This window comes from Salvelinus sp. IW2-2015, linkage group LG5, assembly GCF_002910315.2.
Source record: "Salvelinus sp. IW2-2015 linkage group LG5, ASM291031v2, whole genome shotgun sequence".
Classification (NCBI taxonomy): domain Eukaryota; kingdom Metazoa; phylum Chordata; class Actinopteri; order Salmoniformes; family Salmonidae; genus Salvelinus; species Salvelinus sp. IW2-2015.
In genome coordinates this window covers 16,251,802-16,370,626 of record NC_036844.1, presented here as the reverse complement: position 1 = coordinate 16,370,626, position 118,825 = coordinate 16,251,802, and the positions used below count along the sequence as shown (strand labels likewise).

The following is a 118,825-nucleotide window of genomic DNA, read 5'->3' as shown; positions in this document are numbered from 1 at the left end:
TAAATGATTTATGTAAAGAGGACTTGCATATAATGTGATGTCCGGACGTTCAAACGCCTCAAATCTGGACAAACAAGATTAATTTAGCTTACATAGGACTAAACGTATCCAAAAATATATATGAAATTCCTAAACTTTGCGTACTAATGTAACTAACGTAATTACATAAAATCAACGAATAAGGCACCACCAATTTATTGCAAGGCGAAGATGATGCCCATTTGAAGACACCGTTGTGGGCCTGCATGGCAGACACTTTTCAGCCAGTGGCATGCATACAGTACCCGCGGTATCTACTGACCGCTGTTCACGTTCTTCAGCAGAACAACAAGCAGAAATGGGACACGTTTCAAACAAAATCATTAGCCCCCATGACAAGACATTTCGGTGATTCTCTATAGTAGATCTGAAAGAACTGGATGCAAATTGAAACCCCGACCTGACCTACCAGAGGGCTTGGTGGAGATATGCATGATTTCACTGAACTCTGTCCCATCCTCTCAGATCATTTACTGTATGATTGCCACATTCCTTTGCCTAGCAAGCACGTCTCAAATACTATAGAAATTCCATAAAATGCACAGTGTCTGTGCTACATTTAATTTTAACCCAGTCTTGATCTAAAATATCAGGCCCTCACTCGATGTAGTAGTACACTAAACATCATGGTGTGTAAGATATGAATTAAAATGCCATGCAGCTTCCGATGATGATGATGTCACCCTGCTGGGGCAGTGGACAGATGATGAGATGGACACTTTAAGGGCCGAGTGGAGGTGAGGATATGTCTCATCAACGCTGTGTCATCCCCTCTGGATCCATACCAAGGCTGTGGCTGCCTGGCTGGCTGGCTGAGAGAACATTAACTTACAGTAAACCTACAGGGTTTAATCAGCCAATAATACTGTCAGACATGTCATGTACTCCTCTCATCTCTTTTGACTCCCTTTCTGTTTGGGCTGAGTGACAGAGGGTGTCCCAGACTCCCAGTGTCCTGTGGGTTGATAGCCGCGTGTTGTTTGTCTGTGCAAGGACACGTGTCAACACTCCTTTATGCTTAAAATAAATCAGTTAGCCAGGGAACATGGCTGCCAACCCGACGCGACCCTCCACCCTCTGCTTCAGCAGAGCGTCCTGCTTTTTAATGGGGGTGCCACTGCCAAGGTAGCAGCTTTATGCAGGGACAGACGAATAAAAATAAATAAACATCCCATCCCTGACAGCGCCAGCAGCTTAGCATAAATATGTGTCTTAGAGAAATTAAAGTGCCTCTAAACAGCTATAAAGAAGGGGAACCAATGGAGCACAACTGTTTCAGGCAAAAGAACCAGAGGAAGTCTGCTGCAATCCATCCTGGACCCCCTAGTGTGTGATATGTTTAACATTGTCAAAAGACCCTCTACCACAAGCCAAACAGGGCCTGGTAGTTTTAAATCAGCATTAATGTGGCAGTTTGGCATTTCTTGGGATGACTCATGTGCTGGGGTAGCTGCGCAGAGTGGTCACTAGCTGGCACAGCCACAAAGAAATACATTCTGTTTTTAAACCTAACACTAACCTTAACCCTAACCACACTGCTAAAAACTCTAATGCCTAAACCTTAAATTAGGACCAAAAAGCTCATTATGTTTTTCATGAATTTTTATAATATTGCCAATTTTGAGTTTGCAGCTGGCCCATCTAGCGGAAATCACTCAGTTCTGTCTCCAAGCCAAGATTCATGACAAACGTCGACCTGCATTCATTTGTGAATGAGATTTGTATCTCTCTCCTCTTATTAAAGCTTCTGCAATGCGAGTGTTTGTGATGGCAACCGTTGGGTCTGGGAACTGTTCCAGATCTTAGCTTTGCAGCTCTAGACATGCAAAAAAAATTGTGGATGGAACTGAGGTGGTCTGATCACTGCTGTTGGCCTTATAAACTAGCCAGGTGGCCAAAAGGTTGAATGGTAATCTAGAGTGGGTCAACCCTGTTCAACCCTGATTACTGTCAGGAAGCTGGATGGATGTCCAGCTGTTCAGACAGATGAGCAGAGAAGAATGATTCCCTCATGGTAATTGGTAGGAGGAGCTTAGTGGGGATGAAAGAGAGGCTGAACGAATTTGTGTAAGAAAAAACAGCAAATTATGTGTTTGGGGCTGTAGCTAATGATGTATGGTATATCATCTCTGGATTACTGATGCTATGTATTGGCCAATAAAAGGCTTTAATTTTTTATTTGTATGTTTAGGTCACAATAATTCTTAAGTATGCACTGAGGTGACTGTAATAGAATAAACATGGCAAAAACAAATGTAAAAATGTAATTAAATGCGTTTTCATAGCTTCCAAAATATTTGGTGAGAGTGCTAAAATGGAGGCGTGGTGGCTTCAAAACAAGCGCCCCTGTTAGTCGTCTAGTGTATATTTAAATCATTGGCTGTGACTCACCCTGTGAGATTTCCTTATTCATTCCCCTCTGTTCTGGTTCTGAAATTAGAATACATCATTTTCTAGTCGGACCAAAAAAAAGTATACTTTTACATCAATGGTTCAGGAAAACAGTCCAAAGACAAATCCTAAGGTATAGTACAATATGTGTAATATTATATTGTATATAGCAGTATACTTACCATTAACCCTACGATTGCCCCTCACTCATAAAACTTTAGTATCCTTTTCCTGATTTGCAGCCCTGCCCCTGCCAATCCCAATCGAGATGAAACATGAGAAGAATGTCCATGAATTATCTGTAAGGACCCAGGTCACTGGATGATTGGTGGCTCTGTTAACCTTTGCTGACATTAATCCTGTACAGAGATTGACATTGAGCTGCTGTGCCTTAATCTGTCATCAACCTCTCCATTACTCTCCATTAGCTGAATGATGATGAGATGGACTTCATTGTGTCCTTCAAACCTGAGCGGAGAGATTACTGTAAATCAAATATGCCCGCTCAGTATTGGTACAGTGCTGTAGGCTATTGGGAATCTCATGATTGGTCATTAGCTCATCAAGTTGAGGTATTTTTTTATATCACTTAAGACAATATGATTTGTGAAATAATTTATGAAGACCTATGCGTTGTTGTTATCATGGCCTCCACACAACCTCTAGACAACCTCTAGACAACCTCTAGACAAATCTGCACCATGTTGTGTTGTCATAAAGGGGTTCAGTTCATCAGTTAAGTCAGTCCATATACAGTAGGTAGCTCTGGGAGCTCTCAAGACTCGGGTGAGGGGAGGCGATGCCTCGTGGCTAGCCCACTGTGAACGGCCCAGACGAAGATGAATGGCTGGGACTAGGCTGAGCCGCCTGCTTCTGGTGTCAATGGCATTACAGTGTGGGATGAAGAATGAATGTGGCTCTCAGAGTGTGGCCACCATACACATCACTCCTCTGCCCCGCGGGAGACCAGGATGAGTTACAGGCCAAGCGGATGGTCCTCCCACCGGCACCTGCTCTCACACACCAATGACATGCAGGTCAGAGTCTTGCCTTTAGCTACATCATGGGAAGGAAACCTAATGGGTTGAAGTGGCAGAGGGGTATTCAATGTGATCAAACTTTTTTATTTGACTATTTATTACTTGTGCTGACTTAGGGATATGTCTTTTTTTATATGGCATCATTAGTTATGGCATTAACTCATGCACAAACACACACATGCACGCACACACAAACAAATGCATGCACGCATGCACACACAGACACACAATAGATGTTGGAAAAGCTATTTTAAACATTAGCACATTCTCAAGCCAAAAGTTAGCAGTTAAAAGAACTATGAGGGATTTAAACATACACCTGGCACCAGAAGGTCACCTGACACAATACACTACCTAATCTTTATCATCTTTCTCCTTGTAGAGATCTAAGCTGTCTGTTGTGGTTTCCGGGAGGGTAATGGGGATGTGATGGTGGGGTTTTACACAGCACTATTATGCCCTGTAAAATATTCATCAGAAAAGGCCACCAGAAGATGGATGACTGGTCCCGCCCCTCTGGTGGAGTGCTAGGTAGAATGGGTGGCAGAGATGGAGAGGTCACAGCCGGTGAGCATTTTAAACATCCGATGGCCTCAGAGCCCCTGGGAGCTAACAGCTCACTCAGGATCCGGAGGGAGGCACAGGAGCCAGGATGCAGTGATATATGAGTGTAATCTCCACTGTCTTTTTCTCTTTCTTGCTTTTTTTAGAACGTACGCAGAGCCCCTGTGCCAAGTGTTTGAAGCTTCGCTGCTTTCCACTCTATCAATAACTCTTTACTAGCTTCTGTACTGTATTGAAAAATACTTGTATGAATGAAGGCTTTGATATTTTTGGGGGCATTTGCAGCCAGTATTTAGAAATAATAATGTTGATGCTTAGAAGGTTTATCTGTGCTGTTAGACAGTTGGCATCAGTGCATGGTGTATGCACAGTTAGTGTAATGAGTCTTCACTCAGCTTCGAAGAAAGCGGTCATGGCCAGCACTGTGAGGGAGCACTTGCTGCAAAGGCCTTTGCACTTTACTCATTCTGGAAATATTGCTATTATGGGTGAAGATCACTGCTGCCATCCTGAGGATGTAAAGTCTAACACAGTAGTATGCAGGCAGATCCCTCTAATGAGTTACTACAGTACTATGCTGTAAAATTCCCTTTGATTTAGGTTGACTAGTGATTTAATTAATGCACTATGGCTCACAAAAAAACAACACCGAAATATATAAATCAAAATGTTTTCATACAATCAGATAATCCATCTGTAATATAAACTTTCTTAACTCTCTTAACACATTTCACATTTATTTTACTCTATATAATATCTAGGATCACATTTTACCAATGTGTACAAATGATTCACAAAGCAATGCATACAAATATATAAATACATGGAAGAAAAGTAAAACTTGCATTGGCAAACCCTCCGTCTTGAACTACTTCAAGCCAACTCAAAACAAAACTCAACTAAGTCATCAATTTACAAAGCACTTTACTGAAACCTCTGTCATAAGGCCTACATAGCTAATAATGTCCTAACAGTTGTCATGACTGTTTAGGACATCTTGTCATCATTATGTAATCATTATGACAGAGGTGTATAGTACAGTGCCTCCTCTACATGCAGCATCAGTAGGCTCTCCCAAAGTGCTAGTTGACTTTGGCCATGGCGATGAAGACTACCAGTTTGATGAGGAAGTACTGTCTCTGCTTTTCCAGCCACACCTACAATACTAAAGAATAAATACATTACTGTTATTATAGAGAAAAAAGTTACATCCACTTCCTGGTTGCTGCTCCCCATATGTGCTAAATTACTTAAGTTATGGGTGATATATACAGTACATATATGTTTTCACTGATATGGTGTCTAGTAAACCAACCCAACCTTGCCACGCAAAAATAAACAAAGAGGCCTCTTCATCTATCCTCTGATGCATGGGTCATATGAGGTTGGTTTACCTTGCCCTCTGGGTCATGTGGGGTTGGTTTACCTTGCCCTCTGGGTCATCTGATGTTGGTTTACCTTGACCTCTGGGTCATATGGGGTTGGTTTACCTTGCCCTCTGGGTCATGTGGGGTTGGTTTACCTTGCCCTCTGGGTCATGTGGGGTTGGTTTACCTTGCCCTCTGGGTCATGTGGGGTTGGTTTACCTTGCCCTCTGGGTCATATACTGGTATTTGATCAGGAAGTGCTGGCCCTCGTAGTCGTCAGAGAAGGGCTCCTTGTTGTTTAGCATCATTGAAACGAGCGTGCTGACACACCAGAAGGGATTCTGGTACTCATCCATCAGGGTCAGGCTCATCATGCAGCAGTTCTACAGAGAGGAGGGAGAGAGAAAGAGACATATATAGAGAGAGACATATATAGAGAGAGACATATATATAGAGAGAGAGGCATATATATAGAAAGACAGAGAGAGAAAGAGAGAGAGAGAGACACATATAGAGAGAAAGACATAGAGAGAAAGAAATAGAGAGTGAAAGACATATAGAGAGAGCACAAGAGACTATCTATGTCTGCTGTTCTGTTATTACAATATCCCCATCATCGAGGCCTAGTGGTACGCACGCATGACTAAGCCGCTTAGGATAAATCATCTGCTAAATTGCATATATTATCATATATTATAAAGTGTAACCTCAACCAGTGGGAGTCAGTGTACCTCCACGGTGCCCTCCAGAGCCTCACACTTCCAGGGCATACTGATTCTGCCAGAGAGAGGCGTGTGCTGCGACAGGCTTCCCCTACTGATGACGTTCAGCTGGATGACACTACCATGGACCTGAGCTGGACAACCCCAACCAAAGTCAACTACAGACTGCATTCTGGTACCCAAAGTATATACAGTAGTTCTAGAATAGAAACTCTCTTGGTAGTGGTTTGTTTACTTTTGCGGCAGTAGAGTTGAGAGAAGTGGATGGCCATTATCTGGGTTAGAGTGTGGTGCAGTATAATGCGGAGCGTGTAATCATGGAGGCCGAAGTTAGGGTCCACGTCATCAAAAGTAGGCTTGTCCTCTTGCATGGAGTAGGGGGAGGGAATGAGGGAATTAATGACTGAATGATTTAATTATTTAATCTATCATGCATTCCATCATCCTTTTCTGCTGAAATGAAACCTGAAATAGAAAGGACATAATCCAGCCAAGCTCTGCTCAAAAGTCCCCTCCAACCCCCTCTTGTCAGACACTGATCTCCCAGGTCACACGCTGGCTCCTGAGGCAGGGGAGAGGAGAGCAAAAAACTTTAAATTGAATTGAATTGAATCTGGTCCAATGAGTTTCAATGAGTAGGTTCTGACAATACTACAGTAGCATATGTTTTATATATTGTATGTTCTATACTTAACAACAGAGGCAGTACAACTTGAGCACTGACTGCAGTTAGTCTAACCTGAGGACACTCAGTTTGACTGGGCAGGCCTGTGAAGGGGTTGATGTCTCTCAACTGCTTCCTCCACTTGGCGTCGTTAAAGTCAGCCATGGTCCTGAAATATAGCCTTCTCCAATAGCCCTCTCCTGCACCACCACCACACTCAGCTTGTCCAGCACCTGGTGGGGGAAAACACCAATGATATTACAAAAAGTACTGTGCTTACAAGCATATAGTGCTCATAGCAAGCATCCCTGGTGGGATAAGCAAAAAGGAGTGTTATAAAATTGAATTTCAATGACCCTTGTCCATACGCTTGAGCGTCCACCTCTTACTCTGTACATACTCCGCGGAGAACATATTGTGCCACGTTCCACTGCAAGAAAATACTGTGGGTCAAAAATGATCATGCGAGACTGTAGGGAGGAAGAATAGCCTACATGTGACCAGTACTTCACTCCTCACTCCTTACTTATTGTGAACCATCTCATGGAAGCGCTTGTTGACGTAGCCTATGGAGAAGAGAGGCATCCATGTATGACAGGATCTTCAGAAGGATCTCCGGTGGCATCCTAATAAAACACCAATTAGACATGATTACAAAATGAATGAGAAAGCTCAATCTTTCCCATCTAGAGCAAACCCAATTGAGCAATTCGATTGCAGGGCAGGGCATGGAGCCAGTAACATTATGCACCCCTTTTATCCGTGTCAAGAGGGTACCATAACGACCCACTTTTACCACTCTGCGATTGTGAGTAACTACACAGCTGGCTTGAAAGTATGTCCCGTAGACCCTGGCGGCACGCTGCAGGTACAGTGGCCTTCACTGCCTTGTTTTTCCACTTATTATTTTGTGACAGTGCTTGACTTGGGCAGCATCTCACAGGAGCTGAGTACTGGCATCTCAAATGTTTCACTGCTTGAGCTCTGTTCATCCTAAAATATTAACTTGTGGAGCTCCTGCACCTAAATATAAACTGTTGTGCCGAAAATCTCCCCCCGGACAGAATCCCCCCCGGAACACGCAACACACTCAATTCTTCATTGCTGCGACTTGCTTGCTAGTTAAGATTTCTGCTCTTCACTCCGTTGTCAGTTRAGCCTCCATTTCACTGATCTTAGTAGCAGAAAGTATTTTTTATTTGTGTCCTTCAAGGCGTCTGTCAATGATCACGTTAGATGTCCAATGTCTTATTCGACTAGTAGTTGTTCTGAAACATTTCACTCCCCCCTCTATGTTTACTAACACACATACATGAATTATTCATTGTGGTTGCCTATCCTGACGTGAAGTTTGTTCTATAGAAAGTATTTGACTCTGATGTGTGCCACAGAAAGTATTTGACTCCAGTGACAAAATGAAGGAAATTAGAAGGGGGGGTTTCGGCAAGGTCATTTTCTTGCCTGCCATAATTCTCCTCCTCCTTCTATCTTGGGACTGCAAGGCCTGGCACACTTCATAATAATTTTGGTAGCTCATGTTGACCAGTAGTGTGTGCCACAGAAAGTATTTGACTCTAGCCACAAAATTAAGGAAATTAGAAGGGGGGGGGGGGTTGTCAAGGCCATTTTCTTGCCTGTGCCTGACTGGAGTACAATTCCCTTATACTTTGCTTGGAAAATTAAAATGTACTAAATAAATACCCTACCATCTAACACTACACTCACTAATTTCACAATTATACAAAATAAAATTAACACCACCCTACTCCACTAACTAAATGTATTTATTCCTACCTCATGCCATCATCCTGAAAGGATGGGACATCACCACTTAACACATCCTGTAACTCTTCTGATGTCAAGTCTCGCACACCCAAAAACCTCTCTGCAGCTGCCGCCACAACCCCAATTTTCTGCAACTTCTGTTCCATCCCTGCAGTACAGTTGATAACCATTGTTATAAATGCTAAAAATCCAATCTTACTGAAACTGATATCACTTTTTGGTCTATCCATCTGTACTGGTATATCTCTACTACTCTCATCACTCCTCCACCTAGACCCATCTTCCTCTACTTTCTTCACTGCCTCAGCATGACAACTTCTGCTCTACTCTAACCCTGGAAACCTCAACCTGCCTCTCTCGCACGGGACATTTCTGATTCCCAGCTCCATGGGCACCCCTACAATTAACACATTCCACTACTTTCCCCAATACTACCCATTCCTTTGTATCATGCATTTCTGCACATTTCTCACACCTTGGGCCCTCCCTCCTACACACTGCTGCCACATGCCCATAAGCTTGACACCTATAAAATGTATTCGGCACATACGCTTGTACAGGATAACTTATATATCCTAACTGCACTTTGTCGGGCAAAGACTCAACTTCAAAACTCAAATGAACAGACAATGACTATTCTGTTTCCCCACTCTCGCAACCCTGTCTGCGTCACATCAAACACATGAGCATCACATACACCGGGAATCTTTCCCCTCAGCTGGTCAAGTTTTATATTTACTGCTACCCCAGTTATCACTCCTTTCATTGGTGCCCTTTTCTTGAGAGTGAAACAATTCACTTTTCTTGCTCCCATTCGTTTTACTCTGAGCGCCTTCTCCCTCTGACCAACAGAAACACAAACAATTATCACTAGACCACTTCTGGTTACCCTCACCGATTCCACATTACCCAACTATTTTTCACCCAACATGAAACTACAAATGGATCATCCACAAGGCAAGAGTCCACTTTTCGATGCATACCTCGGTCTCCGATAACTTCACCACACCTACCACCTCCGATACTTCACCCTCACTCACTTCCATTTCTCCTCCTGTCTTCAGCTCCCTCTGCTTACACTTTCTACCATTCTTCTTTAACAAACCATCTCCCTTTTTCACACAATTTTTATCAGACTGAAGCTCACCCTCCATCTCTTATACCTCTTCTCCCTCTCTTTTCCCCTCCATTCCTCCTCCGTTTTCCAAGTATATGTCTCCTTATGATAATACTGCACTACTCCTGACAACCAACTTGTTCTTGCTTTCTCTAGGGACTCCATTTCCTCCGAGGCCCGTTCCCTCCATCAAGTGCCACCGAAGCTCCCTCCCACTCCTCCATGTGAGTTTGTTATTGTTCTTATCACATTTAAATGGCCATCGGGTCCAGATCACTGCTGCCATCCATAGGATGTAAAGTGTAATAGCAGGCAGTAGAGCTGATCCCTTCAGTAGGTTTCCCCTTTCATCTCTGGTAGGCTATGCTTCAAAATCCACTTTTAATGATGTTATTAGTTTTAATTCATCTGACATGCGTGAGTAATTACTTGTCATTCATGAATAGGACACTGAGATAAAAAAGAAAATCACACACATACATGAAAGTAATCCAAACACAGATGTTCTACAAAATATCAAATTTATTTTTGATTTAAAAAAAAAAATAGTTTTTGCACATGCACACAATATTTGATCACCATAAATATTGTCCAATGACTTCTATCTTTTTCTCTTTGATTCACAGAGCAAGCACATAACCACAGACTTAAACATCTTATCTTGAGGACACCATGGAGAATGCTTGCACTGTTTACAGTAAGAATACATCTTAAAGCACTAAAAAGGCAGTCTGAAAATCAAGTATAAACATTTAGAAATTATCTACAAATGGAAAAAGTACAAAAATGCAACAACATAAACATACACGCATTCACAAATGAATGATTTGGTATTATGACTTTAACACCTTTTAACAAATGGATGCACAACATAATGCATAACTTTGGATGCATAATAAAATATAAACTATTTTGCCTGCTCAACACTTCATACATTCCTTTTTGGCAATCCATCTTTAGATTTAACATTTTTTAATAAACAGACGATCCCTGTAATCATTATACAGCGGGATATTACACTTGCCTTAAATATCTTAGCTGATGGGCATTTAAAGAACGTGTCTGATAGGTCTCTCTCCGACTGGTTTTCACTATCAATCACATTTAAACATATTTTATTGTGAATCATGGATTGACATATAGTCCATTATGATTATGCACATCAAATGGTGGCTGTACAGCAACTGTAGTGATGCTAAACTATTACAGAATGGGATCATGGGTTATGAAAATGGGTTAATATAGGGCTTTAAAAGCTGTCAAAAATACAGGACAATGTTTGTCTAGTGGCTATAACAGCCTCCCCAGTAAATGACAATCAGCTGGATGCATCCTCTATTTAGCCCTCATTTAGCCCATAAGCCACATGACTACTGGTTTAGAGGTTGTAGGTACAGTATGTAGGTCATCACTCCCTTTCTCTTGCCAATAGGTCTATAAGAGTGTAAACAAGTAAACGGTGCAGAATCTTGAGGGCACACCTAGACATCTTTACTGAAATGGCTGAGTGGGTAACACAACCCTCAGAACTGAACATTACTGAACATTACACCGGCAATGTAGTTAGCGGCACACCACTAAGATCACATGACTCCTAACCACATGTCCTCTTTTTGGAAAAAAGAATGCACAGACATGAATGCACACTGAGCACACACACAGCCTGCACCTACACCCACACACACAATGCTTTTCCATTCATCAGACAAAACATACCCCTTTGTGCAATTGAAAGGCAAACACAGAAGGTTCTTTTTAACTGTCTTTTTTGATCAAACAAAGCTGCAGAGATGCAGCAGGGGTTCTTGGCAGACTAGTGGTAGTTTAAAAACAACCTTGTTCAACCATAGAAAACGAGGAATGTCATGCTCATATTGTTTTCATAAAGGCCACTGAGATGGTTCAAACGTCTTACCCAATGTAGCTTGCTCTCCTGTCTGTAATGCTCTGTGCACCCTGCAGACTTCTAGGTTCTGTGAGTGATTCAACCCTTTGTCACCCTCATGGTTGTGATGTATTGCACTGAATAAAGCCTCTGTATTAGCAGCCAGCATTACTGACAGAATGCCATCAATAACAGTGTAGTTGAGTTGTTGCTCTAGTGTTCCAGGAGTATGGTCTGTCTCCTAGTATTGACATCTGACTATCACAACAACTTGTTTTTGCCACGCCATGTATTTTAGAGACCTTATATTGGCACAATTGCCATGGAAACCAGCTCAGGTTGTAACACAAAAAAATAGGCTACTCTGTTGTTACCCTACTTGTAACAAATGCACACAAATGCATTATCAGCATTGTCCTGATTTCCAAAGTCCCTTAATAACCATTTGATTAAAGAAAACCGTGGTAAAATGTAATGAAAGTCCTAGTTTATACTCCTATTTTTTCCTCCACCTCAAATATATCACAGTTATACAGTATGTGAGCAAAGTTCTCATTGAATTTGGCACTGAGTACATGTACGTAAATATGTGTATTCATCACTAGAACATGAATGTTGTTTCGCTGACTATATTAGATTAGGCTCACATATATTGTCCTGTAATACATACGAACACGTAGCCACGGTAGTTGTGTGCTGTAGATTCGGCTGATTTGATTGTGTGTACTGTATGCAATTTACAATACTGGGCCCAGCATCTTTTCTGGGGTCAGCTGGGGACAGTTTATTTTACCGGAGAGATTCTCTTGAGCAGTTTCTTCCCCTTGGAAAGCAGTCCCTTTTTCTTTTTGTTGTCCCGGGGGTCCCTGGGGCCCCTGGCGGGGCTGATGGGCCGCATGGTGCCTGGAGGACACAGGGGACGCACTGTGGGGGACGCTGCTCGGACAGGCGGGGCCGTACTCTCTGTGGTATCCATGGCTACCTGAAGAGAGATGCCATGGTGGGTGTAGGGGCAGGGCATTACAAAGCAAGTAGTTGTCCTTTGTGGCTTACCCTTTCTCTGTCTGAGGTAGGACTAGTACACACAGTCTACAGTCAGCACTGTGTCCTTCAATAACACTATCACCCCACTGTCACACTATAAATCCAATGGGACATTAAAAGACTTTGGGTTCAGTGCTCAAGTAGATCCATTACTGAAAGTTTCCCAGCCATAGAAATAGAATGAAGGGTTGATATGCCAAAATATCATTTTCTAGAGAGTCGAATTACAATTCCAACGATACTTGAATTTGATATGCCTATGTGTGTTGACCTTGAGACTTCTCAACAATAGCTATCAACATACACACGCACGCATACATAACTCTGTATAAAGTCATAGGAAAACATATAACAATGCCTTTACAGATCATTATACTTACTGTCGGTTTCCCACTAAAATGTGTGTCAAATACATACGTAACATTAATGTTTGGGCAATTCCACGATAACGTAATTATGCTAAGACTCCAATTTTTCACTTTGAAATGTATGCCAAACGAAAACCATTGATTTCAAAGTTTAACAAACCATGCAACTCTATGCACAATGATTACTTTGAACAATGATTACTTTGAATCCCTCAGTTTTATTCTGTTACCAAACTTTGTATCTGCACAGTTCTTTCTGTAAATGTGTTTTTGTAACATTTTATGTGGAAGTTGTTAAAATTAGTCCTTGTGCATATAATTATATTGTTTATTAAACTTTGAAATCAATGGTTTTTGTTTGGTATACATTTTAAAGTGAAAAAATCTGAACCTCAGCGTAATTCCATTATCGTGGAATTGCTCGTTTCAAATATATATGGGCTGATTTCCCAGACACAGATTTAGCCTAGTCCTGGTCTGAAAGGCATGCTCAATTACAATTCTCCATTCAAATAGGTTTTTAGTTCAGGACTAGGCTGAATATGTCCAGGAAACCAGCCCAATAACGTTTTTCACCTATGGAGTGAAATTATTCAGCATGTCAAAACTGTGTGATTGTACTGTACTGTACTTACACCTCTGGTTTAAAAACAAGAGAGAAGAAACAAAGACGTTTAGAAAAGAGGTTATGAATCAGGTATTGCTTTTGGACTGTTATTTAAACTATTCCTTTTAGACTCCTGTCCCTCTGTTGATGGGGGACTGAAGACGTTGGTGGGGCTGGTGAGATTTTATACATACAAACATTGAGTAGGAAGCCATCAAACAGATCATTACTAGTTACCACATCCACAAAGCCATAAACCCCACTTACTTCTTCTATGTATCTTCTTGAAATCTCAATTTAAACCTAACCTTAACCACACTTCTAACCTTATGTCTAACTCTAAGACCAAAAAACAAATTTTTGTTTTCCAGAATTTTTACGTTATAGCCCATTTTGACTTTGTGGCTGTGGTAACTAGTGAAAACAGAGCACAACATCACAATACCACAGCTTCTGATAGGTCACCGATCATGAGGGACACACAGAGTAATTTACAACACTCAGGGACACAACTGTAGATACCATCCCTCTTGTCTAATGCACTGGGCTGGCAACCAAACATGCTACCATACAGTTCACCTAGGACCTTTAAAATGGTATCTCAAAGTTAAAGAGGAATCATAACTTTGAAACAAATGGGGATTTGCAGTTCCCATCAGTAAATGGTTTATCAATGACTACAGATATAGGGAACTTTTGAGCTTGCAAAAAGTGTTACAAAAAAGTGTTACAAAAAACGTTGCAACAATGTCTAATTTATGCTGCAAATAAACATTCTGGTTACACTGAAAAGAGGAAACACTTTCCTCATTACACCAACTGGTATGTAATACTTTAATGTGCAAGCATGATGAATGACCATGTTGCTATACACCTGTGAATGTGTAAGCAGAATGTTTACTGGCTACAAATAAACCATTTAACACAGGTGTAATAATCACAATGCCCAGCATTAGATCTGTCAGGCTGGTATCTCTAGTTGCTCACTTACTGTACGAGGCAGATTTTATGACGTGAAATGAACAATCTTCTTCTGTTTGTATTTGCCAAGCAGGTGAGGAAAAAAGGAAATCAGATGTGGTGACATCATCATTTCAGTACAACCCACACCACAACTATGAGAACAAAAAAAATAAAACAAATACTACAATACACACAAACACAGGTCGCAAATGAAAATTATTCATATCCAATTTCTGCTTTTATTTTCCCATTGTACCATTACAGTATGGATGTCTCACTGTGGCTGTTATTTCTTCTGGTTTAGATCAAACATGGCATATCTATCCAATTTCACCAGGCCTGAAAAATATATATATATTTTAAGTGTGTGCAGTATACAAAAAGAAACAAAGCCTCTCCCAGGAAATACAGCAGTTGGGCCAATAAAGTCTACTATTATATAAAAGGTATCAAGTTTATTTTTGAAAAAGGCATGCTTTGCTATATTATCAACCCCTACAGTTTACTCAAATCCTTTACTTCCATTGGAGAACAACTGATAGAAATCAGGAACTCTTCAGAGGTGTTCATAAAGCACTATTAATAGACACAATATCCAGCGTTTGGTTTTGTGTTTCAGTGCAAAGAGGGTACCCAATTAATGACTTAAACCTTTTTCAAATATCCACTGTCCTTTGTCACTGCTATGTGAATATCACCTGCCCCGTACTGACATAGGTCAAGTGTTCTATTTCTCTGTCCACTTTGGCCTTGGCTTCTTCCTTTCTAACAATCAGAAGGTATGACTGTGTTTGTCCCTTTCACCAGGCGGGGGATAAGGTTTGTATGTTCACCACTGTCACTGTCAAACACGGACAACACACACACACAGAACACAGACGGCAAGTGGAGAAAGCGAGACGTAAATCAAGAGAGACGGAGGATGGATGGACAGAGGGCCTAGCGCTGAGAGCGGCGATGTACCCTTTTGGCCTCGGCCCGGTTGGCGGGCTCGTCCTGGGCATAGCGAGAAGGCGTGTCCGTCAGGTACACCTCCACGTCGTCAGGCACTTCTTCTAGAAAATTAGAGGGGACGAGGCCGCGGTGGCCATTGATTTCACCCTGCAGAGAGAGGAGAGGAGGGGGCAGTGGGGATGAGAACCATGGCTAGACCCACTGAACTCTGGCGGTCAGGGAAAGAGCCCTCTCCTGGACATAATATGTGTATGAACCAGGTTCATTCAATGGCATTTCTTTGAAAAATGAATAACTGAAACATCCCAGACTTTAACAACCTGTGAATGGCCCTGTGTAATAAAACAAGTTAGTCACATCATGGAACCAAGAAAAGAGGCATACTCACATAGTAGAACCCGTCTTCATCAATCTCTCCAAATACAGAGATGATGTCACCAGCACAGAAGGTCAGCTCAGCCTATCAAGAAACAGAAACGTCATTAACACCCTTACGATGTCTGTCTATCTGGTTACATGTGCAGTGTCAGTATGTTTGTCTGTGTGTTTTGTGTGTTTGTGTGGCAATACCTCCACGTCCACATTGGGGGAGCTCTCTCTGGGGTCATAGTCGTAGAGGGCCACCATCCTCCTGGTGGCCTGGTGCTGGCGGAAGCCTCGTCTGTCCTGCCCTGTGAGAGGAAACAAGAGGACACTCCAGGAGGTGATATAGTGACAGATGTGTGTAGAGTCACAGAGTGACTCACCTCATAGGGTGAGTTCGTAAATTCCTATCTACTCCGAGAGTGAAATGCTCGGAATTTACAAACAACCCAGAGCACACTCTGACACACTGGAGGCAATTTACGAACACACCCCTAGAAAAATAATAAATGGGTACAGTCAAAATGGCTGCCAGTCCATCTATTATGGAATCATTGACTTGAATGAGGATGTCTGTTCTACTCATTCTAGTTCTGTGGTTACCTATTCCTACTTTATCCACTGGTGTGTTGAGCGGGAGGAAGCCCTGCTTGATGAGCTGGTCCATGGTCTCCTCGTCCTCAGCCCTGATCTCTGACACCATGTTGCAGGGCAAGAGCCCCATCCTGCCTCCCCTGATCTCCCCTCGGTAGAAACCATCTGTGTCCTTATCACCATATACCTGGAACAGACAGACAGAGAGAGAGAGAAGAAAAGAGTGAGAAAGCGCAACAAAAGAGACGAGAGAGGGAAAGAAAATAATCTTTTCAATGCTGTTTTATGTTTTACCTCAATGTTTTCAAACACAAGCACAATATCTCAAAACGTATGGCCTAGCCCTGTGTGTGACACCCACCCTAATGATCTGGCCCTCTTTGAAGGGCAGTTCCTCATCTGCTGCGTCCGGGTTGGGAGACATGGACAGGGGGTCGTAGTCAAACAGAGCCACAAAGATCCGGAAGGATTCCTCTGGTTCCGACTCATCGTAGTTAGGAGGGGAGCGGCGTTCCCGGTCCCTGTATCCCTCTTAAACACGGGAGAGAGAGAGAGAAGAACACATCCACCTGCATCTCATGGGGTCACAGTCTATGGCTTTATGTTACTCTGACATTAAATTACATTAATCATAGATTCATATAGCATGAGAAACACAAATCTATATTTTGACTGAGTTTGGCAACTCAGTAACACCAGTGAGTAGTAGTGAGGCAAGTTACGCATGCTATTGTGCATGGAGTGAATAAGGGGAATAGGCATATACAGACAGGTGTGTTGTTTACAAGTGTTTGACAAGTGACAGAGCCAAACCATTTAGGTGACCATGCAGTACTACATAATGGATTGAGCTTGCTTCGTAAAACCAACACTTCATTTTGTAGCATGCTAGCAGAATTCTGTGGTCAATCCATCAACTGGTCCCATTATCAGCACAAAAGTATATCATGTTATGTACATCCATCTGACACCACATATGAGCTTATGACGTTATCAGGCATTACATACTTTACAGTTACACATGGATGGAGATTGGATAGCAAGCCGGTTGTGATGGGTTACAAGAACATGGTAGACACCATAGACAAAAACACAATGACACACAGCAACACACACACAGAAAACAGCACATCGACCACAAGACTCTGAGTTAAGCATGCATACTATTGAACCCTGAGGTAGTGATCTGACTATTGTATTAGGCTCCTCTAAAGTACGCTGGGCCTAAAGTTTGTCCAAAGATAACTCGCTGTCTGTCCTTCAGTTGACCCCTTGCTTAGAAACAATAAAATAAGACCAGGCCATCAGCAAAGTAAACATATGAAATCCCAAACAAACAAATGAGTTTGTCTCTATGTAAGATGTAAAAATGTATTTTCACTATAACTTTCTGCAACAGTCATTGAGTTTGCTCAGCAAGGACAGCATTGCTATATAATTGTGTCTTCAGCAACCTTGACTCCTCCCACCCAGTCATGCATAGTAACCCCAGTAAAGGTGTGGTGGGGGTGGTTAGATTGAGAGGGAGAGGGGTTTAGCAGGCATCTGATGGAGTTCAGTGCAAGGGAGGGAGGGGAGAAGCATTCTCTGAGCAGCAGTCATTCCAATCCGCAACATTGGGTGGCCAACATGGGCCCAGTGTGGCTCAGTGAGCCGCCATTTTGGTGCAGTGCAGTGGATCATGCTAGGCGTTCTGAGGCATGTTAAGCCACTCGTTGATGTCACTACTGTTCTCTCCACTAGCACTGGTGGATTTTGGCAGTGCTTTGGCGGAGGAGCGAGGGAGAAACCACTGCACGTACCATTATAGGAAGGCTTGGAGCCCGTGGAGTGTCGGCGGGACGACCATGTCCTGTGCCGTGCTACACTGCCATAGTAAACATCCTCCGTGACGGATGAGAGGTTCCCATCACTGTTACTCTCTGTGGTTATCTCTACAGGAAACACCAATCAGATGGTGGTGGTTAAAGCGCGGAGGTCACTCATTGGTTGGTTCATTCTAAGGTCTCTTCCCGTCATAACCTTGATAATCCTAACATATCGCTGGCCATAAACAGAGACATCAAAAGCAGTTTTTTATAATTGGAATATTAATTGAAATGTGATAAATGTGTCTGTGTCCACTGTCACCCTAGCAGCCATGGAACTTTCTAGTAGCTGATAATACTGTGTTGATTGATCTCTATAAGTAAGCTGTCAGTACTGGGAAGGCATGAACATGGTTCAAAGACACAGAGGTGATCTGTAGAAACCGAGGAGCACGGAGAACATCAAAGCACAAAAAGACTACAATACCCAGAGTCCTCTCTGTGTTTATGTAACCCTACTGACCAATGGAGGGCACCATGAGAGGGCGTCTCTGGGGCTGTGGACCGTCTCGGGGCATTCTTCTCCCCGTCTCCCGATCCAGCCGACCCCCGGAGAGGGTGTTCCCAATCTTAAAAAGATCCCACAAAAACAGTGTTAATATTCTAACTAGCAAAGATGACTTTCGTGCATGTCATTGCTCCAAATAAAGGAGAATGTGAAGGTCAATCAATCAAACAAGATAGAGTAAAGTGTCCTACTGTAGACACATGGCTCGACACGTGCCATATCATCCAACAGTAATAAAGGGGTTTGCATGCTTGCTTGTTTCCATTGTACGAGTGGTAATCAGAACCAAACTCAATAAAAAAATGTAACATTTCAATGTTGAGCGTTGAGGAGCTTTGTTATTCCTACCTTGAGTGCATTGTGGGAGTTGCGTCGTCGTCCCTCCTCCAGCTGCATCTCAGAGTAGAGCTCCTCCTCATCCTCCTCCATGATGTCAGAAAGGTCAGAGCCCCGGCTGCTGTCACTGTGGTACTCCTCACTGTGGCTGTAGTGGGCCTGACACACACACACATACGCAAACACACACGCAAACACATATACACACACACACACACACGCACGCACACACACACACACACACACGCACACACAAAAGATGTGAAATCAAATCAAAGTTTATTTGTCACGTGCGAGGAATAGAACAGGTGTAGACCTTACAGTGAAATGCTTACTTACAGGCTCTAACCAATGGTGCGGGAAAAAAAGGTATGTGTGTGTGTGTGTAGGTAAGTAAAGAAATAAAACAACAGTAAAAAGACATTTGAAAAAAGAGTAGCAAGGCTATATACAGACACCTGTTAGTCAGGCTTATTGAGGTAGTATGTACATGTAGGTATCGTTAAAGTGACTATGCATATATGATGAACAGAGAGTAGCAGAAGCGTAAAAAGAGGAGTTGGCGGGTGGTGGGACACAATGCAGATAGCCCGGTTAGCCAATGTGCGGGAGCACTGGTTGGTCGGGCCAATTTAGGTAGTATGTACATGAATGTATAGTTAAAGTGACTATGCATATAAGAAATCATACCAAGATATACAGCATCTGCACAAAACTACGGAGATGCGAGTATGTTCGATCCTTTTTATTCTGTGTCTTACCGGCCTGCCCAGCTCGGACCCTCTGAGAAACTCATCCACTGAGGCCCCCTGTCTCCTGCGGCTTCGACCTTTCCCTTCCTCATCCTCCTCCTCCTCCTCGTCTGAGTTCTGTTGGTGGAAGGCCTGACACTGCTCATTGTAGATGACTCTCCTCTCCATCTAACCCAACCAATAGGCAGATATGTGTAATTTAATTCAACAGAAAAATGATCAGACTAGAGCTCTAACCAGGGTATCATTGATTGATTTTATGTATGAATGACTCACTCTGCCACTCTCTGCAGCCACCCTCTGTGCTGCCTTGCGGGCGATGGCTTTGGCCATTTGGTCTGGGATGGGGGTGCCCCTGGGCTGGGGCAGGATCCTCTGGGGGGAGGGCGAGCGGTGGTTGGCAGAAAGGGGCGCCTCCAGGGTGTGCCCGTACATGGGGGCAGGAGGAGGCTGGGCGGAGGGGGAGCGGGTAGGGTCCCAGGGCTGGCTTGGGACGCCCCCATGCTGGACCACCAGCTCTTTGGCTTCCAGGTCTCTGGCACTTACTGGTCTCTGGTGGAGCTGGGGGGGGGGATGAGGCAGCAGGGGTAGGCGGTGCTGGGGCATTGGGTGAGGTGGGTGAGGCTGGAGGTGCAGTGGCTGTGGAGGACCACCAGGGTGAGGGGGGTGAGGCTGTTGGTGAGTCTGGGGCTGGGAGACAGGATGAGGTTGCAGGGGTTGGAGGTGTGGCTGGGGTTGAGGGTGAGGAGGGTGGTTAGGGAGGGGTTGTGTGTGAGGCAGGGGTGAGAGAGGCTGGGGGTGAGGCATGGGTAGTTGGGGGTGGGGGAGGTGAGGTGACTGGAGGTGGGGTGGGGGGGCATGGGGGTGAGGTGGAGGGGGCCCTGCGTGTAGGTGCGGAGGGGGCAGGGGGGCATTGTGAGGAAGAGGCACCAGTAGGTTGTTTGGAATGGGGGCGACTTGGGAGTCCTGGGACTCTCCCTGTGCTGACAACGTCCTGACGATGACCTCCCTGGCCTCCAGACACTGGATCCTGTTCAGCTCCACTGTTACATAGTCAGCCAGGGGGTATAACACCTCCGCTATCTGACAGGAAGCACAACACACATAACTCGGGTTGGAGACCGTTGACATTGAATTAATTGTTGCATTCCTTTCAACTGCTTTACCCTCTATTGCTCTTAAATTCAGAGCAAAATCCACTACTATAGACACAGTTTAACTAACACAGACCCTGTGCATGTCTACAAAGGGAGGATGTCAATATTTATGTTCACCAGCAGAGGGAGGGAGAGTGCTTTCTAGGGTTTTCACAGGCCCTTGTATCCTGAACAAAAATATAAACACAACATGCAACTATTTCAAAGATTTTACTGAGTTAAAGTTCATATGAGGAAATCAGTCAATTTAAATAAATTCATTAGGCCCTAATTTATGGATTTCACATGACTGGGAAGGGGTGCAGCATGGGTGGGCCTTGGAGGGCTTTAGGCCCACCCAATTGGAAGCCAGGCCCAGCCAATCAGAATGAGGTTTTCCCCAGAAAAGTTTTTTTTTTACAAACAGAAATACTCCTCAGAACCACCACCCCACCCACCCCTCAAACGATCCTGCAGGTGAAGAAGCCGGATATGGAGGTCCTGGGCTGGCGTGGTTACACGTTTGGTTGTACTGCCAAATTCTCAAAAACGACGTTGGAGGCAGCATATGGTAGAGAAATTAACATTCAATTCTCTGGCAACACACACTCCTTCAAAACTTGAGACATCTGTGGCATTGCGTTGTGTGACAAAACTGCTCATGTCCTTTTCAGTGTACCCAGCACAAGGGGCACCTGTGTAATGATCATACTATTTAATCAGCTTCTTGATATGCCACACCTGTCAGGTGGATGGATTATCTTGGCAAAGGAGAAATGCTCACGAACAGGGATGTAAACAAATTTGTGCAGAACATTTTTGAAAAATATGCATTTTGTGCGTATGGAAAATGTCAGCTCATGAAACATGGAACCAAAACTTTACATGTTACGTTTATATGTTCCTTCAGAAAGTATTCACACATCTTGACTTTTTCCACATTCCACAATTTTACCATCTACTCCAATGTCAAAATGGAAGAAAATTCAAACTTTTTTTTAAAGACTAAAGGAAAATAATATAATACAGTATATCTTCATTAGATAAGTATTCAACCCCCTGAGTCAATACATGTTAGAATTATCTTTTGCAGCGATTACAGCTGTGAGTCTTTTGGGGTAAGTCTATAAGAGCTTTGCACACCTGGATGGTACAATTTTTGCCCATTATTCTTTTTTAAACTCTTCAAGCTCTGTCAAGTTGGTTGTTGATTACTAGACAGCCATTTTCAAGTAACCAACAATGCAGTTTTAATAAAAATAACTGTTAAGTAAAAAAATTGATTAGTAAAAATAGAAAATAAAAGTAACAATAGCGAGGCTATATTCAGGGGGTGCCGGTACAGAGTCAATGTGCGGGGCACCGGTTAGTCGAGCTAATTGAGGTAATATGCACATGTAGGTAGAGTTAAAGTGACTATGCATAGATAATAAACAAAGACTAGCAGCAGCGTAAAAGAGGGGTCTGGGTAACCCTTTGATTAGCTGTTCAGGAGTCTTATGGTTTGGGGGTAAAAGCTTTTTAAGAAGCCTTTTGGACCTAGACTTGGTGCTCCGGTACCACTTGCTGTGCGGTAGCAGAGAGAACAGTCTATGACTAGGGTGGCTGGAGTCTTTGACAATTTTTAGGGCCTTCCTCTGAAACCGCCTGGTATAGAAGTCCTGGATGGCAGGAAGCTTGGCCCCAGTGATGTACTGGGCCGTACGCACTACCCTCTGTAGAGCCTTGCGGTTGGAGGCGGAGCAATTGCCATACCAGGCAGTGATGCAACCGGTCAGGATGCTCTCGATTGTGCAGCTGTAGAACCTTTTGAGGATCTGAGGACTCATGCCAAATCTTTTCAGTCTCCTGAGGGGGAATAGGCTTTGTTGTGCCCTCTTCACAACCGTCTTAGTGTGTTTGGACCATTCTAGGTTGTTGGTGATGTGGACACCAAGTAACTTGAAGCTCTCAACCTGCTCCACTATAGTCTAGATCTATTACTGAATAATGTGGCAATTAATTGAGGAGACTAAACTGCTGGGTGAAACCCTTGATAGCAAGCTGTCATTGTCAAAACATAAAGACTCAATGGGAAGAAGTCAATCCATGATAAGACGTTGCTCTGCTTTCTTGACATCTAAATCAACCAGGCAGGTTGTCTCCCCTGGACTACTGCCCAGTTGTGTGGTCATGTGCAGCAAATAAGAACATTGGAGAATTGCTGTTGGTCGAGAACAGAGCAGAATGTCATGCACATAGATGTGTACATGGAGGGTGAATGTCAGTGGTATGCATATTAATCTCTCCTGGCTCAAAGTTGAGGAGATTGACTGCATCACTATTGGTCTTTGTGCGAAGTGTTGGTGCGAGGTGTTAAAGGTACTGAACTGTCTGTTGAAGCAGTTGGACCACAGTTTGGATACTCAAGAGTACCACACAAGACATGCAACCAGAGGTCCCTCACAGTCCCCCGGTCCAGAACAGAGCCTGGGAAACGGACAGTATTAAATAGAGCCTTGACTACATGGAACTGTCACCCCAGGCAACTCAAGCTGGCAATAAAAACAGATAAAATAACACCCACATTTTTGTATATACTGAACAAAAATATAAATGCAACAATTTCAAAGATGTTACTGAGTTACAGTTACAATAAGGAAATCAGTCAATTTAAATCAATTTGTTAGGCCCTACACTATGAACTTCACGACTGCTGGGCAGGGGCGCTGCCATGGGTCGCCATAGGCCCATCCACTTGGGAGCCAGGCCCAGCCAATCAGAATACGTTTTTTTATTACAGAAATAACTAGTCCTCTGTTTCATCAGCTGTCCGGGTGGCTGGTCTTAGATGATCCTGCAGGTGAAGAAGCTGGATGTGGAGGTCCCAGGCTGGCGTGGTTACAGTTGGTCTGCGGTTGTGCGGCCGGTTGGACGTACTGCCAAATTCTGTGCTTAGCACTATTACGTTTATTTTTACCCTAATAAAACTCACTTGTCCTTGCCGATGACGAGCATATCCATAACATGATACAGCCACCACCATGCTTGAAAATATGAAGAGTGATACTCAGTGATGTGTTGTGTTGGATTTGCCCCAAACACAATACTTTGTATTTAGGACAAAAAGTGTATTTCTTTGCCGCATATTTTATTACTTTAGTGCCTAATTACAAACAGGATGCATGTTTTGGAATATCTTTATTCTGTACAGGTTTCTTTCTTTTCATTCTGTCATTTACATTAGTATTGTGGAGTAACTACAATGTTGTTAATCCATACTCAGGTTTTTCCTGTCACAGCCATTAAACTTTGTAACTGCTTTAAAGACATCATTCGCCTCATGGTGAAATCATTGAGCGGTTTCCTTCCTCTCCGGCAACTGAGTTAGGATGGATGCCTGTATATTTGTAGTGACTGGGTGTATTGCTATACCATTCAAAGAGTAATTATTAACTTCACCATGCTCAAAGAGCTATTCAGTGTCTGCTTTTTTTTATTTACCCATCTACCAATAGGTGCCCTTCTTTGTGTGGCATTGGAAATCTTCCCTGGTCTTTGTGGTTGATTTTGTGCTTGAAATTCACTACTCAACTGAGGGACTTTACAGATAATTGTATGTGTGGGGTACAGAGATGAGGTAGTCATTCAGAAATCATGTTAAACACTATTAATGCACATAGAGTCCATTCAACTTATTATGTGACTTGTTAAGCACATTTTTACTCATTACCTTATTTAGTTTTGCCATAACAAAACGGTTTGAATGCTTATTGACTCAAGACATTTCAGCTTTTCATTTTTAATTACATTTGTAAACATTTCTTAAAACATAATTCCACTTTGACATTGTGGGGTTTTGTGTGTAGATCAGTGGCACAACAACAATGACACGATTACACACATACGTCACGTACTCTGCCACTGTTGTTCACTCACTCTCACATCTCCCTCACTTCTTTGTCACTTAGGGTATTCCCTTACTCACCTGTCATTTGGCGCACAGTTACTGACTCACTCTCTGTCCCTTAGTGCACATACTCACCCACTCCCTCACTCACCCTCTGACCTTCAGTGCACACTCTCTCAACCACCCACTCTCTCACTCACCCTCTGTCCTTTAGTGCAGACTGCATATCCGATGACGCTGGCTCCATTGGAGGTTCCGGTGGGTGAGAGGACAGGGGGCTTCCAGCGCACCTGCAGGACCCCTGGGGCCTGGCCACACTGCACCTGCACCTCCTGAGGGGGTAATGGGGGGCCTGGAGGGGGGATGAAATATTAGATACTGTCTCGACAGGTTTTACACACACAAACAGGGAGGGAGTGGGGGTGAGTGTAGCATCCATAAGACACCAAGTGCTCTTAACTTGTTTAATCCCATCTCTTTCTGTTGTGAACTACATGATTGTGACATGTCTATGATACACAAAGCAGTTCCCTTTCCCAATGTTGGTTGTATACACCAATTAAATCATAATTTAAATGTCATGCAATATCTGGTCAAATTTGAGTGGATTGTTTTGAGAGTGAATCCCAAATTCATGAAACGTCTTATCTGGTTAACATCAAACTCCTTGTAATGACACTCAAACAAATAAAAGTGCATTTCTCGATAAAGTATTTATAAGCTAAGCTTTTTGGAATATAAGTGTATTTATTGATATAGCATTTATAAGCTAAGCTATTTGGAATGTTTTATGTGCAGCATTGCCCTGTTGCTTGCCATGTATTGCATGATGCAAATATTGAAAGTAGAAGGCACAAAGGGAGGCCCAAGGCCACCTGAAAGCATGAGTGTGTGTGTTAGTGTGTATGCATGTGTGCATGTTTGTGTGTGTGGGCGTGTGTGTGTGCATGGGTCTGTGTGGCCGACCGTCTATATAGTCTGTCTGTGTGTCTGTCAATGTTTGTGTCTGTGTGTGTCTTATGTGTGAGAGGCGTCAGTGTGAGTTGAATGAGTACAGCCTGTTCTCTCCTGGTTCACTGGGTACACCATGCAGGACGTCACAGTGATGTCACAGCTCAGGCAGAGGGAAATGCACACGGATACTGATGTAGTCATCTCAGTTAAAGATCGAGTGGGAGGGAGTTACTTCGGCAGCTTTAGGGTTGTGTCCCAAATGGCACCATATTCCCTGTATAGTCTACTACTTTTGACCAGGGCTCTGGTTAAAACTAGTGTACTATATAGGGAATAGTTGGCTATTTGGGACGTCCCCTTAATTTAAAATGTATATTAGCATCAAGCCAATGGCAGGGAAAAGCTGAGAAAGTTACTCATAATAATTTCTTAGGTTTTAAAGTGCTGTTAGCTTCTTTTCATTCAATGTGTCAGTTACCCATGCCAATCAAAAACTACTTCCTACTTTTCCCATAAAAAAACTGGTCTTCCTTCTGACCTGATCTGGAATATGGTCCAGGACCTGGACAAAACATAACAGACATACATGGCACGGGTAAAGACATGAGTTATCTATCTATCTTAATGGTCTATATCTAAAGTCCAATGGACTTTCATCCAACCTTTCCATAACACATTATAGATGACAGAAAAACAATGTATTGGACAAAATAACATATAACATATGTTGGACAAAAGAACCAGTTAGACTTAAGAAGAACCCAGCCTCACCAGCAGCTTGTGTGCAGAACTCCACAGCAGTCTCCTTCTTCTCCCTCTGCTCCATGAGCAGTTGCCATGGCACCTGGTGTGGCCGGGCCACCACCCTCACCTTGTACACCGTCATGGCCTTGAGGTTGACGAAGCGCAGCCTGTACCTCCCCGGCCGCACCACCGCATGCTCCGCCCCATCCAGGAACACCGTGTGCCCATAGTTACTGTTGCTGGGCAACCAGGAGAGCTCGGCCGAGTCGCGCAGGATGTCGTCCACACGCAGGCCGTACGGCGCCACCACCACGTTGGCTCCCACCATCAGGGTGCAGCGTAGCTCGTCCGACAGTCCCCTGTCTGTCACACTCTGCACGGACACGCGGTGCGTATACGTGTCCAGATCCAGCTTCTCCAACAAAGACTTGGTCCTGCCCCCGTAGGGCACGCTGGCACGCACCTCGCCATCCACCAGCACGTTGTAGCAGCTGATGTTTCCCCAGCCCATGGTCACCATGGGGGGCTCCCAGGCCACAATGACGCTACGGGCCAACTGCTTGATTAGGGTGATCCTCCGGGGGTAAGGCACAATGTCATCAGACAGATCCTCAGGGTCCAGGGGGCCTGTGCCGTTGCTGCAGGGGCCCAGTGGGTTGGTGGAGCCCAGTAGCCCATCCTGAGGGGGCCCTCCATCGGCCCCCATTAGGCCAAGGGAGGTATTGTCCAGAGAGCCCAGGTCCTCCCCTGTGTCCCCTGGCTGGATGGATGGTTTCTCCTTGTCTTGTACAAACTCCACAAAGTTGGAGGGGACCAGTCCTCGCTGGCCATCCAGCAGCTCCCCTGGAGCACACAAAGACAGAGACAGCAAGAGATGCTTACTTTATTATCAACAAAATACAAACTCACAACCCTATGTCTTCAAATTCCTCTATTAATCTCATCCCAAAACATACAGTATATTCCAAATAATTAAATGAAAAAGTACCTTTAGAATGTATAGAGGAATGTCTAATATATTTATATGGCAATGAGGTATGTAAAGACAAGATCAAAAGAGTTAAGCAGAATATGGATATTTCAATTGTCAGCAACATGTAATATCACTCAGGATTAGCTGGCTGTGAAGATTTTATTGAGTGATTATTCAGACAGACACAGTAACACCTTCCAGGAACCCTGTTCTGTTCTGTTCTGATACACAGCAGCCTGAAGGTAAAGACACCAGTCTTGCACGGCTGTCTCAGGGGGAAACTATGGAACGCTCAAGCCTTTAATGATGCCTGCTGCAAATGTTACCATCAGCTAAAAATAGACCATCTCATTAGTGAAAAAAGAGAAGGAAAAATAATGACTAGAGCCCTTGTGATTCAATGCAAGTGTTATCTGTGAGTGTGAGTACTACTGGTGTGGAAAGAGAGACTCTGTGGTGCCCGTCCCCAAGGTTGGGACAGTTCTCTTGAATCAAACAGAGAAGGTAGGGATATGATGTCATCAATTTCTCCAGGAAGTACAGGGGGTGAAAAAAACAATTCCTGCACAATGGAGAGGGTGCGTATGAAACCGCACCCAGTTCACTATAGTGACCACCAAACTCTTTCTCTCATCAGTACTGTACTTGCTTTTCGAAGACAGCCTAACTGTCCTCTCCCTCTTTATCTCGTAATTCCAGTCAGTACATTCGTGAGGCTAGGAGGCCCTAGATGGCTCTCCATCTGCAGGGGAATATGTCTGTGATTAATCAGAGCCCTGTTGCCGGATTAGCCTTCTAGCTACGGGGATCAGGCTGCATCTTGACAACAGCTTGGTCTGAGCCCCAGTATCCCTGTGGTAAATACAAACATCATCCATTTCCAAGCAGCCAGCCAGGCAGGAGCTAGGCTAACACTAGGCAATCTCACCCACCACCAACAATGGCAGCTAGTGATGACTCACCAGAGCTGCTGAAGCAGGCTGAAATCTGGGCCAGGGATGCTAGGAGGATTAGCGTAGCCATGGATGGAAAAGCCTTCATAATGCTAATGAGATTGCATATGTTGCTACTGATGCTAGTGGTGAAGTGTGTAGTAACCCTGGATTCCCTCTCACCTTCGTAGAAGCCGTCGTCATCCATCGTGCCGTACACATACAGGTACTTCCCAGCCACCAGGGGGAGCTCTGCCTCTGGGTGCTCATTAGGTCCATCATAAGGGTTGTAACTACACAACAAGAGAGAGGAGGGTTCAACATACAGTACCAGTCAAAAGTTTGGGCAAACCTACTCATTCTAGAGTTTTTCTTCATTTTACTATTTTCTACATTGTACAATAATAGTGAAGACATCAAAACTATGAAATAACACATATGGAATAATGTGTTAACCAAAAAAGTGTCAAGCAAATTAAAACATATGTTATATTTGAGATTCTTCACAGTAGCCACCCTTTGCCTTGATGACAGCTTTGCACACTTGGCATTCTCTCAACCAGCGTCATGATGTAGTCACCTAGAATTCATTTAAATGAACAGGTGTGCCTCGTTAAAAGTTAATTTGTGGAATTTATTTCCTTTTTAATTCGTTTGAGCCAATCAGTTGTGTTGTGACAAGGTAGGTGTGGTATACAGAAGATAGCCCTATTTGGTAAAAGACCAAGTCCATATTATGGCAAGAACAGCTCAAATAAGCAAAGAGAAACAACAGTCCATCATTACTTGAAGATATGAAGGTCAGTCAATGCGGAAAATTTCAGAACTTTGAAAGTTTCTTCAAGTGCAGTCACAAAAACCATCAAGCGCTATAATGAAACTGGCTCTCATGAGGACCGCCACAGGAAAGGAAGACCCAGAGTTATCTCTGCTGCAGAGGATACGCTAACTGCACCTCAGATTGTAGCCCAAATAAATGCTTTACAGAGTTCAAGTAACAAACACATTTCAACATCAACTGTTCAGAGGAAACTGCTTGAATCAAGCCTTTATGGTGGAATTGCTGTAAAAAAACACTACTAAAGTACACCAATTATAAGAAGAGACTTGCTTGGGCCAAGAAACATGAGCAATGGACATTAGACCAGTGAAAAGCTGTCCCAGATGAGTCCAAATTTGAGATATTTAGTTCCAACCGCCTTGTCTTTGTGAGACGCAGAGTAGGTGAACGGATGAACTCTGCATGTGTGGTTCCCACCGTGAAGCATGGAAGAGGAGGTGTGATGGTGTGGGGGTGCTTTGCTGGTGACATTGGCAGTGATTTATTTAGAATTCAAGGAACACTTAACCATCATGGCTACCACAGTATTCTGCAGTGATACTCCATTTCATCTGTTGTTTGCTTAGTGGGAGTATCATTTGTTTTTCAATAGGACAATGACCCAACACACCTTCAGGCTGTGTAAGGGCTATTTGACCAAGAAGGAGCGTGATGGAGTGCTGCATCAGATGATCTGGCCTTCACAATCACCCGACCTCAACCCAATTGAGATGGATTGGGATGAGTTGGACCGCAGAGTGAAGGAAAAGCAGCCAACAGGTGCTCAACACATGTGGGAACTCCTTCAAGACTGTTGGAAAAGCATTCCAGGTGAAGCTGGTTAAAGGAATTCCAAGAGTGTGCAAAGCTGTCATCAAGGCAAAAGGTGGCTACTTTGAAGAATCTAAAATCTAAAACATATTTTGATTTGTTTAACACTTTTTTGGATACTACATGATTTCATATGTGTTATTTCATAGTTTTTATGTCTTCACTATTATTCTACAATGTATAAAATAGTACATATAAAGAAAAACCCTTCAATGAGTAGGTGTGTCCAAACTTTTGACTGGTACTGTAGATGTGCTCCTGACTACAATATATACTACAAGATGTTTATGGAGAAAATAGTGCTTCTGATGTGCATGTGGAGGTACTAAGTGATCTAGCACTGGTCCAGAGTGTTATGTGTGGATTTCTGGCGCTGCTCGGTGTCAGCAAGCTATACGTGATTCAGCTTTCCCAGGTGTTGTGAGACAGACACACTGGTCTCACCTGTAGCGGGCGGTGCATAGACGGACTGCGCCAGTGTAGCGAGGCTTGGACCTGGGTGCACGACGGATCTCATCCTCCATCTTGGGAAACACACGGGCAGGGAAGCAATCACAGAGTTGCATCTAAATACCATAACTCTGATCCATTGAGGCAAAACCAATTCAAACACAATGGCTTTGCTTATGATCATAGCCACTCATAATCATGTCTGCAGTGGAATGACTGATCTGACACAGAAAAACTTCCCAGCACTCTTATACTGTCTAGTTCTACTGTCTGACAATTGCCACAGGAGACTCATGTTGCTGTCTGGTGGTAAACCAATTGGTTTTACAGCTATTGCTCAGCTGATGGCTATCAAGTGCAAGTATACAGCTCGTCCATGAATAGCCCATCTCTTGAGCAATAGCACCCTCATGCTTTAGCAATGGGACTTTGTCTCTGTATGAGAAGAGCAGAGAGCAGGACCCACCTCTGAGGGAGTCGCCCGTCGCGGGCTGCTGGGGCAGCTCGTTGTCACGGCGGAGGGATTGACAAACAGCAGCTCCGGCCTGTCTCTGTCTCCGATCTGCAGTGGGCGGAGGAACTTGGATATCAGCCGAGTGTTTGCCGAGCCCTCATCGCCTGGGAAACATCGATTTCCACACCAAATAAAGAGCATCTGTCATTCCTTCTGCTCTCATTCATGGCACAGCTATTGATTTCCTGTTCAGGGGAGTACACAGCAAACACTCTTTATGGCCAGGACCTGGCTCTGCTCTCTGCCTGACACATCTGCAAGGCATTTCTCTGATGCTTAACACTCTCTACTCTCTGAAGACATAACTGACACGGAACGGGACTCTACCATCACAGAGTTCTAGCAGCCACACCCCTACACAAAGCCATGCCTAGGTAATTTCCCATCTTAGACAAAAATATTAAATTTGAATTCTTGGTGGTTGGATTTGGTTCATCATGCTACCAGATTACAACCGTACAGTAGCATTCTCACTGCAGTAAAGCGAGAGAAGAGGATATCTAGAGCAGTATCTCAGAGGCTTCTAATCTACAGTATCTGCATCGATGATTCTGCTCTGTGTTCAACTGGCAGGTTACAGTATGTGGGGTTAGAAAACTAACGTGTTGGTTCTCATTACCAGAAGTAACATACAGTATCAGCCCGCTGATCAATGAGCTGTGTCATTGATCATGAATAAAGCAGCATTTCTTCCGTTTCCAGTGATCCAGACTGGCCTTGAAGCCTGTTCTGCTGAGATGGACTGAAGAGAAAAGCGGGGCCTTACTGTGACTCACACCAGCCCGTTTAGTTGCCAACTTTCCCTCTCTTTCTCCCACTCTCCCTACCTCACCCCACAGGGTTCTGGCAAAGGTCATTGTTGTGACAACTAGATTAAACGACTGTCTCGTTCAATTTTTTATTAATTAATTACCCAGGCATAATGACTGACTGAGAGCCTCCTTGTCTGGAGCACAAACATGGGTGTTTCAGAACTGTCTTTTGGTCTTGATTGATGAGATACACTGTTTGAATCAAATGCCAGACATGATGTATATACTTTAATTCTCTAGTGATAAGCACTTTTCTGCTTCATATCTATGTCATCTGACACCACAATGTTCTCACAGTGGGCAGGGTTGGGAGTTGGGAGTGCTCACCTTTCCCTGCCTGGGCTGCCAGTCCGTTGAGGATTTGGGAGAGTTTATTTTCCGGGTGAAAGGGAACGTCGTGTTTGGAGAAAGGCTCAGTGCTGAGGATGTCTACAGTATCCGCCTCCAAACGGAAATCCTCCAGGTCCTTGGACAGCTGGCCAAACTGTTCAGTCTGTGACCTGCATTTCAGCTCCAGGTCGCGAACCTTGACCTTCCATAGACAGGGATGTGTGAGAGATAGACACAAACGGTCAATGGGAGGAGGGTTTCTGTGTTCCTATGTAGCAAATCTTTAGAACAGGATACACTAAATTGCAAGGCAATGCATGTTTTATGTTAATAACATGTTAGTAATATACCACTACATGGATATGAGTTAAACTAATCATTGGCTTAAATCCTTTACTGGTGCTGCAGATCGCAAGCTGAACCAATTATGGCACGGGATCCCAAAAGAGCCATTTCTAGCTTAGAACAGCTCATTCATATCAAAAACACTGCCTGCCGAGTAATCAAAGGATCTGGAAGTAGAGGCTGTGCAACGCTGATACACTTTGATAACAAAGCCAAGCAGTGTGACGAGTTAAGAGGCTTATAAAAGTATGTACTTTAAAGACATTATCTAAGCAGCTCCGAGATTACATTTAGAGCCTTGAGTTAACAACCGTTGGGTTTTCTCTGAAAGCTACAAGACTGAAACACCATGGCCTGCACAGTAAGAGATAAGGCAAGCCAGGGTCCTAGTCACGAGGAAAGTTGGTTTCACCCAGCGATAAAACTAGAGAGTCAGAACACTTCAGAGTCAGAACACTCAGCTGCAAGATGGGCTGAGATACAGAAACTGAGGATGAATAAACAGCCATCGGGGAGCCACTACTTTGGTCTGATTGGTTTAAAAAGGAAACAAGGACATCAAATGTGCTTGGATCTTACAGGACATCTGGTATTCGTCCCAAATGCCACCACATTCCCTATACAGTGCCTTGCAAAAGTATTCACCCCCCTTGTCATTTTTCCTATTTTGTTGCATTACAACCTGTCATTTAAATTGATTTTTATTTGGAGTTCATGTAATGGACATACACAAAATAGTGAAATGAAAAAAATTACCTATTTCAAAAAATTCTAAAAAACAAACAACTGAAAAGTGGTGCCTGCATATGTATTCACCCCCTTTGCTATGAAGTCCCTAAATAAGATCTGGTGCAACCAATTACCTTCATAAGTCACATAATTAGTTAAATAAAGTCCACCGGTGTGCAATCTAAGTGTCACATGATCTGTCACATGATCTCAGTGTATATACACCTGTTTTAAAAGGCCCCAGAGTCTGCAACACCACTAAGCAAGGGGCACCACCAAGCAAGCAGCACCATGAAGAACGAGGAGCTCTCCAAACAGGTCAGGGACAAAGTTGTGGAGAAGTAAAGATCAGCGTTGGGTTAAAAAAAAATATCCGAAACTTTGAACATCCCATGGAGCACCACTAAATCCATTGTTAAAAAGTGGAAAGAATATGGCACCACAACAAACCTGCCAAGAGAGGGCCGCCCACCAAAACTCATGGACCAGGCAAGGAGGGCATTAATCAGAGAGGCAACAAAGATAACACCGAAGGAGCTGCAAAGCTCCACAGCTGAGATTGGAGTATCTGTCTATAGGAACACTTTAAGCCGTACACTCCATTGCTTACTTCTTATGGCTGCAATCCCGGTAACGGGATGATATGACAACAGCCAGTGAAAGTGCAGGGCGCCAAATTCAAAACAACAGAAATCTCATAATTAAAATTCCTCAGACATACATGTTTCTTATACAATTTTAAAGGTAATCTTGTTGTTAATCCCACCAAAGTGTCCGATTTCAAATATGCTTTTCAGCGAAAGTACAACAAACGATTATGTTAGGTCACACCAAACCACAATAAGCACAGACATTTTTCCAGCGAAAGATAGCAGTCACAAAAAGCAGAAATAGAGATAAAATTAATCACTAACCTTTGATGATCTTCATCCGATGACACTAATAGGACTTCCTGTTACACAATACATGCATGTTTTGTTTGATAAAGTTCATATTTATATAAAAATAAATCTGAATTTACATTGGCGCGTTACATTCACTAGTTCCAAAAACATCAAGTGATAGTGCATAGCCACATCGTTTCAACAGAAATACTCATCATAAATGTAGATGTTAATATAAGTTATACACATGGAATTATAGATATACCTCTCCTTAATGCAACCGKTGTGTCAGATTTCAAAAAAACTTTACAGAAAAAGCAAACCATGCAATAATCTGAGACGGAGCTCAGAACAAGAGTCAAATTAGCCGCCATGTTGGAGTCAACAGAAACCAGAAATTACATGATAAATATTCCCTTACCTTTGATGATCTTCATCAGAATGCACTCCCAGGAATCCCAGGTCCACAATAAATGCTTGATTTGTTCGATAATGTCCGTTATTTATGTCCAATTAGCTACTTTGGTTAGCGCGTTTGGTAAACAATTCCAAAGTCACAAAGCGCGTTCACTAAAACGTGACGGAATGTCCAAAAGTTCCGTAAACAGTCAGTAGAAACATATCAAACGATGTATTGAATCAATCTTTAGAATGTTGTTCAAATAAATCTTGAATAACGTTCCAACCGGAGAATTACATTGACTTCAGATGAGCGATGGAACGGAGGACCTCCTCATGTGAACGCGCATGGTGAAAAAATGGTCACCTTACATTTACATTTAAGTCATTTAGCAGACGCTCTTATCCAGAGCGACTTACAAATTGGTGCATTTACCTTATGATATCCAGTGGAACAACCACTTTACAATAGTGCATCTAACTCTTTTAAGGGGAAGGGGGGGGTTAGAAGGATTACTTTATCCTATCCTAGGTATTCCTGTTAGCTCATGGCAGTAGTGACTCATTCCGGTCTCCTTCGGCCCCCTTTCACAGTAGAGTCATCAGACAAAGTTCTATTGACTGTTGACATCTAGTGGAAGCCGTAGGAAGTGAAAACTCATTCATATCTTGCTGTAATTTCAATGGGAGCTTGGTTGAAAATCTACCAGCCTCAGAAAAAATCCAAACAGGAAGTGGAACTTCTCAGGTTTTTGCCTGCCATATGAGTTCTGTTATACTCACAGACATAATTCAAACAGTTTTAGAAACTTCAGAGTGTTTTCTATCCAATGCTACTAATAATATGCATATATTAGCAACTATGACTGAGGAGCAGGCCGTTTACTCTGGGCACCTCTGTGCACCTTTCATCCAAGCTACTCAATACTGCCCCTGCAGCCATAAGAAGTTAAAGAAAAAAACAAGCAAACACGTTTGGTGTTCGCCAAAAGGCATGTGGGAGACTCCCCAAACATATGGAAGAAGGTACTCTGGTTAGATGAGACTAAAATGTAGCTTTTTGGCCATCAAGGAAAACGCTATGTCTGGCGCGAACCCAACACCTCTCATCACCCCGAGAACATCATCCCCATAGTGAAGCATGGTGGTGGCAGCATCATGCTGTTGGGATGTTTTTCATCGGCAGGGACTAGGAAACTGGTCAGAATTGAAGGAATGATGGATGGCGCTAAATACAGGGAAATTCTTGAGGGAAACCTGTTTCAGTCTTCCAGAGATTTGTGACTGGGACAGAGGTTCACCTTCCAGCAATGACCCTAAGCATACTGCTAAAGCAACACTCGAATGGTTTAAGGGGAAACATTTAAATGTCTTGGCCTAGTCAAAGCCCAGACCTCAATCCAATTGAGAATCTGTGGTATGACTTAAATATTGCTGTACATCAGCGGCACCCATCCAACTTGAAGGAGCTGGAGCAGTTTGCCTTAAAGAATGGGCAAAAATCCCAGTGGCTAGATAGAGATATAGCCCAAGCGAATTGCAGCTGTAATTGCTACAAAAGGTGGCTCTACAAAGTATTGACTTTGGGGGGGTGAATAGTTATGCACGCTCAGATTTTCAATTTTTTTTGTCTTATTTCTTGTTTGTTTCACCCCCAAAAATATCTTGCATCTTCAAAGTGGTAGGCATGTTGTGTAAATCAAATGATACAACACCCCCAAAAAATCAATTTTAATTCCAGGTTGTAAGGCAACAAAATACTGTAGGAATAATGCCAAGGGGGGTGAATACTTTTGCAAGCCACTGTATAGTGGACTAATATACAGTGCACWAATTTTGACATGATGCAGCCACCACTATGCTTGAAAATAGAGTGGTACTCAATAATGTGCTGTATTGGATTTGCTCCGAGCATAACACTTTGTATTTAGAACAAAACCTTAATTGCTTTGCCACATTTTTCCAGTATTACTTTAGTGCCTTGATGCAATCAGGATGCATGTTTTGGAATATTTTTATTATGTACAGGCTTCCTTCTTTTCACTCTGTCAATTAGGTTAGTATTATGGTCATAAGTAGTGCACTATATAGGGCAGGGGTAATTAACTCTTATCCTACGAGGTCCGGAGCCTGCTGGTTTTCTGTTCTACCTGATCATTAATTGCCACCACCTGGTGTCCCAGGTCTAAATCAGTCCCTGATTAGAGTGGAACAATAAAAAAATGCAGTGGAACTGGCTTGGAGGTCCAGAGTTGAGTTTGAGGGATATAGGGAATATGGTGTGATTGGGACACAACCTTGGACTGGAGTACAGAGGATCTAAGGCAAAAGAGGATCTATAGTGTGATGCAGTACCAGCACTGGGCTCTGTTCATCTGAAATACTTCAATTGAATACAATATTAGTACGTTTGATTGCCTAATTACCGTACCTTTTATAACATATGCACTAATGTGAATTAGAGCCTAAGTGATTCACTGAGACTATTTAAAGGTTATAGGACGAATGTGACCATGGAGATGATGAACATTTGGGATTCTAGATGTTTCAGGGTAGGAAACATAAATACCTGCATTCTGTCCAAATGGTTCTGTTCAGACACAAAAGAAACACATAGAAACACACAATGACATTGAACAAAGATGAAAGAAAACAAACACCCAAATCAAACTGTTACACCGTATGAGATCAATGCATACGTAATACAGTAATCCATGCAAAATCATGTAAATAAATGAGAAAAGAGAACCATTACAAAACAAGTAAGAACGAGTCCCCCATGGGGAATATCAAGTAACTTACAATAAATATAAAAAATTAAATAAAAAACACCCAAAATCATACCCAAGACAGTGTTGAGAACCAGAAATTATGGAAAGGAATAATACTCATGTCCCTAGATAATCTTAGTGTCATCTCCTCTCTAGGTTAACTCGTCTTAACGCAGTAACTGAGCATGCTATTGGAGTTCTTTGTGAACAGTGCCAGTCCTCTAAATGCATCTCCTCTACACTGTAGATATTTCATCATCTGGATAGTTGGGCTCTGAATATATTCTGTAAAAGAGGTTTCTCCAGGAGCCATTAGTGCCATGGCTGGTATGAGAGCTTCTGAGCTGAGCCTGAGCAACGGTGATGTTGAGCGGTCTCACTGAGTCGTAAAGGAGAGAGTTATGAGCAGGTTTTGCTGACCCAACTCTCTGTAAAAGTGTTCTATTCTCATTACAGCTAAAATCACCACTCAACGAAAGCCTCAAAAAGGTATATATACTGAACAAAAATATGAACGCAACATGCAACAATTTCAAAGATTTTACTGATTTACAGTTCATAAAGGAAATCAGTCAATTGAAATAAATTCATTAGGCCCTAATCTATGGCTTTCACATGACTGGGCAGGGGTGGAGCCATGGGTGGGCCTGGGACAGCATAGGCCCACCAGCTTGGAAGCCAGGCCCACCCACTGGGGAGCCAGGTCCAGTCAATCAGAATGAGTCCCCCATCCAGAAGATCCCACAGGTGAAGAAGCTGGATGTGGAAGTCCTGGGCTGGCGTGGTTACACGTGGTCTGTGGCTGTGAGGCCGGTTGGACGCACTACCAAATTCTCTAACACAATGTTGGAAGCAGCTTATGGTAGAGAAATGAACGTTCAATGGCAACAGCTCTGGTGGACATTCATGCAGTCAGAATGCCAATTGCAAGCTCCCTCAAAACGTAAGACATCTGTGGCATTGTGTTGTGCAACAACATTTTAAATGTTAAAGCGGCCTCTTATTGTCCCCAGCACAAGGTGCACCTGTGTAATGATCATGCCGTTTAATCAGCTTCTTGATATACCGCACCTGTCAGGTGGATGGATTATCTTTGGCAATGGAAACATGCTCACTAAGAGCGATATCAACAAATTTGTGCACAACATTTTTGAGAAATTAGCTTTTTGTGCATGTGGAAAATGTCTGGTACAATTCACATGTTGCGTTTACATTTTTGTTGTTCAGTGTAAATACAGTATGGAGTATGACCTGGGATGAACCAGGCTTACCTCAAAACTAGCTTTTCATGAAAGGCAATATGGATTTGGTGGAATTCAAACAACACAATGGAGGTATTTTTCATATGCATCAATGTATCTTGCATACACAAACAAAACCACATATCAGTCAATTGACAGACATTTTGAAAACAGCCACCGAAGCCATCCTCATTTTGCCCATCGGACCTCCATGTCCACTTACCTCTAACAGGTGGACCGCTCCCTCATGCTCTTTCTCAGCTTTAACCTGAGCCTGAAGAATACACAGAAACACAGTCATATACTACTGTAGGACCTGCAGGTGACACAGTGAGCACTGCACAGTATCTCTCTGTCAGTGTTACATCAAACATACAAGTGGCATAGCTCTTGGTACACTGCAGACATACAGGTAACTGCCAAAGTAATGGAGACAGTATATTGAAAGTAGGTGTTTCCACACAGGTGTGGTTCCTGAGTTAATAAAGCAATTAACATCCTATCATGCTTAGGGTCATGTATAAAAATGCTGGGCAGGCCATTGCATTATTTTGGCCATTATTTTGGCTACTATGGCCATGCCCCCATAGGATGAGAACTCCCCCATTCCCCGGGGCACCAGCGGTCACTGAGTGGTTTAATGAGCATGAATACGATGTAAACCATATGCCATGGCCGTCTCAGTCACCAGATTGCAACCCAATTGAGAGGGTTGATTCTGTAGTGAATCGGAGACAGTGTTTTCCAGCACCATCAACAAAACACCAAATGATGTAATTTCTCGTGGAAGAATGGTGTCACATTCCTCCAATAGAGTTCCAGACACGTGTAGAATCTATGCCAAGATGCATTGAAGCTGTTCTGACTTGTGGTGGCGAAAGGCCCTATTAAGACACTTTATGTTGGTGTTTCAATTATTTTGGTAGTTACCTGTAGAATAGACAGTCTGGGTTGAACAACAACTGATGTCAGCTCTGCACAGCATGAGGAGGAGAAGGCAGTTAATGCCTCACAGCTGAGGGCTATCTGAGGACCGGGGGAGACTGGGTGAGAACAGATGGGGCGCGATGAGTTCCAACAGAAAAACCTGAAACTGAGGTGCATCAGAATAGCCTCATGAAATCAATCTGTTTCATCCAGATTGGCTTTGATATCGATAAGGACAAATTGCTGTTCTACTCCAATGAGATAATATCTGTGCAATTGCTAATTGAATGAAATCACAGCACAATAAATAGGAGTAAACAGAAAAAGGAAGGACAAGGACTCAAACGAGCACGCTGAGGCAGATGCATACAAACACATGGATTGAAGCACAGATAGTCACGGATAGACGTGCAGACACAGAAGCTGACACACATTCTCTCTGCGTCTCTCTAAAGTGAAGTGCTCAGTTTAGGCTCAGGGGAGTCTGATCTGTGCTGTGTTTGCCGTTTGCGCTAATTGCCTGTCATGGCTCCTCTCTGAACAGAACACATACACACAGGAATACACACAGCTCTCTAGAGGCTCAGATTATTGCTGCCCATAGAGACAGACAATCACAGGAGACCACTGATTATATGACCCCTTTTACTTTCTCATCAGTCTCACCAGGACTAATGGTAGAATTTTTAAAGTTTTTTTCATGGTGTGTTTGGGGGGATCATTTCATGATAGTTGCACAATACTTGTCTCTCATAATCAAATCAAATCAAAGTTTATTTGACACGTGCGCTGAATACAACAGGTGTAGACCTTACAGTGAACTGCTTACTTACAGGCTCTAACCAATAGTGCAAAAAAGGAATTAGGTGAACAATAGGTAAGTAAAGAAATAAAACAACAGTAAAAAGACAGTTGAAAATAACAGTAGCGAGGCTATATACAGGCACCAGTTAGTCAGGCTAATTGAGGTAGTATGTACATGTAGGTATGGTTAAAGTGACTATGCATATATGACGAACAGAGAGTAGCAGTAGTGTAAAAGAGGGGTTGGCGGGTGGTGGGTGGCGGGACACAATGCAGATAGCCTGGTTAGCCAATGTGCAGAAGCACTGGTTGGTCGGGCCAATTGAGGTAGTATGTACATGAATGTATCGTTAAAGCTACTATGCATATATGATAAACATACATTTTTTTACATTTTTAGTTATTTAGCAGACGCTCTTATCCAGAGCGACTTACAGTAGAGTGCATACATTTTATTACATTTTTACATACTGAGACAAGGATATCCCTACCGGCCAAACCCTCCCTAACCCGGACGACGCTATGCCAATTGTGCGTCGCCCCACGGACCTCCCGGTTGCGGCCGGCTGCGACAGAGCCTGGGTGTGAACCCAGAGACTCTGGTGGCGCAGCTAGCACTGCGATGCAGTGCCCTAGACCACTGCGCCACCCGGGAGGTCAAGTAGAAGAGTAGAAGCAGCGAAAATAGGGGTTTGGGGGGCACACAATGCAAATAGTCCGGGTAGCCATTTGATTACCTGTTCAGGAGTCTTATGGCTTGGGGGTAAAAACTGTTGAGAAGCCTATTTGTCCTAGACTTGGCACTCCGGTACCGCTTGCCAAGCGGTAGTAGAGAGAACAGTCTATGACTGGGGTGGCTGGGGTCTTTGACAATTTTTAGGGCCTTCCTCTGACACCGCCTGGTGTAGAGGTCCTGGATGGCAGGCATCTGAGCCCCAGTGATGTACTGGGCCGTACGCACTTCCCTCTGTAGTGCCTTGCGGTCGGAGGCCGAGCAATTGCCGTACCAGGCAGTGATGCAACCGGTAAGGATGCTCTCGATGTTGCAGCTGTAGAACCTTTTGAGGATCTCAGGACCCATGCCAAATCTTTTTAGTTTCCTGAGGGGGAATAGGCTTTGTCATGCCCTCTTCACGACTGTCTTGGTGTGTTTGGACCATTCTAGTTTGTTGTTGATGTGGACACCAAGGAACTTGAAGCTCTCAACCTGCTCCACTACAGCCCCGTCGATGAAAATGGGGTCGTGCTCGGTCCTCCTTTTCCTGTAGTCCACAATCATCTCCTTAGTCTTGGTTACGTTGAGGGATAGGTTGTTATTCTGGCACCACCCGGCCAGGTTTCTGACCTCCTCCCTATAGGCTGTCACACTGTTACCATGATAAGAGTGTGAGGTAACTACGCTATTTTATATTTAAAAATTGCACTGCTGGTTAGGGCCTGTAAGTAAGCATTTCACTGTAAGGTATACACTAGTTGAATGCGGCGCACGTGACAAATAAATGTTGATTTGTCTTGTGACCACTGTGGTCATACTGTGGTCATGGTGGTTAGAGTCTAGGGCGGAGGCGAGGTGGGGTATTATGGGCTTACCCTCTGCAGAAGGTGAATCTCCTGCTGCTTGGTGGTGAGGACAGCCAGGGCCTGCTCATGCTCCTCTTCCAACTGCTGCCTCCTCTCTGCAGCCTCTCGCATATGCTGTGGAGAACAGGTCACAACACAGTCAATACATGGGCATATGCTCGGGAGACCACAAACATATCACAACATGTTCAATACGTGGTTACATACTGGGGAGACCAGGTCACAACACAGTAAGTTCATGGTCATAGTGAGGTAACTATGCCTTTAAAATCTCCAAATGGATCATAGAATGGTCACACAACAGTCCAAACACTTTTACAGCACCCGAAGCAGCTACACAATACATAAAAATGACACAATACATAAAAAGCTTTAATTTTTTATTCAGAGGGTATAACATTTGTCTACCTGTATTGACTACATCTAGTCCGACTCACTGATTCCTGTGATCCATCACACAGAGACACCTACACAAAACCCAAATCTAGTCACTCCCAAATTAGCTGAGTCATTATGACTGTATCTGCCGCTGCCGCCGGTAGGAATTGGAGTTAGGGACATAAGATGTTTCTTGGAGTTTAAAAACATAAAGCAGCTATGGATTCTAATTACTGCACTGTGTGTGTGTGAGAGAGAGAGCAAGAGAGAGAGAGAGAGAGAGGGTGTTTGGGTACTGTGGTATTCTTTAATCAGCTTGGCTCATTAGACAGGTCAGAGTCTATGTTTGTAATTGTTGAGTGGTTTTTGGCAATACACTGTAGATGCATGTGTTCCAGAGTAGAGACTAAAGAGTGTTCCAGAGACCCACAGTAGCAACTCTAATTGAGTACTGGCAGTGGCTGCTGTGGAAACGTTACCTGAAAAAATATCGAATCTCTCAATGTTCTAATCTCTCAAAGTTCATCTCAAATTGTACCAAATTCATGCTTCTGAAATTACACTTTTTTTTGATACCCCTACTAGCTTTGGGCTAAGTAGGCACTGCTTTGCATAATCATAGTCTTAAGCTCTGCTGGGGACTCCAGTGACTGAGGGACTGTCACCAGGCTCCTTTGTGAGAGGCAAGTGCTCAATGTGAAACCTCCCTCCCCAAATTCATAATTTACTACTGTTCCTATAGTCGAATTAACTATTTATTTTCACCATATACGTAAATACTGTGCAAAAGCACACTCCGTCATCACACACTGTAACCAAGCTAGCACCACTAGGCTACTGTTCACAGAGACATCAGCTGATTGCTAATGTACGCTGAATGACCAAAAGTATGTGGACACGTGCTCGTCGAACTTCTCATTCCAAAATCATTGGCATTAATATGGACTTGGTCCCCCTTTGCTGCTATAACAGACTCCACTCTTCTGGGAAGGTAGCGATCTTATGGCAACCTCCAAAGAGGTTGCCATAAGATACACTGCCGATTTTGCAGGTTTTCCTACGTACAAAGCATGTAGAGGTCTGTAATTTTTATCATAGGTACACTTCAATTGTGAGAGACGGAATCTAAAACAAAAATCCAGAAATCACATTGTAGGATTTTTAAGTAATTAATTTGCATTTTATTGCATGACATAAGTATTTGATCACCTACCAACCAGTAAGAATTCCGGCTCTCACAGACCTGTTTATTTAAGAAGCCCTCCTGTTCTTCACTCATTACCTGTATTAACTGCACCTGTTTGAACTCGTTACCTGTATAAAAGACACCTGTCCACACACTCAATCAAACAGAATCCAACCTCTCCACAATGGCCAAGACCAGAGAGCTGTGTAAGGACATCAGGGATACAATTGTAGACCTGCACAAGGCTGGGATGGGCTACAGGACAATAGGCAAGCAGCTTGGTGAGAAGGCAACAACTGTTGGCGCAATTCATTAGAAAATGGAAGAAGTTCAAGATGACGGTCAATCACCCTCCGTCTGGGCTCCATGCAAGATCTTCACTCGTGAGGCATCAATGATCATCAGGAAGAGGGATCAGCCAGAACTACACGGCAGGACCTGGTCAATGACCTGAAGAGAGCTGGACCGCAGTCTCAAAGAAAACCATTAGTAACAACACTACGTCGTCATGGATTAAAATCTGCAGCGCACGCAAGGTCCTGCTCAAGCCAGCGCATGTCCAGGCCCGTCTGAAGTTTGCCAATGACCATCTGGATGATCCAGAGAGGAATGGGAGATGGTCATGTGGTCTGATGAGACAAAATAGAGCTTTTTGCTCTAAACTCACTCGCCGTGTTTGGAGGAAGAAGAAGGATGAGTACAACCCCAAGAACACCATCCCAACCGTGAAGCATGGAGGGAAACATCATTCTTTGGGGATGCTTTTCTGCAAAGGGGACAGGACGACTGCACCGTATTGAGGGGAGGATGGATGGGGCCATGTATCGCAAAATCTTGGCCAACAACCTCCTTCCCTCAGTAAGAGCATTGAAGATGGGTCATGGCTGGGTCTTCCAGCATGACAACGACCCGATACACACAGCCAGGGCAACTAAGGAGTGGCTCCGTAAGAAGCATCTCAAGGTGCTGGAGTGGCCTAGCCAGTCTCCAGACCTGAACCCAATAGAAAATCGTTGGAGGGAGCTGAAAGTCCGTATTGCCCAGCGACAGCCCCGAAACCTGAAGGATCTGGAGAAGGTCTGTATGGAGGAGTGGCCAAAATCCCTGCTGCAGTGTGTGCAAACCTGGTCAAGAACTACAGGAAACGTATGATCTCTGTAATTGCAAACAAAGGTTTCTGTACCAAATATTAAGTTCTGCTTTTCTGATGTATCAAATACTTATGTCATGCAATAAAATGCTAATGAATTACTTAAAAATCATACAATGTGATTTTCAGGATGTTTTGTTTTAGATTCCGTCTCTCACAGTTGAAGTGTACCTATGATAAAAATTACAGACCTCTGCATGCTTTGTAAGTAGGAAAACATGCAAAATCGGCAGTGTGTCAAATACTTGTTCTCCCCACTGTATAATGTAGATAAATCAGTTATTTAACTAGTCTTTACTAGATTTTCTGCTGCTGACATCTGCCTCAACAAACAGTCGAATTGCCCCCTTCCCAGTCGCTGACAGTGAGAGATGCAACTTCAAAGTAGCCTACTGCTCAACTCGCCACCAGGCACCCATATGCTCTGCATACAGGACAGCTCGCTGCCGCACTCACGCTAGCAGATCAAATCATTACATTAAAATAGTCACCAATCAAAATGGCATTTTTCTCATAGGAGGGCATGTACCTCTGTCGGCGCCATGACAAGTTGGGGCAGCCGTGCTTCTAGCTCCTAAGTAACTATGCAATATTTTGTTTTTATATGTGTTATTTCTTACATTATTAGCCCAGAATTTTTTTGTGTTATTACATACACCCGGAAATAATATCAGAGCGGTGGTAACTCACCAGCATTACCAGCATTACGACCATATGACTTTCCCGAATTGGATCCCTTGTTTGTACCCCCCAGGGCAATTGAACTGATTCCAGAGGCTGATCCAAAACACCGCCGGCTGAGAAGAGAGTGGACTTCTAGTCCGACTAAGGAGGCGCGCACAACACCCACTGCTTCCGAGTATATTACTCGCTAATGTTCAGTCTCTGGATAATAAAGTTGATGAGCTCAGGGCGAGGATCTCCTTCCAGAAAGACATCAGGGCTTGTAACATACTCTGCTTCAAGGAAACATGGTTCTCGTTATATATAGTCTGAGTCCATTCATCGCACAGACAGGAATAAAGATCTCTCCGGGAAGGAGAAGGGCGGGGGCGTATGTTTCATGATTAATTACTCATGGTGTGATTGTGATAACATACAGAAACTCAAGTCCTTTTGTTCCCCTGACATAGAATACCTCACAATCAAATGCTGACCGTATTACATCCCAGGAGAATTCTCTTCGGTTATAGTCACAGGCGTGTATTTTCCCCCTCAAGCCGATACCACAATGGCCCTCAAATAACTACACTGGACTCTATGCAAATTGGAAAACAAATATCCTGAGGCAACATTTAGAGTACCCGAAGATTTTAACAAAGCTAATCTGAGGAAAACGCTACCAAAGTAATACCAACACATTGACTGTAGCACTCGCTCTGAGAAAACATTGGACCACTGCTACTCAGCTTTTCGAAATGCCTACAAGGCCCTCCCCCGCCCTCCCTTCGGCAAATCTGATCATGACTCCATGTTGCTCCTCCCTTCCTATAGGCAGAAACTCAAACAGGAAGTACCCGTGCTACGGACTATTCAACGCTGGTCTGAACAATCAGAACCCATGCTTCAAGATTGTTTTGATCACGCGGACTGGGATATGTTCCAGGTAGCTTCTGAGAATAACATTGTCGAATACACGGTACGGTGACTGAGTTTATCAGGAAATGTATAGGAGATGTTGTACCACTGTGACTATTAAAACCTACCCAAACCAGAAACCGTGGATAGATGGTAGCATTCACGCAAAACTGAAAGTGCGAACCACCGCATTTAACCATGGCAAGGTGACTGGGAATATGGCCGGATACAAACAGTGTAGTTATTCCCGCCGTAAAATAATCAAACATGCAAAATGTCAGTACAGAGACAAAGTGGAGTCGCAATTCAATGGCTCAGACACAAGATGTATGTGACAGGGTCTACAGACAATCACGGACTACAAAGGGAAAACCAGCCACGTTGTCGACGTCTTGCTTCCGGATAAGCTAAACACCTTCTTCGCCCGCTTTGAGGATAACACAGTGCCACCGACACTGCAAGCTATGAAAGACTGGGCTCTCCTTCTCTGTGGCCGACTTGAGTAAGACACTTAAGAGTGTTAACACTCGCAAGGCTGCCGGGCCAGACGGCATCCCTAGCGCGTCCTCAGAGCATGCGCAGACCAGCTGGCTGGAGTGTTTATGGACATATTCAATCTCTCCTTAATCCAGTCCGCTGTCCCCACATACTTCAAGATGTCCACCATTGTTCCTATTCCTAAGAAAGCAAAGGTAACTGAACTAAATGACTATCGCCTCACTTCTGTCTTATGAAGTGCTGTTAGAGACTAGTCAAGGATCATATCACCTCTACCTTACCTGACACCCTAGACCCACTTCAATTTGCTTACCGCCCCAATAGATCCACAGACGACGCAATTGCCATCGCACTGCACACTGCCCTATCCCACCTGGACAAGAGGAATACCTATGTAAGAAAGCTGTTCATTGACTATAGCTCAGCATTTAACATCATAGTACCCTCCAAGCTCATCATTAAGCTTGGGGCCCTGGGTCTGAACCCCGCCCTGTGCAACTCGGTCCTGGTCTTCTTGACATGCCACCCCCAGGTGGTGAAGGTAGGCAACAAGACCTCCACTTCACTGATCCTCAGCACCGGGGCCCCACAAGGGTGCGTGCTCAGCCTCCTCCTGGAATCCCTGTTCACCCATGACTGCGTGGCCATGCATGCTTCCAACTGAATCATCAAGTTTGCAGACGACACAACAGTAGTAGGCCTGATTACCAACAATGACAAGACAGCCTACAGAGAGGAGGTTAGGGCCCTGGGAGCGTGGTGCCAGGGAAATAACCTCTCACTCAACGTAAACAAAACAAAGGAGCTGATCGTTGACTTAAGGAAACAGGGAGCACCCCCCCTATCCACATCAACGAGAGTGGAGAAGGTGGAAAGCTTTAAGTTCCTCGGCATACACATCACTGACAAACTGAAATGGTCCACCCACACAGACAGTGTGGTGAAGAAGGCACAACAGTGCCTCTTCAACCTCAGGAGGCTGAAGAAATGTGTCTTGGCACCTAAAACCCTCACAAACCTTTAGAGATGCACAATTCGAGCATCCTGTCGGGCTGTATCACCACCTGGTATGGCAACTGCACTGCCCGCAACCGCAGGGCTCTCCAGACGGTGGTGCAGTCTGCCCAACGCATCACCGGGGGCAAACTACCTTCCCTCCAGGACAGCTACAGCACCGGATGTCACAGGAAGGCCAAAAAGATCATCAAGGACAACAACCACCCGAGCCACTGCCTGTTCACCCCGCTATCATCCAGAAGGCGAGGTCAGTACAGGTGCATCAAAGCTGGGACCGAGAGACAGCTTCTCTCTCAAGGCCATCAGATGGTTAAATAGCCATCACTAGCTCCGTAGTGGCTGCTGCCCTATATACATAGACTTGAAATCACTGGCCGCTTTAATAATGGAACATTAGTCACTTTAACAATGTTTACATATTTTGCATTACTCATCTCATATGTATATACTGTATTCTATTCTATTCTACTGTATTTTAGTCTATGCCGCTCCGACATTGCTCATCCAAATATTTATATATTCTTAATTCCATTCCTTTACTTTAGAAATGGTGTCTATTGTGTGTATTGTTGTGAAATTGTTAGACTTGTAAGATATTACTGCACTTTCGGAGCTAGAAACACATGCATTACGCTACACCCGCAATATCATCTGCTAAACATGTGTATGTGAACAAAACATTTGATTTGATCTGCTAGGCTCACACTCTATCAGATGTGGTGGTGGTCATTCAAAAGCTCCAGAATGAACTGTCCTCTTGCTCTCCTACACACCGATCAGACAATAGCCTACAGATTTTCATAATCGCAGTCATTGGTATAGTCATCGTCATTATCCCTGAAACATTGAGCAGACTGGAAACGAAGGAGAATGCTCCACTTTGGGAAATCTTCTTTCTCCATTTTCAGTCTTTCTCTGCATTCGCCATCTCTCTCCATAATGTTTTCCAACATGCAATCTACCCATCTGTACAAATCAATAGGCAATGAGAAAGCAACACACACTTCTTTCATTTTTCAGGAGCAGGAGTCAATTTCCTCTTGATGGGTACATTTTTCCCTCAAACATATCCACTCCTTACAAACATACAATCAATATGGAATGGAGGGAAGCAGTGATTTGTAATGAGAGCATTTTCACACTGCTATGAGACTACTGCTGATTGATATTGGCAAATAAGAGTCTAATGAAAAAGTGTGTCCTGCAAAACAGATGACAAAGCTTATGACTTACACCAATTTCTTCCAAGCTTTTATTGTAAAAACAATATGTATTCTATAACTCGAAGGACAGACTTTGTAGATAGATGCATTTGTCCAATCAGACTTTCACAAAAGGTTCAAGTGATCTGGCCTTACGTTAACCTAAACCAATCAGATTGCAAAGGCCTTATAGAACCGTGCCGCTGATGTTTAGTCCATATCTCATGATTGGCTGAGTTGGAGGAACAGTAGCAGTGAATTTAGGAGAGCTAGGATGGATTGATAGATGTTTGAATGGATGGACAGGCAGATGGATTCTCACCTTGAGGACCTGCTCGAGGTTCTCCAGTTTGCCTTGGAGCTGTTTCCTCTCCTCTTGAGCCAAGTCTCTCTCCTGACTCACAGTGCTATAGGTGTGTCTAAGTTGCTCATATTCTGATCTTACCTAGAGAAAAATAAAATAAGGAAAGAGAGAAATCAAGTCAGGGGAAGAGTGAGTCAGAGAGATTAAATATACAGTATATGCATTTGGAGTGAGGGAAGACAAAATAGGAGAAAACCAATTCTTCTTCTATTCTAACAATTTATCCTTCTTTTTCATTCATATCCATTAATTTCAGAAGTAACAGAGGCATGCAAAATTGATGAAGATTGGTCTTACACCATTACATGAATCAGAGTTTCATGGGGGTGGGGGGGGGGGGGGGGGGGGGGGGAGAGTTCACAAACTGAAGTAAAGTTAATCAGCCTATTTCCATAGTGACTATGAAAGGTAGCTGCTGACTCAAAATCGGTAGCTTCATTTCATCATCAATCTGAATGCCTTGAAGGTGAGTTCAGTTGGGTTCTCTGGAGTTAGGCTGCATCTGAACAGAATCATTCCTCACCGCTTTCCAACCCCTTAAGTCACTAATTAATTACCACAACAGATTAGCTCATTCAAGGTAATTTGCAGACCCCATGAAATTGCACCACACAAGTTATTCATAATGTTGTACTTGTACGCTGAAACAAATGATTTCAGCCAGACCCTCAAACAAATTAATCTATAATCATTCTTGGTTGTGGGTAAAGTTTGTGACAAGATATTCTGTTCTGATATAAAATCAAATCTACTGTATATCTCCCCATAATTCCAGTATTCTGACAACTCCACTTAGATGTGATACAATCCTTTCTCGACACAGGGGTCAGTTAAAGTTCATCTGGGGATCATGAGGGGGTTGACCATAAAGAGAAAATGATAATGACAAAGACCAAACTGACTGGCTTAAATCACCCACAGCAACTAGTCCCTCGCCTTCCCTCCCATCGATCAGACAGTCCTGACAAGTTCCTCTCAGCACTCTCCCCCTTCGTTCACTCTCCCCCTTTCCTGTCGTCCACCTGGGGCTCTCTGTCCCCCCCGCTGCATCCGCTCCCTCTGATACAGGAAGACCGCTCCACTCACACCTCCCATCGATCTCACATCGTCCGCTTTGAGAAATCGCCCCTTTGATGCGGGGGTTAGACAGAGGCGCGTTATTTACTGAGTCTCCACAATCTCATTAATACCCAGAGAGAGAGAGCACCTTGGCTAGCGCCCAGCAGTAACGCTAACTGCTCCTGTGATTACTGCCTCTGATGCTAACGCTAAGCATGCCTCCTCAGGAAGTAGCATCAGACCTAGGCTTGGGCTCTGGTACCTCCCGTCTTTCATCTCAAAGACCCGTCTTGGCCGGCGGAGAAAGACAGCTCCTTTATGTTGGGGGTGGCGTGCGCGAGGAGCTGGTTGGGGCAATAGGACGGAGCCAAGAGCCAAGTTGTTCCCTTGACACGTGTTAAAACTGGTCCTCTGTAAGTGAGACTATTAGCGCTAGCCGCCTCCCTCCACAGACGGTCATTCACTCACAGTCAGTCAGTCATTCATTCACTCACAGTCAGTCAGTCAGTCATTCACTCACTCACAGTCACTCAGTCATTCACTCACAGTCAGTCAGTCATTCACTCACAGTCAGTCAGTCATTTCACTCACAGTCAGTCAAGTCATTCACTCAACAGTCAGTCAGTCATTCACTCACAGTCAGTCAGTCATTTACTCACTCACAGTCAGTCAGTCATTTACTCACTCACAGTCAGTCAGTCATTTACTCACTCACAGTCAGTCAGTCATTTACTCACTCACCCACTCACTTACAGTCAGTCTGTGAGTGAATGACTGTCAGTCTTGTGTTGGTGTGTGTGTGTGTGTGTGTGTGTGTGTGTGTGTGTGTGTGTGTGTGTTTGTGTGTGTGTGTGTGTGTGTGTGTGTGCGTGTCTGCGTGTCTGCGTGTCTGCGTGTCTGCGTGTCTGCGTGTCTGCGTGTCTGCCAGACGGGAATGAGATAGATATAGACACACTGAGAGGCTGGGGAGTGGTGCTCTCGATGTTTGTGTCATCGAGTACATTTACATGCACACTAATAATTCAATATTAAATTGATTATAGCAGTAAGGCCATACATCGCAATAGTCATGTAAACACTTTACTCTGCTTATCTTAATTGGCGTAAGATCAAAATCGAAGTAAGCATACAGCAATTAAAACCTGGCTTTCTGAGCAATCTTTTGAATTATTAGGACATGTAAACAGCTTAATCGGCGTTCTAGCTGTGTATTTGATCTGCACATGTGCCAGCATCGGGTAGCGCAAGCCTCCCTCTTACACGAGAGTGAAGAGATTTCAGAAAAACTGAAAGTACTGTATGCATGTTAGAAATAGTGTTCACATACAAACATTATATATCCGAACTCAGAATGAAATAGGCATCGCAAAAATAACATGGTCGCTGTGGTAGAACATTTATTTTGATTGCCGATTTTCTGCATTTATTTATACTTAACAAAAATATAAAACGCAACATGCAACAATTTTAAAGATTTTACTGAGTTAAAGTTCATATAATGAAATCAGTCAACTGAAATGAAATAATTAGGCCCTAATCTATGGATTTCACATGACTGGGAATACAGATATGCATCTGTTGGTCACAGATACCTTTAAAAAAAAGGTAGGGGTGTGGATTAGAAAACCAACATTTGCCTCATGCAGCACAACAAATCTCATTCAAATCTCCTTCATCAGGCTGTTGATTGTGGCCTGTGGAAAGTTCTCCCACCTGGATATTGGCGGGAACAGGAACACGCTGTCGTACACGTCGTACCAGAGCATCCCAAACTGCTCAATGGGCGACATGTCTGGTGAGTATGCAGGCCATGGATGAACTGAGCCATTTTCAGCTTCCAGGAATTGTGTACAAATCCTTGTGACACAGGGCCGTGCATTATCACGCTGAAACATGATATGGGCCTCAGGATCTCGTCACGGTATCTCTGTGTATTCAAATTGCCATTGATAAAATGCAATTGTGTTGATTGTCTGTAGCTTAATGCCTACCCATATCATATGGTACACTCTGTTCACAACGTTGACATGAACAAACCACCCACCCACACAACGCCATACACGCTGTCTGCCATCTGCCCGGTACTGTTAAACCGGGATTCATCCGTGAAGAGCACACTTCTCCAGGGTGCCAGTGGGCATCGAAGGTGAGCATTTGCCCACTGAAGTCGGTTACGATGCCGAACTGCAGTCAGGTCAAGACCCTGGTGGCGACGACGAGCGTGCAGATGAGCTTCCCTGAGAAGGTTTCTGACAGTTTGTTCAGAAATTCTTTGGTTGTACAAACCCCCAGTTTGATCAGCTGTCCGGGTGGCTGGTCTCAGATGATCCTGCAGGTGTAGAAGATGGATCTGGAGGTCCTGGGCTGGCGTGGTTTCAGTTGCTCTGTGGTTGTGAGGCTGGTTGAATGTACTGCAAAATTCTGAACATTGAATTATTTGGCAGCAACTCTGGTGGACATTCCTTCAGTCATCATGACAATTGCACGCTTCCTAAAACTTGAGACATCTGTGGCATTGTGTTGTGTGAGAAAATTGCACATTTTATTGTGGCCGTTTATTGTCCCCAGCACAAGGTGCATATGTGTAATGATCACGCTGTTTAATCAGCTTCTTGATAAGCCACACCTGTCAGGTGGATGGATTATCTTGGCAAAGGAGAAATGCTCACAAACAGGGATGTAAAAAAATCTGTGGACAAAATTTGAGAGAAATAACCCTTTGTGTGTATGGAACATTTCTGGGATCTTTTATTTTAGCTCATGAAACATGGGACCAACACTTTACTTTATGTTTCATTTATATTTTTGTTCAGTGTAAGTCCCATCAGGTAGCCTGATTTCAAATGTGTCCATGCAAAAGGATTATTATGGAAATCCTTATTTTTGCAAAACGCCAATATTTTAAACTATTATATTAATCTGACTATCCACAATAATCATATTATTGTGTTCATGTATAGTAACCATACACATTGTGGTGTCCTGGTTTTTGTGTCCCAGATCACAGTGTTTAGAGATAGTAGTAGAGCCAAGTGTGGGCATTGATCATCATGACTGGGCTATGTGCTATGAGCATGGTCTCTCCACCTCCATCGGCAATGCACTTCAACTACAAAACTCTACAACATCCATACGGTAGCCTATCTGTTCCATGCTGCTGTGAATATCATCTATCACTGGCTAACACATTATGTTACGGCTAACAGATATCCCAGCTTCCATGGTACACAATCCATGGTACACTCCTCACCTAATGTGTACGATTCCATTGAACCACGACAAGCATCATCTCTCCATGGAGACAGGCAGTGAAATTGTGCAAGGTGCTTTCAGTGGCTATCAATCTATTAGAGATGGATCCCAGATTCTATTAGTTAGTGAAATGCAGAGCCCCATCTGTGAGGGTTACCCCTGGGGCCCTGTGGCCCTGATAGGTCAATATGATATACAGTTGAAGTCAGAAGTTTACATACACTTGGGTTGGAGTCATTAAAACTCATTTTTCAACCACTCCACAAATGTCTTGTTAACAAACTATAGTTTTGGCAAGTCGGTTAGGACATCTACTTTGTGCATGACAATGGTAATTTTTCCAACAATTGTTTACAGACAGATTATTTCACTTACAACTCAGTGTATCACAATTCCAGTGGGTCAGAAGTTTAGATACACTAAGTTGACTGTGCCTTTAAACAGCTTGGGAAATTCCAGAAAATTATGTCATGGCTTTAGAAGCTTCTGCTAGGCTAATTGACATAATTTGAGTCAATTGGAGTTGTACCTGTGGATGTATTTCAAGGCATACCTTCAAACTCAGTGCCTCTTTGCTTGACATCATGGCAAAATCAAAAGAAATTAGCCAAGACCTCAGAAAAAAATTGTAGACCTCCACAAGTCTGGTTTGGCAATTTCCAAACGCCTGAAGGTGCCACGTTCATCTGTACAAACAATAGTACGCAAGTATAAACAACACACAGCCGTCATACCGATCAGGAAGGAGACGCGTTCTGTCTCCTAGAGATGAACGTACTTTGGTGCAAGTCACTCCCAGAACAACAGCAAAGGACCTTGTGAAGATGCTGGAGGAAACAGGTATGAAAGTATATATATCCACAGTAAAACAAGTCCTATATCGACATAACCTGAAAAGCCGCTCAGCAAGGAAGAAGTCACTTCTCCAAAACAAACATAAAAAAGCCAGACTACGGTTTGCAACTGCACATGGAGACAAAGATCGTACTTTTTGTAGAAATGTCCTCTGGTCTGATGAAACAAAAATATAACTTTTTGGCCATAATGACCATCATTATGTTTGGAGGAAAAAGGGGGAGGCTTGCAAGCCCGAAGAACATCATCCCAACCGTGAAGCACGGGGGTGGCAGCATCATGTTGTGGGGGTGCTTTGCTGCAGGAGGGACTGGTGCACTTCACAAAATAGATGGCATCATGAGGTAGGAAAATTATGTGGATGTATTGAAGCAACATCTCAAGACATCAGTCAGGAAGTTAAAGCTTGGTCGCAAATGGGTCTTCCAAATGGACAATGACCCCAAGCATAGTTCCAAAGCTGTGGCAAAATGGCTTAAGGACAACAAAGTCAAGGAATTGGCCATCACAAAGCCATGACCTCAATCCCATAGAAAATGTGTGGGCTGAACTGAAAAAGCGTTTGCGAGCAAGGAGGCCTACAAACCTGACTCATTTACACCAGCTCTGTCAGGAGGTGTGGGACAAAATTCACCCAACTTATTGTGGGAAGCTTGTGGAAGGCTACCCAAAATGTTTGACCCAAGTTAAACAATTGAAAGGCAATGCTACCAAATACTAATTGAGTGTATGTAAACTTCTGACCCACTGGGAATGTGATGAAAGAAATAAAAGCTGAAATTAATCATTCTCTCTACTATTATTCTGACATTTCATTTCAATTTTAAAATAAAGTGGTGATCCTAGCTGACCTAAGACAGGGGATTTTTACTAGGATTAAATGTCAGGAATTGTGAAAAACTGAGTATAAATGTATTTGGCTAAGGTGTATGTAAACTTCCGACTTCAACTGTATGCCCATTGATCAAGAGATTTTTGCGCTGTGCTGTTGAGCCCTATGGGCCCTGGTCAAAAGTAGTGCACTATGTAGGGAATAGAGTGCCATTTGGGATGCATGCTGAGAGTCTTACCTACCTGGTCATACTTGGATACCTTCAGGCTGTGGCTGGACAACTCAAGGTTCAGGCGATTTTTCTCCTGCAATGCATCCTGGAGCTTAGTTTTCTGCAGAGGGATAGAGAGAGGGAAGAATATAGGCAGGAGAGAGAGAAAGAGGGTGGGGAGAAAGAGAGAATCAGTCTAAATGCGACAGTACATTCAATGGTAATATCGGTGTATTAAATCATAAAGTAATAGTGTGTACAGCACAGCAATAGGCTACAATGCATTTTGTACGTTTACTCCATCTGCAAACGTGTACTGTTATACAACACATAGACATTCATCTCAGGTTGTCGTATCCAGGTCACAACATCCCGTTGTTATCTAGACAACAGAATACACCGCTGCACACGTCACCTTCCATTTGGTGTGTGACCAACACCATTAACAGTGCCACCCTGGGATCTCCAATGACCCAGCAGATAATCAGCACCCTATGGGCCCTGGTCAAAGTAGTGCACTACATAGGGAATAGGGTACCATTTTGGACAAAGATGTTGAGAGGCGGAGGTCTTCCCTCTGACAGATCTGGGGACGTTTATGCCAAATCTCACACAGTGAAAGAGGTGTGAAGTGACTCTTGCTTTAATACAATTATGTAACAGGCTTAAGTCCTGAACACACAGAGAGAGAGAGCTGTGAGGCTAGATGCCAACTCTAGACCCAGGGTGGATGGAGGATTTGTGGGGAGGATAAAGCCTCAGCAGGCTCCCTATAGACAAATTGTCTGCACATATGGAGGGACTCAATAAACAGCAGACTGCCACTGTGAGTAAGTGTGTGTGTGTGTGCACGCATTTGTGTGTGTGTAGGTGGTAAGGTGTCGATGACAACATGGAGAAACAGAGGTGCAACACATTCTCCCCACCCTCTTCCTGCGGTGTACTGTACTGTACACTGTACGGTAGCTCTGGAGACTCCTCTCCCTACAGGGATAATCCTGATGTCAGTGTACTTCAGGTGACAGCTCCACTTTGTACCTTAGCCCTAAGAGGTCTAGACAAGGCCTTAGAGTCAACACCCCTGTCTGTCACACACAGCGAGAATAGAGGGGGGCGAGAAGAGAAGACAGGGAAGGAGGGAGATAGACTGAGAGAGAGAATGTTCCTGGTCTGACCCCCCTCTTATGGGCATGACTGGGTACAGTTGCAGGCAGTGAAGTATCCTCCAACAACTCCTCCTATGAGTCAGAGATTCACAGCTTCACCCTCGTCACACGACCTGTAGCACAGCCCTCTATTCCTAGCCTCTGGAAGGGATGGAAATTGCTCCTTCATCCCATTGATGTGTACAGACTGCATGCTGTTGTTGAACATTCTATGGACACTTCAAACCTGCTGTAAAAAAAATCTAAATCAAACACTGACAATAAAATACTTTAAAACCCACTCCACAAAGGATTAACAAATGAAGACAAATGGAGCAACATGGTTAAAAAACAGTAGAAGACCAGGGTGCAAATGAAGCTGAAAAGCATTCATTTCCAGCAAGGAGCCGTGCTGTAGAAACACACAAACAGACAGACAGTGTCTGTGTGTCTAAAATCCATATTTGCGTGCCAGCCGTTTGGGTGGAGGGTGGACAGAGCAGAATAGAGAGAGCCCTCAACACTCCCAGTGACTAATTCACACTGACATCTCTGGCTGTTTTCCTCCATCCTCATCATCATCCCAATCCTTTAATTTAGCCTGTGGCACTGCATCTGCTCCGGACGCTCTGTCCAGTTCCCAGAACACAGGCCCAGAGAAAAATAGATCATAGTGTGTGGGGACTCTGTCTATAACCCACCGCACACTGTTCATATTGTATCAAATGCATTGCATTGTTGTTTTGTATCCACACACTTACAATTATGAGCTACTGTCACTGTGCATCTGATTCAAAATAGGGTTAATCTCTGTCAGTAGGAGCTGATTAGAGAGCAAACACATTATGGCTCAAGGCTACAAGACTACTCTTCTCTCCTCTGTCTCCAGCAGTATCTTCATGTCGAGGTAGTCTCTCATTTTAAAGTACTAAGTCAATGTTTACAACACACAGAGAGAAACACCTGTATACACACGTTCTCTCTCTCTCTCTCTCTCACCACAAATGATCGCTCTCGCTCTCTCTCAGAACATCAAGGTAATCTGTCTCAATTACTATCACCCCATAGCACTCACATCTGTAGCCATGAAATGCTTTGAAAGGCTGGTCATGGTTCACATCAACACAATCATCCCAAACACCCTGGACCCACTTCAATTCGCATACCGCCCCAACAGATCCACAGATAACACATTTACATTTTACATTTAAGTCATTTAGCAGACGCTCTTATCCAGAGCGACTTACAAATTGGTGCATTCACCTTATGACATCCAGTGGAACGGCCACTTTACAATAGTGCATCTAAATCTTTTAAGGGGGGGGGGTGAGAAGGATTACTTTATCCTATCCTAGGTATTCCTTAAAGAGGTGGGGTTTCAGGTGTCTCCGGAAGGTGGTGATTGACTCCGCTGTCCTGGCGTCGTGAGGGTGTTTGTTCCACCATTGGGGGGCCAGAGCAGCGAACAGTTTTGACTGGGCTGAGCGGGAACTGTACTTCCTCAGTGGTAGGGAGGCGAGCAGGCCAGAGGTGGATGAACGCAGTGCCCTTGTTTGGGTGTAGGGCCTGATCAGAGCCTGAAGGTACGGAGGTGCCGTTCCCCTCACAGCTCCGTAGGCAAGCACCATGGTCTTGTAGCGGATGCGAGCTTCAACTGGAAGCCAGTGGAGAGAGCGGAGGACGCGTGACGTGAGAGAACTTGGAAGGTTGAACACCAGACGGGCTGCGGCGTTCTGGATGAGTTGTAGGGGTTTAATGGCACAGGCAGGGAGCCCAGCCAACAGCGAGTTGCAGTAATCCAGACGGGAGATGATAAGTGCCTGGATTAGGACCTGCGCCGCTTCCTGTGTGAGGCAGGGTCGTACTCTGCGGATGTTGTAGAGCATGAACCACAGGAACGGGCCACCGCCTTGATGTTAGTTGAGAACGACAGGGTGTTGTCCAGGATCACGCCAAGGTTCTTAGCGCTCTGGGAGGAGGACACAATGGAGTTGTCAACCGTGATGGCGAAGTCATGGAACGGGCAGTCCTTCCCGGGAGGAAGAGCAGCTCCGTCTTGCCGAGGTTCAGCTTGAGGTGGTGATCCGTCATCACACTGATATGTCTGCCAGACATGCAGAGATGCGATTCGCCACCTGGTCATCAGAAGGGGGAAAGGAGAAGATTAGTTGTGTGTCGTCTGCATAGCAATGAAGGAGAGACCATTGAGGTTATGACAGAGCCAAGTGACTTGGTGTATAGCGAGAATAGAGAAGGGCCTAGAACAGAGCCCTGGGGGACACCAGTGGTGAGAGCACGTGGTGAGGAGACAGCTTCTCGCCACGCCACCTGGTAGGAACGACCTGTCAGGGTAGGACGCAATCCAAGCTGGGCCGCGCCGGAGATGCCAACTCGGAGAGGGTGGAGAGGAGGATCTGATGGTTCACAGTATCGAAGGCAGCCGATAGGTCTAGAAGGATGAGAGCAGAGGAGAGAGAGTTTGCTTTAGCAGTGCGGAGCGCCTCCGTGATACAGAGAAGAGCAGTCTCAGTTGAATGACTAGTCTTGAAACCTGACTGATTTGGATCAAGAAGGTCATTCTGAGAGAGATAGCGGGAGAGCTGGCCAAGGACGGCACGTTCAAGAGTTTTGGAGAGAAAAGAAAGAAGGGATACTGGTCTGTAGTTGTTGACATCGGAGGGATCGAGTGTAGGTTTTTTCAGAAGGGGTGCAACTCTCGCTCTCTTGAAGACGGAAGGGACGTAGCAGCGGTCAGGGATGAGTTGATGAGCGAGGTGAGGTAAGGGAGAGGTCTCCGGAAATGGTCTGGAGAAGAGAGGAGGGGATAGGGTCAAGCGGGCAGGTTGTTGGGCCGCCGGCCGTCACAAGACGCGAGATTTCATCTGGAGAGAGAGGGGAGAAAGAGGTCAGAGCAAGAGGTAGGCAGTGTGAGCAGAACCAGCGGTGTCGTTTGACTTAGCAAACGAGGATCGGATGTCGTCGACCTTCTTTTCAAAATGGTTGACGAAGTCATCTGCAGAGAGGGAGGAGGGGGGGGGAGGGAGGAGGATTCAGGAGGGGAGGAGAAGGTGGCAAAGAGCTTCCTGGGGTTAGAGGCAGATGCTTGGAATTTAGAGTGGTAGAAAGTGGCTTTAGCAGCAGAGACAGAAGAGGGAAATGTAGAGAGGAGGAGTGAAAGGATGCCAGGTCCGCAGGGAGGCGAGTTTTCCTCCATTTCCGCTCGGCTGCCCGGAGCCCTGTTCTGTGAGCTCGCAATGAGTCGTCGAGCCACGGAGCGGAGGGAGGACCGAGCCGGCCTGGAGGATAGGGGACATAGAGAGTCAAAGGATGCAGAAAGGGAGGAGAGGAGGGTTGAGGAGGCAGAATCAGGAGATAGGTTGGAGAAGGTTTGGCAGAGGGAAGAGATGATAGGATGGAAGAGGAGAGGGTAGCGGGGGAGAGAGAGCGAAGGTTGGGACGGCGCGATACCATCCGAGTAGGGGCAGTGTGGGAAGTGTTGGATGAGAGCGAGAGGGAAAAGGATACAAGGTAGTGGTCGGAGACTTGGAGGGGAGTTGCAATGAGGTTAGTGGAAGAACAGCATCTAGTAAAGATGAGGTCGAGCGTATTGCCTGCCTTGTGAGTAGGGGGGAAGTGAGAGGGTGAGGTCAAAAGAGGAGAGGAGTGGAAAGAAGGAGGCAGAGAGGAATGAGTCAAAGGTAGACGTGGGAGGTTAAAGTCGCCCAGAACTGTGAGAGGTGAGCCGTCCTCAGGAAAGGAGCTAATCAAGGCATCGAGCTCATTGATGAACTCTCCGAGGAACCTGGAGGGCGATAAATGATAAGGATGTTAAGCTTGAAAGGGCTGGTAACTGTGACAGCATGGAATTCAAAGGAGGCGATAGACAGATGGGTAAGGGGAGAAAGAGAGAATGACCACTTGGGAGAGATGAGATCCCGGTGCCACCACCCCGCTGACCAGAAGCTCTCGGGTGTGCGAGAACACGTGGGCGGACGAAGAGAGAGCAGTAGGAGTAGCAGTGTTATCTGTGGTGATCCATGTTTCCGTCAGTGCCAGGAGATCGGGACTGGAGGGAGGCATAGGCTGAGATGAACTCTGCCTTGTTGCCGCAGATCGGCAGTTCCAGAGGCTACCGAGACCTGGAACTCCACGTGGGTCCTGTGCGCGCTGGACCACCAGATTAGGGTGGCCGATGCCACCGCGGTGTGGAGCGTTGTATGGTCTGTTGCAGAGAGGAGAGACAGGGATAGACAGACACATAGTTGACAGGCTACAGAAGAGACTACGCTAATGCAAAGGAGATTGGAGTGGCAAGTGGACTACGCGTCTCGAATGTTCAGAAAGTTAAGCTTACGTAGCAAGAATCTTATTGACTAAAATGATTAAGATGATACAGTACTGCTGAAGTAGGCTAGCTGGCAGTGGCTGCGTTTGTTGACTTTGTAGGCTAGCTGGCAGTTGTTGACTTTGTAGGCTAGCTGGCAGTGGCTGCGTGTTGACACTACACTAATCAAGTCGTTCCGTTGAGTGTAATAGTATCTACAGTGCTGCTATTCGGGGGCTAGCTGGCTAGCTAGCAGTGTTGATTACGTTACGTTGCGTTAAAAGAACGACAATAGCTGGCTAGCTAACCTAGAAAATCGCTCTAGACTACACAATTATCTTTGATACAAAGACGGCTATTTAGCTAGCTATGTAGCTAGCTACGATCAAACAAATCAAACCGTTGTACTGTAATGAAATGAAATGAAATGTGATACTACCTGTGGAGCGAAGCGGAATGCGACCGGGTTGTTGAGTGCGGAAGTTCTATTCGTAGACGTTGGCTAGCTGTTGGCTAGCTAGCAGTGTCTCCTACGTTAAGGACGACAGATAGCTGGCTAGCTAACCTCGGTAAATTAAGATAATCACTCTAAAACTACACACTCTAAATACACAATTACCTTGGATACGAAGACAGCAAAGACAACTATGTAGCTAGCTAACACTACACTAATCAAGTCGTTCAGTTGGGTGTAATAGTTGCTACAGTGCTGCTATTCGGTAGACGGTGGACGTTTGCTAGCTGGCTAGCTGCTGGGCAGAAGCAGATAGCAGTGTAGACTGCGTTAGGACGACGAAATCGATAATTACGCAATTATCTTTGATACAAAGACGGCTATGTAGCTAGCTAAGAAGAAATTGCTAAGATTAGACAAATCAACCGTTGTACTATAATGAAATGTAATGAAATGTAATGAAAAGTTATACTACCTGCGGACCAAAGTGCGAAGTGCGACCGCTCGCTCCAACCCGGAAGTTGGAGCGAGCGAGAACACAATCTATATTACACTCCCCACTGCCCTTTTCTACCAGTATAAGAGGAACACCTATGTTATAATGCTGTTCATTGACTACAGCTCAGCGTTTAACACCATATTGCCCTCATAGCTCATCACTAAGCTCGGGACTCTGGGACTGAACGACTCCCTCTGCAACTAGATTCTGGACTTCCTGACGGTCTGCCAGTAGGTGGTGAGGGTAGGCAACTACACATCCGCCACCTGATTGGATGATCACTGACGACGATGAGACAGCCTATAGGGAGGAGGTCTGTGACCTGGCAGTGTGGTGCCAAGACAACAATCTTTCCCTCAACATCAGCAAGATAAAGGAGCTGACTGTGGACTACAGGAAACGGAGCGCTGTAGTGGAGTAGGTGTCCACATCACTAAGGAATTAACATGGTCCACACACACCAACATAGCCGTGAAGAAGGCATGACAATGCCTCTTCCCCCCCAGGAGGCTGAAAAGACTTGGCATAGGCCCTCAGATGTTACCCCTTCAGCAGGTCAGGGTAACATCACTGCTTTGGCAGCTGCAGTGATGATGTCATCATCCTATGCTGGGGTGTGATGCTGTGCACCTGTCAGAAAAATGTATGGATCAGTTCAGTCTTCTGACATGGCATCATTCCCTTGCCATGCTATTTTACCAGATATTAAAGCAATGACTAGGCATCCAATCACTCCAAACAATGACAGAAACAAGGCATACTGAATGTCTCCTAGGCCTATACAATCCAGTCTACCAATCCCATCTTATTTAATCACTAGCATTGTCTTGGTGAGAGTGTAGTGTTAATGTATATAACGTGGTTGGTTTATCTATACCTAGACAGCTATTTACCTAAATGTCTTAGACAGACAGTACGCAGCGTACAGTATGTGTTTCTGTGTTTCTTCAGACTAAATTCATTCCTGTGGACCCCGTGGTTTCCCGCTGGTCGCTTTAAACTCCCGGGAGGATTTCCTAGGTTAATGAGACGACATTCAGCTTTGTTCCCGGGAACAGTAGGGAGACCTTCAGTGCCTCTACTAGGTGGCCTCCATACTGTCTCTTTGATGGGATTAGTGGCAGGCAGGTCACACTGGGATACACGGCAGTGTTGGAGCTATACCATAGCACTATCATCAGGGGCATCAGAGTTCATGTAGAACAAAAGCAGAAGATATCCTTATAGAGAGCACTGCAGTATTCACTGAACCATGTTTTAACGTGTCAAGTCTAACATACGACTTAGGATAAAGCAATATATTGGGCATGCATTCTAAGTGGTACGCTAGTTTGCATGTTGGAACGTAGCCCATCTTTCGTAACTCTGGCCCTCATTTCCTCCAGTCACACCCCCACTCTGTGTTAGTCCAGTGTGATGTAGATGATGTAGGACAGCAAAAGGGCAAAGGGAACGTGACATGGCCCATAACCTTAATAGAAGGATCAGTTGTCTGTTCAGCACCATCAGGTCTGGAAGATTCAGAACCTCCCAGCCAGCTCTCAGCAGCAGTGAGGGAGGCCATGTGCCTACAGTCATACTATGATAGGACTTTCAGCTGATTCTACTTAACAATGTTCCTCTCACCTCTCCCTGTTGGCTCTCTACAGGTAGCTCATTCATAAAACACAAGTGAGTGGGTCTAATCCAGTGTTTTGGTGTGTGTGTGTATGTGCTCTGTGTGTGCGCACGCCATGAGTGTGTATGTGCTCTGTGTGTGCGCACGCCATGAGTGTGTATGTGTCAGTAGTAGCAGGCCTACGGGGCATCTCTAAAACAGTGCCGGGTTGAAATGAGGACTGTGCTGCCAAGACACAGCTGGCTCAGTATACAGCAGAAAGAAGATCTGCACTGTGAGCAGTGCACACTGGATATGTTTGGGAGGAGCTGCCTCTAAGCTCTGGTCCAGGGTCAGTTTCAACAAACCTCAGTCTTAACTTATAAGGATTTGAACAAGACCCAGTCTTGTGGTAAAGGGCAACTTCTATTTCAGCCAACATCTGCCCTGAAATCTCTATGGCTGCATCCCAAATGGCATCCTATTCCTTATAGTTCACTACTTTTGGCCATGGGCCCTGGTCAAAAGTAACACATTATAAAGGGAATAGGCCAGTGTCAGTTAGGACGCAGATTTTTGCTAGTGCACTCTCGCTCTTCTGACATGCCTAGGGTGTGTACTATCTTTCTCCTGTGCTGTCTGAAGCATGTATATTTTTGGATCCTTTGATATACATTCCATAATACATGCCACCTATCATTGTCATCAGGACTACCTGGCCTGATGACTCCTTGCTGTCCTCAGTCCACCTGGTCGTACTGCTGCTCCAGTTTCAACTGTTCTGCCTGCGGCTATGGAACCTTGACCTGTTCACCGGACATGCTACCTGTCCCAGACCTGCTGTTTTCAACTCTCTAGAGACAGTAAGAGTGGTAAAGATACTCTGAATGATCGGCTATGAAAAGCCAACTAACATTTACTCCTGAGGTGCTGATCTGTTGCACCCTCTACAACCACTGTGATTATTATTATTTGACCCTGCTGGTCATCTATGAACATATTAACATCTTGGCCATGTTCTGTTATAATCTCCACCCGGCACAGCCATAAGAGGACTGGCCACCCCTCATAGCCTGGTTCCTCCCTAGGTTTCTTCCTAGGTTCTGGCCTTTCTAGGAGTTTTTCCTAGCCACCGTGCTTCTACACCTGCATTGCTTGTTGTTTGGGGTTTTAGGCTGGGTGTCTGTACAGCACTTGGTGACATCAGCTGATGTAAGAAGGGCTTTATAAATACATTTGATGGATTGATTGTCATCTTCGCTATTTGACCAAATGACAGCCAGCCTTAGCCTTGGACTCACCAACATAACAACAAGCCAGGCCAGACTTGAGTTTGTCCTTGTCCTTTTTCACTGGCTTAAATGAAGAGGCTGGATTGATGGGGTAAAGTGATATGCCCAGCTCCTGAATTGTTAATGTATTTTAGTTGAGCTGTATGAGCAAAGATACAAGATATAAGAAGGGGTTGGCCAGAAAAAATGCTTTTAGGGGACAAATTCTAAGAGAGGTTTGTGAAGGGTGAGTTTTACGCCCGATTACAAATCAGCAACACCTAGACTATATGTACTTGCGGAGATGAGAGAATCGTACAGGTATAAGCAACATAATTTGGGATTGGTATGAGTAGTGGGTGCGGTATGCCTTTATATTCCTGCAGATCGCTAGCGTCTCAACAACCACACAGTCTAAGGAATAAACTATGCGTGTAAAGGTTGTTCTTCCCGAGCTGGCTGCTTGTGAAAGGCACAGAGAAAGACCCCCACCGCCTGCCTCCACTAAGCAGGACGAGTCTCAGCCAGGCTTTCACGAAGGAGACAGAGGAGAGTACTGCCAAGAGAAAGGCCAGCACTACAGTCATGAAGGATTAACTTCTTCACTGTATAATACACCTCCTCCACATCCTCCTCTCCCTCTACCGTGCATAACCTCCCTGCCTAGGTTGTGTGTGTGTGTGTATGTGTGTTAAGTTCATGCTGTGCATGCGATCGAGTGAGTCCGTATGCATGTATGTGAGTATGATTGTATGCATTGCATGTGTGTATGCCAGTATGTGTGTGTATAAGTGAAGGGATCCAGCAGTGTGCGTGTCTCTGTGTGTGTGTGTATGTAGGGCCTGGAGCCAGGGTGACATGCATTGGCCCCTTTTGAGAACAAACGGGCCCCGGGGCTGTGAGGGACATGGGCTGTTCCACTCTGGCAAGGAAGCCTCAGGGGAGAGCAGAGCACGCATCAGATGACGTGACTAAACAAGTTTTCAGTCAAACAGCTACCCAGGAAAGAGCAGAAAATAGCCCATATTAATATATGTAGCCTTAGAAATAAGGTTCATGAAATCAATAACTTGCTAACATCAGATAACATTAACATATTACCCATTTCTGAGACTCACTTAGATAATTCATTTGATGATACAGCAGTACAATGAAATAACATCTATAGAAGAGACAGAAATGCTTATGGGGGAGGTGTTTCTGTATATATTCAGAGCCATATCTCTGCAATTCTTAGAGAAGATCTTATGTCAAGAGTTATTAAAGTGTCGTGGTTGCAGATTCACTTGGCACATCTAAAGCCTTTTCTTTTGGGGTGTTGCTATAGGCCACCAAGTGCTAACAGTCAGTATCTAAATAATATGTGTGAAATGCTTGATAGTGTATGTGATGTAAACAGAGAGGTCTACTTTCTTGGGGACCTGAATATTGACTTTTTTTTTATCAAGCTGTGCACTCAGGAGGAAGCTTCTCACTGTAACTAGTGCCTGTAATCTAGTTTTGGTTCTTAATCAACCTACCAGGGTGTTTACAAACACTACAGGAACAAGATCATCCACATGTGTTGATCACATGTTTAATAATACTGTAAAGCTGTATCCATACCCATTGGATGCAGTGATCACAATATAGTGGCTATATACAGGAAAGCCAAAGTTCCAAAAGCTGGGCCTAAATTAAATTAGTGTATAAGAGATCATACAAAAGATTTTGCTGTGACTCTTAGGTGGATGATGTTAAAAATATTTGTTGGCCTGATGTGATTAATAAGGAGCATCCAGACGCTGCACTTCCAATTATTTATAAACATGGACCTTTTAACAAACTTACTGTTAGATCTGTTAAGGCTCAATGGATTGATGAGGAATTGAAAAACTGTATGGCTGAAAGAGATGGGGCAAAATGAGTAGCTAATAAGTCTGGCTGCACATCTGACTGGATGACATACCGCAAATTGAGAAATTATTTGCGTAAACTCAACAAAAAGAAGAAGAAACTGTATTTTGAAGCCAAGATAGATCAATGAAATAAAGATTGATGGAAAAAAACTTGAGTACTTTAAATTAAATTACTTCAACTCCATCTTTCAATGAATCAGATGGCTTATTCATCACAAAACCATTTGATGTTGCTATTTAGTTTAATGATTTCTTCACTGGCAAAGTAGGCAAACTTAGGCAGGAAATGCCAACAACGAACACAGTATTCATGCATAAAAAAACAAATAATGAAAGAAAAGCATTGTAAGTTTGAATTTTGAAAAGTTAGCGTGGGAGAGGTGGAAAGATTATTGTTATCAATCAATAATGACAAACATCCTGGCATTGATAACTTGAATGGAAAGCTACTGAGGATGGGACGAGGACTCTGAGGAAGCTACTGAGGGCTCTATAGCCAGTCATATCTGTCATATCTTTAATCTGAGCCTAGATTAAATTTTTTTCCTCAGGCCTGGAGGGAAGCCAAAGTAATTCCTTTACCCAAGAGTGGTAAAGCGGCCTTCACTGGTTCTAACAGCAGACCAATCAGCCTGCTGCCAAATCTTAGCAAACTGTTGGAAAAAATGGTGTTTGACCAAATAGAATGCTATTTCTCTGTAAACAAATGAACAACAGCATGACTATCAGCATGCTTATAGAGAAGGGCAGTCAACATGTACTGCACTGACACAAATGACTGATGAATGGTTGAAAGAAAATGATAATAAGAAGATTGTGGGAGCTGTACTGTTAGATTTCAGAGCAGCCTTTGATATTATTGACCATAACCTGTTGATGAGAAAACCTATGTGTTATGGCTTTTCAACCTCTGCCATGTTGTGGATTCAGAGCGACATGTATCTATCTAATAGAACTCAGAGGGTTTTCTTTCATGGAAGCTTCTCTAATGTCAAACATGTAAAGTGTGGAGTACCGCAGGGCAGCTTTCTAAGCTCTCTACTCTTTTCTATTTTTACCAATGACCTGACACTGGCATTAAACAAAGCATGTGTATCCATGTATGCTGATGTTTCAACCATATATGCATCAGTAACAACAGCTAAAGAAGTCACTGAAACCCTTAACAAAGAGTCACAGTCTGTTTTGGAATGGGTGACCAGTAATAAACTGGTCCTGAACATATCTAAAATTAATAGCATTTTATTTTGTACAAATGATTCCCTAAATTCTAGACCTCAGCTGAATCTGGTAATGAATGGTGTGGCTGTTGAACACGTTGAGGAGACTAAATTACTTGGTGTTACCAGAGGGGTTGGGTTAAATGCGGAAGACACATTTCAGTTAAATATATTTAGTTGGACAACTGACTAGGTATCCCCCTTTCCCTTTTTTTTTTACCTTAGATTGTAAACCGTCATAGTGAAAACATATACAGTGGGGAGAACAAGTATTTGATACACTGCCGATTTTGCAGGTTTTCCTACTTACAAAGCATGTAGAGGTCTGTCATTTTTATCATAGGTACACTTCAACTGTGAGAGACGGAATCTAAAACAAAAATCCAGAAAATCACATTGTATGATTTTTAAGTAATTAATTTGCATTTTATTGCATGACATAAGTATTTGATCACCTACCAACCAGTAAGAATTCCGGCTCTCACAGACCTGTTAGTTTTTCTTTAAGAAGCCCTCCTGTTCTCCACTCATTACCTGTATTAACTGCACCTGTTTGAACTCGTTACCTGTATAAAAGACACCTGTCCACACACTCAATCAAACAGACTCCAACCTCTCCACAATGGCCAAGACCAGAGAGCTGTGTAAGGACATCAGGGATAAATTGTAGACCTGTACAAGGCTGGGATGGGCTACAGGCAATAGCCAAGCAGCTTGGTGAGAAGGCAACAACTGTTGGCACAATTATTAGAAAATGGAAGAAGTTCAAGATGACGGTCAATCACCCTCGGTCTGGGGCTCCATGCAAGATCTCACCTCGTGGGGCATCAATGATCATGAGGAATGTGAGGGATCAGCCCAGAACTACACGGCAGGACCTGGTCAATGACCTGAAGAGAGCTGGGACCACAGTCTCAAAGAAAACCATTAGTAACACACTACGCCGTCATGGATTAAAATCCTGCAGCGCACGCAAGGTCCCCCTGCTCAAGCCAGCGCATGTCCAGGCCCGTCTGAAGTTTGCCAATGACCATCTGGATGATCCAGAGGGAGAATGGGAGAAGGTCATGTGGTCTGATGAGACAAAAATAGAGCTTTTTGCTCTAAACTCCACTCGCCGTGTTGGAGGAATAGAAGGATGAGTACAACCCCAAGAACACCATCCCAACCGTGAAGCATGGAGGTGGAAACATCATTCTTTGGGGATGCTTTTCTGCAAAGGGGACAGGACGACTGCACCGTATTGAGGGGAGGATGGATGGGGCCATGTATCGCGAGATCTTGACCAACAACCTCCTTCCCTCAGTAAGAGCATTGAAGATGGGTCGTGGCTGGGTCTTCCAGCATGACAACGACCCGAAAACACACAGCCAGGGCAACTAAGGAGTGGCTCCGTAAGAAGCATCTCAAGGTCCTGGAGTGGCCTAGCCAGTCTCCAGACCTGAACCCAATAGAAAATCTTTGGAGGGAGCCGAAAGTCCGTATTGCCCAGCGACAGCCCCGAAACCTGAAGGATCTGGAGAAGGTCTGTATGGAGGAGTGGGCCAAAATCCCTGCTGCAGTGTGTGCAAACCTGGTCAAGAACTACAGGAAACGTATGATCTCTGTAATTGCAAACTAAGGTTTCTGTACCACATATTCAGTTTGCTTTTTCTGATGTATCAAATACTTATGTCATGCAATAAAATGCAAATTAATTACTTAAAATCATACAAATGTGATTTTCTGGATTTTTGTTTTAGATTCCTTCTCTCACAGTTGAAGTGTACCTATGATAAAAATTACAGACCTCTACATGCTTTGTAAGTAGGAAAACCTGCAAAATTGTCAGTGTATCAAATACTTGTTCTCCCCACTGTAGGTTCAAGGGTTATAAATATCGGGAGAGGTCTGTCTGTAATAAAAAGATGCTCTGCTTTTTGACACCACAATCAAAAAAGCAAGTCCTGCAGGCTCTAGTTTTATCTTATCTTGATTATTGTCCAGTCATATGGTTAAGTGCTGCAAAGAAAGACATAGTTAAGCTGTAGCTGGCCCAGAACAAAGCGGCACGTCTTGCTCTTCATTGTAATCAGAGGTCTAATATTAATACTATGCATGCCAGTCTCTCTTGGCTGAGAATTGAGAAAAGACTGACTGCATCACTTCTTGTTTTTATAAGAAACAATGTGTTGGAGATTCCTAATTGATTGTACAGTCAACTTACACACAGCACTGACACACACACTTCCCCCACCAGATATGCCACCAGGGGATTTTACCAGTCCCCAGGTCCAGATTATATTCAAGTAAACGTACAGTATTAGACAGAGCCATGAGTGCATGGAACTCCCTTCCATTTTATATAGCGGAAGTGAACAACAAACCTGGTTTTAAAAAACAAATTAAGCAACACCTCAAGGCACAATGCCTCTCCCCCATGTGACCTACTTGTTGTGTGCATGTACTGTTATGTATGTATAACTGATAGATTCTCACACACACACACACTGCATATTCATGTTTTTAAATGTAGAGTACCTGTAAAAAGTTTGGACACACCTACTCATTCCAGGGTTTAAATTTGTTATTTTTACTATTTTCTACATTGTAGAATAATAGTGAAGACATCAGAACTATGAAATAACACATAGGGAATCATTTAGTAACCACAAAAGTGTTAAATAAATCCAAATATATTTTATATTTGAGATTCTTCAAAGTGGATGACAGCTTTGCACACTCTTGGCATTCTCTCAACCAGATTCATGAGGTAGTAATGCATTCCAATTATGAAGTGTGCCTTGTTAAAAGTTAATTTGTGCAATTTCTTTCCTTCTTAATACGTTTGAGCCAATCAGTTGTATTGTGACATGGTAGGTGAACCAAAAATCGTAATTTTGTAAATAAATTGTATTACAATGTACATTCAGAGAATAGCTGGTTTCTGTATTACAGTTCTACCAAGTATTCATACCACTGACAGACTTTTATAAAAGGTGTTTTGACTGCAACTAAATCAACTGTAATTTGGATTTTGTATACGCTCATACCTAGTAATAACCAGTTATAACCAATAACCAGTTACAACCCCCAAAAAATTGTATTACAGAAGATAGCCCTATTTGGTAAAAGACCAAGTCCATATTATGGCAAGAACAGCTCAAATAAGCAAAGAGAAACGACAGTCCATCATTACTTCAAGACATGAAGGTCAGTCAATCCGGAACATTTCAAGAACATCGAAAGTTTCTTCTAGTGCAGTCACAAAAACCATCAAGCTCTATGATGAAAATGGCTCTCACGGAGACCGCCATAGGAAAGGAAAACCCAGCGATACCTCTTCTGCAGACAATAAGTCCATGTATATGTAAAACAAAACTTCAGAATAACAATCCAGAAAATAGACCATTCTAAACATTACCACGAGAGCATGCTCATATTTCCATCTTATTTTGGGAGCTTATTTTTTAAGAGTTAACTGCAACTCAGATTGCAGCCCAAATAAATGCTTTACAGAGTTCAAGTAACAGACACATCTCAACATCAACTGTTCAGTTGAGACTGCGTGAATCAGGCCTTCATGGTCAAATTGCTGCAAAGAAACCACTGCTAAAGGACACCAATAAGAAGAAGAGACTTGCTTGGGCCAAGAAATACGAGCAATGGACATTAGGCCGGTGGAAATCTGTCCTTTGGTGAGTCCAAATTTGAGATTTTTGGTTCCAACTGCTGTGTCTTTGTGAGATGCAGAGTAGGTGAACGGATGATCTCCACATGTATGGTTCCCACCGTGAAGCATGGAGGAGGAGCTGTGATGGTGTGGGGGTGCTTTGCTGGTGACACTGTCTGTGATTTATTTAGAATTCAAGGAACGCTTAACCAGCATGGCTACCACAGCATTCTGCAGCTTTACGCCATATTATCTGGTTTGCGCTTCGTGGAACTATCAGTTGGTTTTCAACAGGACAATGACCCAACACACCTCCAGGCTGTGTAAGGGCTATCCAAGAAGGAGAGGGACGGAGTGCTACATTAGATGACCTGGCCTCCATAATCACCCAACCTCAACCCAATTGAGATGGTTTGGGATGAGTTAGACAACAGAGTGAAGGAACAGCAGCCAACAAATGCTCAGCATATGTGGGAGTTCCTTCAAGACTGTTGGAAAAGCATTCCAGGAGAAGCTGGTTGAGAGAATGCCAAGAGTGTGCAAAGCTGACATCAAGGCAAAGGATGGAAACTTTGAAGAATCTCAAATATATAATATATTTGGATTTGTTTAACACTTCTTTGGTAACTACATGATTCCATATGTGTCATTTCATAGTGTTGATGTCTTCACTATTAATCGACAATGTAGAAAATAGTACAAATAAAGAAAAACCCTTGAATGAGTAGTTGTGTACAAACTTTTGACTGGTAATGTATGTAAAATGTAGTCTTTTTTGACAGTAATGGCTTTTTCGTTATGTGTCCGACCCCAGCAAGACTAGTTGTCGCCATTGACGTCAGCTAATTGGGATCCTAATACATTAAAAATCAAATCAAATCAAGATGACATAATACATTTGACATCACCGGGACCTATTGCTCCCATTCGTCACACTGGAGCATATATTTACTGGAGTAAATAAATATATTTTCCCCCCGAAAGTCACTTAGGTGTATCAGTGAACTTTGAGGTGATTAAGAATCCCGATGGCAAGGACTTACCCAAGTCTGACTAGGACTCCATCCCGCAACACACAAGACCCAAATCTCTAGCAAAACATACGACTGAAGAACGGCTAAATAATTCAAGGTTGACCCCATTGCACAGTTAAAACGTATGCTATAAATACACTGAACCCTGTCATGTTGCTTAGCCCACTGTTTCCATGACGATGGTACTGTATAGCACATAAAAGGGGATCCCAATAGGTCCTGTAAGCCTATATTGTTGACTCTACACTCTACAGTACATGCGGTTTGGCTTGTGGACTCTCATCCTTCTCTAGTGAGCCCAGCTCGGTGACACTATGTGACTGAGGGGCAGTCCCAGGTAGAGGTGGCTATCATGTTGGCTGTGTTTGAACAGAACCATATACAGTCTCCCTAATGTCCCCATGGCCTGGTCCCCTCAGCTTGTGTTTAGTCCTGCTGTGGCTCAGTCCTCCACTAATGAATGATTCAACTGCCAAGCACAACACCACTGTACTGGGGACAAGGAGATAGGGGGAGCGAGAGAGAGGAACATGGAGAGAGGAAAGATGAGTGGAAGATGGATAGATACTGGAAAGAGAATAGGTATAACAATTAAGGCAGAGAGAGAGAAAAAAAAAAGAGAGAGAGCTACAGAGAGAGAGAGACAGAGACAGAGCGAGAGAGACAGACAGACAGAGCGAGAGAGTGATAAAGAGAGAGCGTGCGTGCGTGCAGTGAGGGGCTTGTAGATAGCTGGGAGTGCCAGCTAGCCCACTGTTGTGGAAGTAACTAGTGTTTTCCATTAGTGCCGGCTGTCGGCTAATCAGCTGGTTACAGACTCATTTTCAGCCAGCTACATTTTCCACTTCATATTAACTAGGCTACTTTTCATTTAAATTTAAATTTACTAGCCCTCTCCCGCTAGAATGAATGATATGCACCTTGTAGCAATCTATTGATAAGATAAGCACCTGTCAGTCACAAAGCCAACAATCACTGGAAAACGCAGCAGAGAGGAAGAGGCAAAGAGAGAGGTTTCACTCTCGCCAAAATCTGTCCAAAAGAAGTGTTTCTATAGGCTTATTTTGGACCTAAGCTTGTCGTCTGCCTTCCCGCCTTTGGGACAACGACTCCCATTGCGTGTGTGTATAAGGCATATGTTATCATGTGTCTGTGCCTGTGTGTGTCCCTCTTCACAGTACCCTCTGTTCCATAAGGTGTATTTTTAGGTTTTTAAAATCTGATTCTACTGCATCAGTTACCTGATGTGGAATAGAGTTCCATGTAGTCATGGCTCTATGTAGTACTGTGCGCGTCCCATAGTCTGTTCTGGACTTGGGGACTGTGAAGAGACCTCTGGTGGCATGTCTTGTGGGGTATGCATGGGTGTCTGAGCAGCATGCTAGTAGTTTAAACAGACAGGTCGGTGCATTCAACATGTCAATACTCACAAATACAAGTAGTGACAAAGTCAATCTCTCCTCTACTTTGAGCCAGGAGAGATTGACATTCATATTATGAATGTTAGCTCTCCATGTACATTTAACAGCCAGCTGTGCTGCACTGTTCTGAGCCAATTGTAATTTTCCTCACCTCACAACTGGACAGTAGTGCGACAAAACTAACGACAAGTTGAAATCCACAACTTAGCCTAATTATTGTTTTCTATTGTGTGTTTAACATAGCCAGCCACACAGAGTCGTGTCGCATAGAACGCTATTTACTGTGTGTTCATTGGCAACTGAACAGCAAGTGTTGACTACAGTGGCGGCCGCTGATTGGCTGAATACCCGGGGCGCGAAGTGGTTGGAGTTGTCAACTAAGCAGCATGACACAAATACGATGGCAAGTTTTCTTTGAGAATATACACTGCTCAAAAAAATAAAGGGAACACTTAAACAACACAATGTAACTCCAAGTCAATCACACTTCTGTGAAATCAAACTGTCCACTTAGGAAGCAACACTGATTGACAATACATTTCACATGCTGTTGTGCAAATGGAATAGACAAGACACACCCAATAAAGGAGTGGTTCTACAGGTGGTGACCACAGACCACTTCTCAGTTCCTATGCTTCCTGGCTGATGTTTTGGTCACTTTTGAATGCTGGCGGTGCTTTCACTCTAGTGGTAGCATGAGACGGAGTCTACAACCCATACAAGTGGCTCAGGTAGTGCAGCTCATCCAGGATGGCACATCAATGCGAGCTGTGGCAAGAAGGTTTGCTGTGTCTGTCAGCGTAGTGTCCAGAGCATGGAGGCGCTACCAGGAGACAGGCCAGTACATCAGGAGATGTGGAGGAGGCCGTAGGAGGGCAACAACCCAGCAGCAGGACCGCTACCTCCGCCTTTGTGCAAGGAGGAGCACTGCCAGAGCCCTGCAAAATGACCTCCAGCAGGCCACAAATGTGCATGTGTCTGCTCAAACGGTCAGAAACAGACTCCATGAGGGTGGTATGAGGGCCCGACGTCCACAGGTGGGGGTTGTGCTTACAGCCCAACACCGTGCAGGACGTTTGGCATTTGCCAGAGAACACCAAGATTGGCACCACAGACGTTGCACCACAGACTGTCCAGGAGTTGGCGGATGCTTTAGTCCAGGTCTGGGAGGAGATCCCTCAGGAGACCATCCGCCACCTCATCAGGAGCATGCCCAGGCGTTGTAGGGAGGTCATACAGGCACGTGGAGGCCACACACACTACTGAGCCTCATTTTGACTTGTTTTAAGGACATTACATCAAAGTTGGATCAGCCTGTAGTGTGGTTTTCCACTTTAATTTTGAGTGTGACTCCAAATCCAGACCTCCATGGGTTGATAAATTTGATTTCCATTGATAATTTTTGTGTGATTTTGTTGTCAGCACATTCAACTATGTAAAGAAAAAAGTATTTAATAAGAATATTCATTCATTCAGATCTAGGATGTGTTATTTTAGTGTTCCCTTTATTTTTTTGAGCAGTGTATATAAAGTGATCTGTGCATAAATACACTTATTTCACTTTTAGGAAAATGGACACATTTACCGTACTTTTAAGAGCATTTAAAACATAATCCATGAATGATATAATGTATACTGTACATAAATATATATATTTTTTAATTGGGGGCCATCGCCCCTAATGACAAACTAATGTCAAACTGACTGAATAAAGTCTATCTCCTATATTTCTTTGCCATTCATCATGCAGTATGGTTATATTATATGCCCATGGTATCGCATCAGGACAAGTAAAGTAATGGATTTCCTAGGTTTCCTTTCCTAGGATGTCAGGGCTTGCCAGACAGTGACGCTAAAGTGAGTGATTCTCTTCAGTCAGTGTAGCCTACTGAATCGCATCGGTGAGAGAGTTCATACATGAATTCATAAATGTTCAGTCATTTCAATTGTAAAGTCATGATTTTCTACACAGTAACACAACATATTTTTCCAATCTGGTAGGTAAACTCTGTATAGTACGCAATAATTTAGCTGTGTATTTCAGATGGAATCAAGGCATAAAACCATTTTGTCAACCGACATTTCTTTAGTCGAACAGTAGTCTGATCTACGCCTGTCCATTGTGGAAGCCGTGGGGATGGCACAGTCCATCGCTAAGACGTGCTACTGCAATTGTATTTGGTTATATTATGTAAGAACAATGGTGTAACACTAATAAAACTAATAATATTTTGTAACAAATGCGCTTTCTTCTGCGTTGGATAGCGGTCGCTGTCCGCGGTTCTGAAACATCAGTGCGCTAATTGGCGCCCTTTCCTAGACCATGTTGCTATGTGTATAACAGCAAAGTTAACCAGCATATTGGTGTAGAGAACAACGCGACGGAGGAAGCAGCGGAGTTAGGTGACGAGAAAACAGCACTTTCCTGTTTAAGAAAAGTGAGGAGAGGAAACGCCAGCTTAATTAGGTCTATAATCAATAGCCTAACTTAAATGTGCCTGGCTTTATAAATCATCCATATATATCTATTGAAATAAGACAGATCCTGCTTCTGTTTGAGTGTTTTATAGCCTACTGATTCCGTGAGGTTTGGCAACCAGCACGTCAGATCAAAAAAGTCATAGAAATTCAACTGTTTTTAGTCTTCGGATGCTGTAATAAAGGCTTTGCACTTTTCTTTCGTTAGAACAGCCTCTCTGGTACTACTTCATTTATTTAGTGTTGTTTACACTCTTCCAAATTGTCAGAAACAATTTATTTACAATAATAATAACCCTCCTTTTTCTTGATCTCCTTCTTATTGTTGTTATTATTATTATGATCATCATTATAATAATAAGTAATGTCATTATCATTAGTCGGGCTTAGCATAAAAGCCTTGTATAACCACCATCAAGCTGTAGGCCAAAGAGCGCATCCTGTTTAGTCTTAATACCGTAACTTACTTTGGCCTATATTTCAATACTTATATAGGCTACTGTATCAATCAATCATGAACTTGTTAATGTCATCACACAGCATATGAGTCATTCATGATTTTAAATGCAGTCAAGCATTTTCATTTTAAAATAAAATAAAGCAACTTTGAATAATTAGCGTAAACAATAAATAAACTGTTCCATTTCGTCAATTGCATTCACTAATGAATGTGACTGTTTTTAGTCTTTGCTGTAATAAAGGCTTTACAAAAATAACATTACAACAGCACGATAAACACTGTTGAAGTTCTGTAGTGGTTGTTGTAGCATGGAGGAAAGAGAGACAACGGGTGCTAGTCACACTGTCACTTGCTGTCATTATTTTTAACAGCGCAGCAAATATGAGCAAGTCAAATCATTTGCGGTCGGACTCCCTCTAGTAATTTATGTGTCTTCATTATTTAATCAAACAGAGCCCTTAAAGCATCAGACAATCTCAGTGCATATAGTTAATTTGATTAAAACACAAACTCAGCAAAAAAAGAAACATCATCTCACTGTCAACTGCGTTGCTTTTCTGCAAACTTAACATGTGTAAATATTTGCATGAACATAACAAGAATCAACAACTGAGACATAAACTGAACAAGTTACACAGACATGTGACTAACAGAAACAACAGGACAAAGGGGGGGGGGGGGGGGTAACAGTCAGTATCAGTCAGTATCTGGTGTGGCCACCAGCTGCATTAAGTACTGCAGTGAATCTCCTCCTCATGGACTGCACCAGATTTGCAAGTTCTTGCTGTGAGGTGTTAACCCGCTCTTCCACCAAGGCACCTTTATTTATCCAGTTAGGCCAGTTGAGAAGAAGTTCTCATTTACAACTGTGACCTGGCCAAGATGAAGCAAAGCAGTGCGACAAAAACAACAACACAGAGTTACACATGGGATAAACAAACGTACAGTCAATAACACATTAGAAAAATATGTATACAGTGGGTGCAAATGAAGTAAGGTGGTCAGGCAATAAACAGGCCATAGTGGCGAAGTAATTACAATTTAGCAATTAACACTGGAGTGATAAATGTGCAGATGAGGATGTTCAAGTAGAAATACTGGTGTGCAAAAGAGCAGAAAAAAACAAAAACAAATATGGGATGAGGTAGGGAGTTGGTTGGATGGGCTATTTACAGATGGACTGTGTACAGCTGCAGCGATCGGTAAGCTGCTCTGACAGCTGATGCTTAAAGTTAGTGAAGGAAATATAAGTCTCCAACTTCAGTGATTTTTGCAATTCGTTCCAGTCATTGGCAGCAGAAAACTGTAAATAAAGGCGGCCAAAGAGGTGTTGGCTTTGGGGATGACCAGTGAAATATACCTGCTGGAGCGCGTGCTACGGGTGGGTGTTGCTATGGTGACCAGTGAGCTGAGATAAGGCGGAGCTTTACCTAGCAAAGACTTATAGATGACCTGGAGCCAGTGGGTTTGGCAACGAATATGTAGCGAGGACCAGCCAACAAGACCATACAGGTTGCAGTGGTGGGTAGTATATGGGGCTTTGGTGACAAAACGGATGGCACTGTGATAGACTGCATCCAATTTGCTGAATAGACTGTTGGAGGCTATTTTGTAAGTGACATCGCCGAAGTCAAGGATCGGTAGGATAGTCAGTTCTACAAGGGTATGTTTGGCAGCAAGAGTGAAGGAGGCTTTGTTGCAAAATAGGAATCCGATTCTAGATTTAATTTTGGATTGGAGGTGCTTAATATGATTCTGGGAGGAGAGTTTACAGTCTAGCCAGACACCTAGGTATTTATAGTTGTCCACATATTCTAAGTCAGAACCGTCCAGAGTAGTGATGCTAGTCAGGCGGGCAGGTGCGGTTGAAGAGCATGCATTTAGTTTTACTAGCATTTAAGAACAGGTAGAGGCCACGGAAGGAGTGTTGTATGGCATTGAATCTCTTTTGGAGGTTTGTTAACACAGTGTCCAAAGAAGAGCCAGATGTATAGAGAATGGTGAAGTCTGCGTAGAGGAGGATCAAAGAATCACCCGCAGCAAGAGCGACATCATTGATATATACAGAGAATAGAGTCAGCCCGAGAATTGAACACTGTGGCACCCCCGTAGAGACTGCCAGAGGTCCGGACAACAAGCCCTCCCATTTGACACACTGCACTCTATCTGAGAAGTAGTTAGTGAACCAGGCGAGGCAGTCATTAGAGAAACCAAGGCTGTTGAGACTGCCGAAAAGAATACGGTGATTGACAGAGTCGAAAGCCTTGGCCAGGTCGATGAAGACGGCTGCACAGTACTGTCTTTTATTGATGGTGGTTATGATATCGTTTAGGACCTTGAGCGTGGCTGAGGTGCACCCGTGAGCAGCTCGGAAACCGGATTGCATAGCAGAGAAGGTACGGGGGATTCGAAATGGTCGATGATCTGTTTGTTCACTTGACTTTCGAAGATTTTAGAAAGGCAGGGCAGGATAGATTTAGGTCTGTAACAGTTTGGGTCTAGAGTGTCTCCCCCTTTGAAGAGGGGGATGACCGCGGCCGATTTCCAATCTTTAGGAATCTCAGACGATACGAAAGAGGTTGAAGAGACTAGTAATAGGGGTTGCAACAATGGCCGCGAATAATATTAGGAAGAGAGTGTCTAGATTGTCTAGCTCAGCTGAATTTTAGGGATCCAGATTTTTCAGCTCTTTCAGAACATCAGATGTCTGGATTTGGGTGAAGGAGAAGCAGGGGGGCTTGGGCCAGTTGCTGCGGAGGGTGCAGAGCTGTTGGCCGGGGTTGGGGTGGCCGGGGTTGGGGCAGCCAGGTGGAAAGCATGGCCAGCCATAGAGAAATGCTTATTGAAAATCTCGATTTTCGTGGATTTATCAGTGGTGACAGTGTTTCCTAGCCTCAGTGCAGTGGGCAGCTGGGAGGAGGTGCTCTTATTCTCCATGGACTTTACAGTGTTCCAGAACTTTTTGGAATTAGTGCCGCAGGATGCAAATTTCAGTTTAAAAAGCTAGCCTATGCTTTCCTAACTGAATGTGTGTATTGGTTCCTGACTTCCCTGAAAGATGCATATCGCGGGGACTATTCGATTCGCTAGTGCAGTACGCCACAGGGTGTTTTGTGCTTGTCAAGGGCAGTCAAGTCTGGAGTGAATCAAGGGCTATATATGTTCTTAGTTCTACATTTTTTGAAAGGGGCATGCTTACTTAAGATTGTGAGGAAAGCACTTTTAAAGAACAACCAGGCATCCTCTACTGACGGGATGAGGTCAATATCCTTCCAGGATACCCGGGCCAGGTCAATTAGAAAGACCTGCTTGCAGAAGTGTTTTAGGGAGCGTTTGATGAAGGGTGGTCGTTGGACCGCGGACCCATAACGAACGCAGGCAATGATCACTGAGATCTTGGTTGAAAACAGCAGAGGTGTATTTAGAGGGCAAGTTGGTCAGGATGATATCTATGAGGTGCCCATGTTTACGGATTTGGGGTTGTACCTGGTAGGTTCCTTGATAGTTTGTGTGAGATTGCGGGCATCTAGCTTAGATTGTAGGACGGCCGGGGTGTTAAGCATATCCCAATTTAGGTCACCTAACAGTACGAACTCTGACGATAGATGGGGGCAATCAATTCACATAGGGTGTCCAGGGCACAGCTGGGAGCTGAGGGGGGTCTATAACAAGCGGCAACAGTGAGGGACTTATTTCTGGCGAGATGGATTTTTAAAAGTAGAAGCTCGAACTGTTTGGGCATAGACCTGGATAGTATGAAAGAACTCTGCAGGCTATCTCTACAGTAGATTGCAACTTCGCCCCCTTTAGCAGTTCTATCTTGAATGTTGTAATTGGGGATGGAAATTTCAGAATTTTTGCTGACCTTCCTAAGCCAGAATTTAGACATGGCTACGACATCAGGGTTTGTGGAGTGTGCTAAAGCAGTGAATAAAGCAAACTTAGGGAAGAGGCTTCGATGTTAACATGCATGAACCCAAGGCTTTTACGGTTGCAGAAGTCAACAAATGAGAGCGCCTGGGGACACACAGGGCCTGGGTTAACCTCTTCATCACCAGAGGAACAGAGGAGGAGTAGGCTGAGGGTGCGACTAAAGGCTATAAGAACTGGTTGTCTGGTGTGTTGGGAACAGAGAAGAAAAGGAGCAGATTTCTGGGCGTTGTAGAATAGATTCAGGGCATAATGTACAGACAAGGGTAAGGTAGGGTGCGAGTACAGTGGAGGATCGGGACTAAGTGCTCCGCAGTAAAATAAAACAATGAGAGCTACCCTAAACAACAGTATACAAGGCATATCGACCTTAGAGAGAGGCATAAAGCAATCACAGGTGTTGATTGGGAGATCTAAGACAACGGGTAAACAGCTAAGACAACAACAACGGGTAATTGGCGATGAATGGGCAGAGAGGGTCAGTTAGCTACACACAGGGCCTGAGTTCGAGGCTGGGGCCGACAGATAAACAAAATGAAGTACCGTGTTAATGAACAGTCCAGCAGGCATCAGCTGTGTAGTCGAGTGAGCATAGGGTCCAATGAGCAGCAATAGATGAAACAGAGAGCCGTTCGGTAGTCGTTACTACGCTAGGCGAGAAGGAGACACGGCGTTCAGAAAAACTAGCAGGCCGGGGCTAGCAGATGGGTCTTCACCGACATCCACGACGCATAGGCCGGTTGAGAGCACATTGGCCGAATTACGTCAGCCGACCAGCAGACCAGTTGCGATGGATCGGCGGGGCTCCGTGTTGACAAAGGGTCCAGGCCAATTGGTAAGAGAGGTATTGTAATTGGTGTACTTCGTTTGCTAGCCGGGAGATGGGCCTAGCTCGAGGCTAGCTCGAGGCTAATTGGTGCTTGCTGCTATTGTTAGCCACAATAGCCACTCGGTAGCAGCTAGCTAGCTGCGATGATCCGGTGTAATGGTCCAGAGCTTATGGCAGGAATCCAGTGATGTAGTGGGAAAAAAGCAGTCTGATATGCTCAGGGCTGATATCGCGGTGTGCAGACTGGCATGTATTATCCGGGCTATCCGGGCTAAAGCGGCTGGTGTCTGAGCTAAAGATAAATACCACTAGCAGTGGCTAACAATAACTAAATAGCTAGTAGCTAATTAGCTGGCTAGCTCCTGATGGAGGTTACAGTTATAAGGTCTAAAAGAAAAAGCAGATCCGTATCACATTGGATGAGGCGGGTTGCCGTAACGTATATTTAATCCGAATATGGAAAAAATTGATATAAAATAAATATATTGAAATCTATACAAAAAACTGAATATTTACACGGGACAAAAACAAGTCTTACTGCTACGCCATCTTGGAATACATGAGGTTGGAGAATGTCTTCCCTGTAACTCACAACGTTGAGATTGCCTGCAATGACAACAAGTTCAGTCCGATGATGCTGTGACACACCGCCCCAGAACATGACGGACCCTCCACCTCCAAATAGATCCCGCTCCAGAGTACAGGCCTCAGTGTAACGCTCATTCCTTTGACGATAAACGCAAATCCGACCATCACCCCTGGTGAGACAAAACCGCGACTCGTCAGTGAAGAGCACTTTTTGCCAGTCCTGTCTGGTCCACCGACGGTAGGTTTCTGCCGAAAGGCGACGTTGTTGCCTGTGATGTCTGGTGAGGACCTGCCTTACAGCAAGTCTACAAGCCCTCAGTCCAGCCTATTGCAGACAGTCTGAGCACTGATAGAGGGATTGTGGGTTCCTGGTGTAACTCGGCCAGTTGTTGTTGCCATCTGGTACCTGTCCCGCAGGTGTGATGTTCGGATGTACTGTTCCTGTGCAGGTGTTGTTACACGTGGTCTGCCACTGCGAGGACGATCAGCTGTCCGTCCTGTCTCCCTGTAGCGCTGTCTTAGGCGCCTCACAGTACGGACATTGCTATTTATTGCCCTGGCCACATCTGCAGTCCTCATGCCTCCTTGCAGCATGCCTAAGGCACATTCACGCAGATGAGCAGGGACCCAGGGCATCTTTCTTTTGGTGTTTTTCAGAGTCAGTAGAATGGTCTCTTTAGTGTCCTAAGTCTTCATAACTGTGACCTTAATTGCCTACCGTCTGTAAGCTGTTAGTGTCTACGGATCCGCCCCTTTTTTTAAATTTTTGCCTAAAATGACATACCCAAATGTAACTGCCTGTAGCTCAGGCCCTGAAGCAAGGATATGCATATTCTTGGTACCATTTGAAAGGAAACACTTTGAGGTTTGTGGAAAAGTGAAAGGAATATAGGAGAATATAACACAATAGATCTGGTAAGAGATAATACAAAGAAAAAAACAACCGTTCTTTTGTATTTTTTTTTACCATCATCTCTGAAATTCAAGAGAAAGGCCATAGTTTATTATTTCAGATCAGGTGCTATTTAGATTTTGGCCACTAGAAGGCAGCAGTGTATGTGCAAAGTTTTAGACTGATCCAATGAAGCATTGCATTTCTGTTAAAAATGTTGTTTCAAGACTGCCCAAATGTGCCTAATTTGTTAATTAATAACTTTTCATGTTCAAAATTGTGCACTCTCCTCAAATAATATAATGGTATTCGTTCACTGTAAAAGCTACTGTAAATTGGACAGTGCAGTTAGATTAACATGAATTTAAGCTTTCTGCCAATATCAGATATATCTATGTCCTGGGAAATGTCCTTGTTACTTACAACCTCATGCTAATCGCATTAGCCTACATTAGCTCAACCGTCCCGTGGAAGGGACACCGATCCCGAAGAAGTTTTAACGACCGTTCCACAGGTGCATGTTCATTAATTGTTTATGGTTCATTGAACAAGCATGGGAAACAGTGTTTAAACTCTTTACAATGAAGATCTGTGAAGTTATTTGGATTTTGATGAATTATCTTTGAAAGACAGGGTCCTGAAAAAGGGACGCTAAGTTTTTTTTGCTGAGTTTAGGATGTGTCTATATATGGAAAAATACACGTTTTAACATTTCGACCAACCGATTGGTCAAAAGAACAGATTTAATATTTTTTTTGTCGGTGACAGCCCTAATTAGAATGTACCAGAGTCCACCAAAGTAGAGCTCCTTCGGCAAAACATTGAGGGGGTTGGGGGGGGGCTATTCTATGAACCCGTGGAAAACACTGAGTAACACATTTCTCATCTGTGTCAACATGCTTCTCAACCGGGCCAGGCTCATGTCAACATGACCAAAAGACTGCAAACGACCAAATAAACTACAAACAAGACTAAGAAGCTACTGTAGCATTCTACTATAAAATGCAACTGCCCAATGCCTGTGGTACTACTACTACTACTATGCATATAGGTCTGAAATGCTACCCACTCCCTTCAGCCGACTGGCTTAATGACACTAACGCTCATGGTGCGTTTGCGAGCAGTCATCCTCACATATGTGAGGAGGTGGGGAAAGGAGACCATGGGGTTGCTATAGATACCCTTTTTACAGGTAGAATATCAGAGGTAAAAGTGCTAAGCTTCCACAAACCTAATTTGCACCATTACACTGCCAGTGTTTTCAGATCCCAGAGTATCAGATGTTCTTTTGAGTATTATAAGTGTGAGCCAGCAGAACAGCAGTGTAAGCAAATGCTCCTTATTTAATATTTTATTCAAACAGGCAGGAATAATTAAATTAGTAAATTAATCTATCACAGATACACAGTCTGCATGGGAACATTGAGTCATCTGGTCTGACTCACCTGCAAACACTGATACAGATACTACAGGATTAGTGGGAAGAGACAGGATGTTTTCTTGTGCTTACGCCTCACTTACACACTGTACTGTACTCCACACACCGCACGTGTCTGTGTGCACACAAAAATGCATCTACATGCTGTGCTGACAAGCAAAGGCATCATGGATGGGATTCAGTGTGTGTCTGTGTGTGTGTGTGTGTTTGCACATGTAAGTGCATGCATGCTTGTGCATATGTGCTTGTGGGTGTCAGCATATGGATGTAAGTGTGTGTGTGTATGCCCAAGCATGCGTGTGACTATTCCGAGCCCTCTCCCGGGCTGTGTGTCCTTAGGAACATTGAGATTAGTCAAGGCTGTCTTTTTGCTGGCAGACTATTCCTAAATTAATCTCAAGAGAAGAGGGGGAAAAATCATCCAGCTGGGGATTCAAAATAGAAGTTTAGTCCCCCCCTCTCCCTTCACCCTCCTCTTTCCCCCCTCACCCCCTGGCATCCGGCTGAGCTCAGCTGGCAGTGGCTACCAGTATGCGCAGAAAATAGAGGGAGGAAGAACAGAATGAGGAAGAAGAGGCGGTGGGTGCCCACGAGCCACTAATGTCATTGCTGCTGCTGTTGTTTGAGGATTCACATCAACAGAACGAGAGAGAGAGAGAGAGAAAGAGAGAGAGAATCATGCCTGTCGAAATACTGCAGACTGAGAATTTAGGTTATATACCCTCCCTCACATCTACACTCTCATCTTCCGTTGGTCCCTTTCACACGCCCACGCAAAAAGACACACACACTTACATATACATCCTTTGTCAATATAATTGTGACTAGAGCAAATTATTTACTTTTAGCTTTGTTTCTAGAACCTGCTTCCACCTATGAGAAGAGAGCTGTAGTCGAGACCAGTATCAATACAGTTATGATGTAGTAAGTGGAGAAAGGCAATATTCCCAAAAGCCTCCACCCTGTCCCCCAAAAAATGTAACGCAGTCAGTCTTTATGTTGTAGAAGCGGAATCTACATCCTGTAAATCTATGATACAACACAGTATTGGGATCAAATAGCATTTCTGCTGAGGAGACTCCCATTGTCTCCATGGCAACCCCTTGGCCAGGCAAAGGGAGAGGTTCAGGTTACACAACCAACATCCAAAATAAGGAAAAGACACACATCATACATTGTTTCGATAGTATAGAGACAGGTATTATAGAACATCTGCATTTTGAGTCTAGGAGCTGACGTGACAGGCCTTAATAACCACACAGACCACACACAGCTATGAAAAACAGGTGGCAGCGTAAAATGAAGAAGAGCGTGACAATGCAGGAGCGCCCAGCATCCCTACTGTGTCCCAGTAGAATCACAATGTGCTATTGCACTCCTCCATCGCTCAGCTCTCCTCCGGCACAGTACATGGGAGAGACGTCCCTCAGCGAGCCACAGACATACAACCACACACATGCTCAGAACACAGGCACGACACCCAAGGGATAGAGGGAAGGATAAAGGGAGGAAGAGAGCGAGTGAGAGAGAGAGAGAGAGACTATGCAGTAGTTAGTGGAAGCAGAGTGGTGATGAAGGACCAGTATTTACCGTATCTGCTGGCTAGCTAGCACTGTAGCATTGTGACTGAGATGCTGCTAGTGTTCCTTCCTCTTATCTTGGGAGGCTAAATGTCAGGCGGCCGCATCAGCAGCAGCAGCTCCTAGGCCTGCGTCTCTCCCTCCCTTCCTCCCTCTCTCTCATTCCGCCCCGACTCTCTCTTCCCCCCTGTCTCTCTCTCTGCCTCCTGACTCTCACTCTCTGTCTCTCTCTCTTCCCTCTCTTTCTCTCACGCTCTCTGGTTGTGCAGCTAGCTACAGAATCCCCTGTGCTGTATTCATCTCCTTCCAGCAGCAGTAGCAGCAGTAGTGTTCCGGGAGCTGTCCTTTTAGGGGGAAGCTGCCCTGCCTGCCGGGGGCTGGGCTTCCAGTGGGCTGACTGCCTGACTGACTGAAGGCTGGAGATGCTTGCTGTGGGGTTGGTCTGAGGCTGGATAGACCCCTCCTCCGATCCCTTCCTCCCCTCGGCAGCTCCCCTCCATGCAGCTGTGAAGCAGGCATAGTCGATTGGGTGGGGCTAATTGGGCAGTGCTTCATTGATACTGCTCTCTCTGTCACACACACAAGCAAGCAAACACCCAATGCTAATTGCTAGCATGCTAAAAGAGTATGCTGCCTGTGACTGCAGCAGGAGCAGCAGAATGGGTGGAACCTGTTTGACTGTAGACACATAGCCTACTATAGTTCTCAGTCAGAATGGGCGGAACCTGTTTAGTCCCTCCAGGATTCTGTGATTGCAATTCTTTTTCCAAAATCAAATTTGACCAATCACTGCACTTTTTCTGCATAAAACAGTCAAATCATCACAATTTCATCACATAAAACTGACCCATCACACACAGTACAAAATGAGGGCTCGCAATTTCAACCGAACATTTACCGCATAATATGGTTCAATCAAACCACACGACAACAAATGTTTCCATCTTCAGCGCATTTTCACAACAAATTGGACAACATGAGAGAAAAGAGAAACCTGCACACTGCTCTTGCTAGTATCACTGTTATTTACTAAGCTTTACGTATCAGCCTCAAGGACTTTGTCAGAGCTCAAATACGCGAGTGCCTTTTGAATTTTGAACAACATTTTTCATTGCATATTGCCAGGAAAAATGGCCAAATCAAGCATTTTTGGCCACAAATATGTGTGTGTGTGCAGGGTTTTTTCTGCATTGTGTTTTTATGGGCCGCAGTATTTATTTATTTTTTATAATTTTCGTGAGGAAAAATGTTTTCAGTCTATACTTAAATGACTAAAACCAGAAATAAAGTACACTACATGACCTAGACACCTGCTCGTCGAACATCTCATTCCAAAATCATGGGCATTAATATGGAGTTGGTTCCCCCTTTGCTGCTATAACAGCCTCCACTCTTCTGGGAAGGCTTTCAAGAAGATGTTGGAACATTGCTGCGGGGGCTTGCTCTTGCTTCCATTCAGCCACAAGAGCATTAGGGAAGTCTGCACTGATGTTGGGCGATTAGGCCTGGCTCGCAGTCGCCATTCCAATTCATCCCAAAGTTGTTGGATGGGGTTGAGGTCAGGGCTCTGTTCCGGCCAGTCAAGTTCTTCCACACCGATCTCGACAAACCATTTCTGTATGGACCTCACTTGTGCATGGGGGAATTGTCATGCTGAAACAGGAAAGGGCCATATTCCCCAAACTGTTGCCACAAAGTTGGAAGCACATAATTTTCCAGAATATCATTGTATGCTGTAGAGTTAAGATTTCCCTTAACTGGAAATAAGGGGCCTAGCCTGAACCAAGAAAAACAGCCCCAGACCTTTATTCCTCCTCCACCAAACTTTACAGTTGGCACTATGCATTGGGGCAGGTAGTGTTCTCCTGACATCCACCAAATTCAGATTTGTCTGTCGGACTGCCAGATGGTGAAGCGTGATTCATTACTCCAGAGAACGCATTTCTACTGCTCCAGAGTCCAATGGCGGCAAGCTTTACACCACTCCAGCCGATGCATGGCATTGCACATGGTGAACTTAGGCTTGTGTGCGGCTGCTCAGCCATGGAAACCCATTTCATGAAGCTCCCGACGAACAGTTATTGTGCTGACGTTGATTCCAGAGGCAGTTTGGAACTAGGCAGTGACTTTTTGAAAAGGTGGCATCCTATGCCATGTTGAAAGTCACTGAGCTCTTCAGTAAGGCCATTCTACTGCCAATGTTTGTCTATGAAGATTGCATGGCTGTGTGCCCGATTGTATACACCTGTCAGCAACGGGTGTCGCTGAAATAGCCAAATCCACTCATTTGAAGGGGTGTCCACATACTTTTGTATATATAGTGTCTATCATGCTATGTTATCATGTTATCCATTTAACATCACATATCAGCTTATGGCAAAATCAGGCGTTACATATTTTACAGTTACACATGGATAGAGATTGGATAGCAAGCCAGATGTGATGTGTTACAAGAACATGGTAGACCCCATAGACAAACACTATGACACACAGCAACACACACGTGGCTAAAATAGCCGAATCCACTAATTTGAAGGGGTGTCCACATACCTTTGTATATAATAATGCATTCGGAAAGTATTCAGACCCCTTCCCCATTTCCACATTTTGTTATGTTACAGCCTCACTCTAAAATGTATTGAATAATTTTTTTACTCATCAATCTACACACAATACACCATAATGACAAAGCGAAAACAGGTTTTTGAAATGTTTGCAAATGTATATATAAAAATAAAAAAAACGTATTTACATAAGTATTCAGACCCTTTGCTATGAGAATCGAATTTGAGCACAGGTGCATCCTGTTTCCATTGATCATACTTGAAATGTTTCTACAAATTGATTGTACATGATTTTAAAAGGCACACACCTGTCTATATAAGGTCCCACAGTTGACATGCATGTCAGAGCAAAAACCAAGCCATTAGGTCAAAGAAATTGTCCGTAGAGCGCCGAGACAGGATTGTGTCGAGGGACAGATCTGGAGAAGAATACCAAAACATTTCTGCAGAATTGAAGGTCCCCAAGAACACAGTGACTTCCATCATTCTTAAATGGAAGAAGTTTGGAACCACCAAGACTATTCCTAGAGCTGGCCACCTGGCCGAACTGAGAAATCGGGGAAGAAGGACCTTGGTCAGGGAGTTGACCAAGAACCAGATGGTCACTCTGACAGAGCTACAGAGTTCCTCTGTGGAGATGGGAGAACCTTCCAGAAGGACAACCATCTCTGCAGCACTCCACCAATAAGGCCTTTATGGTAGAATGGCCAGACAGAAGCCACTGCTCAGTAAAAGCAACATGTCAGCCCGCTTGGAGTTTGCCAAAAGGCACCTAAAGGACTCTCAGACCATGAGAATCAAGTTTCTCTGGTCTGTTGAAACCAAGATTGAACTCTTTAGCCTGAATGCCAAGTGTCACGTAGGGAGGAAACCTGGCACCATACCTACGATGAAGCATGGTGGTGGCAGCATTATGCTGTGGGAAGTTTTTCAGCGGCAGGGACTAGGAGACTAGTCAAGATCGAGGGAAAGATGAACAGAGCAATGTACAGAGAGATCCTTGATGAAAACCTACTCCAGAGCGCTCAGGACCTCAGACTGGGGCGAATGTTCACCTTCCAACAGGACAACTACCCTAAGCACACAGCCAAGAAAATGAAGGAGTGGCTTCGGTACAAGTGTCTGAATGTCCTTGAGTGGCCCAGCCAGAGCCAGGACTTGAACCCAATCGAACATCTAAGGAGAGACCTGAAAATAGCTATGCAGCGACACTCCCCATTCAACTTGGTCAGAGCTTGAAAGAATCTGCGGAGAATGGGAGAAACTCCCCAAATACAGGTGTGCCAAGCTTGTAGCATCATACCCACATTCGCAAAAAAAAAAAAAAAAACGGCCTCCCGGGTGGCGCAGTGGTCTAGGGCACTGCATCGCAGCGCTAGCTGTGCCACCAGAGTCTCTGGGTTCGCGCCCAGGCTCTGTCGCAGCCGGCCGCGACCGGGAGGTCCGTGGGGCGACGCACAATTGGCCTAGGGTCGTCCGGGTTAGGCCGGTAGGGATATCCTTGTCTCATCGCGCACCAGCGACTCCTGTGGCGGGCCGGGCGCAGTGCGCGCTAACCAAGGTCGCCAGGTGCACGGTGTTTCCTCCGACACATTGGTGCGGCTGGCATCCGGGTTGGATGCACGCTGTGTTAAGAAGCAGTGCGGCTTGGTTGGGTTGTGTTTCGGGGGACGCATGGCTTTCAACCTTCGTCTCTCCCGAGCCCGTACGGGAGTTGTAGCGATGAGACAAGATAGTAACTACTAACTACTAACAAGGCTGTATCGTAACAAAATTTGGAAAAAGTCAAAGGGTCTGAATACCTCCCCAATGCACTATATGGCTATATATCAATCTAGAACAGGATTATCTATTTTGGATGTAATTTGAATGGAGTTCATGGAGATGGAGAGAGATAGACTACGAAAGAGTGCTCACGAGGGCACTGATTTAACGCAATGATATTCGAGTGATAGGCTGTTTTAAAACTCTGCAGCTGCAATTTAAATATAATAATCTTTACAAAATAAGGTGACCCCCGAAAGCCAAATGGAGATGGGTAAATTAGACCTTCTTTCGGTCTTTAAATTACTGTAGCGTAGACTATGCTGCAACAAATGCAGGCCTACCTGTCACAAAAAAAAGGTTACCATGATGAGATGATAGGTCTACATGCATTGTGAACTGTGGATAATATGTGTGAAATGCTTGATAATGTACGTGATATCAACAGAGAAGTATATTTTCTGTATGATTTAAATATTGACTGGCTGCCCACTCAAGAAAAAACTTTAAACTGTAACCAGTGCCTGCAACCTGGATCAGGTTATCAGTCAACCTACCGGGGTAGTTACAAAAAGCACAGAAATTAAATCATCAACATGTATTGATCACATCTTCACTAATGCTGCAGAGATTTGCTTTAAAGCAGTATCCAAATCCATAGGATATAGTGATCACAATATAATAGCTTTATCTAGGAAAACCAAAGTTCCAAAGGTTGGGCCTAATAAAGTGTATAATAGGTCATACAATAAGTTTTGTAGTGATTCAAATGTTGATGATGTAAAGAATACTTGCCGGTGTGTGGTGTGTAATGAGGAGCAACCAGACGCTGCACTTAACGCATTTATGATACTACTTATTCCAGTTACTAATAAGCACGCACCCATTAAGAAAATTACTGTAAAAACTGTTAAATCTCCTTGGATTGATGAGGAATTGAAAAATGGTATGGTTTAGAGGAATGAGGCAAACGGTAAGGCAATCAAGTCTGGCAGCCCAATTGATTGGCAAACGTATTGCAAATTAAGAAATAAAAATAAACTATACTATGAAAGAAACATAAATTATATAAAGCATTATAAAAAGCTTTAGGGCACCTTAAATTACATTTTGGGAAAAAAAGACAACTCGGCTCCTTCATTCATTGAATCAGATGGCTCATTCATCACAAAGCCCACTGCTTTTTCCAACTACTTGAATGACTTTTTCATTGGCAGCAACAAACGTTGACACTACACATCCAAGTATATCTGACCAAATTATGAAAGACAAGAATTGTACTTCTGAATTCCGTAAAGTCAGTGTGGAAGAGGTGAAAAATGATTGTTGTCTATCAACAATGACAAGCCACCAGGGTCTGACAATCTGGATGGAAAATTACTGAGGATAATAGCAGATGATATTGCCACATCTTCAATTTAAGCCTACTAGAGAGTGTGTGCCCTCAGGCCTGGAGGTAAGTAAAGTCATTCTGCTACCCAAGAATAGTAAAGCCCCCTTCACTGGCTCAAATAGCCAACAAATCAGCCTGTTACCAACCCTTAGTACACTTCTGGAAAAAATTGTTTTTGACCAGATACAATGCTATTTCACAGTAAACAAATTGACAACAGAATTTCAGCACGCTTATAGGGAAGGACACTCAACAAGCACAGCACTTACACAAATGACTGATGATTGGCTGAGAGAAATTGATGCTGTCTTGTTAGACTTCAGTGCAGCTTTTGACATTATCAATCATAGTCTGCTGCTGGAAAAACGTATGTGTTAGGCTTTATACCCCCTGCTATAATGTGGATAAAGAGTTACTTGTGTAACAGAACACAGATGGTGTTCTTTAATGGAAGCCTCTCAAATATAATCCAGTTAGAATCAGGAATTCCCCATGGTAGCTGTTTAGGCCCCTTGCTTTTTTCAATTTTTACGAACGACATGCCACTGACTTTGAGTAAAGCCAGAGTGTCTATGTATGCGGATGACTCAACACTATACACGTCAGCTACTACAGTGACTGAAATGACTGCAACACTCAACAAAGAGCTGCAGTTAGTTTCAGAATGGGTGGCAAGGAATAAGTTATCCCTAAATATTTCTAAAACTAAAAGCATTGTATTTAGAACAAAACACTCACCAAACCATAAACCTCAAATAAATCCTGTAATAAATCATGTGGAAATTGAGCAAGTTGAGATGTCTAAACTGCTTGGAGTAACCCTAGATTGTAAACTGACATGGTCAAGACATATTGATGCAGTAGTAGCTAAGATGGGGAGAAGTCTGTCTATAATAAAGCAATGCTCTGCCTTCTTAACAACACTATCAACAACGCAGGTCCTACAGGCCCTAGTTTTGTCACACCTTGACTACTGTTCAGTCATGTGGTCAGGTGCCACAAAAAAGGACTTAGGAAAATTGCAATTGGCTCAGAACAGGGCAGCACGGCTGGCCCTTGGATGTACACAGAGAGCTAATATTAATAATATGCATGTCAATCTCTCCTGGCTCAAAGTGAAGGAGAGATTGACTTCATCCCTACTTGTATTTATGAGAGGTATTTACATGTTGAATGCACACCCATGCATACCTCACAAGACATGCCACAAGTGGTCTCTTCACAATCCCCAAGTCCAGAACAGACTGTGGGAGGCACACAGTACTACATAGAGCCATGACTACATTGATTTTAAAAGACATAACAAAAACACCTTATGGAACAGTGGGGACTGTGAAGCAACACACACACGCACACGCACACGCACACGCACACGCACTATACATACACATGGATCTGTCTCTTATACACATCTAGATGTGTATAAGAGACAGGACACACACACACACACACACACACACACACACACACACACACACACACACACACACACACACACACACACACACACACACACACACACACACACACACACACACACACACACACACACACACACACACACACACACACACACACACACACACACACACACACGCACACGCACACGCACACGCACACGCACTATACATACACATGGATTTAGTACTGTAGATGTGTGGTAGTGGTGGAGTAGAGGCCTGAGGGCCTACTTGTAATGTTTTAAAATTGTATAAACTGCTTAATTTTGCTGGACCCCAGGAAGAGTAGCTGCTGCTTTGGCAGCATCTAATGGGGATCAAAAATAAATACAAATACAAACTGTGATCCATACTGAGATGGGCTGTCTGTGCCCACCCTGCGCGTTGATGATTCATCATGCAGAGGCCGTAGAGATGCCAGATTTCGACATTGCATATAATGTAATAGTTCCATTTCACGCCATGCTGTTCATATAAATAATGTATTATAATTTCCGGTTTCTCGCTGTTATTTATCCCGGGAAAAGGGAAGTGTTTTGGGTGGTAAATCCTGGTAAATCTCGGTAACCGGGTTCTCACCATTCAACCCTAGCGCACACACCTCATAACTGTATATCATATTGCAGTCAATGTAGTCCATTACTTACACTGTCTAGTGTTTCCAGATCAGTGGGTGCCCACTGCTGTTAGAGCCTAAAATTACTTACACTGTCTAGTGTTTCCAGATTTCTATCATTACTTACAATATGAGTGAAATAGTTTTCCTTACAAATAAAGTATAATTAAGTATGTTAAAAAGCAACTTTTCTGTGTTGGAATGGTGTGGGCGTATATCGTTCATAAAAATATGAATGTGAGTAGACCGCTCATTGGCCAGCTCATCCTCGTCTAGACCATTGATTGGTCAGCTCATCCTCCTCAGGAGTATGTCATCATATTCTATTAGGAAATAGTACGTCTTTTTTAACAGTCTGTTTGAGATACAAGTTTGAGGTGGAGTTTTTTAAGTGTTTTTTTTCTTCTCTAAAATGTATGCTTTGGCCACAAATACAAGTGTAGCACGAGTCAACAACATTATTTTGGTTTGAGGTAACAGAATATTAACTTTTAAAAGTGAGATTTTCACTGGACAGTTACTTTAATCCGATTAGTCAGATTTGAGATAATTCAGGAAGGCCCTAGATTTCTATGGTGTCATAATTTTTGCACACATTGCTTCTGCGGTGACAGAGACCGCTCTTGCTTTAGATCTTTCTTATTAGATTCATATGGATGAGATTCTACATAGACATTTGTATTGATGAATTTGACTGAAACATCTGGTGGTATTACTGAAATGGGTCTGCTTTTACAGCTCTCTCACTCTGAGGGGTCATTTCAGTCATTAACAGCTCAGAGAGAGGAAGAGGCAGTTGCCAAGGCAATGTAACTAGAAACACTTCCTAAGTTGTGTTGATTTGTGGGCCATGTTTCACAGCCATTTGGACAAGCAGTAGTTAAGGACTTCTACATTCGGACGGCGCCTTCCTCTGTGCCCTCTATGGACATCATCATCATCACATCATCAGTCATGTCAATACTGACTAGTCACCCCTGCATTGCTACTGGGAAAAATCTGTGACTTCTTGTTTAAAGAATGTTATTTCTCTCTCATTGACTTAGACATTGAGTAATATATACAGTGTTGCATAGGCCTACATAATTTGACCCTTTAACATACCATTGCAGTATATCACAATGTAAATTCTGCAGTACATTTTCCATAAATCCATTCTGCGTTGGAGTGGGTGGGTACTAGAGATGCAGTGTGTACCTGAGATCTTGTCTAAATCTGTTACATTATTAAAGCAGTCTTCATTCAACAAGCCTAGAAACTTGTGATGTGGGAGAAAAGAAAGATAGTTACATATCGGATATTACTTCTGATGATATATCGTATCTTATCGTTTTGACAATTTCGCAATATTAGTTTTGCGCTAGTTGGCTGTACCACCTGCACCAAAACTCTAGTATTTTTTCCTTCATAGCTTGTTCTCCATCATCTTTTTAAATAAGGAGCCAATTTGTTTACAACACTTATTTCCATGACTAATCAAAAATAATTTACTCATGGCTCTCGGTTGTCCGTCTGCAGCAGACATATAGTGGCTTCAGAAAGTATTCACACCACTTGACTGTTTCCACATTTTGTTGTGTTACAGCCTGAATTTAAAATAGATAAAATTATATATATGTTTTTCACTGGCCTACACACAATACCGCATAATGTCAAAGTGGAATTATGTTTTTTGATTTTTCTGTAAACAAATTAATAAAAAATTAAAAGCTGAAACGTCTTGAGTCAATGAGTATTCAACCCCTTTGTTATGTCAAGCCTAAATTAGTTATGTCAAGCACAAATGAGTAAACATTTTCTTAACAAGTCACATAATAAGTTGCATGGACTCAGTTGCATTTTTGAATGACTACCTCATCTCTGTACCACACACATACATATTATCTGTAAGGTCCATCAGTCGAGCAGTGAATTTCAAATTTAGATTCAACCACAAAGACCAGGGAGGTTTTCCAATGCCTCGCAAAGTGCACGTATTGGTAGATGGGTAAAAAAAACAGACATCGAATATCCCTTTCAACATGGTGTAGTTATTATTTACACTGGATGGTGTATCAATGCACCCAGTCACTACAAAGATACAGGCGTCCTTCCTAACTCAGTGGCCGGAGAGAAAAGAAACTGCCTCAGGAGTTTCACCATGAGGCCAATGGTAACTTTAAAACAGAGTTTAATGGCTGTGATAGAAGAAAACTGAGGATGGATCAACAACATTGTAGTTACTCAACAATACGAACCTAATTACACAGAGTGAAAAGTTGGAAGCCTGTACAGAATTAAAATATTCCAAAACATGCATCCTGTTTGCAACAAGGCACTAAAGTAATACTGCAATTAACTTTTTGTCCTGAATACAAAGTGTTGTTTGGGGCAAATCCAATACAAAACTGAGTACCATTCTCCATATTTTCAAGCATAGTGGTGGCTGCATCATGTTATGGGTATGCTTGTAATAGTTAAGGACTGGGGAGATTTTCAGGACACAAAAGAAAAGCACAGACAAAATCTTAGAGAAAAACCTGGTTCAGTCTGCTTTCCACCAGACACTGGGAGATTAATTCACCTTTCAGCAGGACAATAACCTAAAACACAACGCCAAATCTACACTGGAGATGCTTACCAAGAAAACAATGAATGTTCCTGAGTGGCCGAGTTACAGTTTTGACTTAAATCTACTTGAAAATCTAAGGCAAGACCTGAAAATGTTTGTATAGCAAAGCTTGAAGAATTCTGAAAAGATAAATGGGCAAATGTTGCACAAGCCAGGCATGGAAAGCTCTATGTAATACATTTTGAATTCAGGGTGTAACACAATAAAATGTGGAATAAGTCAAGGGGTATGAATACTTGCTGAAGGCACTGTATGGTGAGCAATATGTTTGGAACATCGAATCGCAACACATATAGAATCGTGAGAATCGCAATACATATCATATTGGCACCGAAGTATCGTGACAATATCGTATCTTGAGGTCCCTGGCAATTCTCAGCCCTAGTTGTTAGGTAGGTAGTTATATATTTAAACTGACCTTTCAATTACTTAGCCTATGTGCCAGCAATGAGCTCTCTGCTCTGCCTCCAATTTGATTATGGGTTGGCTCAGTCTGTTCAGATCTGGATCAAGTCTGCTTTGATTAATACCGACACAAACCTTGCTGCCCAGCTGAACTCAGTGCCCTGGCTGGCTACATCAATGATGAATATAAACGCTGGATTGCTGATGCTATGTATTGGCCATTGAGATGCTTTGAAGCCACCGGTCAGTCATATTGGCACTCCCCAGTAGGAGCAGTCCTCCATAGGAATAAATGTATTCTGCAGTATTTCAATTAAATTCTTCAAGGACAAAATTGCATGTATTCAAGTATTTTTGTTGTTTTAGTGGGGACAGTAACATTAGCAATCTCAAAAAAGTATACTTAAAGGAAAATGTTTATATACACATTATACATACAGTTCCAGTCAAGTTTGGACACACCTACTCATTCAAGGGTTTTTCTTTATTTTTACTATGTTCCACAATGTAGAACAATAGTGAAGACATCAAAACAAGGAAATAACACATTTGGAATCATGTAGTAACCAAAAAAGTGTCAAACAAATCAAAATATAGTTTATATTTGAGATTCTTCAAAGTAGCCACCCTTTGCCTTGATGACAGCTTTGCACACTCTTGGCATTCTCTCAACCAGCTTCACCTAGATTGCTTTTCCCACATATGCTGAACACTTGTTGGCTGCTTTTCCTTCACTCTGTGGTCCAACTCATCCCAAACCATCTCAACTGGGTTGAGGTCAGGTGATTGTGGAGGCCAGGTCATCTGATGCAGTACTCCATCACTCTCCTTCTTGGTCAAATAGACCTTACACAGCCTGGAGATGTGTTCGGTCATTGTCCTGTTGAAAAACAAATGATAGTCCCACAAAGTGCAAACCAGATGGGATGTGGTAACCATGCTGGTTAAGTGTGCCTTGAATTCTAAATAAATCACAGACAGTGTCACCAGCAACGCACCCCCACACCATCACACCTCCTCCTCCATGCTTCACGGTGGGAACCACACATGCGGAGATCATCCATTCATCTACTCTGCGTCTCCCAAAGACATAGCGGTTGAAGCCAAAAATTTGGACTCATCAGACCAAAGGACAGATTTACACCGGTCTAATGTCCATTGCTCATGTTTCTTGGCCCAAGCAAGTCTCTTATTCTTATTGGTGTCCTTTAGTAGTGGTTTCTTTGCAGCAATTCAACCATGAAGGCCTGATTCACGCAGTCTCCTCTGAACAGTTGATGTTGAGAGGTGTATGTTACTTTAACTCTGTGAAGCATTTATTTGGGCTACAATTTCTGAGGCTAGTAACCAGTGGTGTAAAGTACTTATTCAGTAAAAATACGTTTTTTGGGTATCTGTACTGTACATTTTTGGCAACTTTTACTTTTACTTCACTATAGTCCTAAAGAAAATAATGTACTTTTTACTCCATTTTCCAATTCACACACTTATCAAGAGAACATTACTAAACACAAAAATTTAATCAATAAAAAAAACAAGAAATTTGTGCCGTCTGGTTTGTTTATTATAAGGAACTTGACATGGTTTATACTTTTCTTTTTAATTTTGATACTAAGTACATTTTAGCAATTCCATTTACTTTTTATACTTAAGTATTTTCAAAACCAAATACTTTTAGACTTTTACTCAAGTAGTATTTAACTGGGTGACTTTCACTTGAGTCATTTTCTATTATGGTATCTTTACTTTTACTCAAGTATGACAGTTGAGTACTTTTTCCAACACTGCTGGTAACGCCAATGAACTTATCCTCTGCAGCAGAGGTAACTCTGGGTCTTCCTTTCCTGTGGCGGTCCTCATGAGAGCGAGTTTCATCTTAGCGATTTATGGTTTTTGCGACTGCACTTGCAGAAACTTTCAAAGTTCTTGAAATGTTCCAGATTGACTGACCTTCATGTCAATCATGTATTTTTTTTTAAATTATATATATATATATATATATATATATATATATATATATATATATATATATATATATATATCTGTTTAGCTCACATAATATAATTTAAAAGTATACATTAAGGTGTCTGTAATAGAATAAATGTGGCAAAAACAAACGTAGACATTAATAAATGCATTTATATAGCTTCCCCCAAAAAATTTAAATGGTGGGGGAGTGCCAAGATGGAGGCAAGATGGCTTCAACACAGCGCACCGTATTAGTCATCTAGCGTATATATAAATCCTTGGGCTACACCCAGAATGCATGAGACTTGTTAGAGGAGTGGTGGGGCTTGGTAATAAAGGGGGGGGGGGGGGGGTTAAAGTAGGATACAGACGGATTGTGCAAAGGAGGGGGGGGGGACAAACACTCAATCCATTGCTTAATTAACCCAACATTTTATGGGTAACTCCTTCCTGTTCCTTTCTGTCACCATACTGTGTATCTCATTGTGGAATAGAGGAATCGTGTCGGCCCTGTACATTTTGTCCTCCCTCTATGTAAACGGGGCTGTACTTTTAGCTGTCTCCTGGAGAGGATAATGGATTTATGGAGGATGCCTGAGAGATAGAGAGAGAAACAGCTGAAAGAGGTCTGCTCTGCCTGGGTCAAACTCAATTAGGGAGGATGGAGACCTCAGCCAAAACAGACTGTGACGAAAATCACTTTAGGAACCCTTCGCCAAAACAATATGAATTTCCTGGGGATGAGTTTAATGGGATCTAATAGGATTGCAATGTACTGAATTTGAATGGGATATGTTAACCCTGTGATTTTGTCTTTATGCATTTGAATAACACACATTAGTGATGCAAATTACGACCCTGGCACTACACTGTCATTAGCCTTTATTGTTAATTCGCCGTTGTTCCAGTTGGCATCCACATTGTTCTTATCATGAGGACTATCATTGCGGGGGCTGTGCCCGGGGCTCGCACAGTGGAGGTGTTGCCATGGGGATGGTGTCCGGAAAGATGTCTGTTCCCTTTTAGCGGGAGCCCTCCTTAAAGACACACAGAAGGTCATTTCTCACCCAGGGTCCACTCCTGCCATGCCCTGTCCAACACAGAGGGTCGCCAGGCAACAAGCAACAGGGCTACAGCAGCCCTCTCTGTCACAAGATACAGAAAAGTATGTGGACAACCCTTCAAATCAGTGGATTCAACTATCTCAGCCACACCCAAAAATCAAGCACACAGCTTTGAAATTTCCATAGACAAACATTGGCAGTAGATTGGCATTACTGAAGAGCTCAGTGACTTTCAAAGGGGCACCGTCATAGGATGTCACCTTTCCAACAAGTCAGTTCGTCAAATTTCTGCCCTGCTAGAGCTACCCGGTCAACTGTAAGTTCTGTTATTATGAAGTGGAAATGTCTAGGAGCAACAACAGCTCAGCCGCGAAGTGGGAGGTCACACAAGCTCACAGAATGGGACCACCGAGTGCTAAAGCGTGTGGGTCCCGTGTGGCTCAGTTGGTAGAGCATGGCGCTTGCAACGCCAGGGTTGTGGGTTCATTCCCCACGGGGGGACCAGGATGAATATGTATGAACTTTCCAATTTGTAAGTCGCTCTGGATAAGAGCGTCTGCTAAATGACTTAAAAATGTTTTTAAAAAAAATAAAAAAAATGTTTAAAAATCACTAACTACCGAGTTCCAAACTGCCTCTGGAATCAACGTCTGCACAATAACTGTTTCTCGGGAGCTTCATGAAATTGGTTTCCATGGCCGAGCAGCTGCACACAAGCCATGCGCAATGCCAAGCGTTGGCTGGAGTTGTGTAAAGCTCACCGCCATTGGACTATGGAGCAGTGGAAACATGACTGATGACTCACGCTTCACCATCTGGCAGGCTGACGGATGAATCTGGGTTTCGCGGATGCCAGGAGAATGCTACCTGCTGCAATGCATAGCACAACTGTAAAGTTTGGTGGAGGAGGAATAATGGTCTGGGGCTGTTTTCATGGTTCGGGCTAGGCCCCTTAGTTCCAGTGAAGGGAAATCTTAATGCTACAGCATACAATGACATTCTAGATGATTATGTGCTTCCAAATTTGTGGCAACAGTTTGGGGAAGGCCCTTTCCTGTCTCAGCATGACAATGCCCCCATGCACAAAGCAAGGTCCATAAAGAATTGGTTTGTTGAGACTTGTGTGGAAGAACTTGACTGGCCGGCACAGAGCCCTGACCTCAACCCCATCGAGCACCTTTGGGATGAATTGGAATACCGACTGCGAGCCAGGCCTAATCGCCCAACATCAGTGCCCGACCTCACTAATGCTATTGTGGCTGAATGGAAGCAAGTCCCCTCAGTAATGTTCCAACATCTAGTGGAAAGCCTTCCCAGAAGAGTGGAAGCTGTTATAGCAGCAAAGGTGGAACCAACTCCATATTAATGCCCATGATTTTGGAAAGAGATGTTTAAGCAGGTGTCCACATACTTTTGTATGTAGTGTATCACCATACTAGCAACCCAAACACTGTCACTATAACACATCCCCACACTGTTAACCCAGCCTCAGTCATAACTTAATCCCAATCTAGCAACCCAGTCTGCGTCATAACAAATCACCACAATGGCATCGATCCCAGTCACTGTCACAGTACACTACCAATCTGGCAACCCAGTCACTGACATATAATATACCCAATCTGGCAACTGATTCCTAAGTGGCAAATATAACTCCTAACCTCTCTACCATGCTGGCTGATATGTGGTGAGCGTTCTGGCACAAAATGGTTACCGTGCATCACCCAAGTGGGTGCCACAATGGATCAGGTGAGCTTCCCCCTAACTATGTAAAAAGCTTTGATTACCTCAGTAGGTAGAAAGTTGCTATATAAATCTAATTAATATATACATGCAACTGCCAAAATAAAGAAATACTTGAGTAAATGAGGGATACAAAGTATATTGAAAGCAGCAATTAACATCCCATCATGCTTAGGGTCATTTGGTATTTTATTAGGATCACCATTAGCTGCTGCAAAAGCAGCAGCTACTCTTCCTGGGGTCCATAAAAATCATGACATAATACAGAACATTAATAGAAAAGAACAGCTCAAGGACAGAACTACATGTTTTTAAAGGCACACGTAGCCTACATATTAATACATACACACAAACTATATAGGTCAAATAAGAGGCGTTGTGCCGTGAGGTGTTGCTTTATCTGTTTTTTGAAACCAGGTTTGCTGTTTATTTGAGCAATATGAGATGGAACAGAGTTCCATGCAATAATAGCTCCATATAATACTGTACGCTTTCTTGAATATGCATCCATACACATTAGGGTCAGGTATAAAACGCCCAGTTGCCCATTATTTTGGCTAACATGGCTAGAAGAATAAATCTCAGTAAATTGGAAAGAGGGGTCTCAAAAGAGGATAGGGGATTTAAAGGGTGTACGTGCCAAGGCACATTGAAGCTGTTCTGTCAGTTCATGGTGGCCCAACTCCCTATTAAGTTTATCCTTTGTTTTGGCAGTTACCTGTATACAATCCAGCATGTCATAACACATAGAAAACCAGTCGCTGTCACTTTAACACATCCCCACTCTAACAACCCAGCCTCTGGTGACTCATCATCCATTACATTTCACACAGCTGGAATGGGAAAGCATTCCTCCTGCACAAGGACCATGGAGTTACGAAATGATAGGTGCACACAACAATGTGTATGTGTTAACAGGTTATGCACATACACATATGCATACAGTACATACACAATAGTGAACCACATTCAATTACCATGAGAGCATAAAGATACTGGACAGACGTGACAGCTGATCATCAAGTCATATGGATGCCAGAAAGCATGTTCCGGGATTTAGGCCTATGTGTGTTGGCCAATGACAAGCCAATATTGTGTGTACAGTAAGTACCCATCTCTGCCTTCTCTACCTCACATCTCCATTAGGTGAAATTGATTTGGAACAAGTGAAGCTTGCAACAGCAAGCAGCCATTACGGTCTGTCAGTTTCCCTTTACCAATCTGTCCCTATCGTGCTAGTGGGCCTGTTGCCAGGACAACGGCTTTTGCACCTTCACCCCTGGGACCAGGGTGAGCCCCAGAGGACTTCCTCCCCTTCCTCTGTTCTCCTCTGCTCTTCTTTTCACCTCCATATCTTACACATTAACCTGACTGCACAATACATAGTGGCACGACAAACCGCACAACATCTTCTATGCATGACAGCTTGCCATAAAGACCTATTTGCCATACAGGAACGAAACATAAACTCGCTAGTCTATACAATAGACATACTCTGAGAACAAATATTGTGATCAAAATAAATGCAGTAAAGAGTATGATAAATCACTACCTTGAAGGCCCAAACTGAGGGTTATCGGGATAGATGGAGACTGATCAAAAACACAAATATGGTGTAATATGCTGTACTCTGGAGAATAGATGGCCCATAACAAAACACCTTTTAGTGATTGAGCGCTGTCTGGGCTAGTTGTGTGGAGGAGAGAGGAGAAAGTCCAGACTCACCAGTGTTCTGTACTGCTGTTTCTCCTGGCGAAGGGTAGCCACCTCAAGCTTTAGGGCTCGGTTTCTATCCTCCAGAAGGCGGAAGAGGCTGACGTTGTGGGATGAAAGAACTGTGGAGTGCAGGGGAGTAACCTCATGTCTCAGCTGCAAGAGAAGGAGGGAAAGATATACGCTAGCCAGCAGTCTTATCCTGAATCTCCATGCAGGCTTTTGAAAGAGGAAGCTGAATAGGCTTGGGCCTGGTCAGTATTTGAATGAGAGACCACCTGGGGGGGAAAAACAGGGTGGGGTGTTCTAGATTTAGAGGGCCACTAATACAGAGTGACAAACTACTCCATCTGGTCTAAGGAGACCCCATTGCCCAAGAGCAATGATGGGGACACTGCTCTGCAAAGGGTGCCATCCCTTAAACCAAGGACATAATAAATGCAATCCAAAAACAGAACCATACCCCAAATGAACGTTTTTAGCATCCCCCAGTGCTACAGTGCAAATGATTTCTGTAAGACAACTGTACAGGAAGACATAGGAGATGAGATGATTTCATAATTGCCAGTCTCACATGATGACATGTGTGCCCAGGCATAGGTCCTCCCCAGGAACTGTCATACAGCAGGGAGGGGATAGGTTTGTGACTGTGGCTGTGACTGCATGGAACTAGGGATCCAGGGCCAGTCTGACGGGACAGCTGACTCAAGGGAACACTAATGCTGCCTCTGTCCCTGTCTGCTGAAATTAGCCACCCTCCAGTGGACACGTCTCCCCCATGACTCCGTCTAAACACTCCATCCCCTCAGGGTGGGAGGGAGGTGTGTGTGTGTGTTGTGGTGGTTGGCTGTGTGTGTGTGGTGTGTGTGTGTGTGTGTGTGTGTGTGTGTGTGTGTGTGTGTGTGTGTGTGTGTGTGTGTGTGTGTGTGTGGTGGTGTGTGTAGGGTGTAGTGTGTGTGTGTGTGTGTGTGTGTGTGTGTAGTGTGTAGTGTGTAGTGTGTAGTGTGTGTTAATGGTAGTTGAGCAAACAGATATACCCCTCAGACCCGTTCACCCCACACACAGCTCTGTGGAAGGAAAAAGGGAGAGGGCCGGCCGGGCCGAAGAGACATCCAGGCCTCTCACAAAGCATTATGGGGGAATGATATAGGGCTGAAAGTTGGTCAGCTGCAGTTTGAAATCCCTAGTGAGGTGTAGTGCTCCTGTTGAGCCCCTAAGCGAGGCACTTAGCCGGCTCAGGCACTCCAATATCGAGAGATATAAAAAGCAACGTATCCACCTAGACAAAAGCAACCTGTAGAGCACTACTTTGAAAGCCTCCCTGTACGATGTAATGGCTCTGTCTTCCTGTTCTGTCTCATGCCCACTCTTCTGTGATACATCTTTCTCTTTGAAATGTTTAATGACCATAGTGTATAATGAGAAAAATGTGTCTGAAAGACAAGCTTGTCAGAACATCCATTTAGTCTCTCTAAAAGCTTTCCAGATAAATAGCTTTGGTCCCTCAGTGACCTCTGATTAGAAGGTCTTCCAACCACATGAACCAAGTCACAAAAACACCAAGAGCCAAGACCGCAGGTGTGTGTTTTATCTGGGCTATTTGTTATTTAATTCCTAAGATATGAATGTGTTTGGGATCTTAAACTGAACCTTCCAGGGGAGGATTTCCTAATCCTGACATACACACACGCTGCTGTGCAAATCACTAACACTTACCATTGGAAGACTGTTTGTCAACCATCCAGCTGGTACCCACACACAACAGCCCCCCTGACAGATAGACCAACAGCCACAACACCAACCAGGAAACCAGGCAGGAAGCCAGCCAGACAAACCTGCGGATCAGCCAACCAGCTCATATAGCAGAAAAGTGGCAGATGGACACATACGCGAGACATCTGATTCACAAGCCATTAAGGCCAGAGAGAGGGTCGTTCCACGTCTTTTCAGCAAGCCATGACACCCCCAATCTCAGATTGTTCTGAAATTGTTTCTGTAGTTATAAATGGAGAAGATTAGCACTCAAGCAACATTATTTTGTTGAAATGTATTTGATCTCTGAGAAATTAAGCTAATTGATTGCACTGAAATTGGCCACTTTAAATGATAGGATTCATATATTCAATAAATATAGTACATAACATCTGATTTGGACTCCCACAATTCTAACAATGAGTAAGATATAAAGATTCCAAAGAAAGCCACCCACGGACCCAATTCTGTCGGCTCCAGCCTCGAACTCAGGCCCTGTGTGTAGCTAACTGACTCTCTCTGCCCATTCATCGCCATTTACCCGTTGTTGTTGTCTTAGCTGTTTACCCGTTTTTATCTCACCCGTTGTTGTCTTAGCTTTCCCAATCAACACCTGTGACTGCTTTATGCCTCTCTCTAATGTCAATATGCCTTGTATACTGTTGTTTAGGGCAGCTCTCATTGTTTTATTTTACTGCGGAGCCCCTAGTCCTGCTCAACATGCCTCAGATAGCCCCCTTGTCCCACCCCCCACACATGTGGAGACCGCACCTAGCTTAACTGGTGCCTCCAGAGATGCAACCTCTCTCATCGTCARWKAATYCCTAYYTTTACCCCCACTGTACTKGSACCCTACCATACCCTTGTCTGTACATTATGCCCTGAATCTATCCTACCACGCCCAGAAATCTGCTCCTTTTATTCTCTGTTCCCAAAGCACTAGACGATCAGTTCTTATAGCCTTTAGCCATACCCTCATCCTACTCCTCCTCTGTTCCTCTGGTGATGTAGAGGTTAACCCAGGCCCTATGTGTCCCTAGGCGCTCTCATTTGCTGACTTCTGCAACCGTAAAAGCCTTGGGTTCATACATGTTAACATCAGAAGCCTCCTCCCTAAGTTTGCTTTATTCACTGCTTCACTCCGCAAACGCTGATGTCCTAGCCGTGTCTGAATCCTGGCTTAAGAAGGCCACCAAAAATTCTGAAATTTCCATCCCCAATTTCAACATTTTCCGTCAAGACAGAACTGCTAAAGGGGGCGGAATTGCAATCTACTGTAGAGATTGCCTGCAGAGTTCTGTCATACTATTCAGGTCTATGCCCAAACAGTTCGAGCTTCTACTTTTAAAGATCCATCTCTCCAGAAATAAGTCCCTCACTATTGCCACTTGTTATAGACCCCCCTCAGCTCCCAGCTGTGCCCCCCATCTATCGTCAGAGTTCGTACTGCTAGGTGACCTAAATTGGGATATGCTTAACACCCCGGCCATCCTACAATCTAAGCTTGATGCCCTCAATCTCACACAAATTATCAAGGAACCTACCAGGTACAACCCCAAACATGGGCACTCTCATAGATATCATCCTGACCAACTTGCCCTCTAAATACACCTCTGCTGTTTTCAACCAAGATCTCAGCGATCACTGCCTCATTGCCTGCGTCCGTTATGGGTCCGCGACCAACCCTCATCACTGTCAAACGCTCCCATAACACTTCTGCGAGCAGGCCTTTCTAATCAACCTGGCCCGGTTATCCTGGAAGGATATTGACCTCATCCCATCAGTAGAGGATGCCTGGTTGTTCTTTAAAAGTGCTTTCCTCACAATCTTAAGTAAGCATGCCCCTTTCAAAAAATGTAGAACTAAGAACAGACATAGCCCTTGGTTCACTCCAGACTTGACATCCCTTGACCAGCACAAAAACACCCTGTGGCATACTGCACTAGCATCGAATAGTCCCTGCGATATGCAACTTTTCAGGGAAGTCAGGAACCAATACAGACAGTCAGTTAGGAAAGCAAAGGCTAGCTTTTTCAAACAGAAATTTGCATCCTGTCGCACTAATTCCAAAAAGTTTTGGGACACTGTAAAGTCCATGGAGAATAAGAGTACCTCCTCCCAGCGTTACCCATTGCACTGAGACTCGGAAACACTGTCACCACTGATAAATCCCCGATAATCGAGAATTTCAATAAGCATTTCTCTACGGCTGGTCATGCTTTCCACTGGCTACCCCAACCCCGGCCAACAGCTCTGCACCCCCCGAAGCAACTGGCCCAAGCCCCCCCCCCCCTTCTCCTTCACCCAAATCCAGACAGCTGATGTTCTGAAAGAGCTGCAAAATCTGGATCCCTACAAATCAGCTGGGCTAGACAATCTGGACCCTCTCTTCCTAAAATTATTCGCCGTCATTGTTGCAACCCCAATTACTAGTCTGTTCAAACTCGCGGCAGCGATCATCCCCCTCTTCAATGTGGTAGACACTCTAGAACCAAACTGTTGTAGACCTATATCCATCCTGCCCTGCCTTGCTAAAGTCTTCGACAGCCAAGTGAACAAACAGATCACCAACCATTTCGAATCCCACCGTACCTTCTCCGCTATGCAATCTGGTTTCCGTGCTGGTCACAGGTGCACCTCAGCGACACTCAAGGTTCTAAACGATATCATAACCGCCATCGATAAAAGACAGTACTGTGCAGCCATCTTCATCGACCTGGCCAAAACTTTCGACTCTGTCAATCACCGTATTCTTATTGGCAGACTCAACAGCCTTGGTTTCTCAAATGACTGCCTCGCCTGGTTCACTAACTACTTCTCAGACAGAGTTCAGTGTGTCAAATGGGGCCTGTTGTCCGAACCTCTGGCAGTCTCTATGGGGGTGCCACAGGGTTCAATTCTTGGGCCGACTCATTTCTCTGTATATATCAATGACGTCGCACTTGCTGCGGGTGATTCTTTGATCCACCTCTACGCAGACGACACCATTCTGTATACATCTGGCCCTTCTTTGGACACTGTGTTAACAAACCTCCAAACAAGCTTCAATGCCATACAACACTCCTTCAGTGGCCTCCAATTGCTCTTAAATGCTAGTAAAACGAAATGCATGCTCTTCAACCGATAGCTGCCCGCACCTGTTTTTTCCCCTGTTCAGAGAAATTAGTAATTTAAGTTGTTATGTTTAGGTCCCATCCTACATCCTGATATGACCAGGTTCTGACCAAAGATGGTGCTGTTCCTGCTATTAGGTGTGATTTTTTTTATTCCCCACCGTCCCTAAACCCAAATTACAAAATGATATATTGATTTCCTTATAAGCAGTCTATGGACAAGGTACAACAGCACCCCATGCTTTGATTTTGTTTACCTCGACATTGTTTCAAATGCATGTCTATATAAGTATGTTCACGCTTCATATCCAAATCATCTCAGGTAACATACAGTGACACAATCCATTTTTAGATACTTTGGGATGATTTGAACATTAAGCGTGACAATGCAAATATTGGTACCATTAACTTGCATTGGATTTGTGCCACAAATGCTAAAAAGGTTTGAAACAGTGGACAACAAAACCAAAGCATGGGTTGCTATCGAACCTTGTCCATAGACTGCATACAGGGCAAGGAAACCAATATGTCATACACCCAATCAGAAAACCAGCCAGCCAGGCTGGAAGAAACAGGCTTCAAGACCATTCAGATAGCCAGATATTCTAACCATGATTTTTAGCTAGCAATGAATGTAGCCAGATGCTTCAACACAACGCCAGGCAGCCATTCTATCACTAGCCCTACTACTTCAGAGAGATAACTAGTCTACCAATTAGCCAAAATATAATTGGAAGTCTCTCAACATCCCTATGAGAGGCTAGAAGCCTGAACTATTCTGTCTATCACACAGAGATTGATTTTGGAGGAACTACAGTGCTATCAAGGCATTCAGGAGTCTGATTGTGTCCCAAACGGCACCCTATTCCCAATATTGCACTACTTTTGACCAGAGCCCAAGTAGTGCAGTATATCGGGATAAGGGTGCCATTTGGGACGTAGCCTGTGAAGGTTGTAATGAAGTGAAACCCAGCGAAAGCCAACCTCAGCGCAGATGGACTGGAATGGAGTGAGTTGGAAAAAACCTGAGGTCTGTTAGCCGCAACATCCAATGTGCTAAATGTCAACCTCAATAACGCCACCTTTAGCACCCACTGTGACCTTGAGACACTACTATACTAACACAGCCTGTGGGGGCGTTCTCTCTCTCGCTCTCTCTCCAGTTCTTATCTTTTGAAAGCAATACCAACTAATCACATGCTACCACACACAGATATTCACTCTGAGTCATCACACACTCAATGGCTTCGTCCACAAATATTATATTTTTACCTGGTCAAATTTCCACAGGTATATTCAACTCTACTTTACCTACCCAGTTCCACCCATCCTACTTCCCTAGCCATGAGGAAGCCTCACCCAGCCTATATTATTCCCACTCCCTCCACAGCCCATGCCAAGTCCTGCTAGCACCAGCCAACCCAGTTAAATGGCATATGGCCCTGGCAAACCCCACACTGCCTTGCCCTGCCATGGCTAGCTCCATTTAGCCCTAGACAGAAGCACAAAAGCCCGCACGGTCCTACAGACTAACATGTTTAGACCCATGCATGTAGCCTAGCCAAGCTCTCCACAGGCCTTCCCAGCTCCATGGAGCCATGGTCCTGTCTAATGTAGCTACTCAGGCTGGCCCAGCCTAGGCTAGAGTGTTTCCGCTGCAGTCCCAGCCATAGCAGTTTTCATAACAGCAGAGTAGAGCTGAGGAGGGGCTCACAGCAGACAGACACGTCGCTCTCTCTGCAACACAGAATTATCGCCCACGCAAACAAGTCAATGGGCAACCGTGTACAAATCACAAACACACACACGTAAGCGTGCTAGCACACACACACCTGGTTAGTCGTGATATATTCCTCTTCAGTGGATTGAAAAGGGAAGTCACGGATAACATCTGGTTTATGATGCGAGTGCGCAACTATGTACATAGTCAATGAACACTGGTCACTTGAATAATGTTTACATACTGTTTTACCCAGTTTATATGTATATACAGTATTCTAGTCAAGGCTCATCCTATATAACTACTGCTGCACAGAACGTCTCTATTCATATACTGTCTTCACACTCCATTATACACACTACACGACCAAAAGTATGTGGACACCTGCTTGTCGAACATCTAATTCCAAAATCATGGGCATTAATATGGAGTTGGTTCCCCCTTTGCTGCTATAACAGCCTCCACAACTTCTGGGAAGGCTTTCCACTAGATGTTGGAACATTGCTGCAAGAGCATTAGTGAGGTTGGGCCCTGATGTTGGGCGATTAGGCCTAGCTCTCAGTCTGCGTTCCAATTCATCTCAAAGGTGTTCGATGGGGTTGAGATCAGGGCTCTGTGCAGGCCAGTCGAGTTCTTCCACACCGATCTCGACAAACAATTTCTGTATGGACCTCGCTTTGTTCACGGGGGCATTGTCATGCTGAAACAGGAAAGGGCCATCTTCCCCAAACTGTTGCCACAAAGTTAGAAGCACAGAATTTTCTAGAATTTCATTGTATGCTGTAGCGTTAAGATTTCCCTTCACTGAAACTAAGGGGCCTAGCTCGAACGATGAAAAACGGCCCCAGACCATTATTCCTCCTCCAAACTTTTTTTATTGTTGTATTTTACCCCCTTTTTCTCCCTAATTTCATGATATCCAATTGCGATCTTGTCTCATCGCTGCTCGGGAGAGACTAAGGTCAAGTCATGCGTCCTCCAAAATATGACCCACCAAGCCGCAGTTCTTAACACCCGCCCGCTGAACCCAAAAGCCAGCCGCACCAATGTGTCTGAGGAAACACCGTTCAACTGACAACTGCTAGAGCGCGATGAGCCAAGTAAACGCTGGGTCAATTGTATGCCGCCCTATGGGACTCCCGGTTATGGCCAGTTGTGACACAACCTGGGATTGAACCCCGGTCTGTAGTGATGCCTCAACTTAGACCTCTGCGCCACTCTGGAGGCCTCCACCACACTTTACAGTTGGCACTATGCATTCAGGCAGGTAGCGTTCTTCTGGTATCTGCCAAAGCCAGATTCATCCGTCAGACTGCCAGATGGTGAAGCGTGATTCATCACTCGAGAGAAAGCATTTCCACTGCTCCAGAGTCCAATGACAGCCAGCTTTACACCGCTCCAGCCGACACTTGGCATTGCGCATGATGATCTTAGGCTTGTGTGCGGCTGCTCAGCCATGGAAACCCATTTCATGAAGCTCCCTACGAACAGTTCTTGTGCTGACGTTGCTTCCAGAGGAAGTTTTGAACTCGGTAGTGAGTGTTGCAACTGACGACAGACGATTTTTACACGCTAGGCGCTTCTGCACTCGGCGGTCCCGTTCTGTGTGCTTATGTGGCCTACCACTTCGCGGCTGAGCCGTTGTTGTTCCTAGACGTTTCCACTTCACAATAACAGCACTTACAGTTGACCGGGGCAGAAATTTGACAAGCTGACTTGTTGGAAAGGTGGCATCCTATGACGGTGCCACGTTGAAAGTCACTGAGCTCTTCAGTAACACCATTCTACTGCCTATGTTTGTCTATGGAGACTGCATGGCTGTGTGTTCAATTTTATACGCCTGTCAGCAACGGTGTGGCTGAAATTGCCTAATCCCCTAATTTGAAGGGGTGTCCACATATTTATTTGTATACAGTGTACATACTGTATATATTTATATTCCGGACTCTGACATTACCCGTGCTGATATTTCTTAGTTCATTTCTTTTTCAGATTTGTGTGTATTGTTTTGTACTGTTATGTATTAATGCACTGTTGGAGTTTGAAACATAAGCATTTCGATGCGCCTGCGATAAAATCTGCAAAATATGTGACCAATACATTTTGATTCTGATTTGTGTGTGTGTGTGTGTGTTTAGTGTAACCAAGCATGTATATGCCTATGCTTTTGCAGAAATGTGTATGCTGCATTTTGCTAAGGAATATGGCAATAACAATTCCCGCTGAGACAGTGGTACAACACTATGGTGCAGAGGGTAAAAAAGCTCCATACCTCAAAGGCAGTTCCCCCTTTATGTCAAAACGACTGTATCCTCCCTCTCATCACCGGCCGGCAGGGCTGACACCCCAGTGGTGTGTGTGTGTGTGCCTACGAGTGTGTGCAGCGTGAGCGTTCCCCAGGCTTAATGGTTGGTCCAGTCTGCAGCTTGTAGCCGAACGGAGAGCCAAAAGACAGACAGTGAGAGAGCCTCTCAGCCCTCTCAGAGGAAAACTCAAGCAACAACACACCCTCCGAGAGTCAGATACACACTAGTGCTCTCTAACACACACACCATTTCTGTCACTTGCTTGTGTTCCCGCTCTCTCTCGCGCTCTCTCCTCCTTAGTAGCTCTCTCAGGTTCTCTACCACGACACTCACTCAATCCCTCCCTCCCTCACCTACTCTACTTCTCCATTTCTCTTTCTCTCGCTCCCTTCCCTCTCTCACAGATGCACGCACATGCTCAGTGCAGTCCACATCCCTCCTCTTCATCCCAGTCACAAGAATTCACAGACACAAACCCACTGAAGTGTGTCAGCATTCATATCATTGGCCTGTGTAAATGATTGCATCATGGATGAGCGTTTCCTTTACACGCATCTCCTACCTGCAGCCGTCCCTGAGCAGCCCTCACACCCGTCTCGCTCTCACCATCTCTCTCTCTCTTTCTAAAACAGAGAAATGCATGACCTGAGCCCACTGCGTCAATGGATTCCTCCCCTGGTACACGTAACCTTGCTCAATGCTCCTTTTTCCATCCTCTTAGTCATGATTCATCATCCTTTCTCCCCTCCCCCTCCCATTCAAACACTGACATACATCCCTCACTTTTTAATCTCGATTCCTTTATGCATTTATTTTCTTAACTGCTACGTAACCTCTAAAAGACACTTATGCTAAAGTACTGGAGGACAAGGACCAATGGAAAAACCAAAACCCCCAGGACAGACCAATCAAAACTAACCATCACATTGACAGACCAATAAGCATCAGTGCCCTATCAGCCCTCCCCCAATTCCAGATCATACCTCTAAAAGCAGTGTGGTGTTTTTAGGGAGATTACAAAATAACAGCTGCAGGTATTGGTTAGCAGATCTCTATGTTACAGGGATGGAGAGGGAGAGGAAAAAACTAAATCTCCTCCATTCTGTTGCCTAGCAACATCAACTGCTTTGAGTGTACACACTATCTCCCTCTCTCGCTCTTTCTCTCTGTCCTTAGATACAGTTCTTTATAAGCCAGTTGGTTTTCAGGCACAATGCAAAACCTAGTTGGGATTGGACAGCCAAATTCCAACCACTCCCTTCAAAATGTAAATGAGTCTGAGGAAGCAAGGTGCCATTTGACAAGACATTCGGGCCACACCCACTAAAGATGCTAATAACACGTCAACATGGATTTCACCCTTTTTCTTCCTCTGATTGGTGAATCCAGACACTGCTTTTTACCATAGAGTCATTGGTGTTTTCAGAGAACTATGCTGTCCTCTCCTGGACACATTGACAATTGATTTATTGTACAACATATGAACAGATGGACCTTTAACAAGGATATGCATACAATTTGTGTTATACTGAAAAGGTAACATAAAAGATCAAGCAAGGTCAGAAGGCCAAAAGTGAGCTCTCGTGGGTGGAACCTTACCTTCCCTTGGACCTGCAGGTGATGGGAGTTCCTGGCAGCGATGATTGACAGCTGTCTCTGGATCCACAGCAGCTCTGAGTGAGACTGTCTCAGAAGCTCCTCAATGTCACTTGATCTGTGACCTCGCATGATGTCCTGGCAGTCTGGCGCACACACACATCGTAAATTACAAAGAGACACACAGAGATGGATGCTGTAAAAAAAAACACGCACGCACAGACACACTACAAATTTAGACTTTGTATATTTAAAAACAGACTCATGCTCACACATATGCACACTGTACTCACATTACAAACACAATACAGCTTCATCCCTGGATTAGGTGTAAATCCAATGACCTGGTGCTCAAGCCTTTCACCTCCCTGTAACACAGATACCTGTCCATAGTTTACCAGTGCTGCTGCCATGCAGCCAGAGCTCCCTGGCTATCCCCACAACAGGCCGCTTCTGCTGCTCGCTGCGCCCACTCATTGACTGACTGACTGTGTATGCGTGTGTGTGTGTGTGTGTGTACAGAGACAGAGGCAGGCTGGGATTATTAATGTGTTCTCCAGTCTGTTACATAAGAGGGAGCAGGGGGATTATTGTATCACAGCACTACAATGACAGGAGGAGCCGCTGGAGCCAGGTCAGCTTTTATCAGCCACAAGTAAAACTTCCTCTCCATCCCTCCACTCTGCACCTGTCCTCCTCCTTCCATCCACTCACTGTCATTAGCCATCACAAACACCATTGTATGGTGACTGACGGTGTTAAAGGGGTATAATAAGCAATTAGGCCCGAGGGAGTGTGGTATATTTATGCAATAAGACACGAGGTGTGGTATATTGCCAATATACTGCAGAGTGCCTGGACACAGCCCTTAGCCGTGTTATATTGGCCATATACCACAAACCCCAGAGGTGTCTTACTGCTATTATAAACTGGTTACCAACGTAATTAGAGCAGTAAAAATAAATGTTTTGTCATACCCATGGTATACGGTCTGATATACCATGGCTTTCAACCAATCAGCATTCAGGGCTTGAACCATCCGGTTTATAATGATCATTAATTACGTTGGTAAAAACGTTTATAATAGCAATAAGGCAGCTCGGGGGGTTGTGGTATATGGGCAATTTACCACGGCTCAGGGTTGTATACCACACCTCCGCGTGCCTTATTGCTTAAGTATAACATGGCTAAGGGTTGTTCTTAGGCACAACGCTAATACTGCTTAGATCCCGGGGAGAATTATACAGATTAGGCTACAAAAACCCCAGGAAACATGATGATATGGAAGATTCTCACGCAGGTTTTATATAATCTGTTATCAGTACTCAGATGCTCCTTGGCTTAATCTCAAAATAATGTTTTATTTTATTGTTGATAATAGAGTAAGGTTCTTTACAATAGCTGTTTGAAATGAGAAATGTATTTATCTGCCTAAATGCTAAAGTACTGTATGTATTGTGGTCAGCACCTTTATTTCCACTACCACAAGGACAACACTATATGGCAACATGGTGTCACAATTTCTGAGAATTTTCATTCCAGGTCCTAACTTTGATTGATTGCACAGATAACACTGAAATACTGCTCTTATTCATACACACTCACACACGTATCCTCAGATGTTCCCATTAACTTTTTTTTCTCCAGCTGCTGGGGTTTCTTACAGCAGGGCTTTACCTACCTGGTGAGAAAGCAAACATCGGTCTATGCATTCACCCTATTAGTCATTTAGAACATTTCCATGTTCTACTTTCTCACTGAATAATGACATTCTATCATTTGACTCTTTAGCCTAGAATAGATGCCAATATTTTGTGGCTTTAAAAAAAAGGTGCCTTAGAGGAGAGCTGTCCTGTTATCCCAAACCAAAGCAGACTGCCTTCCCTTTAAACCTTGAACATGCACGCACGCACGCACACACACACACTGCACACTCGTGCATGCACGCAAACACACATACTCTGCCAAATTCATACACACCTCACAGCTTCTTAATGACTCACCTTGGAGAGCTTTTGTATTGCTGCAGGGAGAAGAAGAAACAGAGAGCACGGGGTTGTTTTCAAACAGCAGGAAATGAAATGCGTACCTCATTACATTTCAAATTAGTCCCCATGTTATGCCTGCTGTACGACCATGGTCTATTGTTGTAGGCATGAGACATGAATGACCCCTCAGCAACCCACCCCTTGCTCCCTTACAACCCACCAATTAGCACTTGTGTTGTTATTTATAGGCAGGATTTTCACAAAATAGTAAAAACAATGATACCTACCCCTGATTCATGTACATTTTCATTCTACATTTAGATAATAAGAATGGAACAGCAATGATGTTCATACATACACCACATATACAAAAGCATGTGGACACCCCTTCAAATTAGTAGATTTGGCTATTTCAGCCACACCCTTTGCTGACAGGAGTATAAAATCGAGCACACCGCCATGTAATCTCCATAGACAAACATTGGCACTAGAATGGCGTTACTGAAGAGCTCAGTGACTTTCAACGTGGCACCGTCATAGGATGACACCGGTACAACAAGTCATTTCGTCAAATTTGTGCCCTGCTAGAGCTGCCCCGGTTAACTGTGTGTTGTTATTGTGAAGTGGAAACGTCGAGGAGCAACAATGGCTCAGCCGCAAAGTGGTAGGCCACATAAGCTTACAGAACGGGACAACCAATTGCTGAAGCATGTAAAAATCGTATGTCCTCAATTGCAAAACTCACTACCGAGTTCCAAACTGCCTCTGGAAGCAAAGTCAGCAAAATAACTGTTCGTCGGGAGCTTCATGAAATGGGTTTCCATGGCCAAACAGCCGCACACAAGCTTAATATCAACATGTGCAATGTCAAGCGTCGGCTGGAGTGGTGTAAAGCTTGGGGCAGTGGAAACACGTTCTCTGGAGTGATGAATCACGCTTCATCATTTGGCAGTCCGACGGACAAATCTTGGTTTGTCGGATGCCAGGAGAACACTACCTGCCTCAATGAATAAAGCCAACTGTAAAGTTTGGTGGATGAGGAATAATGGTTCGGGCTAGGCCCCTTAGTTCCAGTGAAGGGAAATCTTAACACTACAGCATACAATGACATTCTAGACAATTCTGTGCTTCCAACTTTGTGGCAACAGTTTGGGGAAGGCCCTTTCCTGTTTCAGAATGACAATGTCCCCATGCACAAAGCGAGGTCCATAAAGAAATGGTTTGTTGAGATTTGTGTGGAAGAACTTGACTGGCCTGCACAGAGCCCTGACCTCAACCCCATCAAACACCTTTGAGATTAATTGGAACACCAACTGCGAGCCAGGCCTAATCGCCCAACATCAGTGCCCGACCTCACTAGACTACGCAGCAATGTTCCAACATATATTGGAAAACCTTCCCAGAAGAGCGGAGGCTATTATAGCAGCAAAGGGGGGGACCAACACCATATTAATGCCCATGATTTTGGAATGAGATGTTTGAGCAGGTGTCCACATACTTTTGGTTATGTAGTGTACATAAATGCTCATGTACACTTTGTGTTGACTGTTCTCCAACCGTGTAGTTGGTAACATATACTGAACAAAAATATAAACGCAACATGCAACATTTTCACTGAGTTACAGACAATCAGTCAATTTTAATTAATTAATTTGGGCCTAATCTATGGGTTTCACATGACTGGGCAGGGGCGCAGCCATGGGGGGGCCTGGGAAGGTATAGGCCGACCCACTGGGGAGCCAGGACCTGCCAATCAGAATTGTTTTTTTCCCCAGAAAAGGGCTTTATTACAGACAGAAATACTCCTCAGTTTCATCAGCTGTGCAGGTGGCTGGTCTCAGATGATCCTGCAGGTGAAGAAGCAGGATGTGGAGGTCCTGGAATGGTGAGGTTACACGTGGTCTGCGTTTGTGAAGCCAGTTGGACAGCGTAGCCTAGTGGTTAGAGCGTTGGACTAATAACCTAAAGGTTGCAAGATCGAATCCCCGAGCTGACAAGGTACAAATCTGTTGTTCTGCCCCTGAACAAGGCAGTCATTGAAAATTAGAATTTGTTCTTAACTGACTTGCCTAGTTAAATAAAGGTTAAAAAAAAAATACAATTTCAAATTCTCTACAATGACAGTGGTGGCATATGGTAGAGAAATTAACATTCAATTCTCTGGTGGACAAGTCCCTAAAAATACATCTGTGGCATTGTGTTAAGACACAACACTGCACATTTTAGAAAGCTATTTTATTGTCCCCAGCAGAAGGTGCAACTGTGTAATGATCATTCTGTTAAATCAACTCCTTGATATGCCACACCTGTCGGGTGGATGGATTATCTTGGCAAAGGAAAAATGCTCACTAACAGGGATGTAAACAAATTTGTGCACAAAATGTGAGCAATAAGCTTTTTGTGCATATGGAACATTTCTGCTATCTTTTATTTCAGCTCATGAAACATGGGACTAATACTTTACATGTTACGTGTATATTTCTGTTCAGTATAGACATACAAATAATTACCTCAGAGGATGGATTCCCATGTTTTTTTCAAATTGTCTTACCTCAGACAGTGTCAATCAACTCTTTTTCACTATACTCTCTCCTCCCTTCTTTGCTGCAGATGACCCAACATTCCTTGGCAGTGTATTCTTTTGATATCAGTTGATCTGGTCCTCCTTAGTCATGTAATAAAGGCAGCTGTGTGGCAGAAAGGGCAAATGTAAGAAGATGTAGTGTGCAGATCGCTGCATGTATCCAGCTAAATACAAAT

General features: G+C 43.9%; 2 protein-coding genes across 3 annotated transcripts; both read right to left on the bottom strand.

The window, feature by feature from the left end:
- Positions 1-5,116: 5,116 nt before the first annotated feature.
- LOC139027712 (F-box only protein 15-like) lies at positions 5,117-7,372 on the bottom strand. The gene is made up of 8 exons (XM_070443474.1): positions 7,314-7,372; positions 7,144-7,217; positions 6,863-7,020; positions 6,643-6,685; positions 6,359-6,487; positions 6,133-6,257; positions 5,626-5,784; positions 5,117-5,191 (listed from the first exon to the last, which is right to left on the bottom strand). Exons 1-8 carry the CDS (start codon positions 7,370-7,372, stop codon positions 5,117-5,119), a joined length of 822 nt encoding a protein of 273 aa, XP_070299575.1.
- A 2,875-nt stretch (positions 7,373-10,247) lies between these two features.
- On the bottom strand, positions 10,248-103,742 carry rimbp2a (RIMS binding protein 2a). Of its 2 annotated transcripts, XM_070443578.1 has the most exons (22): positions 103,603-103,742; positions 55,611-55,700; positions 49,329-49,451; positions 42,007-42,111; positions 38,909-38,959; positions 32,314-32,518; positions 31,127-31,278; positions 30,655-30,734; positions 28,743-28,852; positions 26,682-27,497; positions 25,157-25,308; positions 20,208-21,014; positions 19,941-20,099; positions 19,192-19,338; positions 18,799-18,904; positions 18,270-18,401; positions 16,829-16,998; positions 16,477-16,654; positions 16,081-16,181; positions 15,899-15,970; positions 15,520-15,657; positions 10,248-12,556 (listed from the first exon to the last, which is right to left on the bottom strand). In XM_070443578.1, exons 4-22 carry the CDS (start codon positions 42,106-42,108, stop codon positions 12,359-12,361), a joined length of 3,876 nt encoding a protein of 1,291 aa, XP_070299679.1. In that variant the 5' UTR covers positions 42,109-42,111; positions 49,329-49,451; positions 55,611-55,700; positions 103,603-103,742; the 3' UTR covers positions 10,248-12,358. The 2 variants fall into 2 exon arrangements, with proteins under 2 accessions (XP_070299679.1, XP_070299678.1); XM_070443577.1 differs by lacking the exons at positions 18,270-18,401; positions 55,611-55,700; positions 103,603-103,742 and having other exon boundaries at positions 49,329-49,405.
- Between the last annotated feature and the right edge of the window lie 15,083 nt (positions 103,743-118,825).

Bases quoted from the DNA above. Each gene is read 5' to 3' on its own strand.
- LOC139027712 (XM_070443474.1), bottom strand. From the start codon at position 7,372: ATGCCTCTCTTCTCCATAGGCTACGTCAACAAGCGCTTCCATGAGATG. The intron at 7,218-7,313 runs GTAAGGAGTGAG...ATTTTCTTGCAG, and splicing joins CATGAGATGGTTCACAATAA to TGGAACGTGGCACAATATGT. The intron at 5,192-5,625 runs GCAAGGTAAACC...TTAGTATTGTAG, and splicing joins ACCAGTATATGACCCAGAGG to GTGTGGCTGGAAAAGCAGAG.
- rimbp2a (XM_070443578.1), bottom strand. From the start codon at position 42,108: ATGCGAGAGGCTGCAGAGAGGAGGCAGCAGTTGGAAGAGGAGCATGAG. The intron at 27,498-28,742 runs GTGAGAGGGAAT...TGTGTGCTCCAG, and splicing joins TGACGACGGCTTCTACGAAG to GGGAGCTGCTGGATGGCCAG. The intron at 15,971-16,080 runs GTATTGCCACAC...GTTTCTTGATAG, and splicing joins CCCCCAATGTGGACGTGGAG to GCTGAGCTGACCTTCTGTGC.